Source organism: Euphorbia lathyris, chromosome 1 (genome assembly GCF_963576675.1).
Source record: "Euphorbia lathyris chromosome 1, ddEupLath1.1, whole genome shotgun sequence".
NCBI lineage: Eukaryota > Viridiplantae > Streptophyta > Magnoliopsida > Malpighiales > Euphorbiaceae > Euphorbia > Euphorbia lathyris.
The window spans coordinates 87,738,136-87,882,314 of NC_088910.1; the positions used below are offsets into that span (position 1 = coordinate 87,738,136).

Below are 144,179 nucleotides of genomic sequence, written 5' to 3' on the forward strand. Positions count from 1 at the left end.
AATAAGAAAATAAAACATTATTATACTGTACAATTTATATTACAAAATTAATGTACTGAATGTTTTCTGGAAGAAATGTAATGGATGTTTTTTTTGAGAAAAAAATGTACTGAATGTTAATAAATTAGTTTATTATAAATAATATTTAAATTTAGCACCGTGAATTTTCCAGAACATATTTTAATAGTACAATATATATTAATAAATAAGTAATAAATGATGAAACCGAGTACCGAACCGAACCGAAATACTCGGTCGGTTCGGTTCGGTTTGTTAATATTATTCGGTTAGGTTCGGTTTTTATTTTAGGTGTTATTCGGTATTCGGTTATTTCGGTTCGGTTCGGTTTTTAAACCGAACCGACCATTGAACACCCCTAACGGTTGTTTCTCCACCACTTAAATTAGTTTTTTTTATGAAGACCACTTAAATTAGTTAATTAAGTTAAAAATTACTTATTTTGATGATTAACATTTTAAGTTAAACATTATGAACTAACATTTTTATAAAACTTACATCATTTAATACTTTCAGCACTTAATTTTCGGTTTATCAAACACCACTTAGACTTGGAAACTTGCAGGTATTTTTGTAGTTCATTTTAAAGCAGCATCTGATGAACAATGTGAAGATATATCTGGATTCGTAAACATGCTTTGCATTCGATATCCATCTATTCGATTTCTTAAGGCAAGTATTTATGATATATGTTTTTTCATGATTGAGGAGGTCATGAAACTAACATACATGTTAATGAAAATGAAGGTGGATGTGGAAGAGAGTTTAGCAGTAGCAAAAGCAGAGTGCATAAAAAAAGTTCCAACATTTAAGATATATAAAAATGGAGAAAGAGTGAAGGAGATAATCTGCCCGACCCATCATTTCTTAGAAGATTCAGTAAGGAGTTACTGTCTCTAGACTTGTTCCTGTTTTTGCTTTCTGTGATATATAATATAGCAGTACATTGGAGAGAAACTCAACCCATGTTTTCTCTTTCAATTATGATTCATATAAAGGAATTATGAATATTTAAAAATATTTATATAATGCTCAAGGCAAAGAATTTTTTTTTTTTTACAAAAGTATATATTGGGTAAATAATTTATTAGTTTTTAAGTTTATGCATATTAAATTAGTTAGTTTTTTTATTTTTATAAATACAATAGGTGTAGGGTCCGTAGGGGTCTGTTTGGATGAAAGTTACAAGGTTAAAAGGAGGGGAGGTTATTTAGTTAACCTCCAAATAGGGCTGTAAATGAGCCGAGCCGCTCATGAGCAGTTCGGTGGTCGGTTCGATAAAAGCTCGGTTCGATTTGTAAACGAGCCGCTCGTGAGCACGATTTACTGGTTCGGCCCGAGCTTGAGCAAGCCAATGCTCGCGAGCAAGCTTGATTAGAACATTTATGAACAAATTTTAGTTTTGTAGAAAACTATATAGTTTTGTGTTAGTTCACAAATATCTAAACTTAGGCCCCGTTTGTTTGGGGGGAAATATTGTGTTCTGGAAAATTTTATGCAGGGAAAATATTGTGCAGGAAAATAAAATATTTTTCTGTGTTTGGCAACAATACTGGAAAATATTCTTCGGTGTTTGGCTACAACACTGGAAAATATTTTCCAACCACTAAAAACGTGAAAACACAAAAAAAAAACGTGAAAGTTTGTTAAAAACACAAAAAGTGGAAAAATGCGAAATCACGAAAAATAAAAAAAAATATTAAAAACATGGAAAAAAGTGGAAAAACATGAAAATGTGAAAAAAAATAATATTAAAAACACGAAAAACGTTTTTTCACATTTTTGGTATTTTTTGTACGTTTTCTCGTGTTACTAACGTTATTGTGTTTTTTTTTTGTTTTTTTTTGTTTTTTCGTGTTTTCACGATTAGTTTTTCGGTTTTTTCCCTTTTTCTTTTTTTGACGTTTTTTATTTTTCGCATTTTGTTACTTTTTCGTGTTATTCACGTTTTCATGTTTTCTGTATTTTTCACGTTTTTGTATCTTTTACGTTTTTGTGTTTTGTTTGCATTTTTTGTCTTTTCATGTTTATCGCATTTTTCACTTATTGTCATGTTTTTGTAGCATTTTTTCGCGTTTTTGTGTTTTTCGTATTTTTTCACGTTTTCGTGTTTTTTTTTATTTTTCACGTTTTTGTATAATTCACGTTTTCTCACTTTTTCGTGTTGTTCATGTTTTGTGTTTTTTCAAGTTTTTTTTTTTTTTTTTTGCGTTTTTGTGTTTTTCATGTTTGATCACATTTTCATGTTTTTTGCGGTTTTTTTATATTCTCGTGTTTTGTAACGTTTTCACGTTATTCATGTTTTTTCGTGTTTCATATTTTTGTATTTTTACATTTTTTAACGTTTTCTCCATTTTTCTCTAAACGCGTATGTCTTTGGGAAAATGTTTTACCCTTTTGAAAATGGTAAAACATTTTCCCTTATTTCTTCCTTCATTTTCCATTGACTTGCTACTTATTTTCCTGTGACTTATTTTTCTGTCCAAACAAACTCTGGAAAATTGGAAAAATATTTTCCTGCAGAATATTTTCCCCCAAACAAACAGGACCTTAATATTATTTCATTTGCTATTAGATGAGTTCGTTCACAAACATAATAAATGAGTAATAGACGAACTATTTGTAAGCATCTTTTTTTATTTATTCACGAACTTTGCTTGTGAGTTTGTTTATGTACATAATTAAAGAGTTATTTGCGAGCAAACTTCACAAATATAATTAACGATTTACTCACAAACAATTAATGGTTAGATAATTTTCTTAATGAACCAAGTCCAAAGAGGATTTTGGGTTCGAAACAAGCTCGAAGCTTGGCTCGAGCTTGTTGAGCAAGCCAAAACTCGGTTCGGGCTCGAGCTTGTTAATTTTATAGCAAACTCGGCTCCGGTTCGAGCTCGTTAATTTTATAGCGAGCCGAGTTTGAGCTGGTCAAAGTTCGATTCGACTCGATTACAGTCCTATCTTCAAATCCCACCAAGATGGGACTGAAATTGAGGTTATTTTAAGGTTTTCTAACCTGTATTTATCTCTTACCACCATTTAAACTCATTTTCAAGCAAGTTTAGTTAAATAACCTCATTTTAATTAATCTCTTCTAACCCCAAAACGATCCAACCCTAAGTTCTGTTTAAATTAACTATGTAGTTTCTTCATCTATAATTATGTTTAGTTGAATGTTAAGTTGTACTCAAAATGATAAGTTTACACTTTTATCATTAATTAAATATTAGTGAATTATTTATTATATTAATTTAAGTATGCAAATTGATATTAATATTCTTCAAAAAAAAATTGATATTAATAATAAAGTTAGATTACTATTTTGTGAAATTTTAATTAAGAATAGGTAGTTGAATTTATAATAATTTAATGTTTTAACTTGAATAATAGTGAATAATCATAGTAGGGTGCCTTTCATGCTTACTTTGTTTTTGACAAAGTAAACCTTATTCTGTGTTTTCACCATTAGATGCATTTTATACTCCATTATCCAATGGTAAAAAACAAAGTAAGTATAGAAGACATCATTAATGGGTGCCTTCTATGTTTACTTTGTCAACAAAGTAAGCTTTAGTTTGTTTTTTCTACCACTGGATGAGTTTAATTTGACAAAGTTCATCACCATCCAATGGTAGGAAAAACAAAGTAAGAATTATTTTATCAAATACAAAGTCAACATAACCCACCATTAATATAATATTGAATTCTTAATTTATTTATTATATTAATTATTGATCGTTAAATGAAATATAAAGTGAGGCATTAAAGTTAAAATTGATGAAATGGTTAATAGTTAAATGTTGCTATTGATTTCATAACATGTTATAAATCATTATTTTTAGTATATTAATTTATCAAACATTATGAAATTATGAAACATTAAGGACTTATTTGGTTACTTGCTGTTTGTTAGTTGCTGTTATGGTTTGCTGTTTGTCTTTAAAAAAAACTACTTTTTCAAAAAGCAGAGATTCTCTACTTTTATAAAAAAAAAAAGCTTGTTTTTCAATTTTAAAAGACAAACATAAGGTGAAAAGTAGGTAACAAAACACCCTTTAAATTAAAATATAGAATGATCAGCTTGTCATTTTATTAATAAAATTATGAATAGAAGTACAAGGCATGCCCAATGCACTCTATTTTTGGGGTAAAATCTAAAAAAAAACAATTACAATGGTCTCTTTTTTGTGTCCCCAAACTTAGAGAAACGAATAATGATTCTCTAAATTTGGATAATTATAGAGATGGGCTATTCACTCTCTCAATTTGAAAAATGATTATTTAATAGATTATTCTTCTTTTCTTGTAACATAATAAAATTGATGTAAAAATGATTATAACATTAACTATCGGTTAAATAAATGTAGCAGGTGAAATAGAATGAAAGGAGAGTATTCTTTTTGGTTTTTAACTATTAAATACATCTTTTCAAAAAAAAAAAAAACTATTAAAATACATACGGAAGGAATAATAAAATTCAAATTTCTAGAGGACAACAGCCTCCTCACTATCTGCTTTGTAGAAAAGTTTGTCTTCCTTCTTTCTTCTCATACCGGGTTACGTTTTTTTTTTATATTTTTTTAGTTTGGTGTTCATATATTTTTTCGGATCTTTATATCTATTTGAATTGTATCTGTTCTTTATTATTTTTTTATTTACACATTTTTCGGATTTAGCAAAAGCGGAAACGATTTATTTTATTTATAGATCAATAGATCCATGTGGTTGTAACAAAAGAAAGAACTCACGTTCAAATGTTTGGAAGGGCTAAGATTGGATTGCAGACGCTCTTTTGCATATTTGGATTTCTAAGAAGTATATATTTTATTATTTTTGTGTGTTATTTATACCTTTAATGGTTTGTTTTGCTCATTATAGTTGTTTTTATCTCGTTGTAGATCTCGTAAGGTTTGATTCTTTACCGTTTTCTTTTTGTGCTTATTGTGTTTTCATCTAATGAAGCTACATGTATTTTCATAAAATAAAAAACTATTTAATACATGAATAAATAAATAAAATTAATTGTTTTCTCTAATTTTCTAACGGTAAAATGACATATAATTGTTTCCTCGAAACAAAATAAAAACATATATAATTGTCTAAAATAAAATCATAAGTTAATATAATAAGATAGTAATATAAAATCGCAACCACAAAAGCAATAAGTTATTAAAAAAGATAGGGTTGCAAATATATAGTTTAAAATGAAATAAATAATTAACGCACGTAAACTAGTTCCCCAGTGAAACCTTTAAATTACCTCTACAAACAAAATTATTGAGAAATGACTCAAAATTCTAATTAAATTACAAGTATTTGAAACTAAAAAGAGTCAAACCATCATGTTAAAAATATAAAAGGGTTTGAGTTTTAGTAGTAAAAGATATTAATGAAAGTTTGGAAACACAGACAAATTTTTGAACACCCAAAAGTTATGTGGGGTTAAATTAAGAAATTTTTTAATTGATTTGGCTAAAGAAGAAGTTTTTCATGAAAACAAATTGGTTTCATCAATAAATTTTGATATTGTGAAATTGACCTATCAACAAACAAACTTTGGTATATGACAATTCAAAATGCGGATCATTCTCAATTCAAAATGAATGAGAGAAAGCATTATTGGAAAAATCCGCATTTTGGGTCATCGATTTTTTACCGACCCAATATTGATCTAATGGATTTTCTTCGATTTACTTTCATTTTTAACTTGATACACTCTATTGAAGAAAATCCATCAAAGAATGTTCTAGTCGAATCTGAAAATCCAATAGATCAATGTTAGGTCGGTAACTTCATTATCACTAAGAATTTCATCTATGAGATGAGTATTGAGAATGGAGATTAAAAGTGATGCGGACATCCTAACTGGGATCACTGATCACGCGCGTCCTGACGGATCCTCAAACATCAGGCCCACGGAGGTTGTACCTAGGGGGGGCGGATCCCCAGGACATACAAGCGGGGCGGATCTAGGAGTACGCCAGGAGGCGTATCAACATCTACCCTGGACGGATCTCTAGGTTTACTTCCTCCCGAAGTAATTCACCAACAACCCTGACAATCCGTACCTGTACCATTGTACTGATTGTCGGGGCGTATCACCCATTTTACCCTTTTATGGATAGCCTTATTGGAACCCTAGTAGGGGTAGTCCTTGTCTTTTATGATCATTAGGAGGATGTATTTAAACCCTCATTTTGAAAGGATGTAACAACTTTTTATCAATCAAATATCATTCTCTTTGAGAACCTAAGGTTTATACTTTGTTATTGGGATTCACTCCTTCTAGTTTAGCTAGAGAAGAACCTCTTTGTTGGTTTACGATTAAACCCTTCATTTATCGCTTTCAATCTGTATCAGTTGGTATCAGAGCCGATCGTTTCCTGACCCGAAACTTCTTTTGGCAATGGTTCAACCCCGACAACCGCAAGATTCCATGGAAACCAGTGACCGGAGGTATGAGGAGCTGAGGGAGCACCTCGCGGATCAGATCCAAGCCAGCCATGAGCGGCAGAGGCAAACCGACCAACGGTTCCTGGAGCTAGCCACCTCCCTAGAAAACTTCAAACTGGAGGTTCTGGCTCTAATCCGACCAACCGCGGGAGGATCAACCCAGAGAAAGGAAGGAGCCCCTGAACAACAGCTCCCACAAATGGGTCCTAGGGATCCTGAGGTAAGAAGACCCAACTTTGTCCTTGTGCATAACGCTGATAGTGATAGTGATGACTTTGAGGGTATCGGGAATGATGATACCGTTAGAACTATGAGGGATATTGGGCCTGTTGACAACCGACGTGTGGAGGTTGCTAGAGTATACCCAGGTCTATGAAACTTTGATAGAGATGATGCCTTTAAGCTAAAGATAGACTTACCATCTTTTAGAGGCGAACTCGATATAGAGGGATTCTTAGACTGGTTATCGGAAGTCGAACGTTTCTTTGAGTATGTTGGGATTCCTGATGAGAGGAAGGTGAGGCTGGTGGCGTATCGCCTGAAGGGTGGCGCATCAGTTTGGTGGGATCAGATGAGGGAAGAAAGAAGAAGAGGGGGCAGAGATCCGATTTGAGGGAGCGGTTCTTACCGCCGGATTATGAGCAGTATATTTACAGCTCCTACAGGGGATGCTCTCAAGGGACCCGAAGTGTCCATGAGTATACCTCCAAGTTCTTGAGGCTTTCGGTAAGGGCCAACTTGTCAGAAACTGAAAGCCAAAAGACCTCTAGGTATCTAGAAGGGTTGAGATACAACATCCAGGATCGTATTAGCACACAAATGGTGGTTCGGGTACAAGACGCCAGGAATTTAGCCCTCAAGGCTGAATCTCAACTAACCGGAAGATCCAGGAGATCCGCCACTACTGAGTATACGCCTGGAGGAAGAGATAACGTGAGGTCTTATGACAAAGGCAAGCAGGTGGCGAGTGCCAGTGGGGACAAGGTTAACAGTGTGGGAAGGGGATCTGTCGGAGATACTAGGCCATACAAGGAAGCACCTATACCACCTAAGAGCAACAATCCATATGCGAGGCCAGCGCCTTTCAAATGTTTACGGTGCAATGAGCCAGGCCATAGATCCAACGAATGTCCTAGGAGGAAGAGCGCCAACATGGTGGAGAGGTATGAAGATGACTATGATGAATGGGATGAAGTATTTTGTGAACCCTTAGGAGAAGATGATGATGAGGCGGATAAAGAGAGATACGCCATTCATGTGGTACGGCGTTTGTTAGTCTCCAACCGGATAGAGGGAGATCAGAGGCACCGACTATTCAGGACCCGCTGTCTTGTGAAAGGTGGGCGATGCAATGTGATAATAGAAGTGGGAGCCAAGAGAACATTGTGAGCAGCAGCGCCGTTTAGAAATTCGGGTTGTTGGCGGAGGCGCATCCCGAACCCTATAGGGTGGGATGGATCAAAAATGTGGGTGAACTTAGGGTGACCCAGAGATGCAGGGTACCTATTGTGATTGGTGATTACAGTGATGAAGTCTGTTGTGATGTGGTCGATATGGATGCCTGCCACCTATTGTTGGGCCGACCCTGGCAGTTTGATAACGACGCCATCCATGCAGGAAGAGAGAACACTTACAGATTTGTGAAGAATGGGGTGAAGTTCGTCCTTACGCCAATGATGAGAGAGCCAAAGGCCAACGAGAAGTCTACCTTGGTAGTCTTTCCTACACACAAATCATTTGTCAGCGAATATGAAGAGAGCTAGATGGTGTATGTGGTAATGGTTAAGGCGAATCACGAATCCGCCCAAAGGGGCGAAAGGGAGATGCCGACTGAGGTGACCCGCCTACTTGGCGAATATCAAGATCTGTTCCCTGAAGGGCTACCGAGTGGGTTACCACCTTTGAGGGACATCCAACATCATATCGATCTTGTGCCCGGGGCTAGTTTACCAAGCCTTCCTCATTATCGGATGAGTCCTAAGGAAAATGACATCATGAGACAAAAAGTGGAAGAGCTCATTGAGATGGGATACGTTAGAGAAAGTATGAGTCCATGCGCCGTCCCAGCCCTACTTACGCCCAAGAAGGATGGATCTTGGCGGATGTGTGTGGACAGCAGGGCTATCAACAAGATCACTATCAAGTATAAGTTCCCTATTCCAAGGCTGGATGATATGCTAGACCAGCTTGGCGGATCCCGAGTTTTCTCCAAGATTGATCTCACGAGCGGTTATCATCAGATACGAATTCGATCTGGGGATGAGTGGAAAACCGCCTTCAAAACCAGAGATGGATTGTATGAGTGGTTAGTTATGCCATTTGGGATGACTAACGCCCCTAGTACTTTCATGAGGCTGATGAATCAGGTACTTCGCCCGGTGATTGGAAAATTTGTAGTTGTGTATTTTGATGACATCCTGATTCATAGCGAGACCTTGGTGGAGCATGTGGAGCACTTACGGATAGTGTTTGACCTATTAAGGAAACACCAGTTATACGCCAACACTAAGAAGTGTGACTTCGTCATGGAAAGTCTGGTTTTCCTTGGGTTCGTGGTTAGTGGCGATGGGGTCCAAGTTGATGGGGAGAAGGTAAGAGCCATCCGAGAATGGCCTACTCCGAGGAATGTGGGGGATATCAGGAGTTTTCATGGGCTAGCAACATTTTATCGCCGATTCATCAAGAACTTCAGTTCCATAGTGGCCCCGTTGATGGAATGTTTGAAGAAGGGAAGGGGGTTCGAGTGGGCGGATGCCTAAGAGAAGAGCTTCGCCCTGATCAAGGAAAAGTTGAGTACAGCGCCCGTGCTGGCGTATCCCAATTTTGATAAACTGTTCGAAGTTGAGTGTGATGCTAGTGGAGTTGGGATTGGTGGAGTCTTGATGCAGGAAAAGAGGCCCATTGCATATTTCAGTGAGAAGCTCTGTGAGGAACGACAAAAGTGGGCCACGTATGATCAAGAGTTTTATGCTGTAGTGAGGGCGTTGAAAGTGTGGGAACATTACCTGGTGGGGAAAGAATTCATCCTCTACACTGACCATCAAGCTCTCAAGTACCTGGGAAGTCAGAAGCAACTTCGAAGCTCTATGCATGCCCGGTGGTCCGCCTTCATAGATAAGTTCCCCTATAAGATTATCCATAAGGCTGGAAAACAGAACAAGGTGGCGGACGCCCTGAGTCGAAGGGTGTCACTCATAAAGACAGTAAACCTGGAAACCGAGTGTTTTGAACACATCCGAGGAGAATACTTGGCGGATCCTGATTTTGGCAGTATCTGGGAAAAGTGTCAGCACCAGCATGGGGATGGAGCGTATCATCTGATGGATGAGTATCTCATGAGGGGCAACCAACTTTGTTTACCTTGCACTTCCATCCGCGAGAAGGTTATTCGTGATCTACATGGCGGATCTCTGGGAGGGAATTTTGGGCGAGACAAGACATATGAAGCAGTGAGCTCCCGTTATTTCTGGCCTAAGATGAGGAGAGACGTTGCCTACTTAGTAGAACGATGCTATGTTTTCCAGACTGCCAAGGGACGCACTACCAACGCTGGCTTGCAGCTACCCTTGCCTGTACCAGAAACCATATGGGAAGATCTGTCAATGGATTTTGTCCTAGGGTTACCCAGAACTCAGAGAGGCATGGATTCCATCTTTGTTGTGGTTGATCGGTTTTCAAAGATGGCCCACTTCATACCATGTCGTAAAACCAATGATGCCTCAGCGACTGCTAAGCTATTCTTCAAAAAGATTGTCAGGCTACATGGCGTACCCAAGAGCATTGTCTCGGATCGTGATACGAAGTTCCTCAGTCACTTCTGGCGGACGTTGTGGGCTTTGTTTGATACGTCTCTAAAGTTTAGTACCACCGCCCACCCTCAAACGGACGGACAGACCGAGGTGGTCAATAGAACTTTGGGTAACCTACTGCGCAGCAAATGTAAGGATAAGCCCGGGATGTGGGATGTGGTTTTAGCCCAAGCTGAGTTCGCCTACAACGGCTCTGTACATTCGGGAATCGGGAGATCCCCATTTGAGATGGTATACACAAAGACCCCGAATCACGTCCTTGATATAGCCCATCTTCCTAAAGGAAACGTGACTGCCAACCAGCTGGCCAAGGATTATGTACAGATGCACCAAGAGGTGAGAGAGACTCTTGAGGAGAGAAATCAGAAATTAAAGGCTAAGGCGGATGAGCACCGCAGGGACCTACAGTTTGAAGTTGGGGATGAGGTTATGGTATATTTGGGCAGAGAGAGACTCGCCAACGCCCCAAGTAGCAAGCTCCGACCTAGGAAATACGGGCCATATAAGATCACCAAGAAGGTCAATGCCAATGCCTATCATATAGCCTTGCCGAATTGGCTTGGTAAAATCTCACCAGCATTCAACATCCGTGACCTTAGCCCATGAAAGCCGGATGGTCCTTTGGAGTTCAACCAGGGCGAATCAGTGCCGAGATCTTTTAAAGAAGGAGAGAATGATGTGGACATCCTAACTGGGATCACTGATCACGCGCGTCCTGGAGGATCCTCAAACATCAGGCCCACGGAGGTTGTACCTAGGGGGGCGGATCCCCAGGACATACAAGCGGGGCGGATCTAGGAGTACACCAGGAGGCGTATCAACATCTACCCTGGGCGGATCTCTAGGTTTACTTCCTCCCGAAGTAATTCACCAACAACCCTGACAATCCGTACCTGTACCATTGTACTGATTGTCGGGGCGTATCACCCATTTTACCCTTTTATGGATAGCCTTATTGGAACCCTAGTAGGGGTAGTCCTTGTCTTTTATTATCATTAGGAGGATGTATTTAAACCCTCATTTTGAGAGGAAGTAACAACTTTTTATCAATCAAATATCATTCTCTTTGAGAACCTAAGGTTTATACCTTGTTATTGGATTCACTCCTTCTAGTTTAGCTAGAGAAGAACCTCTTTGTTGGTTTACGATTAAAACCTTCATTTATCGCTTTCAATCTGTATCAAAAAGAGAGCCGAAGAGGATGTAGAGAAGAGAAAAGAAAGCAAATAGAGAAAAGATGTAAAACCATGACTATTTAGCATGAACCAAATGATGATCATAATACGAATAGAATATTGAATATATTAATTTCAGTCAACATGGAGACAAAACCCTAATATATGGGCAACTATTATCAGAGAACAATGTTTTGGTGTTGATTACTCGAAGATGAGAATAATGTGGTTTCGTCAATAAAGTTTGATATTGGAAAATTTGATAGATCAACAAACTTTGATAGATACATATGGCAACTTAAGATACGGGTCATTTTCATTCAGAATGGATGGGAGAAAACATTGTTTGGAAAAGTAAATAGCTTGCTCCTATTACAGAAGAGCGGTAGGAAGAGCAAGACTAAAAAGCCTTTCAATCCTATTTCTTTATCTATCAAACAAAGTGTTGAGAGAATTTGCTAACCAAACCACCGGAGTTGGTGTTTGGCTCAAGTTGGAGTTGTTATATATAATAAAATCACTCACTAATAGACTATTGAAATCCGAATTAAGGTGGAGATTGTTGAAAATCAAAATGCTAATTGAATTAAAAATAGTTGAAACTAATAACTTTTTTGGCCAAATAATTGTGTTTGAGATACAAAAGGGGTTTGAATTTCGGTAAATATATAAAATCACAGACGAGTAAGTTTTTGGAATACTTATGAGTTGTTTGAGATGAATTAGGAAGTTATGAAATGATTTGGAGGAAAGAGAAAGTTTTTTAAGGAAAATACCATTGAATTGTGATATACGAAGTCCGAAATTTTTACACTAGGTGTAGTAACGTTTGCTCATTGAGTTTATATTAACGACGAAAATTTTGTCAATATTTTGTTGGTAATATCCAAAACATAGGAATTAATTTTATTGTATTTAGATTTTCTAATTACGATCTATTTATGTCATGGTTGTCAAAACCCAGCCAGATCAACCTTGTTCAAGCGGATTAGGCAGCAATACCAGTCAGAAAACACATAAAAAAAGCAAAGTTACAAAACCGATAAAAAAAAAATCGATGACCCATTGATCTGGATACAGTTTTTGAGGGTCAAAATGGGTCTGAAATGAAAAAAAAAACTAATTTCATCTCCATCTCCATCTTCATGCACTCTATCGAAGAAAATCTGCCAAAAATGAAGATGCAGAGAAGAGAGAGCAAATAGAGAAAAAAAAAATACAAAAGAGTGGGAATAGAATATTAAATATGAGTATATCACTCAAAATGAGATAAAATCTTACTAATATATGGGCCAATGATTTTAGATAAAAGCCTAACTATCCATTTACACAAATTCCCTTTTAATCTCTCTATATATATTATTTATTTTTGCACTAATACTATTAATATTTTATATTATTATTGTGTATATTTAATAAATATCATTTTTCAAAGGATTTTTTAAATTCTAATTTAACCTTTAATCCTTGATATTTTTCATTTTTCTGTTATTTATCTTTTCTGACTTTTACATGCATTCTATCCAACTCTTTTGAGACTATGTGAATAAGATCAAAAAAAAAAGAAAGTACATGTGACATGTTTGGGACGGGGCAGAAATACTGTCAAGGGTGGTTGTTGCTTATTATCTGTTGTACATATGCTAATTTGTTTTTTGTTTTTTTTCCTCTTTGAAGGTTAATCAATTTATACTAAAAAAAATGAAAGGAATAAATCGAGAATTTTGATATTTTAAGTATTTGATTTATTTTTTTATTAAATTTTTGAACGATTTTGTTAAATTTGTGGAATATTAAATTTACATAAGTTTTATTATTTAATTTATATATTTAAACAGATAATAATAAAATTTCTAACAAAAACAATCATATTAAGTAAATTGAGTAAGTCTCAATCCTTGAGGGAGAAAGGCTCAATTATGTTCTCTCCTCGTTGAGAGCTTTTTGGTTTTCCTCTTTTTGAGTTCTGGAGTCTTCTCCGCTGGTTTTTCTCTGGATCTTTTCTGGTGGTTTCTTTTCCATTGATCTTGTTATTCGCTTCCCTTTTGCTTTTCTCTGTCGAAATTTGGGAGTTTCTTCCCGTGGGTTTTGGCGTTGCGATTTCAATTTTGAGATGGATCAAGATTTTTCAGAGTTATCGTTATTAGATGATGAGGAGGAAGAATTTGTGCTTGATGTTCCTGATGATGGAGGTAGCAAAAATCTGGTGGAACTTAGTTTGGTTGGTCGACTTCTCACCGAGACGGCGGTGAATTTTCAGTCTATGAAAAAGCGATTAGCGATTATTTGGCATCCTTCTCAGGGTTTATGTATCAAAGACATTGGGGTACAGAGATTTCTTTTCCAATTCTTTTCTATTGAAGATATGCAAACAATTTTGGATGCTGGGCTATGGAATTTTGATAATCGAACTCTTGTTCTTGAAAGGTTGAGGTGCGGAGATGTTCCTTCTTAGATTCCGCTCTTTCACGTGAATTTTTGAGTACGTATCTATGATTTACCTATTGGTTTTATGGCTGATTCAGTAGGTCGTCAGTTGGGAGGGTTTGTGGGGGAATTTTTAGAATATGATAGTACGAATAATTCGGGGATTTGGAATACTTATATGCGTATAAAAGTGAGGATTGATGTTAGGGTTCCTTTAAAGAGGTGGAAGAAAATCAAGGTTTCGAATGGGAGTTCATCAGTGGTGCAATTTAAATATGAAGGTTGATTCTTTTTTGTGTTCTTTGTGGCTGTTTGAGTCATACTGAAAGTAGTTGCCCAGTTGCTATAGATAAGGATAGGAAGTTGTTACAGAAGGAATGGGGTCCTTGGTTAAGGGTGGCTTCAAGGCAAGGGAATTATGGAGGAGCGGATAGGTGGCTGCGGAATCCGCGTGAGGTGAATATTGCTTCTTTAAACACCAAGAGGCATGTGTGTCCTGATGATGTAAATCAAGATGGTCTGGATGGTCAGGGGAAGATTGAGGGAGCTAATGTAGGGGAAAAGGGTAAGCAGAATACCACAATGAGAGTTGCAAATAATAAGGTGGTACAGATGGTTGAGAGAGATGAAGAGCATAAGTCGATAGAAGGGGACAGAGGTAGTGAGCTTGATGATATGATTCTTGATGATGAAAGGAAGCGTAAGAGGAAGGTTCAAGTTCAATCTGAGTCAGTTGTTAAAGTGGTAACAAATCCTGCCGCTGGGAGTTTAAACATTAGCAATCTTTTATCGGCCGGGGTCCTAGGGACGCCCCGCCGTTCGCAATGATTGGTGTTAGTTGGAACTGTCGCGGGCTTGGCAATCCGCGTACAGCTTTAGCTCTTAAGGATATGATTAAGAGCTGTAAGCCTTCTTTTGTGTTTCTAATGGAGACTCTTGTACATGCTAATAGAGTAGATGAAATAAAGAGGAATATGGGTTTTCAGGGGTGTTTTTGTGTGGACAGTATTGGTAGGAGTGGTGGTCTGGCTGTGTTTTGGAATGATTTGATTTCTGTTGACATTCTGAGTTTTTCCAAAAATCATATTGATATGTCTATATCTGATGGTGTTTCTCCTACTTAGAGGTGTACTGGGTATTATGGGAATCCGGATAGGAGTCAGAGACAAATTACATGGGATTTGATGTGCTCTCTTCGGGGGGGCTTCGTCGTTTCCTTGGTGTGTTATAGGAGATTTTAATGATATTTTGGGGCCGGAGGAGAAGAGGGGTTTACATGAGCATCCGAAGTGGCTGTTTAGAGGTTTTCGGGAGGCGGTCTCTTCTTGTGATCTTCAGGATCTTTTTTTGTCGGGCTTTAAGTATATGTGGGAGAGGGGTCGGGGTACTGAAAATCATGTGGAAGAAAGACTGGATCGTTGTATGGCTAATAGGGGCTGGTTTGAGTTATTTCGTCAGGCCTTTTTAACGTGTATTGTTACTTCTACATCGGATCATTATCCGTTAAAGCTTAACACATCTTTGGAGGTGCATAATAATAAGGGTTCGAAATTTAGATTTGAGAATGGGTGGGTTTCGGAGGAGGGATTTGTGGAGCTTATTTCTAAGCACTGGAAAGGGTCTGTGAATCTTGGTTTGCTTGAGAAGTTTGGTAATTGCATTAAGCTGATGACGAGTTGGAGTAAAGATCATAAATTGGTTTTCGTAAGCAGATTCGACGGCTAAAGGAGCGGCTGTTAGAGGAAGTTAAAGGAGATTCTCAAGGCTCAGTTGAAATGGTTTTGGGTCTTAGAAAGGAAATTGACATATGGCTTGATAAAGAAGAGCAGTATTGGAAGCAAAGATCAAAAAAATTTTGGCTTCAGGGAGGTGATAAAAACAGTAAAGTATTTCATGATGCGGCTTCAGCAAGGAAGAGACGGAATCGTATTCTTTTTCTGCAAACGGATAATGGGACTAAGCTGGATACTATGGAGGAGCTAGAGTCCCATATTCGATTGTATTTTACAGGTATGTATGAGGATGTGGATAATGGGATGGATACTAATGTTGAGTATGTTAAGAGTCGGTTGGTTCAAGGTGAGATAGACTCTCTGTTGAGACCTTTTTGTAAGGCTGAATTCACCTGTGCAGTTATGGCAATGCATCCGGATAAGTCACCGGGGCCGGACGGGCTTAATGTGGGTTTCTTTCAGAAGTTTTGGCATGTTATTGGGGATGAGGTGTTTGTGGCTTGTTCTCAATGGTTAAGTTCAGGTGTGTTTCCTTCATCTATAAATGAGACTGTGATTACTTTAATTCCAAAATCTTCAAGTCCGACTGAGATTCAGGATTTTAGGCCAATAATGTAATATATAAGATCATCTCAAAAGTATTGGCAAATCGGCTTAAGCCAATTCTTCCTCGGTTTGTTGGTCTGGAACAGTCTACTTTCGTGAAAGGTAGATCAATTCTGGATAACGTTTTGATTGCTTTTGAAACTATGCATTATATGCGGAGGAAGAATTCTGGGAAGAGAGGTTTTGTGGCAATGAAGATCGATATTCGAAAAGCTTATGACAAGGTTCGTTGGTCTTATCTAAGGGCGATCTTGGTTCGAATGGGATTTCCGAAAATTTGGATTGGTTGGGTTTGGCAATGTGTTACTGGAGTAGAATATAAAGTGTTGATTAATGGTGTTGAAAGTAAGGCTTTTAAACCGGGGAGGGGTCTTCGTCAGGGCTGTCCTTTGTCTCCATATCTCTTTATACTTTGTGCTGAGGGGTTGTCCCAACTTATAAAGCAGGCTGAAGGGCGGGGCGACATTCATGGTGTTAAGGTGTGTCCTCATGCGACGATTATTTCCCAACTGTTGTTTGCGGATGATAGTATTTTTTTCTTTCGTGCAACTAGAGAAGAATGTGAGGTGGTAAAGGGTATTTTAATGAAATATGAAGATGATTCGGGTCAAAGTGTTAATTTCCAAAAGTCGGGTCTGATGTTTAGTGCTAATGTTAGGATGGATTTTCAAGCTAATCTTAGGAATTGTCTTGGAATACAGGGACCTTTAAATGGTGGTAAGTATCTGGGCTTGCCGTCTCTGATAGGTAGAAAGAAAAAGGAAGTTTTTAGTTATCTGAAGGATAGGGTTTGGCAAAGGATTAATTCATGGCAATCTTCTTTTTTTATCTCAAGCTGGTAAGGAGATTTTAATCAAATCTGTCCTTCAAGCTATACCGGCTTATACGATGAGTGTTTTTTTGTTGCCTATTTCTCTTACTGATGAAATACAGAAGGCTTTAAACTCTTTTTAGTGGGGAAGGAAAGTAAATTGGCAGAAGAAGTTGCATTGGACTGCGTGGGATCGGTTGTGTGATAGGAAAGACGAGGGGGGTATGGGTTTTCGCCATTTAAGATCTTTTAATTTGGCTCTTCTTGGAAAGCAAGTTTGGAACTTATTACAAAATCCGAATACTCTTCTATCTAGACTTCTCAAAGCAAGATATTTCCCAGGAGAGGATGTGTTCTCGGCCCCTTTAGGTTCAAACCCGAGTCACGTTTGGAGGAGTATTCATTATTCAATTTCGTTTGTTCAAGGAGGGTTCAGATGGAGAATTGGTAATGGACTTAAGGTCCGGATTTGGGATGATCCTTGGCTTGCAGGGGATGATTTTTATATTACCTCGGGGAATCCGGATTTGGATGGAGTTAGTGTGGTTCGTGATCTCTGGAATACAGGTACTACTGATTGGAATTTAAATTTGATTAATGGGGTTTTTTGTGCTGAAGATGTGGCGGATATTTTGTGTTTGCCGGGAGGCGGCTTAGCTAGAGAGGATGTTCTTCGATAGCATTTTGGTAGAAGAGGAAGATATGAGGTGAGGTCTGGTTACAGGTTTATTTTTGATAAATTTTTTTGTGAATACTGTTAATAATGTTGGGGGGAGTCATAGTTCTTGGGTTAGATTGTGGAGTTTGAAAATTCCACCGCGGGTGAAACTCTTTGTGGAAACTTGGGAGGGATGTTTTGCCGACACGGGATAGGTTGTATAGGAGAGGTTTGGACATTGATAATATTTGTGGAGTTTGTGGTGATTTTGGTGAGCATAGCTTACATGTCTCTATAGACTGTCCTTTTGCGGGTGATTGTTGGAGGGAGGCACAGATTGTACTTGTTATTCCGCCGGTTGAGAGTTTTTGTGATTGGTTCAATTTTCTTATGAATCGTCATGCAGAACCAATTTTGGGTAAAGCTTGTATGATTTTGTGGTATATTTGGCGTAATAAGAATGCTAATATTTGGAATGGACAAACTTTACCTGTGAATCTTGCTGTCCGGCTTGCTATTGATTTTCTTTACCAGTATCTGGCGGCTCAAGAAGGGGCGGACAGGTCTGCTGTTCTGGTTCGTGAGAAGTGTACGGGTAAGAAATGGAAGCGTCCTCCTTTGGGTTTTATTACGGTTAATATTGATGCTTCCATTTTTAGAGATTCTAATGAGATTGGGTTTGGGGCGGTGGTGAGGGATCATCAGGGTGTGTTTTGTTGGGGTTACTCAAATTTTAAGAGCAGGAACGTTGATCCTTTGATTGCGGAAGCTTTGTGCTTGAAGGAGGTTATGTCTTGGCTAATTGCTCAACGGATATCAAATGTTATTATTGAGTCAGATTCTAAGTTGGTGGTGGAAGCTATGTTGAAGGAAGATGATGATTTTTCAGAGTTTGAGTTGATCATTTCACAGTGTAGGCTATTGTTTCAACAGATTTCTATTGTTAGTCTTGCCTTTATTTTTAGGCAAGCGAACGGTGTTGCTCATGCTTTGGCACGAGGGTCACGTTCTTATGCTAGCCCTTATTCTTTTGTTCATTTACCGGATTCTATTCGGCCTTTGTTACGTTCGGATTTGGTTGATATTATTTCTTAATAAAGGTTGGTTCTGTTTCAAAAAAAAAAGTAAATTGAGTAAGCATGGAAGAAGAGAATGTATGAATGTTGTTAATCTAAAAGTAAAAGATAAGAAAATTTAAGGTTGAGCCTCTGCAAGAAATGAATTCCCTCTTTTTTTTAAGCCATGCAGAAGATAATAAAAAACAGTCTGCCTAATCCATTCCCAGGAAGTAGAGTCTTCTAATGCAAGTTCAGACGAGAGATCAGTGGAACTAGTTTGATTCCTTATAGCCTTCTTGAGGAGCGAAACATGGAACACCGATTGAATCTGGGCAGAAGGAGGAAGCTGTAATTTATAAGCAACAAAACTAATTTATGCAAGGACTTGATAAAGACCAAATAACCATGCATACATATGAGACCGTAATAGATGGTTCTTAAGTTGAGCCAATACTTGATCACGATCAATCAATTCTTACGAAACAGATTCGACCTAAATTTCCTATGACATAAAATGGAGAGCTGAAGTCGGAGGCCTCCTGTAAACCACCTCGAAAGGTGTGGTATCGGTGGATACATGGTAAGTTGTATTGAACTAGCACTCAGCCCAATGTAGCCAATGAAACAAAAAATGAGGCTAATTTGCAACTGAACAATGAAAATAAGATTTGAGGCACCTGGTGATGACCTTGATTTTGTCGGTCCGTCTCGGGGTGATAGAAAGAGCTATATTGCAAATGTGTACCTTGTAACTTAAATAGCTCTTGCAAAAAACGGCTAATAAGGATTAGATCACGATCACTAATGATGGTGTTAGGAAAGCCATGTAAATGGATGATGTCTTTGACGAAAAGACCATCAATATTGGAACGAGTTGTATAAGGACGCTTCAAGGGTGGGAATGATTGTACTTGGACAACTAATTGACAATTACCATAATAGCATCATAACCTCTGGATTTGGGCATGCCAATAATGAAATCCATGGATATGTCACTCCAAACAAGCTGGGAATAGGCAAGGTTGCAAAAGACCACTAGGGGAAAGCGTAGAGGATTTGAACTGTTGGAAAACATCGCGTTGTAAGACATAATCTCGAATATGCCTCAAATACCCTTCCAATAGAAATTGGCAACAACACGCCTATACATGTGGTAATAACCGAAATGGCCCCCTATTTTATTATCATGAAACTCCTCTAAAATTGTCGGTATCCACTTAGAGGTAGAAGAGACAGCCAACATATGACTTAGATAGAGAAACCGATTGTTGAGCATATAACCCGACTTAGAAAGATGGATCCCCCAAAGCAGCTACAATAGAATTAAGGATACTGTTTTGATCTTGCCACTATTAGTGCACCATCACCCCTACTAGGAAAGGAAAGATATGTCCCAAAAGAGCCTTCCTCATATTGATGGGACAAAGCATATGTTGCCTAATTTTGATTTCCCGATTTATAGGTCAATATAAAGATGTAGCCCATCAATTTAGCAAGCCATTTTTGCTGATCCATGGTTGCAACCCGTTATTAGAGAAGGTGAAATAAGCTCTTATGGTCCGTATAAACTATAAATTTCTGGCCCAACAAATAGGGACGCAAGTGTTGTATGTCTAAAGTCAATGACATCGGTTCCTTTTCATATGCATATTTGTTTAAATTACTAAGAGAGAGAGCTTTATTATAATAAGCAATGGGTTGGCTGCCTTGTATTAAAACTACTTTGGTGTTGCACCCCGAGGCATCACATTCGATACAACATCTTGAGAAAAATTTGGTAGTGCTAAGAGAGAAGTTAAGCTAAGAACTTGTTGCAGTTGCTCAAATTCTTGTTGAGCTTGGGGCGGCCAAGAAAAATTATTCTTTTTTGTTAACTCACTAAGTGGCTTCGCGATTTTTCCATAATCCTTCACCAATTTCCTATAGTAACTTGTTAATCCTTAAAATCTGTGAACTCCTTTGACATTATGTGGTGTTGGCCATCATTGAACTGTCATCACCTTATTAGGATCAACCGAGACCGCTGTTCTGAAATGCAGTGGCCCAAATACTCAATCATAGCTGACCAAAAGAACATTGTTTTCTATTGACTTTAAATTGGTGATCTTCCAAAGACTTGTAACACCAAGGCTAGATGGGACAGGTAATTTGCCTAAGATTTGCTAAAAACTAGTATGTCGTAAAAAAAAATCAATACCATTTTGCAAAGCCAAGGGTGGAAACATCATTCATCATACTTTGGAATATGGAGGGAGCATTAGTGTGACCCGGGAGGCATTACTAAAACCTCATAGTTACCATCATGGGTGCAAAACGCTATTTTTGGTTCATCTCTTTTAGGGATGGAAACAAGCACTCTACCCGCCCGTACCCAGGACTATCAGACCCTAATGAGATTACTCGTATCTTGTATAAAAGAGTATGGGACAGGTACGAGCTCAAAAAAAATACCCACAATGAGTATGAGAATACCCCCATCGGGTACCTATTACCCGGTACCTACCATGTATTTAACTTTCATCGATTGATTTTAACCACTAAACCAATTTATTTTTATTGATTAATGTTGATTTGGAATTTCTGAATTTGGAATATTTGTTAAATTTGTAGATGAATTATTTGTGGATGGTTTATTGAATTTCTCTTTTGTTAAATTTGTAATATTTTTTGTTTTATGTATTGATTCTTAACGAGTAAGGGTACCATGGGCACTCGCGGTTTAAATGGAAGGGTACACGATTCATGAAATATACCATTTAGGGTAATGAGACGGGTACGTATAATGAAAAAAATAAATGGGTAAGGATTTGGGAATGACACTATCCGCGGGTACCCTACCCGTTGTCATCCCTAATCCCCTCCTCACATTCGGATTTGGTAAAACCAGATTTCAAATCTGATTTAGAAAATAGCATGCCCTGTGGAGTTCATCGAGCAGCTCGTCAACAATGGGAATGAGGTATTTGTCGAGAGCAGTGACCTTGTTTAGAGCTCGATAGTCAATATAGAGCCTCTATGATGCATCTTTCTTCTTAACAAGCAAAACAGAACTGTTAAAGGAACTTTGACTTAACCGGATAATACCAATTTCTAGCATCTCCATTATTTGCCTATGAATTCCCTCCTTTTAGACATGGGAGTAACGACAAGGCCGGACTCTTACTGCATCATGACCAGGCATGATCGTGAAATCGATTGGGTGGAAGCCATGTTAAAGAAGAAAATACTACTAAATTATTGTAATAAAGAGCAAAGCTCATTTCACTGGTCCGAGGATAGGCTGAAGGTGCCCTCAAGCAGAGGAGAAAGAGTTTGGGGCTCACCATCAATTAGACGAAAACTGCATCCCTTAGCCATACCTGAAGAGCCAGGATTGAAGGGGAAGAAGTACCAATACCATGTAGTTCAATTGGATGTCCTGAATAAGTAAACCATATCCATTTAACACTCCCAATTATGTAGCACATTTCCTAGGGATTTCAAACAAGGCATCACGGGCACTAAATCCAAATGCCCCAACTCAAAAATCAAGGCGTCCGTAGAAAAAGAGAAATTACCTAGCTGGACTAGAAACCTAAAGCATTGTTCAGTCACCAAGACGTGATGGCCATCCACCAACTTGATATTGATGGGTGAAATAGAAATTGTGGGGATCCCATAAAATGGGTGAGCGGTTTAGTACAAAATTTTGGGTCACTCCTAAATTGATTAACAATACGAATGTAACCCCATAGACATCTCCCTCCAAACAAAAAGTACCCAAAGAAGGTGGCATAGTGATGGTGGGAAGGAAAATTTCAAAAGCATTGTACTCACCCTCATGTGCACAAACCTCAGGAGAGGGAACGACAGGAATAACCCAGGAATCATTAGCTTCTAAAAAAAGTTTGTTCTCATGGACAGAGAGATGAAGTTCATCCAAATTACACTTATGTTGAGGCTATGAGGCTAGTCGCATTTGAAGTAGAGACCCGTATGTCTACGCCCATCTAGTTCATGGCTAGAAAGATGGCGAGGGCCACAGTTGCGATGAGCGGATTGAGAGAGAGAGAGAGATGGGGTTGGAGTGTTCTATATTTGAGGTTTAAATGAAATAGGGGATTTAAATAGACCTGAAACCATTTCCTTATGGGAGGGGTAACACGTGTCACGTGAGCACCATATGGAATTAGATACGTGAAATGTACTAGTACCGCTAAACAAGGATTTAGGTCGCTCACCAAAACAAGAACTAGGAAGGCCAAAGGAATGCTCAATATCACGAGCGGATTTCTGTAGAACCCACTTTTTTTACAAAGTTTTGATTATGACAAAAATTACAATTAAAAATTCAGAATTAATATGTCCTTCTGTACTAATAATTTGGTTCAAGGTTTAAAAATTGTACAAGGCATATTATACTACTTCTAAGCAAAAAGGCCCTTAGTAAAATAAAAGCCCTGTCGAAAACAAGCTCATGTCTAAAAGTAAAAGCAAGCCCACCCAAAAGAAGACAACATCGTCGTCTTCTCCAACAAGCTTACCCGTTCTGGATAAAACATAGAGGACATCAATCCATGACATCTACTCATCTCTATCTGCGATCACCAAAATGGAAACACTTAGCATGCAGAATTAGAAACGAGTAGAAGATCATTGGTTGAAGCTCTCAATGGTCAACGGTCCTCTGAAACCAGAAACGGCTAGTTTCCTCCTTTGGCAAAATAGACAGAGCAACCAGAAGCTCTAGAGAAGAACAGAGGTTGTATCTTCTCAATAGTCGTCTTCTGAATTCAAACGACTAGTTTGAATCTCTACCTATATAAACCAAGCTCAACAACAAAGACAATGACCAATTCATAAGTGCAAAAAGCCTATACGAGATATATTATAAAGAGCAAAAATAGAGCAAAGTTCATTACACAGTCTAAGTTCACACCTATGTAATTGATTAGAGAGATTAGCTCAAACATATTTCTTATCTGAAGAAATTGTATCGTTCATTTGTAAAAATCAGTAGTCCTTTGTTTTATAAACATCAAGGAGTGTAATAGTTGAGTGTTGAATGAAGGTACGTAGTTCACTCAAACTTAGGCTATCTTGTAAAATGTTTGTTCTCTACCTCCGAAAGAGTTCCGTAGTGAATTAAAACTCAGAATCAGGTAATCTAAGGACTAGACATAGGCTGAAGGTCGAACCAGTATAAATCTACTGAGTAATTTCTTTCATTGCTATTGCTTTTTACTTCCACTGAATATTACATGCTCTGATATGTATCTCAACTTAACACTCTAAATATTTTGTGCATAACTTAAATATCATCAGCCTTAAGTTTTTGAAAGCCTCTGATAAAAAGTTGTCCTCTCGCTGAAATTTATCAGAAGCTGAAGCAATCTCAATAAACTGAAGTGTTGAAAAGCTCAATAGACGGAAGTTGCATCTGATTCTGAGAATTCTCTTCCGTGTTATATTGACTTGAGTAAGAAAATTTTTTAAAGGCTTATATAATACTCAATAGCTCTATTCACCTCCCTAGAACTAATCCGCCTTATTAGGGATCAATAGTTTCATCCTTTCAACCCTATAAAGAAATATATAGTAGCAGTTTAGGAGGAAAATCGTAACATGCTCGAATTCCTCTATGTATTCCCCCACATAGCCAAAACGACAAAATTGATGGAGCTCCTCGTACGCATTTTAGATTGGTTTTGCACTAAACCGATGTAGGAACTTGAATTTAATGGGTCCTAGGAGAGATGAGAGAAATCGTGAATGATACACGATAACTAATTCACTGCAACGTCGATCATGCACATTTGGTCTAATGTGAGCTTCATTGGAGGTTGGGTGTGATGAACCCAGAAGTAGAGTTCTGCTTGAGAAATCCAGGTGGATCGATACTAAAAAAGATAGCAAGTTTATCTTTGGCAAAGAAACCTTACCAGTTGTCATTCCAGGAAGTCTTTTAAAGACTTGTTCGCATCTTGGGGTGTATATAAAAAAATAAAATAAAAGTGTTTTTCAAACATACTAAACTTATTTAATCAAATATACAATTTAATTCAATTCTTAGTAAAAAAAATTGGATATGCAAATACCATAAATACAAAGCAATAACCTCAAATATTGTTCAAATCGTATGTGAGTCACATAAAAGAAGAAGAAAAAAATATCGTTAACCAAGAATAAGAACAACAAGATTAACACTAAGATTAATATTGATATGGGAGTAGATATATCATGTTTGTGTAATGTCAGTTTTGAATTAGTATCAAAATTAAGTTAATATCAATTTCGTATCGTGTTTTAGAATTATATGTAATTTTACTTAATAATAATTTTTAAAAAATATAAGAGAATATGATACTACTTTTAAATATTTTATAGTTTGGATTAATATGTTAACACTAACCATCCAAAAGTCCACTAATATCATGTTGGGGGGAACACGGTGCAACTGTGAAATTGTGTTCAACTACTCAATTCATTTCAAGCTTAATTGACCTTAATATATATTAGATAGGCTAATATCATCCATTAATCTAATACGTAAAAAAGTGCGACTAGTCCCATCGCGTGTCCAACAAAAACCAAAAGGCTACGCTCTCGTTTCACATCTACTACACCTAATCATGTGCTGTGACAATAACATCTATTCACCAAGCAGCACTCCGAGTGACAATAACATGTTTACTAAGCAGCACCGTGTTTGGCTTTTGAATGAGATTGTAAAGCAAATTCTGAGACAAATGACCTGCACAGAGAATTTAATTTAAGACCTAGAGAAATTGTGACACGTTTCAAGAGCTTTTGAAAGGAAAAATGACCTGTTGCAAGAAGAACAAGAAACCGGTTTTTCACTCTGGTCTTTCTTCAGGCTGCTACTACTAGCAGGAGTTTTCCCAATTTGCTTTGAAGGGTGAGGAGTTGCTACATGACCAACCACTTTCTTCCCATCTGCAAATTCAATATAGCATATAACACAAGTATCTACTTAAACAACAACAGTGAAACGGGTGATTACCAGTCTTTTGTGGAGTTTCCAACTTGGCCTTCTTATCAGAACGAGGTGTTTTCTTGGCAGGTTCTGCAGATCTCTTCTTACCTTGTTCATTCTTCATCTATAAGAAATAAAATACGACTAATTTATAGATGTTCGTATCAGATGACTTTACAAGTCGCCATACATGATAAAATATGAGTAAATTATAATATAGATGTAAATACACTCATACCATTACCATCCTAGGTGCCTCCTCCTCCTCCTCATCATCATCATCACTGTCACTTTCATCATCCTCACTATTGCCGGTTGTGTCCTGCAGAGATAACCAACTAAAATCAGCATAACTTAATTACATATTGATTGCATATATGTAAATTGCAACAAAAAGAAAAAGAGATACTAATTATCCATCAAGTGGAAGGTTCTACAAGGTCAAAGAAAAAAAAAACTAGAATAGCTTACTGAACAAAACCTAAATCGCCAATACTAATAAAACTCAATTGTAAATAAATGTTTAAAAGGGAATGCATGCAAGACCAACAAAGCAGCCAATGTGCAAAAGAGAATAATAACAAACAAACAGAACAAATCTACTGTTCGCAGGAAGAGACTAACTTTCCAGTAAATCAATTAGAACATTTTCACAAATTAAGACCAATTAAAACAAAAACAAGTAGCATACATAGTAGATTAGCATCCAGCCATTTTACAATAGACCATAAAGTCATTGCAAACAGAAGTTTTAGCTGCCAGTTTAATACTATAATGAGTGGTACCAAGGACTAAATTTATTAAGCAATGTTAATTAATAAAATAAAAAAAAAATCATGAATCTCACTATAAAAGCACAATATTCAATAATAGCAATTGTGAGGATAGCTATGTAATGTACATGGAATAAAAACATCACTGCTCTTAACATTAAAAAATAACCATAAATAAAGCTTGCATTTAGGTTAAAAATTACTAAACACTAGATTAAGGTGTGCAAGCAATCATCCAAATACTAACAACCCAAACATATTAAAGCACCTGGTCTTCACTGGATTCTTCAGTGTCAGAAGAATCATCTGCATCATCACTATCACTACCATCTTCAGCATCTTCACTCTTGGTTGGTTCTACAATCTTCACTATTTTCTTAGATTCTGATTTAGCTTCTTCTGTTTGAGGTTCCTTGTTCTTAATACTAGACTTCCCTACAAATTTGAAAAAAGTATTACAAGAAAGCATTTAAAAGCTGTCCCTCCAGAAAAGCAAAAAGTATAATTTAACACTAAGTTCTCTACCACTGTTGGAACTGGAAGCAACTGGAACAATCTCCGTAATTTCTTCTTCAGACTCTGAAAATTTTATAACACAAAAATTTGTGAATTCTTGAGAAAATTAAATCGTGCAGAACTAACACTTTAAGAGAAAGAAAAAGAAAAGTTTTCAAAGTGACTCACCAGAATCAGATTCAACCGTAATCAGACGACAAGAGAGAGTTAAGGAAACAAAAGCGGAAAGCAAATAAACCAAAATGTTAAAGTAAAAAAGAAGAAGGACGTTCCTCCTGATACAAAATTATTGCAGCAGGAAGAAAGAGAAGAACCAAAACAAAGGATATTCCTGATTCATCTTATAACCGTTGAAGTACACACTTCCATATTTCCAGTTATGAGAGAGCTCAAAACTACGTTCAAACGCCAGGTCAAAAGATAACTGGGGACATTTTTCTGCAGAAAGTCTTCCAATGACAAATTTTCTATCACCAACCTTCAGAAACAGGCAAACGGACTCATTTCCTTTATCCTTTTTCAGGTCCCCGAGGCAAGCCTGTAAAGATAAATAGGGAAAAAAATTCACTGATTCATAGGATAGGATAAATATAGAGCATTAGCAAATTGATAATTGATTTACATAAACTGGAACAAAGATGATATACCTGTGAGCAACGTATAAGGAAGTCACTACCAACTTCAACTGCAAGGCGCTGCCCGCTTTTCACCTCGACACCTGAGCATTGAAATAGATGAGCATATGAGATCAACATCACAATATTTTTCTACATAAAAGGTCATTCTCCCATAAAGAACACAAATGTGCGTATGAAGTGATCATCCAGTCATAGACAAAAAAAAAAAACATAAGGAATAAATGAACAATAATCAAATTTTATTCACAATTCTCCACTGTTCTCTTTGGCTGAGACAAAATATGAACTCGAACGGCATGCTGATTCGTCTATATTCTCGTACATTTTGTAGAGAAAAGGCCCAAAAAAAGACTAACGAAAACGAAAGAGGCAAATGAAAATGCAGGAAAGTTCAAAAGCTTAAAGAGAGGGAGAGAAAAATTACCCCAAAACTCCATTGATGCGTACGTGCGGTGCGAGTAATCGTTCTACAAGTAGTGAATACAATAATTTAGGGTTCGATAGTTTCTTTTATAAAATGGTAGTAGCAGAGAAGAGTGTGGAGCTCTGTTCCGGTGCAACACGTTCTTTGATAAGAATTAAATCAGAAATTAATTTTTGGAATGGTATTGCTATATACCGCCCCTAAATTCCGGTTCACCGCACCCTAAGAAGAAGCCCATCCAGGAAAAGAGGAGGATCCATTTGTTTAGAAAATGAGATAAAAATGTATAAGAAAAATAAGAAATATAAGAATGAGGTGTCAATACCTAAAGAAAAGGTGGCAATAAGATCAACACGTGGCAAGACATGAAGATATCATAATGGGCCAATGTATCTGAACTATGTTTATATTTCTTATCCATCAATTTCGTATGCATTTCTATCAAAATTTGTTGACTCGTTTCATCATATAAGAAAACAAAATGATAGGGAGATATTAGTACCAAAATTATATCAGGAAATATTAGAACCAATAGGACCATATTGCCCTTCTCATTTTTTTTTCCCAAAACCTTAAAAACTCTCTCTACTTTTCTCTCCCGAGCACAAATCCCGGATTTGACAAAAATGGATCAAAGCATTCCCGAAGACAATGAGTTCGAACACGAGGTAATATTACGATTATTAAAAACGTTATTTAGGTATTTTCGATTTTTTTTTTTTTTTTGGTTTTTGCCTGGGCGGGTGGCGCATACCACCCTTTTCCTAGGCCGAACGGATGAACTACCCGTTCGGCCTACGGAACGGGTGGTATGCGCCACCCGCTCCACCCATGGAACGGGTGGTACGCGCCACCCGCTCCACCCTTCGAACGGGCAGTACGCGCTGCCCGTTTCCACCTATGGTGAAACGGGCAGCCTGCCCGTTCAGACAAAAATGGGCAGAAATTGCCCCGAATTATTTTTGCACGGGAGAAATAGCCCCGAAGTATTTTTTTGTAATTTTAATGTCAATTTTTCGTATATTCAGGTACCGATAGAAGATTGGAACCCCGATAACATTGATTATAGTTCGCGTTTCATAACGGATACCGTTTTCCCCTCAAGTCAGGATGCTATTGATTGGGCAAAAAAGATAGCTATTCAGAATGGGTTTGAGATTGTAATATCTTCGCACAAACATGGGGGAAAACAGAAGCTGTTGCGATGTTCACGGGGTGAACGATATAGAGGTGTTGTGAAAATTGATGAAGATCCTGCAATTAGGAAAAGTAAAACTAAAGCGTGCCGCTGTAAATTTCAGATTAAAGCCTATCAACATGCAGACCTTTCTGGATGGGGGATACAGGCTAAGGCTGGGTTAACTGGAATGCATAACCATACAATGTGTATGTATCCAAAGGGAAGTCGGCAAATGAGCGGACTCAGTATCGCATCTAAACAAATTGTGCGTGATATGACTTCAGCTCAAGCAAAGCCTTGTGCTATTTTAGTAGCAGTTAAAGAAAAACACCCAGAGGACAACTCAGTAATTAAACACATATATAATTACAGGGACAAAATGAGGAGGGACGGGTTTGAAGGTAGAGACCTGGCTAGTCAATTCTACCATATTGCTGTGGAGAACAAATATGTCAATTACACACAGGCTGATTCAGGTGTGATAACGCATGTGTTCATGGCACATCCAGAGTCAGTTGATATGTTCAGGACTTACCACTGGTACATCGGCATTGATTCAACGTACAAAACAAACAAGTACAAAATGCCGTTTGTTGAGATTGTGGGGATGACGCCATGCAATAATAACTTCAAGATAGCGTATGCTATTGTTAAAGACGAGACCGAAGAGAGCTATCGTTGGATTTTGCAAAGGCTGAAGATTTTGATTGGGGATGATCTTAACCCGACCGTTGTTGTTAGTGACAGGGAGCTTGGGTTATTAAAGCTGATCCAAGAAGTTTTTCCACAAGCAGCGCACTTGCTATGCACTTGGCATATAAATAAGGATGTGGAAGATCGTGTGTATAGAATCATGGGAGATAAAGGCCTTGCCTCTAAATTCAAGAATGGCAGATGGAGAACAATATTAGAATCATTAACCATTGAGGAGTACGAGACCAATCTTATGATGATGAAGGATAAGATGAGCAGGTTCAAAGGAGTTATCTCGTATGTTGAGGAGACGTGGTTGGTGCATAAGGAGAAGTTTGTTGTTGCTTGGACAAAGGAGTTCCTACATTTTAGCAACACAACTACTTGTCGAGTGGAGAGCGAACATGCTAGTCTAAAGCAATGGCTCAATACGGCAACTGGCTCCCTTGACACGGTATGGCAGAAGGTTCACAAGCAGATTGAATCACAAGCAACCAATATAAGGTATTTGCAATTTCTTCTACTGCAATTTAGGAATTTGCATTTATGGTTGTATCATTTCACTAACTAATAATAATTTTGTCTTCGTATCAGGTACATGCTTGAGCAGTCCCGGCTTCGTCAAGCAGTCACTTTCGCCGGACGCCCATTAAGCCAACTTGTATTCAAAGTCTCTCACTACTGCATGCAGTTGCTGAATCAAGAGTTAGAGCGCATGAGAGGGTTGAGCCATGAAGTGTACGTGCGTTGCGGTTGTGTATTGAGAACATCGCATCAGATACCATGTGCATGCGAGCTGAAACGAGCTTGTGATCTGGAACAAATGATCAGTACTGAGAGTGTTCACGTGTTTTGGAGAACACTTTTAATCAATCATGGTCACACTGATGAAAATGACGGGCGTAATGATCCAAACGAGGAGCATCGATATTTTCAGTCCTTAGTGGACCAGGTCTCTAAAGGCGACCCATCCTTAATGCGTAATATTTCAATGTTTATCCATGATTAACTACACCCTGATCAAGCTCAGTACACCGAACCCGATGTCAAAATTCACGTGCGAGGGCGACCTAAGGTGAGCAAATCCACAAAACGTATGCCGAGTTCTTGGGAATACAATGAAACTCATCGTGGACGGCCTCGTTCTACTAGTTCATCTAGGAGTCGTGGCAGAATTAGCTCGTCATCCTCGGTACATAATGTTGCCTCATCAGGTAATGTTTATCTGATAAACCTAACTTTTTTTTATAAATGTTTTGCAATATAGAGTTCATTTACACTAATATACATGAATGCAGATGGAAAAACGTATTATGGTTCTGACTTCGTACATTCCGATAAAATAGTTGGCATAATTAAACCATACGTCGAATCATACTACGACGTTGTAGGTGATGGAAATTGTGGTTTCCGTACGGTAGCAACTTACATTTTTGGTGACGAAGAAGCGTGGAAGACAGTTAGGCATCACATTCGAAATGAAGTAATTTCTAACCATTGTCTGTATCAAAGAGTGTTTGTTGATACTGTTGATGCAGCTCTTCGTAGGGTAAGTTGGGATGGTGCAGGTTGTACGCCGGATTATTGGATGCTCGTTTGGGATGACTTGTGGCCGGTTGCTACAATGTACAATTCTGCTATCATGTTATTTGGCTTCTCAGGTGGGGACACATTAGCGTTGTGTGGTACTATCTTACCATTGTATGCCGCATCCACTGCTACAAGACCAGCACGTGAGATTTGTATAGCTCATTTAGGGAATCACTGCCATCACTACATACGTTTAAATTTATCGCCTAACTTTCCGGTGCCCCCTATAATACACTGGTGGTTTCTGCACCGAGGTCAAAGCGTTGTAGGATGGGAGCGCTTCTATCAGGATAGGGTGGCACAGTGGACCAGATTGGCCAAACTTAGGGGATAGTAGTATTTGATATTGTATGGTTCTGTAATGTTACAGGTGAATTGTGATGAATTTTGTGTGGTTTTGTAATGTTACAGGTGAATTGTGATGAATTCTGTGTGGTTCTATAATATTACAGGTCAATTCTGATGAATTATGTGTGGTTCTGTAATGTTACAGGTGAATTGTGATGAATTCTGTGTGGTTCTATAATGTTACAGGTGAATTGTGATGAATTCTGTGTGGTTCTGTAATGTTACAGGTTAATTGTGATGAATTTTGTGTGGTTTTGTAATGTTACAGGTGAATTGTGATGAATTCTGTGTGGTTCTGTAATGTTACAGGTGAATTGTGATGAATTTTGTGTGGTTCTGTAATGTTACAGGTTAATTCTGATGAATTCTGTGTGGTTCTGTAATGTTACAGGTGAATTGTGATGAATTCTGTGTGGTTCTGTAATGTTAAAGGTGAATTGTGATGAATTCTGTATGGTTCTGTAATGTTACAGGTGAATTGTGATGAATTTTGTGTGGTTCTGTAATGTTACAGGTCAATTCTGATTAATATATTCGAACAGGTGGTATTCCAACGGCTATATTCCAACGGCTATATTCTCCATCTATAAAATTAAACAATTTTTCTACTTCAGTTATCCGCATTTACTCTTTAAATTCATTTCAACGAAAACTCTCAACTATCAATGGCTTCATCTGATTTTACCAATGAGTTCCCTAATTTTCCTCCCGAGAAAAGCATAGTGTCAACTTTGAGTAAGTCTGATTGCACGGCGAAGATGTTTGATTACCAATACTATGCAATCCGTGTATATGGAGAGACATTTGTGAGTCCAGCAATGTTCCATCCTGAAACTCCATTTATGTTTTGCTTCAAGCTTCCGTCTGCTGGTGAGTTTCCAATATACTCACTACACATGCTATGGTTCTTATGTTATATGTATTACATGCCTTTTGAATTTGCTTTAGAGGAATGGTTGAACAGTTTGAATGAAGGAAATATTCCTAGTCATATTCAAACATTTCTGAAGTGGTTTATGCCTATTGATGACTGGAAAGCTATGTTCGCCAGACTACTGCGTGATAATCAGAGGGGAATTATCCCTAGAAAAAATTTCAACTCCATCATCTTTTTAAGATGGACAGATTCTGAAATTTCTCATGAGGTTCATCGAACTTATCCTTACTCGATCGTGCAAAATTGGGATCGCTATAAATTAGAGGTTCGAGTACTACAGAGTATCAGCGCTTCAAAGAACGATTACCTTCCAGGACGAGCTTGGCCAATAAATAGAGGAAATGCTCCATGGAACATTTTTCCTGTGGAATATGAGACGAATATTGCAGAGGAGAAAGAGATATACCTTGCAATACAGTCAGGTGTACCAGCGACATCTTCACCAAACATTGACGAGTACGAAGAAGATAGTGACTAATGTATTTTTTTTCCGTTTATGTCGTTGTAATGTATTTTTTCAGTTTATGTCGTTGTAATGTATTTTTTCAGTTTATGTCATTTATGTCGTTGTAATGTATTCTTAAATTTGCAATAATAACAAAGCGTACCACAAAAAAACGATAATATCAAAATACCAAATTCAGTCATAATAGTACTAAAATACTTCGAAATACAGTCATAACTCACTTGGCCAAATGCCAAGCACCCATAATCTGCTCTAACGACTTCCTATATACAATCGCAACATCCTCGTCCAGATGACTCATGTGATCCAACACAGTTTCACCCCAGCCAGCTAATCGACTAACCCACTGTCAAAAGTAAGGAACAAAAAACAGAGTTAATATCACTTCACACTTCAGTAAATATCATTTCACATTAGTAGATCAGTAAAGAAAAACCAAAAATAACTTACAATCTCACTGTTCGAGCGAGTATAAACAGTCGGTCCGGGTGCAACAATCTCCGGAAGTAGACGAGGGTGTGAGTGACGGGTGTACCAATGCATGTACTGATCCTCATAATCTGATGGAGTATGTGCTGGAGTGAATACAGACAATATAAGGACGGCCGACTGGGGAAAAGAGTCCCAAATACCCTGCACCATCACAGCTGGCACCTCTACACGATACTTCAAACTGGTCCACGGACGCACAGCCTTAGAAGGCTGCAATATCGGTCTAGGAATGGTCTGCACATGTCCAAGCTGTCGAAGGCATCTCCCCGGTATGTACGGCTCGATCACATCCCGATACCGTATCCATCTAGCGTATAGAGTCCTCGGGGTCTCCGTAATGGCATCAGGGCCATACGGCATCCACATCACCTACAGATGTATAAAATTACATTAACACATACAAGTAATACAAATTTGTTTTAATTGAATAGTATTTATATTTATATAGCAAGTATACCTCATCTGCCGTCAACACATCAAGCCGGGCACGAAATGCTCTCAGCCGCTCATCGCTCTTCTCCATCGATATAGATGGCCACAACGAAGCCCTAGGAAGATCCGGGTCAACTGTAACTGCCTCTCGATGTGGCCTGAAGCAAGGAAAATACTCGTAAATCCAGGACTGGAGCAATGTCATACAACCCGTCATCTGCCAGCAATCTCCTCTGGTAGCACTACCAAGATGACGGTATAGATATGCTAGTGCAGCTGATCCCCAAGAAAGTCCAACGGCTCCAGCTGCCGAGTCCTGCACCTCTAACAGACAAGAAGGTCGGATGCGGTCACCACTCTTGTCTACGAACAAGGTGGAACCGAGCATCAGCCACGTCCAAGCTATAGCTTGGGTCTCAGGAATCCGATCACCTCCACAGTGCTCCATGACGGAAGAGGCTCGTATACCACCAGAAGAATAATGACGGGCATCTAACTCAACCCGAGTCATCCCAAACAAATCCATCACGCACTCCTTAAGCTCATCAATACTCGCATCAGCAGTCACCATGGCACCATCTACGGGGATGCGCAATATCTCCCACACATCATGCATCAAAATGGTCATCTCGCCAAACGGCATGTGAAATGATGACGTGTCTGGCTGCCACCGCTCTACAAATGCCGTGATCAGAGCAGCATCTATGTGACTGTGCATAATACCAGGTAAATGGAACATGCCAGATGACTCGATACGCGACTGAATCGTCCTGGAAGAACCACTATACTATGATCTCAGCTTCGAGCAATACCCTGATCTGGTATGACACCTAAGGACGCCCCTATCTTGACCGGCCCAGATAGCACATGCAACATGTCCCAGAAAGCTCGGGATCACAGCACCATCAAATGGACCCCCGGGTACGGGGTCCTTCACAACCGAGTCATCCTCTATAACACTCCTCGATCGCTTGCTGCTACCTGAAATTACAGTAAACGGTTTACATTAAATTTTTGGTATATTTTCCAATAATCATGATTAAAACAAATAAAAATAAGCAGATTTTTAAATTTCTCTTACCAGAAGAAGATCCTGCGGTAGAAGAAAATCGTCCGTCTCGACCCCTCGTCACGACGCCACGATGTATGGGGATAGTATCAGAACTAGGACGATGCATATAGGCATCTCCGTCCATCTCTATATCAGCCGCCTCATCCGGTCCCTCAGCACGCTCCGCCTGTGCTGCATGTGCCCTTCGGGCGTCCGCCATGAACCGCTGCTGCTCCATCCGCTCCCGCCGAGCAGATGCAGTAACAGGATGTGAAGACGTGTGTCTGGGGTCAGATCCCGCCTCATCCTGTAATATTATTTATTATATTCAATTTACCATAAATTTTTTATTTTTTATATGTTCGGGTCTGCCTACGCCCGGTCCGGACAAATTTTTTTTAAAAAAAACAAAATTTGGCCCTTTTTGGCCTGGGCGGGTGGCTTACACCACCTGGCCTAAGGCCCAAATGGGTGCGGGGCACCAGTCGGCCATAGGGCCGACTAGTGCACCGCAAACGTTTGGCCCGTAGGCCAAACGGGCGCGTCGTGCGCTCCACCATAAGGTGGAGCGCGCGTCTTATATGCGTTCCACTTTAGGTGGAACGCGTGCGCCGCGCGATCCACCTTACGGTGGAGCGCGTGCACCGCGCGCTCCACCATAAGGTGGATTGCTCGTCGCGCACTTGTTCCACCTACGGTGGAACGCATAGTTCGTGCGTTCCACCTTAGGTGGAATAAGAAAATCGCACGCGCCTGGTGCGATTTCTGGGATTTTTTTCCCGAATTTCAGCCCTAAAAATCACTAATTCGTTAATTATTTGAACGGAAAAACTTACCGTAATACCCATGTATCCTTTGTCGATGCCTACTTTTCGTGCCATCTCGTTTTAGGTCGGTTTTTTGAAAACGGAAAGAAAGTAGAGAGGATTTGGAATTTTCAAATTTCTTGTTTGAAATACTGAGAAGGGCAATATGGTCAACAGGGTGCGGTGAAACGGAATTAGGGGGCGGTATATAGTCGCCCACTTTTTGGAATCGTAAGAATTTAGCAAGGGGTGTTTGGTTGGTTGATCTGATCCGTTCAAATACGTACATAACAATAAGTTCAATTTAAAATGGGAAAATTATAAAAATGGATTAAATGGGAGGATGATTTACATATTTAACCCATTTACTCAAACTACTATATATCTAGACTGTTTTTATGTGACTTTCTCATAATACCCTCAATATTTACGGAGCGGCTATCTCCCTCCCGTTTGACTTCGCAGATTCTAGCATATGCGAAGCTTGTGAAGCTAATATTTGGTTTAGTTGATGATTTTAATTAGCATATGCGAAGTCTGGTTGTGTTTTTAACAAAATTCGCTAAGTGGTATATAACAAAAAATGCCAAACAACAACATATTCTAACATTAAAATCATAACATTATCAAAATTTACAACAAGATTGCCACAATAACAACATTAAAATCATAACATTATCAAAATTTACAACAAGATTGTCACAATAAACTCATAACAAATCACTTCAAAGTGAACCTAACTAATCTGGATGGAAATTTCTCCCTCTACAGGAAATCCAGACTTTTTGGGATGAGAAATGGAAGTCCAGACCTTTTGGGATGGACGTGTCCCATGGTGCACACCAAGATTGGCACAATCTCTCCTAACCAATCATTTCAAAGTGAATGTGCCAATCTTGAGAAAAAATTCTCCATATACAGGAAGAAAAGTCATCTTCTCTGCATCCGAGGACACCGCCTTCCAGAAAGGGATGTTATGTATTCAATCACTTTCAAAAAAAATTAATCGTGTTAGGCAGAAAAAAGGACGATTTGGCATCACGAAATGAGGCTTAGCGAAGCACGTGAATATAATGTGTAGGGAAGAGGATGATTTTACGTAGCGAATCGATACTTTCGCGAAGTCTGTGAGGTTTGAAACGTGACGATCTACTTAGCGAATCGATGCTTTCGCGAAGTCTGCGAGTGAAATTATGAACTTTTCTACTCACAGACTTCGCAAAATAATCGATTTGCTAAGCAGATCGTCACGTTTCAAGCTCTTTCTCATCGCAGATCTTCATGAAATCATCGACTACGCGACTGATTTCATGGAAAACGCAGAGAAAACAGTAGATACTTACATTTTTCGCGCATTTCATCCTTAAAAGCGACAATAACAATATGATAAACTAGGAAAAACGATGGAAACAACGTAGAATAATCATTTCTTTGATGGTAACAAGAAGAAATAAACCAAGTAACGAGCAGGAACATGAAGATGAAGAACCATAGCTTCGTTTTCTAGTATTAGGAAGAAGATAAAGAATCAAGAGATGAAGAAGAGAAATACATTGTGATTTGGAAAAATGGTGCATATTTCGTTCAATTTAAAGGAAGATAGGAAGATCAAAAATTTGGGAATCATTAATGGAGCAGCCAACCGTTTCGCGTAACCAATGAGAAGGGGGGAGAGACTGTTCGCGTAAGGGTGAAGTAAAAAGGTTAGGGGTATTATGGAAAAGTCACACAAAACAGTCTAGATATATAGTAGGTTAAGTAAATGGGTTAAACATGTAAACGGACCTCCCATTTGACCCATTTTTATAATTTTCCCATTTAAAATTTGTCTTAAAAACCCAACTTCAATCTGACATGACCTATATTTATATTATTTATATTTTATATAAGTTTTGTGTCTGTTCCGGGGACTCCCAGAAGAACTCGAGCTTAAGTGGTTTTGTGTCTGTTCCGGGGTCTTGAGCCCCTCCTACCAAGCAAAAAAAATTAATTTATTTAAAAAATTGATTATACAAAATTATTTTTATTGAATTGATTAACTAACTTTTTAATTTATTATATTTTTATTATTCATATTTATAGTTTAATTTTAATTAATTTTTTAATATAATATATATTAGTTGGACGAACTAGGTTAGATTTGAAAATCAATTTTCTTACTTTTATCTTGTTTGACCTAAATCCAATGTAATATAATACGGTTTGAATTTAATTTGAATATTATAAAATAATTTAAGGTTCTTTATATGAAATTCACAAATATAATAATATTTATTATTTAATTAATATTGATAATTTAATTAGTAATATATCAAAAATATGAATGTTATCTTAGAAATGTCAAATTCTTTAACTGATTTTAGTGGGTGAAAAGACAGTGAAAATCTTTAACTGCTAAGTAATATTGGGCTTGACATAATTAATAATTGTTTTTGACAAACTTGTAGATAATTTTTAAATTTTGAATTCCCATGTAAATTTCCCAATAATTTAATGTAAAATTTGATTAAGCGGATGGGCTCAAACGACGAACAAATCTAAAAAACACCAATAGAAACATAAATGGATTTTTTTTATGAAATAAATGCTTTTTTTAAACAAAGTTGAAATATAAATGAATTTAATTAATAAATGTGTTCTCATAATTTTAATTAAATTATATATATATATATATATATATATATATATATATATATATATATATATATTTTTTTTTCTCTTCCCCGTTTGCTAGGAAGATTTTGATGGATTGAAATGTTAGAATTTTTTTTTTCTAATTTCTCTTTCCATTTTTCCCGTTTGTTTCACTAAAATTATATATTAATATTAATTGTAACATTTTAAAGATTATTCTTCCAGACTTGGATTTCAAATTAAACCAAATAAAAAAATAAATCTTGTTAGATTTCAATTTTAATTCCGATTCTAAATCAAATAAATTAAAAACCAGACACTTCTAAAAAATTAATATAATTATAAAATGAAACCATTATTAAACGTATAAATCTATGGGTTAATTATAAAAATGAATCAAATGGGAGGTCCATTTACATATTTAACTCATTTACTCAACCTACTACATATCTAGACTGATTTTGTGTCACACCCGACCCTAAATGACCTCAATCGGCATCGGACGTGAAATAGAAAGATCATAATCAATACTTAGGAGTCTCCAATGTATCCAAATACCATAATATCATATTTATTTATTTAGGCCTTCCTCTTCAATATATATTCTAAAATAATTCATATTCCTACTACATTAGTCATTCGAGGACCTCAACATATATTTACCAACTCCATTATATTACAATTGAAATACCAAAGTTCTAACCATAATTCTAATAATAAGCATCCAACTTCCAAACCTCGCCTAATCGGTCGGCAACCTTCTCTATATCATGTACTTTCTCACCTAAAAACATTAAAACATTTCAAAACGTGAGACAAAAATCTCAGTAAGAAACTATCAGCTATAAAAACCAACTTTACTTAACATAGCTACATATATATATATTTATAAAGGGATTTAATCAAAACCTTATAAAATATACTCAAAACTTAAGTTCATAAAATAAAATTTGTGTATGTGTATCCATCCTCGAATTCCACCCGTGTAGCTTATCATAACATCAATCATATCAATAATCGAGATATCTTATTCATATCTCGTTCCTTGCCTAACATTAGGACTACCAGCCGTGCATTCTGGCCATACCGCCATTAGATATGGTCTTACAACTTACAACTCCTAGCCCAGGCAATCCTAGATGGACAAAACCATTTTATCTTTCGAAATATCACAACTCATAAAAAATCATATTTGGACTTCAATCCAAAATAATAACAACAATAACCGCAACAGATTTCTCAATCCAAAAACAATTCGTAAGAAATCATCAAATTCATTTTATTCAATATAATATATGTATATACTTGTTCATAATCAAGCTTACAATTTTTCAATTCTTCAAAACATCAATCCGTAATCAATAAAAAATCCAAATAAATCAATTAAATTAAACCTTAAATCAACATAATCAAGTAAAATCTGAAAATCACATAGAAACATAGTCAATAGCTTCATTTGAACCATAATTTCACAATAAAAAGCAAAATCGTGAAAACCCCAATTTTATAAAATTCCTGCATAACCCTAAAATATCAATTTCTGAAATTTTTTGATTATATATATATATATCAATATACATAAAACTCAAAATATAGGTGATAGTTACGTACCTTGGTCACTAATTGAAGAAAACACATACGTTCAATTCTCCTCTAAATTTTGTCTAAGACGTTTCTCTCCAAACACTGCCGAAACTTAAAAACTCTTCGGTTAGGACTTAGATCTATTCATAAGAATGCTATGGTTTCAATTTCGAGTGATTCGGACGGTCGAATCTCCGTAAATCAAAGAAACGGTGGAAAAACGGTTCAGAAACGAGAAAAAAAAGACGTAGAGGTAGAGAAAGATAAGAAAAAGAAAAAAAAAAAGAAAACTGAGATGATGATGATGATGATCATCACCAAATAATTTGGTATATATATCCAAATCTGGAAAAAAAATCCAGTTTAATCCTTCATCTTTATATAATCTTTTTAAAATTACCTTAAACTTTTAATTTACACTTAAAACCATTGAATTAACCCCAAACTTTTTCTATAGCACCAAATAAAAATCACACATCTAATAATTATAATATATATTACTATCAAGATATAAATTTCTAGAAATTTAGACACGGACGTGACATTTTGTGTGACTTTTCCATAATACCCTCAATATTTACGCGCGTCTCGCCCCCTCTCGTCTGACTTCGCAGATTCCATATTATACCAAGCCTGCGAAGCTAATATTTGGGTTTACTTGATGAATTTGATTAGCATATGCGAAGCCTGCGAAGCTAATGTTTGGTTTACTTGATGAATTTCATTAGCATATGCGAAGCCTGCGAAACTACTGTTTCGTTTACTTGATGAATTTCATTAGCATATAAGAAGCCTACGAAGCTAAAGTTTGGTTTACTTGATGAATTTAATTCGCATATGCGAAGTCTGGATGTGTTTTGAAGCTAATTCGCGAAGTGGTATTAACAAAAAATGGCAAACAACAACAGATTCTTACATTAAAATCATAACATTATCAAAATTTACAACAAGATTGCCACAATACCAACATTAAAATCACAACCATATCAAAATTTACAACAAGATTGCCACAATAAACTCCTAACAAAGCACATTCACTCCTAAAATGGTTGGTTAGTAGACCTTTTGGTATGAGAAATGGAAGTCCAGACCTTTTGGGATGGATGTGTCTCACGGTGCACACCAAGATTACTCATCCGCTTCAAAATTGGTACCAGATTATTGGCACAATCTCTACTAACCAACCATTTTAGGAGTGAATGTGCCAATCTTGAGGGAAATTTCTCCCTGTACAGGAAGGAAAGTTATCTCCCATGCATCCGAGGACGCCGCCTTCTAGAAAGGGATGTTATGTAATCAACCACCTTCAGAAAAAATTAATCGTGTTAGCAGGGAAAAAGACGATTTTGGCTTCGCGAAATGAGGATTAGCGAAGCATGCGAATGTAAATGTGCAGGGAAATAGGTGATTTTACTTCGCTAATCGATGTTTTCGCGAAGTCTGCGAGTCAAATCATGAACTTTTCTACTCTCAGACTTCGCGAACTAATTGATTCGCGAAGTAGATCCACACGTTTCAAGCTCTTTCTCTTCGCAGATCTTCGCGAAATCATCGATTCACGAAGTAGATCGTCACGTTTCAAGCTCTTTCTCTTCGCAAATCTTCGCAAAATCATCGACTACGCGAAGTGTATTCATGAAAAAACGCAGAAAAAATAGCAGATACTTACATTTTTCGCACCTTTCACCCTTAAGCGACAATAACAATATGATAAACTGGGAAAAATGAAGGAAATAACGTAGAATAACCATTTCTTTGATGGTAACAAGAAGAAAGAAACCAAGTAACGAGCAGGAACAGGAAGATGAAGAACCATGGCTTCGTTTTCTAGGATTAGGAAGTTGTAGAATCAAGAGATGAAGAGAGGAAAAAGACAAATTCCTTATGATTTGGCGAAATCGTGCAGATTTCGTGCAATTTAAAGGAAGATAGGAAGATCAAAAGTCTTGAAATCATTAATGGAGGAGCCAACTTTTTGCGTAACCAAGGAGATGAGGAGGAGCGGACGTTCGTGTTGTGGGAAGTGGAAAGGTTAGGGGTATTATGGGAAAGTCACACAAAATCAATCTAGATATGTAGTAGGTTGAGTAAATGGGTTAAATAAGTAAATGGGCCTCCCATTTGACATAGTTTTATAATTTTCCCTAAATCTATTAATATTTTATTATTATTTAGATAAATAGTGCAAATTAAATTTTATATTAAAATCTTGGGAAAAATATAAAAATAAACCTTATGATTTGGATCGTTTTTAAACATAGACTATGTGGTTTAAAAGTTCGTTTATTTAAAATATCTAGATCTTTAATTCAATTGATTTAGAGATAAATTACTAAAGAGGAAAGAGAGTAGAGAGAGAAAGAAGAAAAAAAAAATTAAAGAGAGATGAAAAAATGGTGTATTTGATTTTTATTTTTTATTTTGGGGTTTATTTGTGATAATTAGATAATAAGGGGTTAATTTATAAAATAAATAAATATAAAGATCAAATTAACGCTTTTTCTTTTAACTTTTAACATCGTTAGTCAAATTACCATGTGTTTACTAATGGAATGAACCTTAAAGTACATGTTTGCCAACTTTTAAACCACGTAGCTTAATTTTGAAAATTACTCAAACCACGAGGTGTATTTTTGTATTTTTCCCTAAAATCTTATGTACCTAGTTACAGTATTTTTTTTTCTCGTGCGAAAAAAATTTCTTATTTTTTTTAAGAAGATACAAAAAAAAGCCTCTTATTTATTTGGGTAAATTTCATCAATGGTGTACAACCTTTACCTCATTTCACACTTTAGTGTACAACCTTCAATTTGTCTCATTAATATGTACGACCTTATAGGTGACCTCCCACTTTGGTGTACATCCGGTAAAAATGACCGGTCAACGCCTGGTCAACACGCCACCTCATCATTTTCATTCAAATCATTATTAAAGTGGGCCCCACAAATTATAAAAAAAAAAATCAATTTTTATCTCTCTCTCTTTTACCCTTATCTCTTTATCTCTTCATCTTCTTCCCTCTATTTCATTTTCTCTTTTCAAATTTCTTTCTCTCTCTAACTTCTCTCTCTTTAAATTTTTCTCTCTAACTCACCTCTATTCTATATTGATATCTTCCAACAAAATCATAAACCACTACAGAAAATGTTGGCCACTGCATTATATTCCGTCATTCGTTGATGTTATTATGGTTTTTAGGGATTTGTACCACTTATTGTTATGAATGGTTTATCGGCAGTAGGCAGGAACAACAATCTTTTTACTGTTTAATTAATTAAACTCATATTTAGCATAAGTAAAAGAAAATTAATTAATTGTGATATAAAACCAGTACAAACCTGTATGTTCCTGGCTTAACCCAGCTGAAGACCAATTCAGAATTATTAGGTGGAACAGAATCGATTAGAATTACATTAGACAAGTCAACTGCACCACTAATATGACTTAATATCATCATAATAAAACAACATATCTTCATTATTGTAGATGCTTGCACCCATTTCTTGATTTAACAATAACTTAGTAATTTGAAATGTGTTTTTTCTGATAATTTATAAAGCTTAATTAATTAAGTCTTCCATGTATTTATATTGTGATTATAGATATAATATTAATTCTTCATAAAAAGGTCAATGAAATTGGTGGTCCAAAACATCGTCAGCTAAACAAGTATTAATATTAATGGAGATCATGGCAAGGACATCAAAAGCCTCATGCCCGTCAAAACAGCTTCTGAATTTTATTTATTTTTACTTTTTACTTTTGGATGAGTTGAATTCTGAAAACGGTTTGGAACCATTAGAAAAGTGATATCAATACAGAATGGTAGAGAGATAGGGCTGAGTTTGAGATTGAAAGAACTTTAGAGAGAGAGAGAGGGGGGTTAGAGAGGGAAGGAAATTTGAAGAGAGAGAAACAAATGGAGGGAAGAAGATGAAGAGATAGATGGATAAGGGTAAAAGAGAGAAAGTATAAAAATTAATTATTTTTTTATAATTTATGGGTCCCACTTTATTAATGGCTTGAATGAAAATGATGAGGTGGCGCATTGACCAGGCGTTGACCGGACATTTTTACCGGCTGTACACCAAAGTGGGAGGTCACCTATAAGGTCGTACATATTAGTGAGACAAATTGAAGGTTGTACACCAAAGTGTGAAATGAGGTAAAGGTTGTACACCATTAATGAAATTTACCCTATTTATTTAGATGAGTATTTTCTAGCTCATATAATATATTATTTAAAATAAATAAAGATATTTTTTGTGTGAATTACCTAAAAAAAATGACAGATAGTTGTGATAGAAATTTTTCCTTTGTTTTAGACCTATCTAAAAAGTGTAATAAGTGGATTCTAATTGTGACATAAAATTTTCTTTGATAAATTCGATAAATAAAATAAAAGGTTTAATATCTTAAGAATTTTTTTTTTTAATTTGGCAAAAAAAAAAACAAACCCAATTGCCTCTAAATAACTAAATTTGACCTATTTTCATCCTTAACGGGGTCAGAGTTCTCACGCAGAGGCCACTCCCGTGCGGCACCTCAAGTTGCGACACAACTTCTTGAGGTCAGCCTTGCCATCTCCGTGCTCGCTGGTTTTCGCCCTCCCATGGGCTCATCAGAGGAGCGGGATCAGCTCCTGAACCAGTTTAGTGCCTAGATGTACACCCTTCCGAAGATAAGATGCAATCTATATAGCACGTACTCAACCTTATCGCTAATCCCGCGTCTCACGTTTCACGTTCAACCAGCAAGCATCCGCTCTGTCTGCGCGTCACGAACTTCGGTCGTGACATACTCCCCCACTCAACTCGTGCAACGCCCTCGTGCACGAACTTCTCGCGCGCCCGGATCAGTGTGCAGATTCCCTGCCTGCTCGTGTCTCGCGCTGTCTGGCGAAACACCCACTTCCGACACCCCCTCGAGGTCGACATGACTCGGAGGCGCTCCTCGCCTCGTCCACGTCCTCGGAGTCTCACTCGAGGTTCCAGGGTGCGGGCGGCACTCGGAGTGCTTGGCGAATCGTTCGCTGCGGTTTCCTGCCTACTCGTGCTCGCTTTCGAGCACACCACTTGCGGTCCACTTTTAGACTCGTCACCGCGGCCAACGGAGCGCTCGACAAACTGCGCAGCTAGCACACTATCGGCTCTGATACCACTTGTCACGGGCACAATTCCCTCGTCAATTGTCGTCCGTGCGGCACTAGCAATATTCTCCTCCGAGTTGCTAGTTCAGCCTCTCCCACGATTCACCTTAGCAAAGCTTACGTTGCCTTAGCGAAATTAAAGTCACAAGTGTAAGAAATGCACAAGAGTGTGAGGAAATAAACAAGTATGTATTGCACACAAAGAATGCTTTACAAGGATGTTTGAGAGCTTGGAGTTTAAGATGTAAAAATACCCCTAACGTTGTGGGTCAGGAGCAATTTTACCCCTAACGTCTAAAATGGTGCAATTTTGCCCCTAACGTTTGTAGCCAAGAGCAATTTTACCCATAACGTTGGTAATTTGGGTCAATTGCATATCAATTCATTCTAAAAAAAAGGATTTCATGTTTTTTATAATTTAATAATAGAATTAGAGATTAATATTTATAAATTCGGTGAATTTTTTGAATTTTTTTGTCTAATTCGTACAAAAGACAGTATATTTTTTTATTATTTTTTTCACATCCCAACATATGTTTATGATTTGTTACTGATAAAATGACGCACATGTGAAGTGTAGATGATAAGATTCATGACCGAAAAGACAATTTGATGAATTATTTCTGAAATTGACCAATTTATCAACGTTAAGGGTAAAATTGCTCTTGGCTACAAACGTTAGGAGTAAAATTGCACCATTTTAGACGTTAGAGGTAAAATTGCTCTTGACCCAAAACGTTAGAAGTATTTTTGCACCTTAACCCTTTAATTTGATTAGAGGAATATACATTTTAATTTGTTTAAATTTCTTTCATTCTGATACTACACAGATTTAGAAAATGAACGGAAGTATCGGGACTGACCAGATATTTTATACACTAGTTTTGTTTACCGAGTTTCGGGTGCTACTAACATATTAAGCCAAAATGAAATAAAATTGAGAGCCAACATTACAAAAAAAAAAAAAAAAAAAAAAAAAAAAAAATTTACAAAAATTGACATATATGCTTAATTTGGGTTTAAAATGATTTGGACTGGAAGTTTAGCATAAAGTCTGCTATCCCAATCCCTATCATATCATATCATATCCTGTTCTGTTACTGTTATAGTTTCAAAAGAGGTGAAGATGATATTCCGCAGTATAGCCATTATTGTACCTTGTAGGCCTCTGCTGAGGCCTATATGCGCTGCTTCTAACGACAATCCACACCAGCTTCGTCTCCAACTTGATCAGCTTCACTCAGAAGCTGAGGACACCAGAGCCAAAGGTTAGATATCTATCTTTCCAGTTGATGAACCAGCAAATTTTGATTTTTCTGCATATCACTATTGTTGAGAATTTTGCAATTAATATCTCTTCTTGATTTTAGAAAAAATTATCCTCATTCGTTGTTTATGCTTTTCTGAGGTTCCTTAATTATCTCTAGTTTTTTATGAATTTTGCATATGGCTTCTTCTAGTCCGAATAGATGGATTATGTGTATAGTGCTAATGGCTGCCAAACGAATGCATTATGCTAATTTTAGGAATATAAATGCTCTCAATTGAGATTTAATTGTTGGCTTATTATTTACCTATAACATCTTGTTTTCTGTTTTAGCATTAAGAGTCTTATATTGTTTTAGCTTCTTTTTAAATTTTTTTTTTAAACAGTAGTTGTATATTATGGATTTATTTCCTCGATTTGATTTGAAATTACTGTTCTATCAGTGGATTCTCAATAGTTGAGTAATGTTGCCCATTCAGCAAATAGTGCAAGACTGCGACTTATGCGATTATCAGAGGCAGCTGAGAAACTTAAACGACAAGCAGCTATCAGTGTTAACTCGAGGAAGGAAAATGAGGCAAGGGAACTGCTTTTTCAGAAGAAGAAGGTTATGGAAGCTATGGAACGGTCAAAGAGTCGCATTGAGTTGTTTGACGAACTTGCAGCGAAACTTAATGAGGTACAGTGACTTGGTAATATTTGGTAGTAAATGTAGTAATTAAGAAAATTGAACATATAAACTACAGGGGCAAGCGCTGAATGAATTCTATGTTTTTGTTGAACTATAGAAAATACTTAAAGATTACTAGTGCCTTTATGTCTCGATTTCACTATTAAGTTTTATGAATTTGATAAAGCTCTGAAGCATGTACCATGATTCTTTATGCATACTAGGTTAGTTATCTTTGCTTCCAAAGCATGTGTATGATGCCAACACCCATTCTTAACTTGTTGAGCTTTAAGATTTTTAGGATAATTGGATTTTTCCTTGAGTATGTAATACAGTCTCTGGAACCATGGTTCATACGTTCTAGATGGATGTTAATTCATAGCCAATGACAGATGACAAATTGAATAAAGAAAGTTCATCTTTGATTGGATTATTGTATATTTTCTCCAAACAGATTCGAGTTTGTACTAGGATTATTAGAACATCTTGAGGCTCTTGATCGTTACTATTTTACAAATTGAGCCCCTAATCTTTTATTTAACACATTGAACTGTCGATTATTTACAAAATATACTTTGAACTCTTGATCTTTTATTTTCTTACATAAAAGACTCAATTACAATTTATATAGGAGTCAATGGGTAGATATATAAATGATCAAGGGTTACAGATAAAAGATCAAGGGTATAAGTTTATAAATGATTAAGAGCTCAATGTGTCAGCACAAAACAAAAGATCAAGATCTCAATGTGTAAAATAATGAAGGTCCTTCGGAATCCTTTGTTCCTGTGTAATATATGATGTGTACAAGCAGAGAATAATAAATCTAGGACTCTATTGAAGTAATCTTCATCAAAAGAATCCACACCTATATGGTGCTTGGAATGACAATAGAGATTGTGCAAATTGTGTCTGCTAATGCTAAGTGTTAACCACAAAGAGATGATTGCTATTAATATTGGAATAAGATAAATGTTTGAAGACTTTGATGATATAAGTTGGAAAAATGAAAAGGAAAAAACAATACAGAATATTGCCCAGGAAACATCTCCCCCTTCTCTCCTAACTATCTCAAGGAGCCGAACAGTCACAATAACTTAAATATGCCTATCTCACCAGCCTGTAAGCTTGTACTATATAACTAACAGCTCTCTCTTCCAAGCATCGCTCATTTTTCCCCTCCTATTTACCGCATCACCCTTTCTCTCTTCTAGAATAGACATTCCAAATTAATGGCCCATGTAACAGGCATTTTAGCTCTATTTGTAGCAGATTCTCTATCATTAGAGATATACAAATAGAATAGGAAAAGTTCTGCTAACTCTCCCCTTGAAGTTGGGATGTATATTTTACACATTTCCAACTTGGACAATGTATGGAAAGGTTCATTAATAACACCATGAGTCATTATGTTGGCCAACTGATATGAACTTCTACTATAAGATATCTCTATTGTACCACATTCACTTGTGTCAAGTTAGTAGTTAGTAGTTACCATGAAGAAAGGCATTCTTCGCATGAAACTGTCTTATAGTCAAGTCTAAATTAATGACGAGTGACAGTATAACCTGGACAATCATAATCTTGGCAAGTGGTGTGAAAGCCTCCTGATAATCAATACCATATTAATAAGAAGTGGACCTTTAACTATCAGCTTAAGCTGTTGGTTAAAACGGTTCCATACATGGTATCAGAGCCAGTGTGACCAAGTGGTCCAGGGTTCGATTCCTGGCTGCCCCATTTGTTGATTTAATTGCAGGACATGGTAATATGGGTCTGTGTTGTGCATGCTTCAAGCCTAGATATTCCAAAACTCCCAAACAGGTTAGTAACAGTAATATGAACTCGCAACCACACACAGAGAAATAGTAGAAAGAAATAGCCTTTGATTAACAATACAACAACAACAACAACAAAGCCTTAGTCCCGAAATGATTCGGGGTCGGCTAACATGAACCATCATATAAAACCGTGAAAATCAAGTCGTGTCAGCGACACAGATTCGCTCCCTCCACTCCGTCCTATCCACTACCATATTTTCCTCAATTCCCAATAAACTCATATCACTCTCGATCACCCTCCTCCAAGTTTGCTTAGGTCTTCCCCTACCCCTCACCACTACATCCCTTTGCCACTCTTCGGTTCTCCTAACCGGCGCATCAAGCGCTCTACGTCTCACATGGCCAAACCACCTTAGTCGGTTTTCTCTCATTTTATTCTCAATAGATGTGACCCCTACTTTTGTCCTAATTATTTCATTACGCACCCGGTCCTTTCTCGTGTGACCACACATCCATCTCAACATACGCATCTCCGCCACCGACATCTTATGGATGTGGCAGTGTTTCACTCAAGGAATACAGAACCGAAAAGAGATAATGGATGGAACTAAGGCTCAACCCCTTTCTCTACCAAAAGGCAGAGCCTCTATATAAGCAGCCAAACAGAAAACTTAGCAAAATGCTCAATACCTGAAAAATGCTTTCCAGCACTAACAAATACCCCTCCTGACCTCCCCAAAACTTTCCAGTTCATCAGTCCCAAAATATCTAATTGATTCTACTAACTAATTACCTTTATGTCCTGTTGTGCCCTTGCCCCTCCTAGTGTATACTTAGCGCACTTTGGGCCTTCCACTATTCTGATCTAAGACATTGGCAGCTTGTTCTCTATCATAAATGATCTACATTATAAACTGAATTGATGTTCTTGGGAGCTTGAAAGTGGAAATACTTGATATCCCAAAAAGATAAGGTTTACATAGTTTTAACTTCTTAAACGGTTCCTAGTGCCCTTCCTGAAATTGCCTATTCCATCACAATATCAGGAATTTTCTTTTTCAGATTTCCTCCACAAAGTTTATGTAATCTCTCCAACCCGAATGTACTGTATCTTATGTCTCTGTTCATACTTCCGTTATTCTGTGTTATATTTTTCCAGAACCTAATCTCCTATTCATCGTACATTGTTTTAGGTCATATCTCTTAAAGAAAGCCAGTTAATTGGGAATATTGATCTTGATCTTGAAGCTGTCAGTAAAGATGGTTCTGGTCCAGTTCGGATTATGTCTCCTACACTAGGAGTCATAACTGACGGTGATGAGGACAGTGACTATGCTAATTCCCTCAAAGATACGGTTGCTGTCATAGATGAAGGCAAGGAGTGCGAGGATTGGTCTAATTCCCTCAATGATGGCATCAACAAAGAACTACAGTTCTATGCAGATGGGGAAGCAAATATACTAGTGAACAAAGAGCTGGGGTCTCATAGTGAGGTTGTTTCTGATGAACGCAGCATAGTAGCAGACTTAAATGTATCCTCTTATGAAGACTTCTTGAAACACCTAGATCTACAACTCAGTAGAATTGAAGCAGAACTTGTCACTATTTTGAATGTCTCATCCTTGATTCTAAATGATAAGGAGAAGCCAAATAATTCAAAGGTGCAGCAAACAACAGAGCTTCTTGAGAGTATATGCGCCATTAGACAAAGGTAATTGGCAAATTTTGTGGCCTTATTCCTTGCTTATCTTGGAGGGCGAGCCTTGGCGCAACGGTAAAACGTTGTTGTCGTGTGACCTGAGGTCACGGGTTCGAGTCTTAGGAGCGGCCTCTTGCCAATTAAATTGGCAAGGGAAGGCTTGCCCCCAATACACCCTTGTGGTGGGACCCCTCCCCGGACCCTTGCTCAGCGGGGACGCGTAATGCGACCGGGCCGCCCTTTTATTCCTTGCTTATCTTTTATCTTCTCAAGATCTTATGATCACATGACAATCATGACCATGTCTTAGATGCAGCAGAATTAATATTTTTGAACATCTGAATTTGGTGTCTTGACAGAATTGGCAGAATTATGCACAAGGTATAAATCACATGAAGTTATATTTGGAATTCCTCTGTCAGGTGAGGCCTCTACGCAAAATAAACTGATTTAGGTCTTAATATTTTGCCTAAATTATGCTAGGAAAAAAGTTTGTAGTTGTATAGGAAAGAAAGAAATCATGTTTATAGTAGTTTTCAAGAGTTACAATAACTGCCTGTTTGTTCCTTTCTGAAGAAATTAAGAGTAGGTTGCTTTGCAAATTTTTTGATGCTGTATAACTATATTTATATTTCTTCTTACACTCTTTTTCCAAACCTAGACCCTTAAATTTGAATTTGCTCTATCAATTCTCTGTTCTGTTGTTTTTCGAGTCCACAATACTATCTGATCTAGTTGATGCATTTTTTTTAACTGAAACAATATGTGGTCTTAAGTGAGCCTTTACAGGGGGAGGGACTATTCTGACCTGGGGTGAGTTACATTCTGCGATGTAACTTATAAATGAACAAATAAATACACAAGTTGAAATTTTTACACGACTATTAGTATCATATCATGCGGAAAATAGGCACATGGCAATTGGTCCATGAGATCTGTAAAGAAATGGCATTTAAAATGAAAAAATGGAACTGGTAACAGGTACCTTCTTCTAGGGCTTGCAGCCATAATCCATAGATAGAAGAGTTAGAAATTACAGACAAAAGTTGACAGGCAGACTGTGAAAGTGCTACAGGTCAATTCCTGTGGATCTAGTTACCGGTCCCTGCAATCAGAAATCAACCAACAGCTACTAGGAAAGCTGTGTTTCGGTCTTTTTCTTCCCTTTCTTCTTCTTCTTGATCTGTCTAGTTAGAGCTCATTTAGAGAGAACTATACAACCTCCAAGAAAGAATAATAACTTCACAAAAATCATACTCCTTGGCCTTTATGGAAATTTGAGACAATTAACTCTTAAACATGAATAGATTGCAGTTTTGCAAATCAGCAAATTCTATTCCTAAAACTCAGAAAGTTCACTCCTAAAAATCTCAAATGTGCAAAAGAAAATTAGCGTATGCTGTCCCTAAAAATCTGGAAAGATATCAAAGGAAATAACAAGCAGAGACAGCATAAAAACATTTAATATTCAGATTCATGTAAATCTATTGAAATAATTACAACCAGCTCATCCAACAATTGTTGGGGCGTAATATTATGGTTCACTTCAATTTTGTGCTTGTTTTTTGTGCAAAGGATGCATGGAATCGTTCAACTATGGAGGCAACAAGTGTTCTCCAATTCCTCTATTGCAAATGTATCTTCACCTATCCCTTCCACGAAAATAGCCGTTTAAGTTGTATCCAATTTTATGGGGTTCCATCTAGACGAGAGCTACTAATAGAATTTTTTTATTGGTCAATCGCGTTTCCCTTTGTTGAATTACCCTTCTTTTGTATAGTCTTTGCCAAACTCATGTACAATTCACCTTTTTAAAATATTCAAAAACAATTTGGCAAATCTTAACCAATTTTTATTTTATCTTTTTAGAAAATGAAGACAACAATCCAACCAAAGCCACTTCTCATGCAATCTCTGCAATTTACCTGGCCTTTTCTCAAAGTTTCTTCTGAAATCAAGATTCCTCTATTAAACAAACAGAATTATAGCTTGTTCTAATAGAACTGTTCTACTTCCAGTGTTTTTTGGTTAGAAATGTTTAGATACTCGTTGAAATTTATAGTCTTTCCATTTACTTAATTGAAAAATAAACTTCAAATGATGTATCCCGTGTGACTCATGCTTTTAGTAGTTTATTGGTACTAAAATCTGAGAAATAAATGATGAAGGAATTAAAACTATACATCATAGTTAAGGATCTTTAGTTGAAAAAACCAACATGAGTATGTTGCTCGAACCACCTCTTATCGTTTAGTAATCAGCCATTTTAGTTTGAGAATGACTTTTTGGATGTTATTTTTATTTTTGTTTTTTTGTTATAGTGTAATAATATTAAATGATTTTGCAATATTGGGTAGTTTTACCTTTCCATACATCCATCCCACATTATTCAGTCAGATTCAAACTATAAAGTCTTGATGAAGGATCGATCATTTGCTGCCAGGCTATCTTTGTGGGTACCAAATTGACTAGAAGAATTATGTAATGTAGGTCATCTTAATGTGAGAATAGTCAACTCTGATGTAGTTCAAACGCTGATTCAGGAATTTATGATTGAAAGAAGAGATGGTTTTGAGGCCATTCAAGAAAAATTAACTTGAGCTATTAGTCTTACACAAGGCTCATATTGTTTGATAATATCTCAAGTAGCTTCTTCTAAAACTGTTCTTAAGTTACGTGTTTTTGCATCTCTTAGTTTAATTTATGAGATACTATAAACAGATGTAGAAAGCCTATGAGTATGAGAATGTGCATTCATTTTTTTCAAATTAAACCTTAAAACAGAGTGGTTTCAGCATACTGCTGCTTTATGCAAGTCCTCCAACCTCTAGCATTAGCTTCTGGCCTTCTTTATATTTCACTTAACCCCTTGATTTTTGTTAAAGATAGTAAAACAAATCTTGGAACCTTACCAATCAACTTATAAGCTTTTGGGTTGGATGGTTCTTTGACAATTTTCATTGGTCTAAAATTTTCTTAGTTTCATTTGGCAAGCACTGTGCTTCTGATACAAAACAGGGTACTGCAAAACAAATCAAGCTATATACAATAGAATAGATTATGCAATAAGAAATGCAAATATCAGAAGTTTTGCTATTCCAATTTCAATAGAATACCAAAATTCATTTCTCCTCAGAAACTCTATCCTGCACAACAGATCTCCCCAACCATAATTTCCTCCTGGAATCTTGTTCTTTCTTCTGTAAACCTTTCATACCTTTGGGCCATGGGTTAATTGGTCCCCTCTATCCACATCTTTTTGTGTGTTTCTTTCAGATTTATTACTTTGAATTACTAATTTTTGTAGGAAGAGCAGAACTCAAAGATGAAGAAGCTCTTTTTTCTTGATGCTCGTCTGTTTGAAGAAATATACAAGTTAGGTAATCCTTCAGTTAATGTCCTATCATAATTTTCCCACTGCAAGTTCAATGGTCCAAGTAGTTTTGGCTATTCAATGTCCTATCCTTAGTTGTAATAAGTAGAAGTATTTCAAACTGACTGATTGAATCAATGATTTTCAGTTGAATCCAATTCTTCAATGATTGCTGGTTTTGATAAGCCTGTTAATATAGTGAAGCACATATTAATTAGCGAAATCATAACCAAGTGTCAGAGATTAATACAAGATCTATGATTGGGCGTTAACTATCAGCTTGAGCTGTTGGTTACCAAGATCCAACTATAGATTTTATATATTAGATTTGTCTATGATTTACATTTTCTTATATTAAACGACTAGCAATATAGTCAGTTCACTAGATAACATTTTCTTGAACAAGTATTTGCTTGTTTTTTTACTGTACTGTTAAAGAGACATTTTTCAGTGTTGGCAATTATAGCCATGGACAACTGTTTTTTTATTTTTGTCAGCTGTAAGAAAAAATCTCACATGGATAGGGATGACAAGCATGTCTGTTCGCATAAAACTTCCTCCTCAAAACTAGTTGTACCATGAGTCTTAGGAGCGGCCTCTTGCCGAAAAATTGGCAGGGGAAGGCTTGCCCCCAGTACACCCTTGTGGTGGGACCCTCCCCGGATCCTCGCTTAGCGGGGACGCGTAGTGCACCAGGCCGCCCTTTAGTCTGGTTCCATTAGATCAGCAAGAGTAATCTTGCCATGGTTGGTACTATCTAAAGAATCAAATTGATTGCTTATCTGAAGAATGTCTTTCTCTGTTATTCTTCCCATCTCCTTTAGCTTGTATATAACGAATTCAGATTTGCTGCAACCATAAGACAAATCGACAAGGTCATCTTGTCAATCAAAGTACCTAAGTTATAAGAAAACATAGAATTTAGATAACCCACTATAGCAATCATCAATGACTATAAACCACTTCCAACTTGTTTCACTTGCATAGAATGTCAAACTTAGGAACCAATCTAAGTTTTTAACTAGAAACTTTCGAAAGAAAATCAAGAACTTACCTGATTGAGCCATCATTGTCAAGGTCTGCAGCTACTAAATCCCCAAGGGTTATCTTCCTGTGAAGAACCCAGTTTGCAATCCTACGATTCCTCTTATCGATCCTCAATTCAGCCAGATACAGAAAGGCTCTGGCAACTGCCAATGTACTGATTAATAGCCAAATAATGGCAAAACATCTTCCAGTTGTTGTAGTAAAACCATAATCACCATAACCCACAGTTGTCACTGATGTAACAGAAAGATAAAAACTATCAACCCAAGTCAATTCCTCCAAAAAATGCACTGAAACAGTTCCTATAGCAATACAACCAATAACAACTGCCAAAGCTACGCACACCTTTGTTCTTATTCTCATTCGACCTTTTACTCTATCGACCATATACGTGTTGAATCTATTTCCATCAACAGCACTCAATAACACAGCCTCTTGCCTATCACAAATATAAGTTACTAACCCATTTAGCAGAATATCAACAAACCCGAAACCCACCAAAATTGACGCACATGTGAAAAGCTTGGTAAATGTAGAGTCAGGAACAATATCACCAAATCCTATTGTGCATAGTGTAACAACTGTAAAGTACAAAGCATCAACTGGTTTGACTGTTGTAGTGCCCTTAAAGCTTCCACTGATCATGAATATAACAACTACAGCAAGTAAATATATAGCCACGCTGAGAAATGCTTGGCGGACGATAAGTGGAGTTGCTTTTGGAGGCGGTCGGGGGTCTAAAGAATCGGTTGAGTTTGTTTCTTTGTCTTGAGAGATTAAAGATGGAGCAGAATGTGATCTGTGAGTTAGGTTTCTTGTCTTTCTGTTCAAAGTGGATAGAATGTTAGCATAGGAAGAATTAGGGGTCTTGATGATAGGAAAAATGGAGTCATTATTGGTTATTACATCAATGTAAGCAGAAGGAACCCAAGTGGGTGGTAATGGTAGAGGTCTGGTTGAAGAATCTTCTTGTATTGTTTTGGGGAGAAAAGGTTGATCCATATTTCAATCAGCAAAAGGGTTATGTTATGTTATGAATATGAAAATGAGGAAATGTGGTGTGATGTTAATCTACTTTGTCCAAAACTACAGCCTTAAACAACGAGTCAAGCCATTAAAGACAAAAAAAGAAGGTTTGGTTTTCATGGTAGTTGATATCTAACGGTCTTACCCCCAAAACTATAATATTTTTTCTTTCTAAATAGGAATTAAGGGTCAAAAACTCAAAATCATCCATAAAGTTGGAAACCATTATTAATTTAACCCAAATCCAATCTTAAGACTCCAATTGTTACCGAAAAATATTGTATTTTGGGAAATATTACAGGCAAAATATTTTGTTAGAAAAGAAATATTTTCCGGTGTTTGATTATAATACCAAAAAACGGAAAGAAATTGTATAGAGTTGGGAAAATGTCACTTGTATATTTTTCTGCTGACTAATAAAAAAAATTCAATTGATTTATTTTATTAAGCAAACAAATATCAAAAATTCAGAAGAAAAAAAATTCATCTCAATATTTTTGTGGATTACTAAACCTAGCCACCATTTCCCACCCCTAGCCCCATGAAAAGACGAAATTGCCCTTTCAACAAATTCACTCATCTTCTCAAATTTTCAAATCCTCTCAAAAACACAAAGCTCTCTAAAATCTAATCCGGACTAATTTGGTAAAGAAAAAACATGGGAAATGACTAATGATACATAATTTTATTCAAAAATATGTTTTATTTACGATTGTTGTAAGTAAAATCGAATGATTTTTTAAAAATCAAGTTTTCGGTGTCGGCATGTGAAGAATATGCCTCCACCACAGGTGGGACGTATGAACATCACGCCCCACCATAGGTGGAGGCATATGAACAATATGCCTCCACCTATGGTGGGGCGTGATGTTCATACGCCCCACCTGTGGTGGAGGCATATTCTTCACATGCCTACGTGAGAATTTTTTTTCTTTCTAATTTTACATTTTAATTATTATTATTCTAAACAATTATAAATACTATAATTATTCTAACAAATTGTAAATATTATAATTATGAACATTATAATTTGAATTATAATTATTAACATTGGATCAATTTCAGACACTATTATAAAATACAATCATTTTTTTTCTTTATTTTGCACGAATTGCATATCAATTTGTTCTAAACAATGATATAATGTTTTTTATAATTTAATAATAAAATTGGAGATTAACATTTATAAATTGTTTCTCAAATTGACCCAATTTATCAACGTTGGGGGTAAAATTGCTCTTGGCGTCCAACACTAGGGATAAAATTGTACCATTTTAGATGTTACGGGTAAAATTGCTCCTGACCTAAAACGTTAGGGGTATTCATGCACCTTAACCCTAAAAACAATAAGTTCTTAACAATTTTATATATTAAAAAATTACAACAAGTCAATTCGTTCGGTTCCATGGAATAATAGTAATTAAAATGTAAAATTGGAAAAATAAATTCACACGTGAGCATGTGAACAGTCTTTCTTAAATCTATCACACATCGATTCATTGATGAATGGAACCGGACGAATTGGCTTGTTGTAATTTGTTAATATTTAGAATTCTTTAGAACTTATCGTTTTTAACACATTTTAACTAGGGGTGCACGTGGTCGGTTAACCAGTCCATTAAGGTTAATTCGGTCGGTTAACCATTTTATCGGTTTTTTGAAAACACTAACCATACACTAGTCCACTAAATTCGGTTAACCACTAATCGGTTAACCAATTATTTCGGTTTCTAACCATTAGTAAATAAAATAATAATAATAATAATAATTTTTATTTTTATTGTGAGTGGAACGATGGGTTAATGGCGAGTTGAAGAGATTAACAACATAGAGAGATATGTGTGCATTATGTAAGTGTGGACTATGGATTGCACACTGGATTTTTCCCTTACAACAACTCTTTAAAGCATTAAATTACTATGTTTTTTGAACTAGAATTCTTATCATCCGTGCTTTACCAACTAAGCCCTATCCATTTATATTAATTTCACTAATTATCTACTTTATGACAAATTTGATAGTACACAACATTTGGAATGAAATATTCTATCATTGAGTCTTAATCACCGAAAATAATTAGTGTTTCTTATTAAATTTTGCTATTGATCCGTTTATTTATTTTAAGTGGGATAAAGTATAATTATATGGATAAATATAAATATAAATAAATATATTTTTATATATTTAATTGAATTCGGTCGGTTTCGGTTAACCGCGGTTTTTAGAATATGAAAACCGTAACCGTAACCATTAACCACTATTTTTAAAATTAAAAACCGTACACTAGTCCATCGGTTTCAGTTAACCTTATTTTCAGTTTGGTTTCGGTTTGGTTTTTCGGTTTTTCGGTTTTACGGATTTTTGTGTGCACCCCTAATTTTAACACATGTTTGATACTTAATGTATATTATTTAATTATAATGTTTATAATTATAATTCAAATTATAATGTTAATAATTATAATATTTAGAATTTTTTAGAATAATTATAATATTTATAATTGTTTAGAATAATAATAATTAAAATGTAAAATTGGAAAAAAAATTCACACGTGGGAATGTGAACATCACGCCTCACATTGTTCGATTGGATAAAGTCTACGCTAATACTGCTGCTATATATCGCTTTCCTGAGGTCAATGTGATTAACCTTCCTTTCCGTCACTCTGACCATTGTCCTATCCTCATTAATCTGGTTAAGAGTAATCGGATTAAAGGGAACAGACCTTTTAGATATCTTGTTGCTTGGGATACTCATCATGAGTTTAAAAACTTTGTTAAGGATAATTGGCATCCTCACTCTGATGTTCTCCGTGCTGCTGATGGTTTCAAGAAGAAGGTGGAAGACTGGAATAAGAACATCTTTGGCCATATTATTAGAAGGAAGAACAAGCTTTTGAGAAGGATGGAGGGTATCCAACGTTGTTTGGAGGTCCACTTTGACCATAGTCTCAACTGTCAACTTAGATCCCTCCAGAATGAGTTGGACGCTGTCCTTAGACAGGAAGAGCTTCTTTGGTTCCAGAAATCTAGGAAGGCTTGGATTAAAGATGGAGACCGGAATATCAGGTTTTTCCATCTTTCTATAATTATTAGGAGACAGAGGAATAGGATCGATGCCATCAAAGACCCCAATGGTGTTTGGACCTTTGAGGAAGAAGATATTAGGCGCCTTGCCCTGGACTTCTACAAAGACCTCTTTAAAGAAGAAACAGTTGACTTGATGGAAGCCCAGTCCGAGATTACCTTTCCTAGAATTGGGGAGGAAGCTATGAAGGAAGCTTTCTAGCCTATTGTCCTGAAAGAAATTGATCTGGCGTTCTCCAGCATCGGTTCTACTAAGGCCCCAGGGATTGATGGTATCCCTGCTAGCTTCTACCATAAACACTGGGACACTGTGAAGGAGAGCATTTACAGTTTTGTGTTAGGTGTTTTTGGTGGTTCCAACGATATTAGGCTGGTTAATAATACCCTCCTAGTTCTTATCCCTAAAGTTGAGAAGCTTTCCTCCTTTCTTCAGATGAGGCCTATCAGTCTTTGCAATGTGCTTTATAAAGCTATCACTAAGATTGTGGCTAATAGAATCCGGAGAATCCTTCCGGATATTATTAGTCAGAATCAAGGAAGTTTTGTCCCTGGTAGACAAATGATGGACAATATTGTCATTGCCCAGGAAATGGTCCACTCCATGAAGATGAAGAAAGGTAGGAAAGGGATCGTGGCTCTCAAGCTTGACCTGGAGAAAGCTTATGATCGATTAAATTGGAGCTTCCTTCTAGATAGTTTATCTAAAGCTAGTATCCCGGAAAACTGGAGAAAGTTAATTGAAAGTTGCATTTCCTCTCCGGTTTTTCAGGTTATGATCAATGGAGATATGTCTGAGGAGTTCTCCCCCTCTAGAGGTATTCGCCAAGGTGATCCTATGAGCCCCTTCCTTTTTGTGATTGCTATGGAAAGATTATCGCATATGATCCTTGACGCAGTTGAGAAGGGGATCCTCCACCCGGTTTCCATCAATAAACAGTGCCCTCCTATTACCCACCTTTTCTTCGCAGATGATGTGATGTTGTTTGTGGAAGGTAATGAGGAGCAAATTAGGGTGGTGATGGATATCCTTAATCGCTTCTGTAGTGCTTCTGGCCAGAAAATTAATATCCAAAAATCTTGTATGATGTGTTCTAAGAACATGGACAATGGCAGGTGTAGAAGGCTCAGTGACCTCTCTGGCATTCCCATTACCCAGTCTTTGGGGAAATATCTTGGGGTCCCTCTTCATAGTGACAAGGTTTCCAAAAACTCTTTTAAAGACACTCTGGATAAAACCAACAGTTTATGTGCAAGTTGGAAGGCCAATTCTCTTTCCCTTGCAGGCCGTCTTACTTTAATCCAGTCTGTCAACTGTGCGGCTCCGAACCATATCATGCAAGCTTGTAAGCTCCCTGAGCCGGTTCTTAACGAGCTTGATAAAATTAACCGGCGCTTCCTTTGGGGAAATTCTGGAGAAGGTAAAAAGATCCACCTGGTTCCTTGGAAAGAGGTCTTCCAGGCAAAAAATAGGGGGGGGGGGGTCTTGGCATCAGACAAGCCAAGGATAACAATAAAGTCCTGTTAATGAAACTTCTCTGGAGAATGTGGCAAAATCCTTCCTCTCTTTGGGTTCGTCTGCTCTGTGGCAAGTATCGAAAGGACAAAATTTTTGGTGGCCCGAAGGAGAGAGTTGTCAGTTGTTCTTTCCTCTGGAAAGGTCTTAGCGCTGTGTTTGCTGAGTTCTGCACAGGGATTGGCCTGGAGGTTGGTAATGGTAAGGCCATCAGTTTCTGGTTTGACACTTGGATTGGTGGCAAGCCGCTTATAGAGGTGTGTAGCTCGGCCCCGCCTAGCATTGCCCAAAGTTGGAAAATTGCTGATGTTGTGAATTCAGAAGGTGACTGGATCTGGTCCAAATTTGATACCTTCTTCAATCTTGAGACCCTTCTTAAAATTAGAGGAGTCAAAATTAGCAATCAAGAGGAAGACAAAGAGAAGCATTGTTGGGCTTTTACCAGCAATGGTACTTTCTCTTGTAAATCTGCCTACGAAGCCTTTACCCCTAACAGGGCTGATCCTCTATCAGATATTTGGAAAACCATTTGGGCCCTTAAGATCCCTTATCGTATTAGGAGTTTCCTTTGGTTGGGAGTAAAAAAAACAGGTTGCTCACTAATTCAGATAGACACAGGCGTCACTTGGCGGATTCTGGAGCCTGCAGTAGATGCAGTGTCCATGTTGAAACTTTGTGCCACGCTCTGAGGGATTGTCCCAATAGTAAAGAGGTTTGGAAGAAAATTCTCCCTCATCACTCTCTTCCTCCCTTCATGGCTCTTTCAGAGGATGACTGGTTCTCTAAAGGTGTTAATGGGAGACTTTTAGCTGACATGGATAATGGTGATATCTTCTTTGCTATTATCTGTTACCATATTTGGAAGTGGAGGAACGAGGAGATCTTTGCTGATAAATCTATCCTTGTTCCTAATTTACTTGATTTCTTCTCTAAAAAACTCTCTGATATTACTGAGAGCTTCAAAAACGATACCCTAATCAGCTCTACCCAGAAAAGAGAGATTCATCTTGTTGGCTGGATCAAACCTAGAGAAGGTTTTGTGAAACTGAATACGGATGGTTCCTGCCTTAGTAATGGGAAAATTGCTGCCGGGGGTGTTCTTCGTGATGCAGGGGGCGCTTGGCTGGCTGGTTTCACCCATAATCTTGGGATGGGTTCATCCTTTTCGGCTGAACTTTGGGGTATTCTCTCAGGGATTAATCTGGCTATTCATCTGGGCGTTAGACGGTTATCTGTGGAATCGGACAACTTGGAGGTGGTCAAAAGGATTTCTGAAAACCAGGCTACTTGTCTCAACAACCAAAACCTAATCAAAGCCATCTTAAGGCTTCTTCCTTCCTTTGAGTATGTAAACTTTAACCACATCTACAGGGAGCAGAACCGGGTAGCAGATCGCTTGGCGGCTGCTGGTCATGAGGGGTTGTTAGGTGTTTCTACCCTTTCTGATCCCCCCATCTACCTCTATTCTCTTCTGGCAGAAGATAGGATTGGGGTCAGTCTTTCTAGGCTGGTCCCGGGCTAGTTGTTCTTTGTTTGTTTTCTTTTCCTGTTTCTACCAAAAAAAAATTATAATGTTAATAATTATAATTCAAATTATAATGTTAATAATTATAATATTTAGATTTTTTTAGAACAATTATAATATTTATAATTTTTTAGAATAATAATAATTAAAATCTAAAATTGAAAAAAAAAATCACACGTGGGGCATGTGAACATCACGCCTCACCACGTGGTGAGGCATGTGGCTATCACGCCTCACCATGTGGTGGGGCGTGATGTTCACATGCCCCACCACGTGGTGAGGCATGTGGCTGTCACGCCTCACCACATGGTGAGGCATGTGACTATCACGCCTCACCACGTGGTGAGGCATGTGATAGCCACACGCCCGTGTTTCGTAGAGAGAAAAAAATAATTTCAAAGACTAAAACCAATAAGGGTAGTTTGGTCATTTCATGAGGCTAGGGATGGGAATTAGTGGCTAGGTTTAACAACACCCATATTTTTTGGTGAACAAATGGGGCCTAAGTGTCAACTTGGCTTTCAAGTTGACAAATTAATGTAAATACAATGAGTTTTAATATTTAAAATTTGAGAATATGCCAATTTAAACAGTGCGTTGACATCTAAAATTCAATTTTCACTATAATTTGGAGACGATTTTAAGTTGACCCTTAATTCTTCTAGATATAATGTATTAGATTTTGGATACTGATTTATTAATTCAATAAAAAGTATTTTATTTGTTACAAAAGTATATTAAATGGATTCCACTAACAATTAATGATTCTAACATTTGAGTTGAAAACCGAACAATATAAAAGAAAATAAAGATCAAATTGAACTAATGGTTTAACCTCCCTTAGGATGGAGTGAAGGGGTCTTCAACGGTCGGTTTGATTTGAAAACCGAACAATATATAAAAAATAAAGATCAAATTGAACTAATGATGAAAAAACGAAACGAAACTGAACTGTTCAGTTCAGTTCGGTACTTCGGTTCCAACATTTTTTTTGAATGAATGTATTTTTAATGAGTTGATATAAAATTAAATTACAGTCTGATAAATTTAACCTAAAAAATTATAAAAGTAATTTTCTAAAGAATTTAACTATGATTTACAGATGTGAATCATGTGATAAAGTGTTTTTTTTTTTTCTGAACCTATGTGATAAAGTGTTAGAAACTTAAAAATTTGAATTCCAACTATTTTTTTTTGAAACCTGAATTCCAACTATTTATGTAGTTAAATTGAAAATGCTATATATTATGTTAATATAATATTATATAAATGTTAATAAAATATTTAATGAATTCAACTATTTTAAAACTAGGTTCAGTTCTATGAAAGAGAATCCATTACTAGTCATAAACATATAGATAGCAATGTTGATAAACTATTTAATAAATTCAAGGGTTAATTACAAAAAAAAGTACATGTGGTATTTTTTTTTATAAACACAACCTTGTGGTTGTCACCGTTAACAAAATCAAAGAAACAGCCAAAATTCTGTTAAATTGTTGACATGGCATGTGGGTATCCTCGGAAATTAAAATTTCTAATTTTTTTTAAATTTTTTCTTTCGCTTCACCCTCCTCTCTCCTCCTTCTTTTTGAAACAATCAAATAAAAATATATATAATGTTTAAAAGTAATATAATTCACCAAAGTTATTAAACAATATCTTTAAAGTCTTAAACCGTATCATAAAAACAAATAGAGAACGCAATTAAAAAATATTAAAAAATAATCATACGACAGTGTTTGAAAGTGAATTATAATATAGCAAAAAACAATTAATAATAATTGTCAAATATTAATATGCAATGGACCTTTAACTATCACCTTAAACTTTAGTTTAATTAGTTCCATAACATCATATCAGAATAGTTTGACCAAGTGGATATAGACTTGTGTTGTGCACGCTTCAAACTCAGTAGTCATTCACGTGTGAAGGTGTGTCAGATATTAATATGAAGTGAACCTTTAACTATCAGCTTGAACTTTTAATTCAATTGGTTCATAACAATAATAATTACTTTTATTCACCGTCGCTTAGGCGACCTAGACAGCATCCAGACGGATTCTAGACAGCATCCAGACGGACTAATTAGCGAAAATTGGGACGGATTCTCGATTTCGAGTGCCTAAGCGGCTCTGGTTTTGAGCAGTAAACGATTTGGAACAATTAAAAAACAGACTTTACAAATTATCTCACATGTAAAGTATTACAAATATTGTTTCAGCGAGAAATTGACACATAAATCTTTAACTGCAAACCTTTAACCCATTCTACTCTGTTAGGGAAAACCCCGCAGCGGAACGAAATATTTAATTTGGGTAAATAAATTGACAACAAAATAAAAGAACAATAAAGTAAATGACACAAAGGATTTACGTGGTTCGGCGGTGTGCCTAGTCCACGGGCGAAGGAGACCGAAAATTATTCCACTAGAGAGACAAAAGTGGTACACCCAAAACCCTTAACCCCAATACACCCAAAACCTCACAATTCTCTCTTGGAGAATATCACTCAAACTAGCAATCTAACATCAATTGCTAGGATGCCCAAAAAACCTATGCCGATGCATGGTATTTATAGGCAAATTTTGGAGTGTGAATACAAAGAAAAATAATGTGTGAACAAAGGGAAAGAAAAGGGATAAATGTGAACTTTGACAAATTTAATTGGTGTTCAAAGTTCAACATGGTTTGAATTGAAATTCAAAGTATTCATACTAATTTCAAAGCATTCATACAAATCTCCACCTTGATTTGAAATTTCACCAAAAGTCTTCCTTCGCCGTAATGCCCTTTCGGGCCAGCTCACTTATTGCTAATACCGATCAAGTTCAAGCAATGCTTGAACTTAGTTGTTGGAAGAGGCTTCGTCATCATGTCGGCTGGATTATCTGCAGTACCAATTTTACTAACTGTAATATTTCCTTCAGAAATAACATCTCGAATAAAATGGTACTTCACATCAATGTGTTTCGTTCTTTCATGAAACATCTGATCCTTCGTCAAATATATAGCACTCTGGCTATCACAGTGAACGAAAATCTTCTGCAAATTTGAACTGAGCTCACCAACTAAGCCTCGTAGCCAAATAGCTTCTTTTACAGCTTCAACTACAGCCATATATTCTGCTTCTGTAGTGGACAATGCAACTGTAGGCTGTAAAGTAGCTTTCCAACTGATGGCACTGCTACCAAGAGTAAACACATAACCTGTAATGGATCTTCTTCTGTCAAGATCACCCGCATAGTCTGAATCAACATAACCTGCCACCATATTCTCACTCCTTCCAAATTTTAAACAATCATTAGTAGTACCCCTTAAATATCTCAGAATCCATTTCACGGCATTCCAATGATCTTTACCAGGATTGGACATATATCTACTGACTACACTAACTGCATGTGAAATGTCAGGACGAATACAAACCATCGCGTACATGATACTACCAACCGCACTAGAGTAAGGTACATGTGACATATATTCAATATCCATTTTGGACTGTGGACACATATCAGCAGAAAGTCTGAAATGAGCAGCAAGTGGAGTACTTACAGGTTTAGCATTTTTCATGCCAAATCTCTCCAACACTTTTTCAACAAAACTTCTCTGAGTTAAACAAAGTGTTCCTGCAGCTCTATCTCTATAGATCTCTATACCAAGAATCTTCTTGGCAGCTCCCAAATCTTTCATCTCGAATTCACTGCTCAGTCTGCTTTTAATCTGTTGATATCAGACATATCCTTGGCAGCAATAAGCATATCATCAACATAGAGTAACAAATAAACAAATGAGCCATTTGGAAGTTTTGTGAAATAAACACAACTATCATATTGGCTCCTAAAATAACCATGCCCAATCATAAAGGAATCAAACCGCTTATACCACTGTCGAGGAGACTGCTTTAACCCATATAGTGATTTCCGCAACAAGCAAACATGGTCTTCTTTGCCTTCGATTTCAAAACCTTCAGGTTGTTGCATATAGATTTTCTCCTCAAGTTCTCCATGTAAGAAGGCAGTTTTGACATCGAGTTGTTCCAACTCCAAATCATTTATAGCAACCAATGCAAGCAAAACACGAATAGAGCTATGTTTAACAACAGGGGAGAAAACATCATTAAAATCAACTCCTTGTACTTGACTATAGCCCTTAGCTACCAATCGTGCCTTGTATCGAGCATCTTCAACGCCCGGAATGCCATCTTTTCGTTTGAAGACCCATTTACAACCGATAATCTTCTTGTTCTTTGGCGGTTTCACCAATTCCCACGTTTTATTTTTGTGAAGAGATTCCACCTCCTCTTGCATGGCTATCAACCATTTTCCAGAATCATCACCGGACATGGCTTCTGAATATGTTGAAGGATCGCCAACTCCTTCAGTCTCTTGTGCAGCAACACAGGCAAAAGTGACATAGTCTGCTAACCTTAGAGGTTGTTTTCTTTCTCTTTCTGGCCTGCTTCTAGCAACTGGATGCTCCTCTTCAATAGCTGTAGATTCTTCTACTTCGGCAGACTCCGTCAATTGTTCATTCAATGGAGAGAATGAATTCTCCACCTCAACTTGAACCTCCACCTGCTTATCAGAATTCTGTATCTTGGTGTTAGAAGTGACTGAAGACTCCTTTGGATGAAGCATGACATATTCATTAAATACAACATTTCTACTGATTACAGATTTTGGTGACTTGGGATCAAGAAGCCAAACTTTATATCCCTTTACACCAGGAGGATAGCCGAGAAAAATGCCCTTTTTAGATCTGGGCTCCAACTTTCCATCATTCACATGAACATAAACAGGACATCCAAAAATCCTCAAATCAGAATAATCAGCGGGTTTTCTAGACCATACCTCTTCAGGAGTTTTACAATTAATTGAAGCAGACGGAGAACGATTCACTAAATGACAAGCTGTTAAAGCTGCTTCAGCCCAAAAGTCTTGAGATAAGCCGGAATTTGATAACATACAACGAACCTTTTCCAATAGAGTTCTGTTCATCCGCTCAGCTACACCATTTTGTTGTGGTGTTCCTGGAACTGTGAGATGTCTAGAGATGCCCATATCTTTACAAAATGTGTTGAATTCATCATTGCAAAATTCTAGACCATTATCAGTGTGGAGACGCTTGATCTTCTTACCAGTTTGGTTTTCCACCAAGGCCTTCCATTGCTTGAAAGTGGCAAAGGCATCATTTTTCTGCTTCAAGAAATAAGCCCAAACCTTCCTGGAGTAATCGTTAATGAAGGTAATCATATATCGAGCGCCACCTTTTGAAGGAACACGTGCAGGCCCCCATAGATCTGAATGGATATAATCCAAAGTGCATTTTGTTTGATGAACACCAGTATTGAAACTGACTCGTTTGTGTTTGCCAAAAATGCAATGCTCACAAAACTCCAACTTGGACGTATGTTGACCACAAAGGAGACCTCGTTGACTTAACATGGACAAGCCTTTCTCACTCATGTGGCCGAGCCTCATGTGCCACAATTTGGTAATTTCTGACTCCGGCATGGAAGAGGAAACTGCAGCAACACCCGTGGCTGTTGAACCTTGTAACACGTACAATCTTCCAACTTTTCTGGCTTTCATTACGACTAGAGCACCTTTCAAAACCTTCAAGACTCCATCTCCACCAGAAAATCTGCAATTATTGTCATCTAAAGCAGATAAAGAGATAAGGTTTTTCTTCATGTCAGGAACATACCGTACATCTGTCAAGGTTCTGACAACACCATCATGCATTTTGATTTTGACGGTACCAATACCAACAACTTTACAAGGAGAATCATTTCCCATTAACACAACTCCTCTGTTTACTGATTCATAAGAGGAGAACCAATCTCTGTGAAGGCAAATGTGAAATGAGCAAGCAGAGTCAAGGATCCACCCTTGTCCAGATCTAGCACCATCGTCGGACACGGCATAGACTTCGCAATCTACTTCATCTTCAGCAACACTGGCTTCGGCATGATTGTCTTCTTTATGAACCTTCTCTTTATTTTTCTTCTATAGCTTGAAACATTCAGCTTTGATGTGCCCTTTCTTTTTACAGTAATTGCATGTCACATTACTGTATCTGGATTTTGATTTTGATCTCGATCGATTGTTGTTGTTGCTGCTGCTGGGATCCTTTGTAGAAGATCTCCCTCTAACAACCAGACTTTCTACAGAGCCATTTCTATCACCAGAAAGCTCTTTGTCTATTAGATCTTTTGAAAATAGACACCCTTTAACCTCATCTACAGTTAGAGTGCTTTTACTGTAGATCATGGTCTCCCGGAAATTTTTGAAAGACGGCGGTAAAGATCGTAACAACATAAGAGCTTTATCTTCTTCTTCATATTTAATATCTAAATTTTCCAGATCCAGCAAAATTGAACTGAAATTATCAAGGTGTGACTTTAGGGATGTACCTTCCGCCATATTGAGCATGTGAAGACGATGTTTCACAACAAGCTTGCTGGTGAGGTTTTTGGACATGTAGAGAGACTCAAGTTTCTCCCATAAGCCTTTAGGAGTCTTCTCATGGATGACTTCACGCAGAACCTCGTTTGACAAGCATAACTGAATGGCAGCTAGAGCTTTCTCCTCCATTTCTTGTTTCTTCTCCTTTGTTACCGTGGGAGGTAACTCGTCTGCTAACACCTTGCTCAATCCATTCTGTGTCAAAATAGCTTTCATCTTGACTTGCCATAAGGCAAAGCTGATAGTACGATCATACTTCTCGATATCAAATTTTGTTGTCGCCATAGTAGATCCCAAAATAAATATTAATTGGCTCTGATACCAATTTGTTAGGGAAAACCCCGCAGCGGAACGAAATATTTAATTTAGGTAAATAAATTGACAACAAAATAAAAGAAGAACAATAAAGTAAATGACACAAAGGATTTACGTGGTTCGGCGGTGTGCCTAGTCCACGGGCGAAGGAGACCGAAAATTATTCCACTAGAGAGACAAAAGTGGTATAAAAGAATGGAGAAAATAACACTCAAAACCCTTAACCCCAATACACCCAAAACCTCACAATTCTCTCTTGGAGAATATCACTCAAACCAGCAATCTAACATCAATTGCTAGGATGCCCAAAACCTATGCCAATGCATGGTATTTATAGGCAAATTTTGGAGTGTGAATACAAAGAAAAATAATGTGTGAACAAAGGGAAAGAAAAGGGATAAATGTGAACTTTGACAAATTTAATTGGTGTTCAAAGTTTAACATGATTTGAATTGAAATTCAAAGTATTCGTACTAATTTCAAAGCATTCATACGTTGCAAATCACTCAAAACATAAATTCTTATACTTTTATACGTGGAAAATCAGTGATGCATAAATCATATATATATATATAAAATATGCATAAAGATTTGCAAGCACTTGCAGTTGTTTTATGTTTAGCCGATGAGAACATATTCAGAAGCATTAGAAGGAATATTCCAAGGCTTCATTTGAGGCCGATGAGGACTGGTGGATCTTCGTACTTGGGCATGACACTCTGCTTCTTTCTGAAACGTCCTCACTAATTCCTGCAGCTCTAATTTTCTCACTGCAACATCCTTCTGTATATATGGCTTCTTCAATCCCAAGTACAACATTCCAACTCCAATTAACACCATTCCCAACAACAAAACCAACCCCGAAAGTGTAACGAATGCGTACTTTGAATCCTCCGATCCTGGAATTCCGTCCAGATTCACCCCAAAAAGTCCAGTGATGATGGAAAGAACAAGACCACACCCCCCTATAACTCCTAAATTATGTGTAATACGCAGACTTCTATCCTGTACGTGATTACAGATAATGGAAACTATAAAAATTTAAGACAATTTCACACTAGTGAAATTTAAATGAAATTTGGTACCTGCAACCAAGCACGGACTGTGCTCTGCATGACGTCTTGTATTGTAAACAAGCGATCACGAACTGCTTCTTGCTCTTTGATCATTTCCCTTGTACTCTTTCTTATCCCTTCCAGCAAGGTCCTTGATGCATTCCCTCTCAGATGTTGTTGAAGCTCAAAAACAATCTCCTCTCTTGCATGGAGTGACCATTTTACTCTTATAACCTATATAACCAAACAAACATGCCAAAACACAGCACTTGAAAACACTTGAAAAATTCAATCATTTCATATTCTAAAATATACTTAAATCAAAGGAAAAACACTTGATTCTATGTTGATAGGACACAGACACGGAAATGGACCGGAAACGTTATTTCTAACATATAACTTTCATAAAATAGCTTTCAAACGAAAACGGACACAAAACACTATTAAAGAGGAGTGTCCGGTGCAATATAGACTTGACTCTTCAAAGTGAATATATGCTTCAAATAGTTAAACATCAACTGCTTAACTAACTAACTCATGTAGACATCAACAGAGAAGAAGAAAAAAACCCCAGCAAGTAGTATATAATCTAGCGAATTTGAACCTTTACATTCAGAGTTCCACGCAGTTTCAAATAGAAGGGTCCAAGCAACCCAGCTCAGCTACTCAACACCATAATCATTCAACAAACAAGTAAATAGACACAGAAGAGAGTAATATTTTGCTAATTGATCAAAACGATTATCTCACAATCACAAATAAGGGAAGATATAATGTATTTGAAGTAATTCAGAATTGCTTTACCTGTGTTGACAGCCTCCTGATCTCTTGGTTCAAGATTATGCTCAAAAGATGCAAGTTCTCATGGCTTCTCCTAAAAATGAAAATCACGGATAGGTGTTATGCATATTTCATAGCATGTATGTCTCCTGGTGAAGCCTTTTCAGTAGAAGATGAAATTATTCAATGAACATGGACACACCTGTCCATAAACTTCAATTCAACTTCATCTGCCACTCCAAATATGGACTTGCGGAATAACCTAAGGAAGAAATAAAACTATGCTAAATCATTTGATCTCTTGAAAGGAAGAAATTAAAAAGTTATAAACATAGGAGAAGAAAAAACTAAAGGAAAGGAGAATCGAGTATCAGATACTACCACTTACTCAATCATCATTCCTTTACCTCATTTATCATTTATCAATATCCAAATGGAGAATGTCGTGATTTACTAGAAAAAACCCACCTGTCATCCCATCGTGCAAGGCGGGAAGCCAGCTGTGCTATAACCTCGTGAATACTTTGTGGCGTGCCATTACCCCTAGCTGAAAGTAGTTCCTGAACATGCAGAAATTTATCAGACCATACAGAGAAACATATTTGCAGTTATTCCAAAGAAAGAACAAGATTATAAAATTTTATTATCACAGTCGAACCTGAATCTCTGCAATACCTAAAACATTTAGGTTCGATGAAGATCCTTTAACATGTAAAGATGTTACTAAAAAGTTCTGTGACTGCCATGACCGCAGAACAATTGGGATATCATCTTCACTAGCGTATGGATCACCAGCTGATTGTCCTAATAGCTCAAATAACAGACCACCAGCTACTATTACAGGAACCTAAAAGCCAAAAAGAAAAAGAAAAAAATCACATCTACTGTTTAACCATAGTAACATAGCGCTTTTTTAAATTTAATGCTGCCAAACTATTCCAATTTGGTGCAGGTATCTTGGCAGACAAAGTCATAAAACCTAAAGTCATAGCATGAATTTACTGAAGGAAAAAATGTACCAACTGAAATACTAAATATGAATTATAATACCATAGGAATAGCCGCTGAACCATAAAAGCTGATGCTATGATGTTAAGCCAACATAAATTGACAAGCAATTTACCTCATATAGAAGGTGCCTCATTTTATCACTTATTAACCTACTTTCATCTCGCAAAGCAATACTAATAGCCGGATGTAACCACTGGGCGTTGCTCAACCACGTATTCACACATGGATGGCCTGCAGCAACATGACACCACCAACTGGGACCAGTTGGCCGTTTCAAGTAAGGAGCTGCAACATCTGCCACAGTCATGTCTTCTTCATTATCAGGGAAGTCAATGGACTGTGATGCATATTCAGAGTCTGCTTGCACCATTTGGACAAGTTCAGAAATTCTAGCCCAGCCAATAGGGATCCAACAATTTCTTTGAAAGTCATCATGATCGCTACAATGGTTTGGACAAAAATTCTGTTTTAGAGTATAGTTAAGGACTGGTCATCAAACATAACTTTTATGATCACCAACTAAAAACTGTGGTTCCAGTGCAATTAAATTGTTGGATACAATGCCAGATTGCTCATCTATCAGCTTTGACATCACGGTGCCATTTTGGGTGATGCTGATGGATTGATCTTCCTATGGACTTGAACAAATTCAAAAGCACAAATAAGCCCATCGGTCCAAAGGTCACCCCTAAGGAATGCATCTCGACTGCGATATCTTTGACTGCTTTGATTCGTCACTTCATCACTGTATGAGGCCATATGATATGATTGTCTTTACCTCTACAATTAAAGAAGCAGGGAATTGTTACTTGGTGAGTCCTCAACGATTACTAAATGAAAAATACATAGCATAATCATCATCGTTTTCTTAATCAGAAGAGTTCACGTTATAGTCAACTTCTAAGCAATCTTCTATGGAAATACTAATAAGCTAGGTTGCTAAAACTTAAACATATAAGTATCTAGAAACTCTGAATAAAAAGAAAAAATCATGAATGTGAAGTAATTGAAACACAATAGATAGAGTTAAAATGAATGAAATTATGCAGCGACATATGAAGAATGAAAACTAGAGAATGAACAGGTAGCGTTAAAAGCTCACAGAACAGAATGGAAGAAGATTGATTTGGTTTTGTTGATTTGAAAGAGAAGAGAGAAATGAAAGAAAAAGACAGATTCAACAATACCTTCTCCCGATGGAGTCTCCTCTAACACATACATGTCAATACACAAATTTTCGAGGTGAGGTCAGGACAGGAGGAAACGTAAGAGAAAGCTCCAATGGCAATCACCGGGATTCCAATACTTGCCACGACCAACTACAAATGTTGCATTCTTGCTACTCAACCGCCAAATTTTATTATATGTTCACCTCCCCCTTCCCTATATTATTTATGTCCCTCCTTATACTAATTTCAATTTCTTTTTGGAAGGGTAATAATTTCATATTTATTATCAAAACATTTTTTTTCTTAAAAGATTTATTATCAAAACATAAAATCATACTATTTTACATCAATTTCATATTAAAATAATATATTATTAAATTATTAATTTAACGCATAAATAACAATACAATTACAAAAAAATATTATATTTACTCATTCATTTTATAGTAGATATAGGCTTTAATATAGGGTTAAATGCACAATTGGTCACTGAATTTACATGGTTATCTCAAAATGGTCACTCAACTTTAATTTGTCTCAATAAAATTACTTAACTTTGAGTTTTATCTCAATTAAGTCACTATAACGATTTTAATGATTAAAAACATCGGAATGATGACATAAGTGATACGTCAATATGAGACAACTCATATTTCTAACCGAAATGACACGTGATATCCACATATACGCCACATGGCTATCACATGTCGATTATTTTTATGGAAAAAAAACTAAAATTTAGTTTTTTTCATAAAAATACCCGACATGCGGCTGTCACATTTCGTTCCGGTCAGAGATTTGAGTCAACTCAAGTTGACGTGTCATCCATTTCATTATTTCGATACGTTTTAACCACTAAAATTTCTGGAGTGACCTAAGTGAGACAAAACTCAAAATTAAGTGATTTTATTGAGACAAATTGAAGTTAAATGCCCATTTTAAGACAACTATATAAGTTCAGTGACCAATGGTGCATTTAACCCGCTTAATATATAAGCACCATGAATTTTGCCCAAAAAGTAGACTAGCTCCTAAAATTCAGAAAGTATCTAATTAACTTCTAAACTTACTTAAAGTATGATTATTAGCGCTTTATGTCCACGTGTTAAAACAAAAGTGGATTTTAACTAATTGAAAAATATACCACTTTATATAAGTTCAGGAGACGAATAATTCACTCTAAGCAACTTTAAAAGGTTAATATGTCATTTTAAGCAAATTTAGATGACCTATAATCCACCTTAAGCAAGTTCAGAAAGTTAACGAGACACATACAATCTGCTTATCAGGCTAAGTTGAAGAGGCTCTTAATGTATTAGACTGTAGATATATAAGATTTTCACGTGTATATTTTCCCATAACATAAACAAACATATTAAAATATATTTCAGTATTATAGTTAAATACATAAAAAAGAATTATTTCCAAAAAATATATATTATCTAATATTTTTCGAAACATAATTTTTTTTACAATAGACCTAACCTAAAAAAGTCATACATATTATAAAGGGTAAATTCTAAAAAAAAACTCATGTGGTTTGTTTTGCCAAAAAAAAGACCGTGTTATACACCGTTACCCGAAAAACAGAAAATGGCTTAACACTGTTAATTTGATGACGCGGCAAAGGGTAAAATGGTCTGAATTAAAATAAAAAATAAAAAAATAAAATAAAAAGAAAAATAAAATAGATTCTTCTTCTTCTTCTTCTTCTTCGGCTCTGTTCTTTATGACTGAAAAAAACTGAACTGAACTGAATTATACTGAAACTGCAATAATAATATAATCCTTTAAAAATAACAATAATTAAAATAAAAATCTGAAAAAAATAATAACGGTTCTAATAATAATGATAATAATAATAATGAAAAAAATAATTATAAAAAATAATTATAATTATAATAAGTAATGATAAATTACTGAACTGAACTGAATTGATTACTGAACTGAACTGATTGATACTGAAATTAAGTAATAAAGAACAGAGCCTTCTTCTTCTTCTTCTTCTTTTTTCATTCTTATTGACAAACATACTGAATCATAATTCGCTACACAGAAACTATATATCTTTATAGGAAAAAAGAAGAACAAAAAGAAGTAAAAGGGAATGGCGGGTACATGAGGAGGAGATGGAGGGAAAGGGAATGGAGGAAGCGGACCAAACGGTGGTAATGGAGGGAACGGCGAAATTAGAGGCGGCAGTGGCGGTGGAGTTAAAAACAGAATTGGCGGTAAAGGAATTAAAGGAGAAGGAATGGAGCAAAAAGTGGGGGCGGTTGAAGAATTGCGGGCGGTTGAAGAATCGACGATGGCTGAAACGGATTCTGGAAATTTCTGGAAATTTTCAGAATCCGTTTCATCAGAATTTAAAAAAAAAATAGAAGAAAAAAGAAGAAGAAGAATAGAGGAGAGGAGGAAGAAGAAGGAGAGAGGAGAGAAAGGAAGAAGAAGAAGAAGAATAACCATGGAAGAAGAAGAATGAGAGAAAAATAAAAGAAAAATAAAAAAATTTGGTTTTTACAATTTTACCCTGTGCTACATCATCACTTTTAACATTGTTTAGTCATTTTCTATTTTTCGAGTAACGGCGTATAACATGGTCCTTTTTTTTTTGTAAAAACAAACCACAGGTTTTTTTTTTAATTTACCCTATTATAAATTTAGTTTTTTTTTTCCAAATATCTCTACCAGTATTTCTTCAAATGGAAATGCTTTCTTAATTTTATTTTAATTAAGAGACTTAATAGATTGCTTTTTTTGAAATCAACTTAATAGATTGTTAGAAATAAATTAAATGAATTTATGACATCCGTTTTATAACTTAAAGCTCTTTTTTTTAAAGAATCATAATTGTTTCATTCATATAAAAAAAAGTAAATCTTGACATAAATAATTAAAAATTACAATTCAGAAATAAATCAAAAAAATTTGATCAACATCTTCAATATCATAAATTGTAATAAAACAAGTAGACAGTGTTTGAAATTGTTTTTGGTACAACAACGAGAAACGCTCCAACCAGAATCGACTTTACAGTATTTTTCTCTAGGAATTACTTTATGATCTTTCAACGAGTCATATTTATGTGATGATGCATAAACTTCTTCTGTTTTTCAATGAAGGAAGACATGATAACATTCGTATAGAGAAATATACCATAACCACCATAAATGGAGAAAGAAAAAAACTACAAATAAATAAGAAACTACCAAATCTACTATATAAAATCAATCAAAAAATTTAGGGAAAATTACAAAACTAGGTCAAATGGGAAGCCCATTTACATATTTAACCCATTTACTCAACTTACTACATATCTAGACTGATTTTGTGTGACTTTCCCATAATACCCTCAATATTTACGCGCGGTTGTCTTCCTCCCGTCTGACTTCACAGAGGTTAGCATATGCGAACCTTGCGAAGCTAAATATGCGAAGGCTGCGAACCCTGCGAAGCTAATGTTTGGTTTAGTTGATGATTTTAGTTAGCATATGCGAACCCTGCGAAGCCTGCGAAGTCTGCGAAGCTAATGTTTGGTTTAGGTTATGATTTTAGTTAGCATATGCGAAGCCTGCGAAGCGATTGTTTGGTTTAGTTGATGATTTTAGTTAGCATATGCGAAGCCTGCGAAACGAATGTTTGGTTTAGTTGATGATTTTAGTTAGTATATGCGAAGTCTGGATGTGTTTTTAACAAAATTCGATAGAAAATCCAAGCTTAAAGCATAAGAAACAAAAGGGGAATGGGTAAAATCACTTCCCCTACTATGACTATAAAATATGTTGGCCCAATATCAATAACCCTAGCTAGAATATATTGGCCCAATATGACTATAAAATACTTAGAAAGGTGAATTCAATTTATTGTTTTTTCGAAAATTATAATTAATTTTTCTTCTTTAATAAAATTTATTCAAGTGGATCTACATTAAGGAGAAAGAAGGAAATTCCTTTCAGGGCCGGTCCTGACAATTTACGGGCCTTAAACGAAATAATAAATAAAGACCCCTTTAATAAAAAAAAATTTACGTAAAAGACTTTAAAATATATTTCAATACATGATAAACAAAAAGTATTTCATTAATTTCTTATTTATCTACATATTAAATCTATTTGTTAAAAAATTAAATCAATTGCTACGTGTATATATCACGAGTCAAAAATTGTGTTATTTGGCAAAAAAGAAGAAGAAGAAGAACAAATCGATTAATTTTTCATTCAAAATGGGTTAAATGGCACTTAAATACTTTAAGGGGAAATTGTTGTAGGACAATTTTACATACCACATAGGGTAAATATGAATTTAGTTCTTAAATTAATCCTCAATCTATATTTAAAAAAATTAATTGTATCTCTTTTAAGTTTAAAATATTAATTTTTTGGACCCTTTAAAACTTAAATAATTTTTAGGGATTTTTACATTAATATCACAATGAGTGATAAAATTACAATTAAATCATGTCATCAAAATTACTTTTCAATAGGTCATTATTTTTCATATATAAGAAATGAAGTATGATTTTATACTATAATTAGAAAAATTTAGACCAAATTCATAAATTTTAAATCCTAGTAAATATATTTTAGATATTTAATTTATAAACTTTAATTTTTAAAATATAGTAAAAATAATAATTTATTAGTTTGACTTAATTTAAAGCATAACTGTAAAGTGTGAATTTTTATGTAAGTTTTTTAATATTAATATTTTAATTAAATGTAAATTTCTTAATATTAATATATTTTTTTTATTTTTTACAAAGCCTGCTTTTTAAGGGAGTCGAATTTCAGAAAAAAAATCTAAAACCTACTATCTATGGGAGTCGAACTCAGGCCTCCTCCAATTCTTAACCACTAAGACACTTAGAGATTTATACATAAAACGTGTTTTACATATTACATATCTATATATATGTGTAATAAAAAAAAAATTGGGCCCTCTACAGCCATGGGCCCTAGGCCTGGGTACCCCTGGCCTAGGCCCAGGGCCGGCCCTGGTTCCTTCTTCCTCCTCTCAACGGATTAGGTTTATTGTAAATTTTTTATTGTATTTTTTTCGGTCAGTGTTTATATATTTTATTAGATCTCTCTATCCGTTTGAATTGTATCTGTTCTCCATTATTCTACTGTTTATACCTTTTTCGGATTTAGAAAGAGCGGAAACGATTTATTTTATACGTGGATCAATATATCTACATGAATGCAACAAACGAAAGGACTCAGATCCGAATGTTCGGAAGGGCCTAAATGATGAAGATTCGATTGCGGTTGCTTTTCTGCTGATTTGGATTTCAATAAAGTAAATGTTTTTTTTTTGTTTTTTTGTTGGTTTTGTACATTTTATGGCTTTTTATGCTCTTTGTAGTCATTTTCGTCCCATTGTGGATTTTATAAGGTTTTTTACCTTTCTCATTTCTTGTTGTACTTGTTGTTTTCGTATCTAATGAAGATATATACATTTTCATAAAAAAAAAAATATATATCCAAAATTATTTTGCTTAATTTTGAATTGCAGATTAAGTTGTTTAAGCAAAAATTCATTTTAGCAATTTAGTTTATTTAGAGATAAATATTCGTATCAAAAGATAAACATAATGTAGAAAATATTTGCAGAATATTAAATACTAAAAACAAATGAGTTTAAGGGATAGAACGATTAGATTCAAAACATTTATTGAAATTCAGTGACTCCGACCTACATCCTCTCCCCAATAGCACATATCTCTTGAAATTTTCCATTTGATTGATTCTTTTCGTGTGTTGCTATTTACCGCCCATATTTCCCACTTACCGCCCGGTTTTTACCATTTTTGCCCCTTCCTCTTGTTTTTGCCCTCAATTTTTTTAAAAAAATTTTAAAAAATATTCAATTTTTTAATTTTTTTTTGAAATTTTGCCTTGGCGGGTCATTGACCCGCCATCCCTAAGGGAGTGGCGGGTCATTTGGCCCGCCAAGTCAAAATTTCAAAAAAATTTAAAAATTTTCGAAAATTTTGCCTTGGCGGACCAAATGGCCCGCCACTAGACATGGTTTTTGCCCCTTCCTCTTGTTTTTGCCCTCAATTTTTTTTTTTAAATTTTAAAAAATATTCAAATTTTTTAAATTTTTTTTGAAATTTTGCCTTGGCGGGCCAAATGACCCGCCATCCCTAAGGGAGTGGCGGGTCAATGACCCGCTATCCTTAAGGGAGTGGCGGGTCATTGGCCCGCCAAGACAAAATTTCCAAAAAAAATTTATATATGTAGGGGAAGGGGTTTAATTTTTTTTTTAAAAAATAGAGGGAAGGGGCTAATATGTCATTTTTGGGCGGTAAGTAGGAAAATTAGGACGTATATAGTAACCCACTTCTTTTCTCGGTAAAATATAAAACATGTGTAGTTGTTATAACCTTCAATACTAACCTTGAATATTTTCTCAATATTCAATACAATCAAAAAAGTTTCTCCACTTGGAAAAAAGTTTCTCTATCATTTTTTTACAAGATCAATTTGAGAAACTTTGAACAACATTTTTCTCAAATGCATCAACAAGTGAAAAGCTTAAATCCACACACCAGTGTGATCTTTAGAAAATATTGTATTTGAAAAGAATAATTTTCTTTTTTCTAGTTCATCTCTATTTGAAACTTTGTATTTGTACACACGATAAGCACAAATGTGGATTAAGTTTTTAAAGAGTTATGTCTTCCTAACACTTCCTTTTATAGATTTTTAAAGAAATAGATTCGATGTAATTGATGAGCTCCGTCTTCTTCATTTCTTCTTTGTTTTATCCTCTTTTATAATTTTTCTTTGTTTTGCATCAAGTTTTATAAGATAGAAAGTAATCGTTACGTAAATGTTACACCAAGTCAACATAGATCTGTCGAAAATAGATAGTCATAATGCATTTATAAATTGACGAGAAAAGGATGTGAATCATAAACTTGTATATAAGTTGTAATAAAAGGGCGGCCCGGTCGCATTACGCGTCCCCGCTGAGCGAGGGATATAAGTTGTAATAATTTACAAAAATCAATAAGAGAAACTTATGCTCAACTTCTTTTCAGATACAAATTGAATTACATTATATGAAGGATTTTACTATCGAGATAATCAAATAGATTCAAATACGAGTTTGAAACACAATCTTGTATCACCAGTCACGTTTTTCCCACGCCAAAGTTATTCGGAAGGAAGAATTATTAATCCACAATTTAAGAACGATGTCTCCTAGACTATATATATATATATATATAGAGAGAGAGAGAGAGAGAGAGAGACTTGGAATGTTAGAAAAAGGGAGATTTTATCTAAATTTTATGAATTGATGTCTTTTAGTTACATCTAACCTATGCCTCTATTTATAGCCTAAGTATCTTTCTCCTTTAAGGATTAGATAATTATTAATTTTTGTTCAACTAGTATTTTAACTTCCTAGTTAGATTAGTCTTCCTAATTAATTAATTAGTTAAAACTAATTCAACTAGGATTCCTAATTATTTAATTAGATAAATATCTGAATCCGATTAGGAATTCATCCGACCCTGATTTAGTACGAGTGGAATTCCTAAATCTCCCACTCGTGCGTATTAAATTCGCTTTAGCTTTCTCTTTTCATATTCGTAAATATATCGTGTGACCAGCATACAATCTAGATCATTGTTGCTATATACTTGTTAGAGATATATAGCATCTCGATAATATAAGCACTATAAAATTGTTAATAAGGTTGCACAAACTTATGTAAAAGCATCGGTAAGTTGTATGCCTTTATCCCAATTTCATATCACATTCCATGTATTCTTTACTTGGATATCTAGAATATTCTATTTCAGGGCCGATCCTGACAATTTAGGGGCCCTAGGTAAAATAAGTAATAAGGGGCCCTTTAATAATAAAAAAATCATAGATCTTTTAATTTTTTTTATGGAGTTTCAGAAAAGAAATAGGTCCTCCTATATAAATTTATCACTATTTATATTAAAAAACTTAAATTTCATATATAGGCTAAAATTTTTTTTTGGCCCCCTCCAGCCCTGAGCCCTAGCCGGCGCACCCCGGGCCTATGCCCAGGGCCGGCCCTGTTCTATTTTCACAATTATACATCTCAATATAACTGTCTGGACTGTGAAACATAGAAACTTGAAATAAGTAAATGATAATTTTTCTCATTAACTATATTCTTTCCATCATAATTTAAAGTTTGCTTATTCCACTGGTACTCTTCCAAACTGAACTATCACCTAGCCCATAGAAGTATTTGACCAAAACAAACAAATCCAAATTATACTGGTAGGATAAACAAAGGTTGTAAGGAATATTTAAAAAATAATAATAATAAAATTTATGTTTAATAAAATAAAAGAATTAGTAAATCGAGTGATAGTGGGATGTATTAATGAAGTGAGTATATTAATTAAGACTATAATAACAATACAAAAACGTGATAGTGGGATGTATTAAACATATAATAAAACTAAAAATACAATAGAACCAAAAATAATAATGATATAGTAATATGATATTTATATAGTATAGATAATAATAAAAATTACACATACAAAAACGTGATAGTGGAATGTATTAATGATATAATAAAACTAAATATACAATACAACCAAAAATATTAATGATATAATAATATGATATTTATATAGTATAGATGATAATAAAAATGACATATACAACTAATGATATGATAGTATGAGATTTTTTTTTTTTTTGACGGGAATAGTATGAGATTTATGTATTCTATAAATAACAGAAAAAATGACATATACCACTGAAACAATACGAGTGGATTAAAAAATCAAAATTAATATTTTAATTAATTAATTAATTATAATAATATATTAGGGAGAAAATGAAATTAAAAAAAAAAAAAAATCGCATGAGTAATATGATTCGACCATGTTTTTTTTTATTTACAGCTTTACTATTATTGAGTAAGAGATTTATCTAAAAATATTAAATAAATCGGATCATAAAATCCTAATTCCTAAAACCCTTGGCAAACCCCAATTCTCAGTTTGTCAACAAGAGTCAAACCCGGTATGTAAGCCGTCGGTTAGAAACTATGGGTAGACCCGCACAAATCAGCTAAAACGTGTTGCAACGATAGGACTGTAACGAAATAAAAGTGACAGTCATGTAAAAATAACAATAACAGTAAGTGAACATACACAAACCTGAAGAAGAAAAGTGAGGACTTGTACCGAGAAATAACAATATAAACCCCCCCAAGGAGAGAGAGAACAGATAGGTTTTGGGTTTTTGCCTTTTCTTCTTCTTCTGTGATAGTAATTCAAAAGTAGAGCTCACTGAGAATTTTCTTCTTTCAAACTTCCGTTTATATTGTAGAGAATGGGGAAGGGAAAAAAAAAGGCGAGTGCTAAAGAAAAGAAAGTGCAGTTACCGGAGGAGGTGAATAAGTTGGTGCAGAGTTTAAAAGAGATTACTAATGGCGACTGCTCGGATACAGAGATCTACGCTGCTCTTGAAGAATGTGGAATGGACCCTGATGCTGCCGCTCAGAAACTTCTTTTTCACGGTCTCTTTTTTTATAATGCATTTCTTTAATTTTCTTTTCTTGGAATGAGAAAGAAGTGGCGTTCTGTTTGTTTCTTTTTATTCTCTCTCTTTATTCTGTTCCCTTTTATGGATTTTAGAACTGGTATTGTGTGGTTTATATCTTCTTCAGGATTAGCAATGTACCTTTTGTTGCTCTCTCTCGGATTATTTTCTGAGATAATGTAAAGATACTCTGTTCTTTCTTGTTGCAAAGAAAACTGAGAAACAAGATGAGCTGGAATAGATTTTGGTAATCTTGCAACCAAATTTTGATTCCATGCAGGAAATGAACTTACCGACCCCCTTCTGGGTTACTTCCGTAGCAGTAAGTGAATGGAGTCTCCTCTGTGTTGGTTATTTAGCATTATGGCTTGTTCTATATCCTGAATTTCTTTGTTTTATTAGATATCTAAAGTCTTGAAAATTTTGGTATACTATTGTCAGAAAATGTTAAATAACATTTCTAAATTGTTGTAGATAAATTTCAACCAGTGAAGAGCAAACGTGAAAGAAAAAAAGAGGTACTCTTATGAAAACAACCTAATTCTGTTTTGCCTGATTTCGATGTCAATTCTTTTTTTTCTTCGCATTTTGAAGTAATTACTTGGTACCTTTGAATACTTTTATATCCTTACTAGATTTTTATATACTATAACTGAGGCTTTGTTCGTTTTAACTATTCCCCTCTTCTGATTGTACTTTTTGTGTGAATAAGTTTCAGTTTATTGTTAATGCAGTCGTTAGCTATTTTATTATTATTTTATTTTTCTTAACAGATGAAAGAGGCACAAGAATTGAAGGGTCAGTGTAGCAGTAGTAGTGGAGAGATTGTTGGCATGGAAAGTGATGTTGGACTTGCACCATCTCAAGACAGCCACGATGGTGCGTATCTTAATGTGTACAGTCAAACCCTTGTCTGTTGGGTGAAGAGGTGTTTGTTTGTTGTATATTCTTACTAGAACTTTTGTCCTCCTGGCAGAGGTTGATCCTTCAATTGCTTCTTCCTCATCCTCGTCAAATCCTATGATAACTATGAATGAGCAGCCTTCATATGATAGGTTAGTTCTGATATGGATCCCAAGTTGATTTTGTCCTGTATGTATACTACATAGTATCTGGCAAATTTAATAGAATAATCATAAAGAAACTCTAGGAATATTCTCTTGGTAAAATATATATGTATTCCTTGCTGTTTTCAATTTAATTTTTTTGTTTTAGTGCTGTCAACTTTAATAGGTGCACTAAAAGGTCCTTCCAAGTTTGGTTGAGACTTGAGGTGCAATTTCATGCACTCTCCTAAATGAAGTTAATGGTAAATCCTTGAGAAAAATATGTGTATATATAATGATCCATTGAGAGGAAAAAAGGCTGAACTTGAGTTGTTAAAAATTGATTTTTTTTAAATGAAGGCCTGAATCAACCGAATCGGGTGACTCGGTGAATCGGCTGAATCGGTGGTGACTCGACCGATTCATGAAGCTTCCGAGTCGTGCTATAGATACGACTCGAATTCTTCCTGAATCGAATCGAATCGTACGAGTTGACTTGGGACTTGTACGATTCTAACAACTATGGGCTGAACCAATCAAATAAGTACGAATTCACTTGGCTGGTTAGCTATTTTGCGATATAGGTGCATTTGTACACTAGCACTTCAAGATCTTAAAATTACTGCCTTGTAAAACAGGAACCAAGACACAGAAGTAAACGTGTCAAACCTTTTATGCTTGAGTCATGCAATTTCTATCTTTAAGTTTAAGATCATTTAGCAATATAGGATGAAGGTGTTATACAAGACAATTTATATCTCGTAGGATGAAGCACCTGAACGTTGTGGTCTTTGGATACTGTTAAGACTTTCAGCTTTATTGTGCATAAAAAATCAACAAATACTAGAGTGTCTGTTGTTGTGCTCATTGCCTCAGTCAGGGCTAATTGCCATGGTACTATTAGTAACCTCAGCCAATATAGGGTCAACAAAGTATGCCATTGTTGGCATTTGGCTCAAAGACTTCGTGTCTGGCACGTTTTTTAACTATACATCCCTCGTTAAGAAGTGAGTCTGTACTAATATGTGTGCCGCATTATTGTTAGAATTATACTATTTGAGTTAATGAATTGACATTCCATCCCTATTGGTTCAGATCTGTGGCAAATTGCAAATATAATTCAATCATGTTTGGATAGATAGTGATTTGGTGAATTGATACAAGTGAACCTATTCGGTTGATTTTCTACTTATCGGAACCCCTAAACTTCAATATTTAATGTTTAATTTCAGTTTTTGTCAAGAGAACAGCCTCTAGACTTAGTAAGGTTTAGAGTGGATTTCTGATTCTCAATTTGAAAATGAGACTTTGTTATTACTGATTTCTGATCATGTTAGAAAATTTATTTGTTCTTTCCCTTAGGAGCTTACTTGAGGCCTTGAGTGTTTAGGTCTTAGTTGTTGGAATTATGCTTTTGGATTTTGATGAACGCTAAGTGGTTATAGCAATAATAATAATAAAAAAAGGAATCAGTAGAATGTGGGGAGGGCATTGAAATGATACTTTGAGAGTCATTTTCCATCTGACCCTCTTTTTGCTCCCTCTCTATCAGTTGCCTTCGTTTTCTTCTCTCTTTTTAAATGTTCAGAATTTAGCATATATATGCCTATCTCAAAGCAGAGTAGACAGGAGGAAGAATTTTTGGAGGTTTTGGCCTAGGAATTTTTTTTTTTTTAAATTTGCGCAATGCGCTTACATTAAAGAAGAAAGAAAAATCCCCACCAGACCCAGATGTGATTCGAACCCATGACCTCCCAAGGCATAGGTTTTGGCCTAGGAATTAGATTGTGTGGATTAAATGGAGTGGAAAGCAGACTCATGCCCTTTGTTGATGTGATAATGCCTTCATAACTTTTGCATTCTTTTAGCAGAGAAAACAAGCCTCAAGCTCCTTTTGCTTGTGGAACATTGGAAGAATTTGGTATACTTGAGATGTCCCTGGAGAATATGCTATTCAATTGGTGCCTGCATTTTAGTTGTTGAATCTATAAAAGTATTTTATTATTTGAAGCTTTTAGTGTTTGTTTGCTCATTTGGGTGGGTTGTAGTCAGTTTCATTGAGATTGGAAATTCTACTAGACTGATTCTTTCAATGCTGATGATGGAAGGCAAATTGGAGCTGGTGGTTCGACATCTTCCTCTGAGCAAATTGGAGCTGGTGGTTCGACATCTTCCTCTGAACAAGCACCTGGAGGATCTCCACCTGCTTTTTTTTTGGATGTTAAGGCTTCGGGATATTCTAATCTAGCAGAGGTTGTTAGGTTCGGTCGGCCACGGGACTGTGCATCACATATGGTGGAAGAGACATCTTATACAGTTAAAGATATGAATTCTGTCTTACTTGTTGGAGAAAAACCCCAATTGGAAGAGGTTCAAGTTTCTGAGCATGATTTTACCAGCAAAAGTCACTGTTCAAATCTTGCGGAATCTGATTGTTCATTTACTGGACAAGAAAACACTGATAATATTGAAGGTGCATCCCACTACAGTGATGGTTCATTGGAGGGTCTTATTCCCCCTAATTTTTTTGGAGACGAGAATGAACATCATGAAGGTAATTTTCTTCTATCTTCTTTCCACAAACCATGTTTCTTTTAAATCCTGTAGACATGACTATGTCATTAATTACTGCAATGCTAAGTGTTGCGGTGCCATATCAAGCATTTGACATGTTGATAGTTGACTTCTATATAATTGCTACTTCATTAGAAAGTGACGTAAAGACCAGTTATTTTTTTTTTCACAGCTTTGAGACCTATAGATGGTTTGCTATCAATTGTCAGGTATATTGTTGTAAGCAATGTTGAGCTGACTGATATTCACGAAAGAATATAATCTCTTGGATGGTTCTGCTGTATCTTGACAATCTTTTACTATACTTGTGAGGATTATGGATCATATGGCTAATCTCCACAAATCAATTGAACTGACTTTCAGGTGAGTATGTGAATGGTAACAAGACTGTCTTAAAGTTGAGAAAGTGATGGTTTTGTAGCCTAGATGACTTTCTGCTTAAAAGGGTTATATTATGTCGTTCGTGTAGATGTGTAATTCCGTTGCCCCTTTTGGAAGCCAGTTGTCCAATAAAAAAAAGGACAATTTACTTTTCTTAGTGATAAGTTTTTATGCTGATGAGCAAAGTATGGCTAGTATCAATTAGAGTGGATTGACATTCAGTTGAGCTTGTGAATAATAGGGAGATCATGTTCTGTTGCTATCTGATATTACTATATCAATCACAATCTGATTTGCATTCAGGGTAAAGAACATTGAAGTTAGCTGCAAAGAGTTTTTTAAGCCGTGTATATCTCAGAGTGTGCTCATCATAGTTTGTGTTACTTGAAACCTAGCTTTTATTTGTTAGACATAGTTATTAGTGCCTGTTGTAATGATAATTCGATTCTTCATTAATCATAAAGCAGAAGCATCTTGTTCTTCTCTCTCTTGATCTCAAAAGTTCTTGTTATATACCAGACACCAGTTTTTGTTATTTTGCTGTGCAACCAGTACCCTTGATTATCCTTTTCTTGGGAAGAGGATGTGATTTTTTTTTTTTTTTTGCAGTTGACTCTGAATCTTTGGATAATGACATACCAACCACTGCTTTGAGCTTGGAGCAGTTAAGTTTGGGGAAGGAGAAGATGGAAGTTGCCTTGCATTCCAAGGTATTTCAAATACTCGGAACACGATTTTACTAAGGTCAAGATTAGAATGATGTCATTTGATGTAAAGAAGCATGCGTGCTTTTAGACCATTAAGACTTTATCTCAGGGCGATCTGGTAAGTTGGCTGATTAATGTTTATGATTCATTGTTTTGCCTCAGCCTATAACATATTCTTGCATTATGGTGTATTACCCAAATTATGGATCTAGATTCTATTTATTCTCTGTACCATTAAAATGATGAGTTTGTCAAATGAAAGACCTGATCGTATTGATGTTAAATTTCATTTTTCCTTTGTTTTTATGAAAGTATTTTTGCATCTTTTCTTTAGCTATTCATATCTCACAGAACTGGTGATGAAGTTGCATAAAAGAAACTTATCATATTTATGTAAACTTTTTCTTTGTTATTCGTGCAGTTCTCACCAACATTGCCCAATGCTGCGGGCCATGTAATTCCCCAGCATCTGCCCAGGCATCCCTACTCTCGGCCTGCCTTTGATCCAAACGATCCTCAAATTTATCCCCGTGCATCTTCTTTACAGCAGCAGCCATACCAAGACAGCAGATTTTTTCATGAATCTCGGGCTGGCATGCAGCTCAACCTGCAGAACTTTAAAGGTAGTGCTTCTAGGAGCAGCTCGCCTCTTCCCTACGCAAGAACTTCTGGTCATGCAATTGCTTACAATGATCCACTAGGTGCTCAGTACAATGAGGCAAATAATTTAGATATGCTTCAACAGGTAAACATAGAAAAGTTCCTGCTTTTCAGTTGTGTTATCATAGTACCAAATCATATTACTTTTAGCAGAGAATTATGGGTAATTTTTCCTCCGATGGGTTTTCTAATATTCCTTTTATTGTTCCATTTGTGAAAATATAACCAGAATGACAACGTTTCTTCGTGGGATTATGGGCGTGGTTCAAGAACATCGCCAACCGTTCCTAGATATCAACCAGGTAATCGGGACAATAGACATCAACCAGATAATCGGGACAATAGACATCAACCAGATAATCGGGACAATAGATATCAACCAGGTAATCAACCAGGTGATCGGGACAATAGATATCAGCCTGGTAATCAACCAGGTAATCGGGACAATAGATATCAACCTGGTAATCGGGACAATAGAGATCAACCAGGTAATCGGGACAATAGAGATCAACCTGGTAATTGGGACAATAGATATCAACCTGGTAATTGGGACAATAGAGATCAACCTGGTAATTGGGACAATAGAGATCAACCTGGTAATTGGGACAATAGATATCAACCTGGTAATTGGGACGACAGATATTACAACTTCCATGGACGAGGCGAACAGTTTTATGCATATGGACATGGTCTTCCGGACAATAGACATCTTTACTTACAAAGGCAAAATCAGCATCCTTCTATGTATCAGCGAGGTGTTCCAGATGACAGATATAACAGACAGCTGTATCCGCCCCAACAAGGTCTTCAGAGCAATAGCTATCACAGCTTACAAGGACAAAGTCAACAGCTCACACAAAATTATGCATTGCCGCAAAATCTTGATGATGTTCCACCAGCATTGCCGCAAAACCTTGATAATGTTCCACCAGAATTGCCAGAAAGTCTTGAGGATATTCTAGCAATATTGCCGGAAAATCTCGATGTTCCACCAGTAATGCCGGAAAATCTTGATGATGTTCCACCAGCTAGTGGTCAAGGTCCCTTAAACTGGCAAAATTTCTACTAAGGGTTGTGCGCCATCATCTAACCATTTCCATGTTTACCTTTTGATTAGAGTTTGACAGCAGTTAAAATTGGCCTTTTTACCATTGTATAGGATGAAATTTAGGGTTTGGTTGTGCCCAATTGTACATACTAAAGAGCAGATGTATCAATGCCTCGGTGTTGTGTTTTTTACAGAATTTCTTTTACTATAGTGATTAATTGAAAAGCCATTTCTTTGAAGAGTTATGGTCATCTGAGTTTTGCAGCTATGAGTAACGTGTAATTCTCTTAGAAAAAATAGTTTGTAGGTTTATGCTTGATTGTATTAGACCTAATTAAAATTACCATAAAATGGCAGAATGTTTATATAAATGTATAACTGCTTGGAAGGCAATTGACATGAGTGAAATTATCAGTTAGGAATTAGGCAGTGGGAATTATGTATAAACTATAGTAATTTGTGAGTTGGTACTACTTAACTTTCTCCTAATCCTGATCATTCTTTTGGCTTCTTCCAATATAATTATTAGCAGGAAATCTACTACTTAAACTGTGCTGGCGAATCTAGTTTACCCATTAATGAATGGCTGGAGGTGCTGATTTAACATTCCCTTGTGTTGAATCCAAAAGTGTTATGGATCCCAACCCAGATTCAGACAAGGGTAATTACACTCGACCTAGCATTGACTCTATCCTCATGTCTCCCAAGTTACCAAAGGCTGTGCCCCCAGTCTCTTCAGCACCTGAAGGGGAGACAATCCGACGGCCTCGTGGAAGGCCGGCTGGATCAAAAAATAAGCCCAAACCTCCCATTATAGTGACTCGAGACAGTGCTAATGCACTAAGGGCTCATGCAATGGAGGTGAGTTCAGGGTGTGATGTAAGTGAGAGTTTAGTCAACTTTGCTAGAAGGAAGCAACGTGGAATATGCGTACTTAGCGGGAGCGGCTGTGTAACCAATGTCACTCTACGACAACCAGCTTCGTCTGGGGCCATTGTGACCCTTCACGGCCGTTTCGAGATACTATCATTGCTTGGATCGATATTGCCTCCGCCTGCTCCACCGGGAATTACTGGGCTAAGTATTTACTTAGCAGGGGCTCAAGGGCAGGTGGTTGGAGGAGGAGTGGTTGGTGCACTCATTGCATCAGGCCCTGTTGTGATCATGGCTGCATCTTTCATGAATGCAACTTTCGATCGCTTGCCGTTGGATGAAGATGAAATATCGGCTGCAGCTGTGCAGAATCAGCACTACCAGAATGCTCGTCATCACCATCATCACCATCTCGATATTTCTGATCTTTATGGAGTACCACAGAACTTGCTTACCAACAGTTCTACAGTTCCTCCAGAGATATATACTTGGACACCTAGCAGAACCATGACAAAATCCTAATTTACTTTTTATCTGCAAATCCATTCATATGTAGTATCTCTGTTGTTCTCCAAGAACATCATATCTGTACCTTCTAGCAAGGAAATCTATGGAAGAACATTTTCATAATTTCTCTTTAAGCTCATATGACACTTTCACTTTCTTTAATTATCAGTTTCAGAACATTCAATACATTGCAGATTTCTTTAGTTTTTGGATGCAGCCGTCCACCGGCTACAAACTCATGAACTTCTCCATTGACTTCAATTAAACTACATCCAGGTTCTTTCTGTATCTCCTTCTCTTTCAAACAAACTCTTTGCCTTATTGCTTCTTTAAAATGACTTGAGGCAGAATAAACATTAGCCATAAGTACATAGGCTGAACTTTCACTCTCATCTAACTTCATTAAATGCTTTGCTGCTCGTTTCGCCATCTCAATATTTTCATACTTGCAGCAAGACCATAGTAAAGATCCCCATATAACAATATCTGGATCTACAGGCATACTTGTTATCAACTCCTCTGCCTCTTCAAGGAATCCGGCTCGGCCTAGCACATCAACCATACAACTATAGTGTTTTATTGATGGCTTGATCTTATATATATCTTCCATTAGTAATAAAAAGTCCTTAGCTTTATCTACCAAACCAGCATGATTACATGCTGTCAAGACACCAATAAAACTAACATAGTCTGGTTTCATATTTGAGGACTCAAGTAGTGAAAACAAGTTGATTGCTTTATTCTCTTGTCCATTCATAGCTAAGCCTAAAATAATGGAGTTCCAACATGCTAATCCTTTTTTTGGTGACTCTGCAAACACTTGAAGAGCCTTATCAATGCTTCCACACTTAGAAAACATGTCTATAATAGCTGCAACAACAATAGGATTCATTTCAAAGTTGTTCTTAACCATATATTGATGAATCCATTCTCCTTGCTTTATTGATCCTAAGCAAGCACAAGCATTTAATAAGCTCACCATTGTAAATTCACAAGGCTTAACCTTCTCTTCTTGCATTCTCTGAAAAAGCTTCAATGCCTCAATGAATTCACCATTCCTCACATACCCACTAATGATTGAATTCCAAGAGACCCGACTTCTCTCAGGCATTTCATCAAACATCAATCTAGCATAATCAATTGCTCCACATTTTGCAAGTCCCATTATCATTACATTCCAAGCAACAACATCAAAACTCATAACTCTATCAAACACTTTCCTCGCATCACTCATAATCCCACAATTTGCATACATATACAAGATTGTGTTTCGGATAAAGGGATCATTTTGAAGTCCCAATTTAATAACCCTAGCGTGAAGTTGAGCTCCTTCATGGGGAAGATGAAGATGAGCATAAGCCTTAAAAAGTGAAGGATAAGTGAGCCTGTGAGGTTGAATTGGGGAAGTAGACAACATGTCAATGAATAAAGAGAGAGCGAATTGTGGAGTGGAGCTGTGGGAGAAGCCTCTAATGATAGTATTCCATATGAAGAGATTTGGGGTTTGGATTTGAGTGAAGACTGAGTAAGCATAATTGATGTCGCCGGCCGGAGTGGTACAAAAGGCTAATATCCGGCTAGCAGCAAAAGGGTCCTTGGCTAAACCAGTTTTAATGAGTTGGGTATGGACTTTTTGGAGGTCTTTCATAGTTGTGCATTTTTGGTCAATCATGGCAATGTAAGTTTGGTCTGAGATGAAGTTGGATTTGGATATAGGTGAAGTGAAAGAACAACACAAAGGCAACATCTGTGGTTGTGGTTCTTGCTTTCTGTCTGCAGAGGTATACCATATCCCAAGCTTGAACCAAATATAACCGGGAGAGGGGTCACCTAAACAACTTTGAAATGAATAATCAGATGATCTTTTTTTTTTTTTTTTTTTTTTTTTTTTTTTTTTTTTTTACAATGCTATTTCATTACAATATAAAAGTTAAAAGGAATAAAATCTTAGACAAAACACAGTTCCACTTTCCCCCAACCAATCGAATTTGTTGAAAATAAAGAACAAAACAATAAAAATTTATGGAAAAATTTCTTCGTCGTGGCCATTGCTTTAAAAGCGATTTTTCAAGTGAACATAAATGCAATCTCAATCACCGGTCATTTCGTAAGGTTAACAAAATAAGCCCTAAACTTATGCACTCGAGGTTAGAACCTTGGAACAAATATACAGAGTTTTAAAGAAGGAAATGAAATAAAAGTTTTTCTTCTCTATCCAAAATGAAAATATGAAAAACTTATACAAAATCGTCGCGATAATAATAAATGGCAGGTTACCATTATCTTAACAATATCCACAAATGGCAGGTTACCATTATCTTAACAATATCCACAAAACTTATACAAAATCGCCGCGATAACAATAAATGGCAGGTTACTATTATCTTAACAATATCCACAAATGACTTTGTGGTAAAATAGAGTAAAATAAAAAAATGATCGTGCAACATAAAATAAAGATTTAAATACTTAAATATTAATAAATTTCAATTTGAATTAATACTTTAGTGAAGTGGCTTACTCTTGAACTTCTGTAATTTAAATTTGAGACCCTCATAACACATTAAAACCTTTCAAAAAAAGTCAAATTGTTGTTCTGCGTTCTAGATTTATTTCAACGCTTTTAAAGATCATACACACAACCTATATCTCATGAATTCTATAGAAAGACAACCCAAAGTCTTTCATAGAAGACCATTCACACCCAAATAAGTGATTTCTATACAAAATCATTAAAATTTTGAAAAAAACATAAAAGAAGTCCTTTATGGTATCGTGGGAAGAAAGTGGTAGGGGTCTAAAAGGTCATGCTCAATCAAAACTCTAGTTCAATGATTAAGTCTAGATTGAGTTTCAATATATTCATGGGAAGGTAATGTTTGTCGAAAACAATCGAGGATGCCTAATTAAGAGGTATAACGAACAAATTATACTTTGCAAAAGTTTTGATCGACCCGAACAAAGTATGGAAGTTGACTATTATTTGAAGCCAAGTCAATACTCAAGTATCTATACTAAGCATAATATTAAGTGGGAGTGTTCTAACGCGATTAACTAGGCGCAATTTGGAGCGATAACGAGCAAGTTATGCTTCGTACAAGTTTGGTTAAACCAGAGCTTTGATAAGAACATTTGAATTTTATAGGTTTAAATTTAATCACAAGTATTATTATGTGGAAATAAATGTCATTGTTGGTCATATATGACTAGATAAATACTAGAGAAACTTTTGAGAATTTCTTTTATCTGATTTCTTTTTTCCGAAAAAGAATCATGCCTAAGTAGTTCTTACAACCATTTAAATACACTATGCCGATAACCCCTTCAGACAACCGTTAAAAAACTTCGTTCCGACAAAAATAAAACTGTCACAGGACTCGCTACCGTTTGATGATACTTTAGATGATGGCTCCCTTCTGTTATTTGAAATAATCTCACATGTCAGTCTATTTGTTCTCTGTCATCTTGCGCATATTACGATGAAGGTATATTTATTACATCCCTTCAATTCGATGACCCTTGAATGATAGTCTATTTAATAAATACGTCAAAAACTTTATTCAAAATTGGCTTTTTATTTATCGTGATAACAGTTTGCATATTTAAGTCTATCGTTGTAGCGTGCTTTAGATGACATAAGTCTTAATCAATTAAGTCAAAGTATATTTATTGAGATGACATGTTTTATTCATTATTTGTCTTTGTATGGATCTTAAGATGTCATTTTTTTAAATGCAATGTGGCTTATAAGCTATTTTTTGGTTTTTATTCAATGTGGCATGTAAGCCATTTTTAGGTTTTTACCTCAATCATACATGAACCTGTATTCATATACCAAAACATATAATCTATAATGTGCGGATAAAATTGTAACATTTATAATCTGTAATATGTATTGACAAAATTGTGATGTGCATATAAACTAGTATACACCAAAAATCTGTAACATTTATAATCTGCAAAACTAACATAACTGTACTACAAATAGGTAATTGTATAAGAAAATACATAACATTTTGAGTTTTGTAATTAAAATTCAATTAAACATCTTTTCCTAACAAAAGTAGTCTAAGGCAGCATTTCATATACCTGTAGAAAAAACAATCATGATTTTTAGAGATAAGGGTTGAAACTTGAAGGCAAACTAATTAAACATTAATTACATTTTAATCTAACTATAATAAATTACACCGTTTGACACACCTTCTCCTTTTGAACCTTCCTTTTCACTTCCCATCAAACCAAATATAAATTGAGAATATGTTTTACCATTTCACATTCTTAGATAAGTTTATTAAGAATAGGTTTTACCTTTGCCCATCAAACCTAATGGCAATGACACTCAAACATATGGACTTAGACTTGACAAAACTGAAACATGAGTCACCCATGTGGTTAGTAGGTGTTGAAGGTATCTCTGATTCTGTTGATTCTACTTCTTATGGGTACTCTTCTTCTATAATCTTGGTAAAGATGAAAGACCCTTAATATACCGTTGGTCTCGTGTAACGTGACAATATTAGTTCCAAGAGGGGGTTAGGAACTATTTGAAATTTTCACGTAAGGCTGAGTAGTATTTTGAACTTAGACTTTTCTAAAGTCTTTTAGCACAACAATGCCGAGTGAGGTTAGAGGCAACTTTAGTCAACTGCTAACTAAAATTGTTTCTACCGTGAGTCAGGAGATAACACTTAAGTCTATTCCTGAACTCAACTCTCAGATTACTCAACTCAGCGTATGTTCGTTAATGTTAACTAGGCAGTATTTTAGCAAGCAATATATAAAGGAGTTAAGGGTTAGAAGTTACTCAGCAGACTTATCCTAGTTCGGCCTCTCCGCCTACATCCAGTCTCCGGAATTCCTTCCGAGCTTTTCGAATCCTCTACTGAGCTCTTTAAAGGTAGAGCGCAAACCTTTTACAAGATAGTCACTGAGTATACAAGAGTACCTTCCTCTATTCATCTACTAATACTATATCTACCGCTGAGTGCTATAACCGAGCAACTCAGCTTCTCCTTTCTATTCTTCTAGAAATGATAAGTGTTTGTTCTAAACTGTAAGCTAAGAACACTTTAGATGAAATTGAATCACTCTAGACTTTTACACAAGAATATGAATTGGTGTAAGATTTTTGCTTTGCTTTTCTAATATAGAACTTCGAGTAATGGTCAGCGTTTCGACTTGATGAAGATCTACATCGAATGAAGCATTTGAGAGGCCTATTTATAGTGACACTTGAGGCACCGGTCATTTCGAATTTCGAAATAACCGTTGGAGGGAAACGGCTTCCTGTCGCTTTCACTCAGTCAGTGCTCAGGGTCTTCGGCCAATAAGAATCATGTATCTTCTATCTTCGGCAGTGCTCAGTTGCTTTTCGTCAGACTGGTCAGGATGTCTCTACATTTTTGGCAAAGTCTTCCAGACAGCTTTCTGCGTCTTCTAAACTTTACCCAAAGTAGAAATACTTTGTCTCCAAATTGTTCAGGTCAGCTGCTGACCTGACTTCCTTGACGTACAACTCAGCAGCTTCGTCTTGAAGCTTTTGGAAGAGCTTCTTGATCCTTCTCTTCGATGGGCTTGCGCTTCATTCAGCTTGAGCCGCGTTTTGATCTGCTTGGGCCGTGTGGCTTTCAACGGTTGACTTGGGCTTGACTTTCTCTTGTGGGATTTTGGGCCTTATACTTTTAATATCTTGATTCTTATAAATACATTTAACTCAATATTGAACAAACACATTAGTGTAAATAAATCAAAGCATTTAAATTTAATGTGTTAGAATATTTTTATCATGGTGAATTAACTATACTTAAATAATTTTGTCAAATCAACATCATGTGGAAAGGTGTTTCAACATATACCCCTTACCAAGTGTGAGCACAAACTTTTTCCGGCCCTAGTGATGAGTTTAGGTTACACTCTAGCTAACGGTTAGTGTAGGTGGGCTTCACACAACACGCTGTGTGAGATACGAGCTAAGGATTTGGGCCCCATTTTTTGAGTCATTTTAGTTCGTTTTACCTTATTTTATCAAATCTACTTTGATTAATCATTTTAAAGTCAAAAAAATACTCGAAGTAAAAAATGATCTTCGATCGAAGACCTGTTCCTCGATCGAGGATGAGTGTCTTCCATCGGTGATCCTTGACATTTTTTGGCAGTTTTTATCCACTTCCCATTACTAAAGAAGGAAGAAACTGCCAGACGAGGGAAAAAGAATAGAAATAATAGACTTTTTGAGAGAAGAATCAAATAGTTTTTAGTGAAATTGAGTGAAAAACACTTGAAAACACCAGAAAGTGAGTGAAAATCGTGAGTTTTCTACACTATCTCTACCAAAATACAACCTTTTGAGAGATTCAAACACATAAATTACAAGTTTAGTTCAAAGAAACACGTTTATTATAATTTTTCTTTACTAAAGACGTCAATTCTGAGTTATTACACTTCTAGATTTGACCTACTCCAAATCGGAGGTCTTTTCAGTCTAAGTACGTGGGATACCACAATTTGATCACTACTGCTTCTTGATGCACGGGTCCAGGTTGCTGCTCCAAGTCTCAATCACGTGTTCGTCAGTCTACCCAACACAAATAAACTGAAAAAGCATTTCAGAGGTAACATGTGAGTGGTTTTAAAAGCCCGTTCCCTACTGTCTGCTAATTGTTTATTTATTTTTCGTATTTCTCCCCTTGTTTTTTGGTTCTCACACAAAGATAGAGGGTCTGCCCAAAAGGTCTTCCTCGATCGAGGATTCACATCGTCGATCAGGGATCTCCCCAGATCGGTGATGGGTAACTGCAAAGGATTAGGTTTCCTGTGTATTTCGGTAAATTTAATACATTTCAGCCAAATTTTTAAATGAAGATAAAATCAATCCCGTGATAGGGGTATTTTGGACATTTCTATTAAATTTTGTCTAGACATCTAAATTAGGCCTCAGAATAAATGCATGCTACGTATTAGATTTTAGGAATAAATGAGTCATATTTGATCAAGTCTGTCGTTGTAGTTTAAATATGAAAGATGGGTCCCAAAGCACCCACAACTAATGTTTATTGTCTTGCAGATTTAATAGATTTAATTCCTAGGGCTAGACTTGATGTATTAGGGAAGAATGGTGTCATTTGTGAATTGATGTAATAATTTATATTTCAGTAACGATTACACGATATTTAAATCGAAACTGGAATAGAAATATATGATATCTTAATAAAAGACAAGTCTACGCGTTTATTAATCAGGCTCTTATAACAGTTTAAGTCCCGAACCCAACTTTGAAGAGATAGCATGTTGTGAGCCCGTGTGAGATCTAATTTTAATATGTTCCCAAACATCAAATTTGGTTGGCGACTCTGAAATAAATACCTTAGCTTAAAATATGATAAGAGGTTAAGGTATAAAACATAAAGAATGCATACACCAGAAGGGACACGCTAAGCGTTGTCCTTAAAAATGGTAAGTGACGGTGTTATGTAAAAACGAAACCCAGTTTGCCAAAAATCCATTCTCCTCCCTCGCGGGAGTAAAAGGTAATTCGGGTTCCACACCAAGGAGGAGTCTTTCTATTCCATTTGAGCTTCCCTCTAGATTATCCCTTCAAACCTCCAACAGTAATAACAAAAAACGAACTGTAGAAGCTTAAGACTTTAAAAGTACATATAATAGCATGCATGATGATTGAAGACTTTAAATCACAATATATAATTGATTGTCTTTTTCAATTCTTCCTCCTTAACTAATGCATATGCCTCAAGTTGAAAGAAAATGATATTACAATTATCATTTTCTCTTAATATTAAACAACAAATTGCATACTCTAATTTATAGAATATAGAATGAAGTAGTAAGTGCAAAGTAGAACATAGAATGATGAAGTAATATAAAGTAGTAAGTGATAATCATCATTTACTGTTTAATGCAATTAAGTATGTGCAAGTTAGTAAGTGATAACATAAAGTAGTTGCATATATACTCTAAGTTATAGAATACAGAATAATAACATCTTTTTGGTGCAATTGTGTATGTGCAAAGTAGTAAGTGATAACATAAAGTAGTTGCATACCTAATTTATAGAACATAGAATAGTAACATCGTTTTGGTGCAATTGTGTATGTGCAAAGTAGTGAGTGATATCATAAATTAGTTGGATACTCTAATTTATAGAAGATACAATGAAGTAACATCTATTTGGTGCAATTGAGTATGTGCAAAGTAGTAAGTGATATCATAAAGTAGTTGCATACACTTGATCAATTTATTGTTATTCTCAGGTTTGGTTCAGGACTAACATATATCACCCAAATGTCAATCCTTGAGGGTTGATCTCTCTTGGCATGCTCAACTCTTTCCCTACGTATCCCACATCCATGGTTAGATTTGCCACTAATTTTTATCTATTTATTTGCTAGAAAATTATTCACTGTTTAACTCTAATTTATCTATGTATTTGTTAGTTGTTGTGGAATATATTTGCCCTAATGATAGAGCACCTCCTCGAGGAGCTATATCCAAGGAAAAATGAAGTGGATAAGCTATATACGAGCAACATGGTAGAATATGATGCCACTGTCGAGAGATGGAGGGAGGAGCATGCAATGGGGCCTGATTTTGTATAAATCAAATTAGTCTTTAGATAGTATATGACTTAGGATATGTGTAATTCAAGTGTATTAAGATAATCTTTAAGACTTATGAATTTGCTACAGTTTATTTTCTTAAACTAGAATGCAAACAAATAGTCAAAGTAATTGATCTCTACCTATAGCTAAACAACCCTAACTAGATGCACAACACAAATAGAAACATAAGTTTCTCTAGTAGTTTAAATGTCCAAGAGACAAACAAAACACAAGCGAGAAACCTCAGATTTCACTACTTAGATCAACCATAGAGGAGAAACGAGAGACCCTGTTGAGTTTTGTTACCAAAAGGTAAAACTCTCAAAAGTAAAGCAACTAGTAGTAAACATTATAGGTTTGAAATTCCCCATTGGGCATGGCTAAAGTATTTCATAGGAAACCTGAATCAATTAGACATGAGTGGTAAGACTAAGCTGAGAGAGAAACTAACAAGCCAAAACAAAGTTTATGTATAACCAAAGAGGAAGCTAGCACTTGTAATTTCCAGCTGCTTAAACTATTACCGATGTCAAAGTAATTGATATTTATCTATAGTTAAACAGAAACACAAGTTTCTCTAGTAGTTTGTTAATCTTTAAGAAACAATGAATAACTCTATAAAAAGGAAACACTTAAACTATCCTAGATGAATAACATAAACAGAACACTTAAACTACCTTAGATGAATAGCACAAATAGAACACTTAAACTATCCTAGATGAATAGCACAAACAGAACACTTAAACTACCCTAGATGAATAGCATAAGCAGAACACTTAAACTACCCTAGATGAATAAGTATATCATTCATTCAATCATAATTAAAGTTAATATCATAAAACATAAGTTTTATATGCAATTCATTTTTATAGAGACCAAATATAAAGTTATCAGTTGCAATTTCCAGCTTCTTAAACTAGCCTTGTTTACCAATGTCAAAGCAATTGATCTCTATCTATAGTTAAACAACTGAAGATGAATAGCACAAACATAAACACTTAAACTATCCTATTAGTTTCTTAATCTTCAAATAAATTACAAGTTGAAAAGTAAAGGCAAGCTTACAAGTTCTGTTAACAAAAGCAAAAAAACTCTCAAAAGTAAAACATCTTTCATCAATTACAAATTCATAGTCTTTAATCTATAACTAGAAACAACCCCCATTCACTCAAACTCCTAAGAAGAAGTTCGCATCCTAGATTTCATCCATGACTCTAGATGCAGCTCCTCTTCGTCATTTATTGAATGGCCTCTAGATTTCATCCATGACTCTAGATAGGTCCATATTTCTACATATTTTTATATCTTAATTCCTTAGAGTTTAGTTTTAATTTTATTGTTTAGGTGCAAGTTTACCTTGTTTTCTATTTTGTAGGTATTTTTGAGACTCAATTTCAAATTGATGGTTAAAATGGTGGAGAATTTGAAGAAATTTGTCAAGTCCTGTGCTAAAAATAAGTTTCAAATGATGATCTATCTTAACCTATGTCTGGGGATCAATAAACATTTAATGGAGAATTGATGACTTATGTTATGAGATTCTTAACATATATAATATTTATCAGATTTTAACTCTATTAGGATTTTCTTAAATAGTCCTAATTAGAGTTTAATCCTAAAGATGAGTTTCTTTTAGAGTTTAATTCTAAAAGGGTGTTTCTTTTAGAGTGTAATTCTAAAGGGGAGTTTCTCTTAGTATTATTATGAGGAATTAATAAAAGTCAGTTTTCTCTCTCCTGAAAGCCAAAGGGCACAATTGTGAAAGCTATAAGAAGAGACAATCAGAACCAAATTTGGGGGAAAGAGACATACAAAGAGAACAAGAAAAAAATATCAAAAGCTCTTCATGCATCATCATTCTTCCATGGCTTCTTCTTCCTCCAATATGAACTAATTTCCAATTTCTAGCTAAAGGTTTTTAGGTCTTGAATAATCAATTGGGAGATCATTCTGTACTTAATCTTTTTCATCTATTTCAAGTAATCAATTTTTATTCTGTTCTTGTTCGTATTGCATGATTTAATTGAATCATTGATTTGATTATTTACTTGTAATCGTTTCGCTAATTAGATGTTTAAATACGTAATCGTTTAATTCATCTAATGCAAGTAGCAAATAACATAGTTAATTGTGGACAAGCTTTTAACCTATGTTGTGAATGTAATTGATATGCTTTAAATAATCCCGCTTTAGTGATTATTGAGTAGAATTAGTATCTCTTTCATACTTTAATGCTTTCAATCAAATTAAATTCTGAAGCTTGTTTGGAATTGTTTAATTAATTAGGAAAAATTAATGAACTTTTCTTAAATGTCCAATCGGTAAGAAGAGATAGGTTGTTAATGCTTTTTAATAACCATAGCTAATTTATTTGAAGGGTTGAAATTTATATTTTCTATGATCGATGATCAATTGTTCAATTCAAGACTCAAACCTAACCTCTGGCTGTAATCTTTCTCATACATATTTCTCATATATTTAATTAATTGTTTCTCATATTTTATTATTACTTGTTATTTTCTATTTGTTGCATTCTACAACCAACCCCCCTTTTTAACTTTTAACTGTTAATTTTGAAAAGTTATAATTCTACCAGTCTCTGTGGATTTGACCCTACTCCATATTTACTACTCTTTTTGGATTCTAATAGTAGGTATTTTATTTTTGGTGAATTTGACACTAATCAGAATAACTCTGCAAATTTATAAGGACAGAGATTTGGAACAGTTTCATACCTATTCAAGTGAAAACAAGTAACAAACTAGCTACATATAGAGATATACCTATTCAAGTGCGTTGTCTTCTTCTTCTATATGTTCTCGAAGAGAATGTATAAATGAAAGTTAGTTAATTTACACAAATGAAATGAAAGTGAGATTGAATCTTTAAAGTAAAAACAATACCTAGGGTTTCATCATCCTTATCATCGACAACTTGAGGTGCGGATAGAAATTGATTTGCAATATCTTTATAAAATTATACATAAATGAAACGGAAGATTGCAGCTGAAAGTAAAGATGACTGAAGCTAAAATTACATATAAATGAAATGAAAGTGAGATTGTAGCTGAAAGTAAAGAGGATTGAAGCTAAAATTACACATAAATGAAAAAGTGAGATTGATACCTAGGGTTTCATCCCAACTAACATGTAGAGAGTGTATTTTGTTACCCAAATTCAGATTTAATGATATGGAGTTGTAGAAACCCAACATATTAATTTCTATGGAAGAATCCCTAAACAAATACTTACCAAGATGGAGCCAACTTGATAATGCACGAGGAAGAAGACGAATTCAGATGCCATAGATGTAGATGGAGAAACCAGATATAAGATTAGGTTTTTCAGAGCTCGATAAAGAAGGTGAGTGTGGGAAATTAGGGTTTTCAAAAGGTGAGTGTGAAAGAATTAGGTTGTTATATACAAAAACAACAACAACAAAGTCTTAGTCCCGAAATGATTCAGGGTCGGCTAACATAAACCATCATGCGAAATCGTAAAATCAAGTCGTGTCAGCAACATAAATTCTCTCCCTCCACTATGTCATATCCACTACCATATTTTCCTCAATCCCCAATAAACTCATATCACTCTCAATCACCCTCTTCCAAGTTTTCTTAAGCCTTCCCCTTGAAGGAAAATAGGCTAACGTATGGCAGCGGAAATATAAAAATTTTAACCTATTTCCATTAACCCAAGATTCGTTAATCGTTATTTCATATAAAGAGGAATAGAAAGAAATACCTTTTAGAAGTTCTATCTACCGTTGCAAACGAAGTGCCCACAACTCTTACTTCGAGTTCCCAAGCACAAAACAAAACAATTGAAGATCAAGTTAGAATCAACCGTATAACCGTATATAACAACCAAAATAGATTGTCTCTAATTAATCAACACAAGATCAAGGATAAAGAGAAAAGAGATGTAATCAATTGAATGGAAGGAAACAGTAGATAATCTCGTCCTTATGGTGTGGGTCGAAATTCTCTCTCCCGGTTTGCTATGTGTCTTTCGAAAATCCACATATAGGGGGTATTTATATTCTCTTGTATCTAAACCCTAGTTAGATAGAATTAGGTTACTGAATAAGAATTTAATTCGGAATATAATTCTTATTTATTATCTATAATTATATCTTAAATATAAAGATAATAATAGTAACCTTATAGGATAATAATAAGAGCAATTTAATCTAATTAAAACTCCTAACTTATTTATCCTTTAATTAATTTAATTCACAATTATAATCTAATTAGAATTGTTTAAAATCAAATTAAATGTTTATGTATTTTATATACATAAAATCGCCCCACCCTATATACTGGGCCTTAGTGGACTCAGTTGGGCTTCCATCAATTAATTAACATCCGTTTCTCTTTTGGGTTCCAAGTCTTATGTGTGACCCATTAGGTTCTTATTGCTTCTAGCCGTATGCAACTATTAAATTAATTTTCACAGAATTATATTTAATCTTTGCATAACGGAATGAGTACGCAAAATATGATTGACAAATCCGAAACATTCCCCCAGAGCTATAAGAAGACAGGTTGATTCTGTCGTTGACCTTTCCGTATTAGTTACAGTATAATTCGATCCTTTATCAACTACATCTTTGAACTGAATCTTATGACTATGGATAATGTCAAGTCACATATAGCGAGACGTTCGTTTTACTTGTACAGACCGAGTTAACTCCAATTAGATAGGTTAAGTGAAATCTGTATTTCAAGTCTTAAGCTATCACCTTGCAAGGATTTAGAGTCAAGTCTTCCACAAGTGATCCATGGATGTATCTCCCATTTATCGGGAGTGATAAATGCTCAATCCAATGTATAACTATCCTGCAATTACTTCCTGTGATACCCAACGTCTGCCGTTCACACCCTAGAGTCATCTCTGTTATGGATCGTGTTACAACAGGATCAAAGCGTCACATTCCGTAATCCAGAATTACTAATTAACATTCCTTTGAGTCTGAGGATTACTTATACCTATTAATACCAATGAGATGAACAGGTGACAAGGATGAATCTACCCATCCTGTTATCTCAAGTCGGGTCCCCAATCCTAATGAACTACTTTTCATTGGATCCACGTAACTGTCCAGATATCTGTATATATGAAGCTTGTGAGATCAGCTTTCTGTCTCGACAGAAGACATTGTTACATGTAAGTCTCAGCAGTGATATGTCAATCCTAAACATATTACTTGACTTGGGGTGGTTTTAAGTTTATTAGTTTATTATAAAGTTTCGTCTCACTTCATGCTTGTATGAACACTTTATAATCACTTTAAACAAACTTATGGATTTCCTTTTATTAGACTTTATTTAGTTCTTAAAAGGGATTGCCTTTATATAGTTATGTAAACATATATCTCATTAAAACAAACGATATAAAGAACACTTCATTTACATTAAGTTTGTATCCTAGAACAATTGTCTATAGGACACTAAACCCCAACATACTCCCACTTGGACTAAAGCCAATTGTTTCTACAACTTATCCCAGTAGAAGTTAGATGATGATCATGTACTTTCTGGGTTAAGAGCTTTGTCAACGGATCTGCAACGTTGTCCTTAGTAGGTACTCTTTCTATTCTCACATCTCCTCTTGCCACAATTTCTCTTACAATGTGGTATCGCTTCAGGTAATGCTTGGATGCATTATGAGACCTTGGTTCCTTTGCTTGCGCAATGGCTCCATTGTTATCACAGTATAGTGTAATGGGATTTACAATGTCAGGTACCACACCAAGTTCAGTAATGAACTTCCTAATCCAAACCGCTTCCTTTGTTGCTTCCGCAGCAGCGATATACTCTGACTCGGTCGTAGAGAAAGCTACGTTTCCTTGCTTGGAACTCTTCCAGTTGACCACACCCCCATTCAAGATAAACAGGTACCCTGATTGGGATTTAAAATCGTTCTCATCTGTGAGATGACTGGCATCTGAAAATCCTTCTATTTTCAGATCCCCTTCTCCGTACACTAGGAACATGTCTTTAGTCCTTCTCAAGTACTTAAGAATGTTCTTGACGGCATTCCAGTGCTCGTCTCCCGGATTACCTTGGTAACGACTCGTTATGCTTAACGCGAACGCTACGTCAGGTCTAGTGTCTAGTGCAAAGCATAGCATACATAATCGAACCGATTGTGTTGGCGTACGGGACTACAACCATGCGCTTCTTATCATCTTCGGTTTTAGGACATTGATGATTGCTTAACTTTACTCCATGGATCATGGGTAAGTTACCTCGTTTCGATTCAAGCATGCTAAACCGCTTTAGCACCTTTTTGATGTATGTAGCATGTGAAAGACCAAGCAGTCTTCTTGATCTATCTCTGTAGATCTTTATACCAAGTATATAAGCTGCTTCACCAAGGTCTTTCATGGAGAAGTTACCAGATAACCATACTTTTACCGACTGTAGTAGAGCTATGTCATTTCCCATTAATAATATATCGTCAACATATAATATCAGAAATGCAACTGAGCTCCCACTTGCTTTCTTGTAAATGCAAGCTTCTTCGCAATTTTGTTCGAAACCAAATTGTTTTATGGTTTCGTCAAAACGCTTGTTCTAGCTTCTTGATGCTTGCTTGAGTCCATAAATGGATCTCTGAAGTTTGCAAACCTTGTTTGCATATTTTGATATGAAACCTTCAGGTTGCATCATATATACATCCTCAAGCAGGTTTCCGTTTAGGAAAGCTGTTTTCACATCCATTTGCCAAATCTCGTAATCGTAGTGAGCGGCAACAGCAAGCATTATTCTGATTGATTTGGACATAGCCACAGAAGAGAAAGTTTTGTCATAATCAATTCCTTGTTTCTGACGATATCCTTTCGCTACTAACCTAGCTTTGTAGGTGCTAACCTTTCCATCCATGTCAGTCTTCTTTTTGAAGATCCACCTGCACCCAATGGGTTTTATCCCTTCGGGTGGATCAACCAAAGTCCACACTTGGTTGGTGTACATGGAATCCATCTTAGAATCCATGGCTTCGAGCCATGCTTTAGAATCTGGACTGTTAAGAGCCTCTTCATAGTTTTCGGGTTCGTCGTCTAACACGGGAACCTCATCCTCATCTCCCACTAGAAAACCATATCTAATTGGGAGTTCACGAACTCTTTGTGATCTACGAATGGGTGGCACTTGAGTCTCATCTAATGAGACTGTATTGGGTTCCTCAACCGCCTCTATTGTTTCAGTCGGTGTTTCTTGTTCTTGAACTTCATCAAGTTCAATCATGCTTCCCTTTTCTGTTTCTTCGAGAAACTCTTTCTCTAAGAAGGTTGCATGCTTGGATACTATTACTTTCTGATCATATGGATGATAGAAGTAATACCCCACAGTTTCCTTAGGGTATCCAATGAATAAACACTTATCAGATTTAGAATCTAGTTTGTCTGACGCTATGCATTTGACAAATGCTGAACAACCCCATACTCTCATGAATGAGAACAAGGGTTTCCTACCAACGAATAATTCATATGGTGTGGAACTAGCGGATTTAGTTGGTACTCGATTTAGGGTGAAGAGGGCAGTTTCTAAGGCATAGCCCCAGAATGTCTTTGGAAGTAATGCTATGCTCATCATGGATCGTACCATATCTAGTAAGGTACGGTTCCTCCTCTCGGATACACCATTGTGGTGTGGTGTATAGGGAGGTGTCCATTGTGAGCATATCCCACATTCAGTTAGATAATTCAGAAAATCATCTGAAAGATATTCGCCACCTCGATCGGATCGAAGTGTCTTTATTTTCTTTCCTAATTGATTTTCTACTTCATTCTTGAAGCATTTGAATTTCTCAAAAGCTTCGGACTTGTGCTTCATCAAGTAGATATAACCATATCGGGTATGGTCATCTATGAAGCTTATGAAGTATCTGAATCCTCCTCTTGCTTGGACTGACATAGGACCGCATACATCGGAATGTATTAATCCTAGAGTGTCTGATACACGCTCACCTTTATTGCTAAAGGGTGTCTTTGTCATTTTACCTTTTAAACATGCTTCGCATGTTTCCAATGATTCAGGATCAATTGAATTTATAAGCCCATCTTGATGTAGCTTAAGCATGCGTCTTTTGTTTATATGGCCTAAACGACAATGCCACAAGTAAGTTGAATTATCTAGCTTATGTCTTTTGGTATCAATTGCGAAAACAGAAATTTTGTCATCTAGCACATAAATCCCATTTTGTGATATTCCTAAAAAATAGAAAATCCCATCTCTATAAAAATCGCAATGTTTGTCTTTTATTGAAATATGAAAACCGTCGTCAACAAGACGGCTAATAGAAATAATGTTACGAGACATTTCTGGAACATACAAACAGTTCCCTAATTCTATTACAAGCCCAGAGGGCAAACTTAAAGCATAATCTCCAATGGCGAGGGCGGCAACTCTTGCTCCATTTCCTACTCGCAAGTTTATGCTTCCTTTCTTCAATTCCCTAGTCCGATTTAGTTCCTGCATATTTGTACAAATATGAGATCCACATCCGGTATCAAGTACCCAAGATTCAGACTATGAAACTGTATTTATTTCAATATAAAACATACCAGATGTTGAAGCACCGCTCTTTCCCTTCTTGAGGGAGGCTAGGTACTCCTTGCAGTTCCTTCTCCAATGCCTGTCTTTACCACAGAAGTGGCACTCTCCTTTGGGCTTCTTCACTTCCTTTCCCTTAGCTCTAGTGGGCATGGCTCCCTTGCCTTTCTTGGGATATTTAGGATTGGGAAAATTCCCCTTCCTCTTCTTTGATCCCTCTTGATAACAACCACTATAAAGTATGAAGGACCAAAACTAGAATATTCCTTGAAAGGAGGACCAAAGGAGATATTCACCAAAACGACAGCGTACTACGATCAATGGAGAAGCAATGGCGTATCGAGCAAGACATCCACGTGGCGAATCCCGTAGATTCCGCCATACGCTACCCATAGTCAAACCTATGGAGACCCGCCATCACATCTCGATCCGCCCTCCAAACGGCAGGGTTAACTCCCAATAAATCTCATTAATAGTTCATTAATGAGATACTTCAATGAGATTCATAACCACCATTAATGGAGCATTAATGGAGACTTTCCAGTAACCAAGGAGTTACAACTCTACGACTATAAATAGCTTACATCACAAGCTATTGAGGTACACACTTTCTACTTACTCTTGGTCAATTCAGTTTCCCCTTTGATCCTCGTTACTGACTTTGGCATCGGAGCTTCCCCCCGTCGAACCCAACGACGCCCCCCACAGGGAAGGAATCCGATCAAGGATTTTTCCACAAGTTATCAATTGGTGCGGTGATCGTGGATCTCTAACAAACAAAAGATCACCAAATCTTGATTGTATAGAGTTTCACAAAGAACAAAACAATGGAGTCAACGGAATAGGAATCCCGACCTCAAACCTTGGCTCAATCAATGGAACGAATCTATTCCGAAGATAGAGTTCTCCATATATTAGTCGGAAAGAGTTTTCTACATTAAATCTGGAATTTTATGATAAAAAGATAAGTTTCTTCCCCTTTCTTATTCCATTTTTAATTAAAGAAAATTGAGATCCCTCACCCTTATAAAGTGCTATGAATATCATTACATGTTATTATGATAAATCTAATAAATTATGAAAGATAAAGTAATAGACACAAATCTTTCATTAAACCTTGCATGCTTGCTATGCCCTCATATTTTTATGCATGACAAGTGTAATATGCTATTATCATTGAATTAGTACAAGATGCATGTAGAATTTTATAGAAAAAAAATCCATCCATTCAAGATGATTTTTGTCATTTGATATCAAAATGTCATAAAAAGGCTCGTGTAATTACAGATCACTTAGGTCTGATCAGTCTTTTGGATGAACATGCATATAACTATTAGAAGAAATTACAAAAAACCATATTTGGTTTCTCTTATACAATTCATCATTTATGTATGGCTTTTCTCATCTATAGCACTTTTAATACCAAAAATTCATATTTTTGAATATTTTATCAGACAGTTATTTCATTCCCTTTTTTACAAGGATGTGTTTATTCATAATAAAAACTGTTTATCTGACATTGTTAGAATTTCTTTTACCAACGTAAGAGACTTGAACATATTGAATCTATTTCTGATTATCATATAATTGTCCCTAATTATTAAGGCCATTCTGGGATGATCAGTTACGAAATTGGATAAACAAAACTTTCATGTCCTGAGCTAACTACAAAACTGTGCAAGCGTCAGTTTCGAATAAGAACATCAATTTATGCAAAGTTCTTAGGATATACATGAGAATTCTTTAAGAGATTGTTTGGATGATGCATTTTGACGGTAAGTAAGGGTGAATTTTGGGTAATTTTCCTTACACCCTGAATTAGAGGAGAATCATGGTACATGTATTTTTCTTCCAGAGCTACCCTTCATCTTTTATTTTATTTATACAAATGAAAGGATATAAGTGTAATTTTATATATAACTATATATTAAATTATTGCTTCCCTTACTTTAATTACATCACATCCAAACTATGCTTTAATGATATCTGAATGCCATTAATGCATGGATGCATAATATTGATTGCAAGTAAATAGCAACTATGTAAGATATCTTACCCAATATTGAATGTCATAACTTTCATGATGTCCGAAATAAATATGCTATCTTGGATATTAATATGCATTGAAATACAAAAAGGCATTGTTTTTAACCATTGTCATTATGGTATGCATTATTAAAAATTCATTGTGATATTTATGTTCGGTAGCAATCTTTATGGTTATAACCGTTATATGTGGTATTATTAACACAAGCACTATGAAAATTCTATTATGAATTCGTTTGGCATATAATATTTACCCGGTTTTATCCTTTGACTAAGTTCATTCTAAAGTCAGGAACCAACGTTGATAACAACCCAAATTATTCTTGAATAAGGAATAAGGGAAAATTAATAGAAATAATGGCAAACCATTATTCCTTCTAAAAGAGATATTTATACATGATTAATGTGGAATTAATGATAATTAATGCAGGGGAGAATATGCAAATAATGAGGAAAAGGAAGGAGTCTCTAGCATTATGCCACGCCACGTGGACCATGGCGAGATACGCCATAACGAGATACGCCCGATGAGAGCGAGTAGCGGAGACCCGCCATAGCTCTCAAGGAGAGCGTACATACGCCTTGACGGATCAAAGAATACGAAAAGGGATATTCATCTTACTGACAGAATATTATCCCAAGGACCAAATGGGATATTCACCTTGAGAACGCCGCAAGAAGAACCGGATGGCGGATCTCCACGATTCAGCTCAGTGAGATCCGCTGGCGAACCTATGAGGCGAATCTCCTCTTTCACCTGATTCATCACAGTAACGGCTAACCGCCGACTCGGCCATAAAGACCATTAATGAGCTATCAATTAGCTAACCGTCAGGTTAAAGGTAACCAGTAACCGCCAGCTTAAAGGTAACCAGTAACCGCCATTAATGGAGCATTAATGGAGACCTTCTAGTTGCTGAAGGTTACGACTTCCTAGCTATATATAGCCTACATCCCTAGGCTATCAAGGTACACTTTTACTTACCCTTTGTCAATTCAGTTTGCTCTCTTGTTCTTCCTTACTGACTTTGGCATCGGAGCTTCCCCCCGTCGAACCCAACGACGCCCCCACAGGGACGGAAGACAATCGGAAATTCTCCACTAGTTATCAATTGGTGCGGTGAACGTGGATCTCTAACAAACAGAAGATCACAAAATCTTGATTGTATAGAGTTTCACAAAGAACAAAACAATGGAGTCAACAGAATAGAAATCACAATCTCAAACTTTGGCTCAATCAGTACAACAAATCTATCCAAAGATACAGTTCTCCATATATTGGTGGGAAAGAGTTTTCTACATTAAATCTGGAATTTTATGAACTCAGTCCTGTGGGTTAGCACTGAAAGAACTCCAGAAGTGGGGCATGCTATGTCCATTATTAAAAGATTGTGGTAAGTCATAAAAGCTATATTCACTTACCTTGGGGATCAATGGCTTGATCCATGGAACATACTTCATAGCAAAAGAATGTTTGCATTTGCCTTGTTGGCAAATATCATGTATGATACAATGTCTCTTTATGGAATTTTTAGTTCATATTGGAATCAACTTAATAATTCCTTCACGTTGGTCCCTGACTCTAGAATGAACTTAGTCAAAGGATAAAACCGAGTAAATATTATATGTCAAACAAATTCATAATAGAATTTTAATTGTGCTTGTTTTAATAATAATATCACGTATAACGGTCATAACCATAAAGATTGCTACTGCACATGAATATCATAATGAATTCTTAATAAGTAACCATAATGAGAATGGTTTCCTTTTGTATTTCAATGCGCATTAATATCCAAGATAGCATATTTATTTTAAACGTCATAAAAGTTATGACATACTATATTGGGTAAGATATCTTACATAGTTGCTATTTACTTGCAATTAATATTGTGCATCCATACATTAATGGCATTCGGAGATCATTAAAGCCTCATTTGAATGAGGTGTAATTAAAGAAAGGTAAGTGATGATTTAATAATATAGTTATATATAAAATTACTCTTATATCATTTCATTTGTACGAATAAAATAAAAGAGAAAGGGTAATTTTGGAAGAAAAATACATGTACCATGATTCTCCTCCAATTTGGAGTGTAAGGAAAATTACTCAAAATCCACTCTCACATACCTTCACATACAATCCTCCAATCTTTAAGGAATTCTCATGTATATCCTAAGAATTTTGCATAAATTAATGTTCTGATCTGAAACCGACACTTGCACTATTTTGTAGTTAGCTCAGGACATGAAAGTTTTGTTTATCCAATTTGGTAATTCATCAGCCCATAATGGCCTTAATAGTTAGGGACAATTACAGGATAATTACAAATAGACTCAATATTTTCAAGTCTCTTGTGTTGGTAACAGAAATTCTAACAATGTCAAATAAACAGTTTTTATATGAATAGACACATCTTTGTAAAAAAGGGAATGAAATAACTGTTTGACAAAACAATATTCAAAAATATGAATTTTTGATATTAAAAGTACTATATAGGAGAAAAGCCATATATAGATGGTGAATTGTACAAGGAAAAACCAAATATGATTTTTTTGTAATTTCTTCTAATAGTTATATGCATGTTCATCCAAAAGACCGACCAGATCTAAATCATTTGTAATTACGTGAGCCCTTTTATGATATTTTAATATCAAATGACAAAATCACATTGAATGGATGAATTTTTTTGTAAATCCCAAGATTACGAGTCTTATACATGCGTTTGTACTAATTCAATGATAATATCATATTACACTTGTCATGCATAAAAATATGAGGGCATAGTAAGCATGCAAGATTTAATGAAAGATTTGTGTCTATGACTTCATCTTTCACAGTTTATTAGATTTATCATAATAACATGTAATGATATTCATAGCACTTTATAAGAGTGATGGATCTCAATTTTCTTTAATTAAAATGGAATAAGAAAGGGGAGGAAACTTATCTTTTTCATCATAAAATTCAAGATTCAATGTAGAAAACTCTTTCCCACCAATATATGTAGAACTGTATATTTGGATAGATTTGTTGTACTGATTGAGCCAAAGTTTGAGATTGTGATTTCTATTCCGTTGACTCCATTGTTTTGTTCTTTGTGAAACTCTATACAATCAAGATTTTGTGATCTTCTGTTTGTTAGAGATCCACCTTCACCGCACCAATTGATAACTAGTGGAGAATTTCCGATTGTCTTCCGTCCCTGTGGGGGCGTCGTTGGGTTCGACGGGGGGAAGCTCCGATGCCAAAGTCAGTAAGGAAGAACAAGAGAGCAAACTGAATTGACAAAGGGTAAGTAAAAGTGTACCTTGATAGCCTAGGGATGTAGGCTATATATAGCTAGGAAGTCGTAACCTTCAGCAACTAGAAGGTCTCCATTAATGCTCCATTAATGGCGGTTACTGGTTACCTTTAAGCTGGCGGTTACTGGTTACCTTTAACCTGGCGGTTAGCTAATTGATAGCTCATTAATGGTCTTTATGGCCGAGTCGGCGGTTAGCCGTTACTGTGATGAATCAGGTGAAAGAGGAGATTCGCCTCATAGGTTCGCCAGCGGATCTCACTGAGCTGAATCGTGGAGATCCGCCATCCGGTTCTTCTTGCGGCGTTCTCAAGGTGAATATCCCTTTTGGTCCTTGGGATAATATTCTGTCAGTAAGATGAATATCCCTTTTCGTATTCTTTGATCCGTCAAGGCGTATGTACGCTCTCCTTGAGAGCTATGGCGGGTCTCCGCTACTCGCTCTCATCGGACATATCTCGTTATGGCGTATCTCGCCATGGTCCACGTGGCGTGGCATAATGCTAGAGACTCCTTCCTTTTCCTCATTATTTGCATATTCTCCCCTGCATTAATTATCATTAATTCCACATTAATCATGTATAAATATCTCTTTTAGAAGGAATAATGGTTTGCCATTATTTCTATTAATTTTCCCTTATTCCTTATTCAAGAATAATTTGGGTTGTTATCAAACGTGAAGGAATTACTATGTTGATTCCAAGATGAACTAAAAATTCCATAAAGAGACATTGCATCGCACATGATATTTGCCAACGAGGCCAATGCAAATAGTCTTTCATTATGAAGTCAGTTCCATGGATCAAGCCATTGATCCCCAAGGTAAGTGAATATAGCTTTTATGCCTTACCACAGTCTTTTAATAATGGACAGGATATGCCCCATATCTGGAGTTCTTTATGTACTAACCCACAAGTACAATGGAATCACTAATACTGCAACCATCGCCTAACACTGGCATGAAAAGTAAAGCTCAATCCATAGAGGTGTACATTCAAAGTCACTTCAGAAAAACTCCTTGACTACATCATTAGCCAAAGAGGAGTTAGAGCAAATCCAGATAAAATAAAAGCCCTACGAGGAGAAAGGTGAAAAGAACGCCTAAATGAAAGCCCCACAATAGGTGAGAAAGATCCAGAGGTTGAACGAGCGAATCATCGTACTAGGAAGATTGTCAACAAGCATTTCAAGGTACAAAACAATTCCTAGCAGAACCACCCTTGATGAGCAGACCAATCTGAATGGGAGACCTGCATTTGTATCAATCTGTCATGGATAAAGCTATGTGCACCGTGATTATTCCAGAAGAAGAAGGTCAACAGTTCTCCATCTATTATGTTAGCAAAATGTTGAAGGATGCGGAGACAAGATATTCGAAGCTAGATAAAATGGCTCCAGCGGTTGTGACAACATCCATCCGCGTTGAACCATAGTTCCAAGCATAACCTTAACATGATCAAGATCAAAATCAAGAGCCGACTTCACCACCACTGAACACATGGATGATGAGATTGAAAGGTGAGTGCATACCGCTCTAGATAGATGAGAGAACAATGCAGAAAGGTACGCCCATCCAGTTAACATGAATTCGCCGTTCACAGCACGGATCTTGAGGTACGAGGCGGACAGAATGTTTAAAGCTTCCAACTTGCCACAATATAAAGGAGAAGAGTCAATATAAACGGGACATTACATATCCCGAACCCAAAGGAGGGGAGCATGTAACCGTTGGAAGAAACGCCAAAGCGTACTACAGGTTGGCCACCACACTGAAGCTTGCTGGGAGCTGGCAAACTAGATAGCTTTGTCCAGAATAACAAATAATAAGATGACAAGCAGAAGACAGATCCCAAAAATAAATTCAAAAGTGTCATTAATGTCATAGCAGATGGACCAGTGTATCAGCCACCCGTGGAAAAAGCAAAAATATCCGCTCTGGATAAAACATCCCTCCATTGCTCCTTTTGCAGAAACAGGTCCAGTAATCTCTCCACATGCAGATGCATTGGTAGTAACAATGGCAATTCTAGGATGGGAGATAAAATAAAGCGAGTAAAGACACGGGCAGTTCTCGCAATGTCATCACCAAAGGTGCATTCGCCAAACTAAAGGTTGATCCGATCCAAATAGAAACAACCATTGTTGACATCATTGGAGTGACGGGTCACACTATCCAGACCAAGGGCCAGAGGTTGTAGCCCTAATTTCCATCCGTCGTCTGACAATGTACATTCCCACCAGCAAAGGAGGAGTAATGATTAGCGGGAACCAAAAGGTGGCTAAAGAGACTTATACTCGGCGTCACTATCAATCCGCCCACAATCCAAAGAGGACGAAGGTGAGAAATATTAACTTATCACTACAGCTTTGGGTGACACAGAAACGCTCCTTATTGCTGATGGAAAGAGGGTGCGGATCGCCAAAGGATTAAAACTTGAGATCAAAGAGGATGTTAAAAAAGTTCTCATTGAGTCTGAAAGCGTATTTACATAGGAGAATGAGATCCCCACAGGAGTAAGCCCAGATGTGATTACTCATAAGTTAAACATCATTGAGGATGCGGTTCTAGTTGCTCAGAAAAGACGGAACCATGGGCCTAAAAATCAGTATTTTTACATATTCTTATATGTGCATTAAACTGTTATAGTATCCTATATTTTATAATTTATTCTTTCTCGCCATACTTCTTATATTCATTTGCCTAGCTTTTAGTGCTGATATACGCCCAGTGGCTGGCGAATGAAAAGTTCCACAGGTGGATCAATTACCTCAAAGATAGGACAATTGATCCCCATCACGGGCGGATCCCCTTTCCACAAAGATAAGAAGCACAGACCCTCAGGAGCTTTCAAATGAGCTCAACTCTCTCCTCAAAGACAGGAAAAATATTGGTCACCATCAAAAGCGGGTTAAAATCATCTCAAACATGAGATCATTACACCCTCAACTTTCTCCTCAAAGATAGGAGAACACTCTCATGGGCGGATCCATCTTTAGATGATCACCGCCAGGATTAGAACATTTCTCAGACGTGAGATCTTTACATCCTTCAAAGTATAATTACTTTCTCCTATTTAACATAGGAGACCCAACGACGGATCAAGCCCTGATCACCGCCAGGATTAGAACATTTCTCAGACGTGAGATCTTTACATCCTTCAAAGTATAATTACTTTCTCCTATTTAACATAGGAGACCCAACGACGGATCAAGCCCTGATCACCGCCAGGATTAGAACATTTCTCAGACGTGAGATCTTTACATCCTTCAAAGTATAATTACTTTCTCCTATTTAACATAGGAGACCCAACGGCGGATCAAGCCCTGATCACCGCCAGGATTAGAACATTTCTCAGACGTGAGATCTTTACATCCTTCAAAAAACTTGTCTCAAGAGAGAAGTTTTTTTATACCTAAGGGCGGATCGATTCACCTCAAAGATAGGAAGCAAATCGATCACCTAAGGCAGCTTAACTTCCTCTAAAGGAATAAAAGCTTCAAACCTTCACAAAGGTTCATATCCCTTTCCAAAGAAGGGTTTCAAGACCTAAGGGCGGATCAATTCACCTCAAAGATAGGAAGCAAATCGATCACCTAAGGCAGCTTAACTTCCTCACCAGGAATAAAAGCTTTAAACCTTCAAAAAAGGTTCACACATTGGGGTACGGCTGGCCACCTTCCCTAAACAATCAGGAGAAGTCCTAAGTAAACCAGGTTCTAAAAAGTTACTTGCTAAAAGATATAATGCATTAGTAAAAATAGTTCTGGAAAGAAAAGGGTTCATCTCCAAACAATGAAGCCTCGTCTTCATCTCCAAACAATGAAGCCTCGTCTTCATCTCCAAATAATGAAGCCTCGTCTTCATCTCCAAATAATGAAGCCTCGTCTTCATCACAGAAATAACGAAGTCTCGCCTTCACAAATGCAAAGTAAAAACACTTTAGAAAATGAGTAAATACTAGAGTGCCAAAACGCCCACACGAGACGCGTAAAAAGTCCCTGAAGGGCGGGTCATTCTCCTCAATATGACAGAACTGAAGAAAAGAAGTCCCTAAGGCGAATCATAATCCTACGCGGATTAATGGAAGGGTGAATATTCAAATAAAGAGGAAAAGGAAGGAGTCTCTAGCATTATGCCACGCCACGTGGACCATTGCGAGATACGCCATAATGAGATACACCCGATGAGAGCGAGTAGTGGAGACCCGCCATAGCTCTCAAGGAGATCGTACATACGCCTTGACGAATCTAAGAATACCAAAAGGCGCCTTTATTACCATCCATAAATGGGAATAAATACAATTAAATGGCAATTAATAGCCATCAAAGGGGAATAAAGACTTGAATGTTCGAATACTCCAACTCTGAGGGTTTCAAGGATAAATGCTGGGATTAGTGGAGAATTGATAGCATTAAAGATGAGTAATGACATGACTGTTCATCTACATCTCCATAAACATCCAAATATCATACATGGGGAAAAAGGATAATTGGACAAAGAATGAAGGATCCACCATCAATACTCTTATGGGTAAGGATCCACCAATGGATTTATGGATTCCTCAAACACGCCTCAAAGGGTCAAACGCCTTGGGAGACCCACCGTCAACATCGATACACCCAAGGAATGGCCAAGCCGATTCCCCAATAAAGGCAGCTAATAATCCATTAATGAGCTAACGGTCATACTTGAATAAGATCAGTAATCGCCATTAATGAGGCATTAATGGAGACTTTCTAGTTACCACATTGATGGTTACAAGTATCCTAGTATAAATAGCTTGCATCCTAAGCTATTAAGGTACACTTACTGATTCTCTAACCTTTGTTATCAAACGTGTTTATTCTTTTGTTTTCAGAGTTCACAGACAACATAAAAGTCTCCATACATTGGATCCCAGTGAAAGAAATCCATAAAGCTTATCATAAGCTTCTAGGGGACGGCTGACCACCTACCCTAGTAATTCGGAGAAAATCTAAGGCGAATTGAAATTCTTTCTGAATTTTCGACAAAGTCCTCGTTAAAAGGCATCACATTTTTTACCAATGTGTCACATTTTTTACTCTATCAATTGAAATAAAGAAAGGGGGAATCCTCATCAAGAGGCATTACATTCTCCTTCGTTGATCAAATACAAAATCTCTCCAAAAGGCGAAATTCCATTCGCCATTGTAATAAAGTGGCAGATATATACCTTTGTAAAAGGTAGTCATTTATATGTCCTATCGAAGGGGCGGAAACATCCAGCTCAAAGGAAATCCTTACAAATATATCACAATAATACTGGGGTATGGTTGGCCACCTACCCCGAGACATAACAAGTTTGAAACCTTCAGAAAATTCATAACAAGTTTGAAACCTTGAAAAATTCAGAAGAAGTTTGAACACTTGAAAGATCAATAGCATAGAATATGATGAAAAAGAATTAAAACATGCTTTAAACAGCCCTAAAGAGCTTTTTATACCTTTAGGGGGGCTTCTGATAACAACCACTATAAAGTATGAAGGACCAAAACTAGAATATTCCTTGAAAGGACCAAAGGAGATATTCACCAAAACGACAGCGTACCACGATCAATGGAGAAGCAATGGCGTATCGAGCAAGACATCCACGTGGCGAATCCCGTAGATTCCGCCATACGCTACCCATAGTCAAACCTATGGAGACCCGCCATCACATCTCGATCCGCCCTCCAAACGGCAGGGTTAACTCCCAATAAATCTCATTAATAGTTCATTAATGAGATACTTCAATGAGATTCATAACCACCATTAATGGAGCATTAATGGAGACTTTCCAGTAACCAAGGAGTTACAACTCTACGACTATAAATAGCTTACATCACAAGCTATTGAGGTACACACTTTCTACTTACTCTTGGTCAATTCAGTTTACCCCTTTGATCCTCGTTACTGACTTTGGCATCGGAGCTTCCCCCCGTCGAACCCAACGACGCCCCCCACAGGGAAGGAATCCGATCAAGGATTTTTCCACAAGTTATCACCTCTATGACAAGAGCCGGTATTGCCTTGTCTTTCTTCATATTGGGCTCAACTGACTTGAGCATATTTGCAAGCTCTTCAAGAGAGGTTTTCAAGTCATTCATCTGGTAGTTCATGATGAACTGTGAATAACTCTCTGGGAGGGATTGAAGAATTAAGTCTATGCTTAGTTCGTTATCCATCGCGAATCCAATACTAGAAAGCTTGGTAATATAGCCAATCATCTTGACACAATATGTCATCACAAATGTGCCCTCTTGCATCCTGCAACGATATAGCAACTTGGATATCTCGTAGCATTCGCACCTAGTATGTTTCCCAAACAGCTCCTTTAGGTGCATGATGATGGAATATGCATCCATTTCCTCATGTTGCCTTTGCAATTCTGGTGTCAACGATGCAAGTATGATGCATCCCGCATGATCGTCATCAGTTTTGTGCTTCTGGTAAGCATCAATTTCTTCGATGAGAGCATCATCATCTGGGATAGGGGGTATCGTTGTATCAAGTACATACCCTATCTTATCGAACTTCAAAACGATTTTGAGGTTACGAAACCAGTCGGTGAAGTTTGAACCGTTCAATTTGTTATCGGTAAGAATGTTTTGCAGATTGGTTTTAGTCATGATTTTAAGAGTTTATAATATAACCTGAGAGTGAGAAAGAGTAAACGTACGTTATTCATTTGCTCTAAAATACATCAATCTAAAATTATAGGCCTTTTGTTTATTTTAGATTGCTCTCACTATTTTGCCAAATTAATAGCCCTCCATATTAATTCGAAGAATTTCGCAAATCCTTTAGTGAGCTAGGATCCTAACTCCTGAGATTTCACCTTGAGTTTGCTCAACAAGCTAGTCTCATTTGTTAGGTAGATTCATGTAATCAATCACATCTTTAATGTGATTCCTAGGTTATTGGGTTACTAACCACATTAGTAACTAATATGCTATTCATATTAATCCCAACCATATTGCCCATTAGTTTATGACAACATGAATTTGCTCATCCAATTATCATAATCTAATTTAAGTACTACCCCATATTCATGAAAAATGATTTTCGATAATTCAGGTGTTACCATAAGACCCCGAGCTTGAGTTTGCTCAACAACCCAAAGGCCCCCAGTACTGCCGGCTGAATTATAATATTAGGGAGGGGCAACCGATTTAATAACTTGCTTATTTACTTAACTTTTAATTAGTGAGAGATTTTTATTTTAAGTCTCATAATCTAACTTAGTCTTGATTTGCTTTAGCATACATCAGACACATACATTGGCGTTATGGACATATCATCTAAATTATTCCGTCGAGCTAGAGACGGAATAAAAGGCCAAACCTAGGGAAATACTAACTATTACATATTTATCTTTAGATCCTCCGTTTTCTCCATGGCGCCTTGAAATTACATATTAATTTCTATTCTACTAAAGAAAACTTCAATTAACTTGAAGGGAATTAGATGAGAGGAGAAATTACAATAGATAGTAGAAAGGCAGGACTCATAGACCCTATTTCAAAAAAATACCAAAAGACTAAAAGAGGGTCCAAATATGTCCATAACTCCAAACATGCATAGACTCAATTAAATAAATTTAATTGGTTGATTACATAAATATTTTATGTAATATTTAGGTTAATCACATTAACACATCAAATTAACCTTCATCCAATTTTACTTTTAATAGTTTCGTATCTTCTATATTAACCTTTTAGATTAATACAACTATACAAAACTTTAATTTATGCATGTCCCAATTATTTTGATTTCAATTCATTTAATACTTTTGATTTACAAATAGGTAAAACAAACTTTTAAATAAACTTTTCATTCGATAATCAAAACATAAAACTATTAATTTCTGAAACATATATATATATATATATATACAAATATTTTTAAAACTGATTTTAAAACGCTTTTAAAATAAGTGGGTCTCGGACCGGGCCCGTGGACGCGGCTGATGCCGTTTGGCAGCAGCCCTAACACGTCCTGCCAGGCGCTGCCTTGCGGCAGCGGCGGCCAGGCGCCGCGCGGTTACTGCCGCGGGGCAGCAACCGTGCGACAGCAGCCGGGTTGCGCCGTGAGGCGCGACCCGAGCTGTTGTCCTTTTTTTTTAAAATTATATATATATCAGTTTTAAAACGGTTTCAAAACGATTTTCAGAAAATAAGAAAACCTATTATAGATTTTCCGTTTTATCTTTAGAATCAATAAAATTAACTTTTATCAATCTAACTATAAAACTAATAGATTTTGTTATAATGATTATCAACCGAAATAATTAGGAACATATGCATAAACTATTTTAATTAACAATTAATTAAAACTTATTTATCTTTAGAACTAATTAATCAAAACAGTTTTGTTAATTAACCTAACTATAAATATTTATTCAACCTGATTGAAAAACTTCTAAATTTTCATATATGAAATAACGGATTTAACGCATGCTCTGATACCACCGAAGGAAAATAGGCTAATGTATGACAGCGGAAATATAAAAATTTTAACCTATTTCCACTAACCCAAGATCCGTTAATCGTTATTTCATATAAAGAGGGATAGAAAGAAATACCTTTTAGAAGTTCTATCTACCGTTGCAAACGAAGTGCCCACAACTCTTACTTCGAGTTCCCAAGCACAAAACAAAACAATTGAAGATCAAGTTAGAATCAACCGTATATAACAACCAAAATAGATTGTCTCTAATTAATCAACACAAGATCAAGGATAAAGAGAAAAGAGATGTAATCAATTGAACGGAAGGAAACGATGGATAATCTCGTCCTTATGGTGTGGGTCGAAATTCTCTCTCCCGGTTTGCTATGTGTCTTTCGAAAATCCACATATAGGGGGTATTTATATTCTCTTGTATCTAAACCCTAGTTAGATAGAATTAGGTTACTGAATAAGAATTTAATTCGGAATATAATTCTTATTTATTGTCTATAATTATATCTTAAATATAAAGATAATAATAGTAACCTTATAGGATAATAATAGGAGCAATTTAATCTAATTAAAACTTCTAACTTATTTATCCTTTAATTAATTTAATTCACAATTATAATCTAATTAGTGTTGGTGTGCCCTAGTTCTTAGGCATTGGTTCATGTATATTGTATTATGCTTTTTTATTATTCTTGCATAGATACACTATTTGTGTTACATTAATAAAGGCATTAATCTAGTTCATTTATATCTTGTGCTATAATATGAATAGAGAATCCATTGATTGATAATCGTAAAACCATATCCCAAGTCCATTCTATCATGGGAATGATTAGGACCATGGACTTGTATATTCGACGACTGTATGGTAGTAATTGATACTAGCCATAGCACTTGATAAGTCAGTTGTGAATATGGGTACATGTTATATACATGTGACTGGATCGATCCGCCCGAGAAAACTACATGGTGGTTGTGTCATTAGTTTTCTTAAGTAGGTCTCTAACTATCTTCAGACCAGATTTCATTATAATATCAATATGGGATCCGGTTCACTTTGACATATGCCTAACAGGTCTGTAACAGGATGCTAAATACGGGTATGATTGGGTGAACATGTGAACACGTTGGTATTGATATTGAAGTGATGGAATTACCACTCATGTAATAGTGAGATGATATCACAGGCCACTTGATGAGTGAGATTGATAAGTGTGTGGCCACACCTTGATAAGTAGTTTACTTATCTGTTTCATCAATCTACTTTAGATCAAGAAATATCATAAACATCAGAGAGGATGACAGCCGCCATGCCTCTAGTTTATAATATCGATATCAAATGGTAAAAGACGTTAAGAGATAACTACAGGGTCTCTGCATCTTTAGACTGCTGAAACTCTGTCTTGGTTAGGGGCAGTAATGGTTTGCTAGAACCCACTTACTGTATATTGGAGAGATGAAATTAATTAATAGAACGTGCACAGTCCCATAGGATCGTGCACATCGAACATCTGAGTTAGAACTTATAGAACGGTACATTGGAGAGATGAAATTAATTAATTGATTGATAGTAAAATATCAAGGTAATTAATTGGTGGTTAATTAATTAATTAATTGATACTTTGTATCAAGGTAATTGATTAATGGTCTTAAGTGTTGAGTATTTAATTGATTAATTAGTTTACAGGATGTAATTAATTAATTTGTAAATTAATGAAATTGCATTCGGTGAATAATTAATTAAACTAATACGTTGCTGAACCTCCCTTTTTGCCACTCAGACCATAGTCCTATCCTTGTTAAGCTGGTTAAAGGTCATCGGCCCAAAGGGAATAGACCGTTTAGGTACCTTGTTGCTTGGGACACCCATCCTGAGTTCAGGAACTTTGTTAAGGATAATTGGCAACCCCATTCTAATGTTCTCCTTGCTGCTGAGGAGTTTAGAAGAAATATGGTGGGATGGAATAAAAACATCTTTGGCCATATTATCCGAAGGAAAAATAAACTCTTAAGGAGGATGGAAGGCATTCAACACTGTTTAGAGATCCGTTTTGACCACAGTATGAATTGTCATCTTAGATCTCTCCAGAACGAGCTGGAAGCGGTCCTTAGACAGGAAGAGCTCCTTTGGTTACAGAAATCTAGGAAGGCTTGGATTAAGGATGGTGACCGGAACACCAGATTCTTCCACCTTTCTACTATTATTAGAAGGCAAAGGAACCAGATCGATGCTATTAAAGATTCTAATGGTGACTGGATTTATGAGGAAGAAGATATTCGTCGCCTTGCTCTTGAGTTCTATAAAAACCTCTTTAAAGAGGAAGTTGTGGATCTGGACAAAGCCCACTCTGGGGTCACCTTTCCTAGGCTGGAGGAGGAGGTAATTGTTGATGCCTTTCATCCTATCGACCGGAAAGAAATTGATCTTGTCTTCACCAGTATTGGAGCTACTAAAGCTCCAGGGATCGATGGTATCCCTGCTAGTTTCTACCATAAACACTGGGACTCGGTGAAGGAAGGTGTCTATAATTTTATCTTTGGAATCTTCCGCGGTTCCAACGAGATTAGCCTGGTGAATAAAACCCTCCTGGTTCTGATCCCTAAGGTTGAAAAGCCCTCCTCCTTTTTACAAATGAGGCCGATCAGCCTATGTAATGTTTTATACAAAGCTATCACTAAGATTGTGGCGAATAGGATCCGGCGGATCCTTCCTGAGATTATTAGCCAAAATCAAGGTAGCTTTGTTCCTGGTAGGCAAATGATGGACAATGTGGTAATTGCCCAAGAGATGGTCCATTCCATGAAAATGAGGAAGGGTAAGAAAGGGATCGTGGCTCTCAAGCTTGATCTGGAGAAAGCTTATGATCGTTTAAACTGGAGCTTTCTTTTGGATAGCTTAAGTAAAGCTGGTATTCCTGAGAACTGGAGGAGTTTGATTGAAGGTTGCGTGTCTTCTCCTGTTTTCCAGGTTCTGATCAATGGAGATATGTCTGATGAGTTTTCTCCTTCTAGGGGTATCCGTCAAGGAGATCCTATGAGCCCTTTCCTTTTTGTGATAGCAATGGAAAGGCTGGCTCACCTAATTCAAGAAGCTGTGAATAAGGGGAGTCTCCATCATGTGTCCATTAACAGATTTTGCCCTCCTATTTCCCACTTGTTCTTCGCTGACGATGTGATGATCTTTATGGAAGGGAATGAGGAGCAAATTGGTGTGGTCATGAATATCCTGGAGTGCTTTTGCGTTGCTTCTGGCCATAAGATCAATGTCCACAAGTCCCGGATGCTTTGCTCTAAGAACATGGATAGAAGCCTCTGTAATAAGCTTAGCGATCTTTCGGGTATCCCTCTTACCCAATCCTTGGGAAAGTATCTTGGGATCCCCCTTCATAGTGACAGAGTTTCCAAAGCCTCCTTTAAGGAGACTCTGGACAAAACTAATGGGTTGTGTGCTAGTTGGAAGGCCAATTCTCTTTCCTTGGCTGGCCGTCTAACCTTAATTCAGTCTATCAACTGCGCAGCTCCCAATCATATCATGCAAGCATGTAAGTTGCCTGAGCCGGTTCTCAATGAGCTTGATAAAATCAACCGGTGTTTTCTTTGGGGTGAGTCTGGAGAGGGTAGGAAGATTCACCTAGTCCCTTGGAAGGAGGTCTGCCAGCCTAAAAGCAGGGGGGGTCTTGGCATCAGACAAGCTAAAGATAACAATAAGGTCTTGTTGATGAAGCTCCTCTGGAGAATGTGGCAGAACCCTTCTTCTCTTTGGGTTCGATTGCTTTGTGGCAAGTATCGAAAGGACAAAATCTTTGGGGGCCCTAAAGAGAGGATTGGCAATTGTTCTTTCCTTTGGAAAGGGCTCAGTGCTGTGTTTGCTGAGTTCTGCACGGGGGTTGGCCTGGAGGTGGGTAATGGTAAGTCCATAAGCTTCTGGTATGACACCTGGATCGGAGATAAACCTCTTATAGAGGTTTGCTGCTCTCCCCCGCCTAGCAATTTCCGCAATTGGAGGATTGCCGATGTGGTGGACTCTGATGGGGACTGGATTTGGTCTATGTTTGATTCCTTCTTGAGCCTTGATTCTCTCCTCAAAATCAGGGGAGTGAAGATTAGTAACCTTGAGGAGGACAAGGATAGGCATTGCTGGGCCCTGACAAAAAAATGGAGCTTACTCTTGCAAGTCTGCCTTTGAAGCTTTTACTCTTGACAGATCCGACCCTCTTTCGGACACTTGGAAATCCATTTGTGCTCTGAAAATCCCTTACCGAATGAGGAGCTTCCTGTGGCTTGGAGTCAAGGACAGGTTGCTGACTAATTCGGATAGACATAGACGTCACTTGGCGGATTCAGGTGCTTGTAGTAGATGCAGAGGCCAAGTTGAATCTTTGTGCCATGCCCTTAGGGACTGCCCTAAGAGTAAGGAGGTTTGGCAGAAAGTTCTTCCGCACCACATTCTCCCCTCCTTCTTTGCCTACCCTGAGAATGACTGGTTCTCCAATGGGGTTAAAGGTAGGTTAATGGCTAGCATGGAGCAGGGAGACATTTTATTTGCTATTATCTGCCACCACCTTTGGAAGTGGAGAAACGAGGAGATCTTTGGTGAGAAGACTGTTTTTATTCAGAACTTACACGAGTTCTTCTCTAAAAAGCTCCTTACCATTACGGGGAGCTTCAAAGGGGACCCCCTTGCCAATTCTACCCAGAATAAAGAGGTTTAACTCGTTGGGTGGTGTAGGCCGAAGGATGGGGTGGTTAAGTTGAACACGGATGGCTCATGTCTCAACAATGGAAAGATCGCGGCTGGAGGCGTGCTCAGGGACACGGGAGGTGCCTGGTTGTCTGGATTCACCCATAGCCTGGGTTTGGGCTCATCCTTTTCAATGGAACTTTGGGGTATTCTTTCTGGAGTCAAGCTTGCCAGAAATCTGGGTATTAAAAGGCTTGCTGTGGAGTCTGATAATATGGAGGCTATTAGTATGATCTCTAATAATCATGCTTTTTTGTCTTAGTAGCCAGAACCTTATCAAAGCAATAAGAAGTCTTGGCTCCTCCTTTGAGTCCTTAGAGTTCAGCCACATCTACAGAGAACAAAATCGAATTGCGAATCGCTTGGCGGCGGCTGGGCACGAGGGGATGTTAGGTGTTTCCACCCTTTCTGATCCTCCTATCTATCTTTCTTCTCTCCTTTTAGAGGACAGAGTTGGGGTTAGCTTTCCTAGGCTGATCCCAGGTTAGCTTTTGTCTCGGTGTTGGTTTGTTTTCTTTCCTGTTTCTACTAAAAAAAAATTAAACTAATACGTTAATTTATTAATTAGTGTTGTTTGTTTAATTGGGGTAATTAAATTTAATCTAATCATAATTAATTGCATAGAATAAATATTATTGGTATTTATTTATGTAATTAGATTAGGATTGGATTAGTTTTGTAATTAACCAATTAACCCTAAACTAATTAGGTTTAGGAATACACTATATATATATAAATTAAAACATTGAAACCCTAATTAACCCACATCACATTCGGCCAACTTTTTGCTGTGTAAAGCAAAAGAATATTCGGCCACCGCCACTAAGATTAATATAGTGGAATTTGGCAAAATTACATAATCTCTCCCGTTGTTCTTCCGTTCTTCGGCTAGCACCGGTTCCGGCTCGATAACTGTTCGTGCACCTGACTACGGAGATCTTACTACTTTGTGGATTCTTCAGCCGTCTCTAGAAGAGACAGTCCGGGTAAGTTTTTACTCTTAAACGGATCCAAAAGGTTTTATTCAATCAATGGTTAACGGACAAAGATCAAGCTATAAGGGATTAGAAATAAATTTTAAACCGCAATTCCGCTGCGCTACAGTTGATTAATTGACAATAATCCCTAACAGTGGTATCAGAGACATGGTTTAGTCCGTTTTGATTGATTGAAAATTAATAAGATTTGGTTTTTATTATTTTTCCAAATCAGTTTTGAAAATTCCTATTAATTCCTATGTTTAGTAATTAGTTTAGGAAGTTTTGGAATATATATTTTCTGTTTATTTTGTGTTTAGTTGTGCTGAAATTTAGTTTTAAAACAGTAAATAAAATTATAGATTATATATATGAAAAAAAAACTTATCGGACACGGAACAGCAGTCGCGGGACTGCTGTCCGCAAACAGCAGCACTGATGCTATCCGCCAGACAGCAGTCACGGGGCTGTTGTCCGCGGACAGCAGCCCCGTCGCTGTCCCGAGTCCGTTGGAAATTTAAAATTATGTTTTAATTTTGGATTAGACGGGGCTGATTTTTGTTTTAAATTTTTCTCGGGTAATTTTAATAAAATCAGGGCCCTAATACCGTTTAGTTTATTAAACGTGTTTTGAATAAAAATTAATTAGTATTAAAACATTTTTTATTGGCATGCATATTTAATTTTTGATCGAATTGGTAATTTGTATAAAATTGAATATGGTTAATTTGTGAAATTGGCCCAATAGACCGTGACACCGGTTTAAATTGGGAGGGCTAAATTTTAGATATGTGACGACCCTAAAAATTAAGTGGGAGTGAAATTGTAATTTTGCATACAAATGGATGTTAACCGTTTGGACCTTTATGGGCCTTAGTCACATATGGTAAAAATTGGCGATTTCAACCTAAGTAACTCGGCTTAACTTTATTAGATGATTTTGGAATGCCATGATCATGCATTATATTTGTATGTCTTACCGTGCAACAACATGTTATAGAGTTCTATGGGCCCTAAATTAAAGTCGGTTTGTAATTTAATTATTTTGGGAAATATGACCTGCGTGCCATTCTTTTATTAATGTAATTTTAGAATAGGTTCTATTTATAAAATTCTAATTGATCGTGAAGAAGCCCAGATGGTCCAAGCCCATGGTGGGAGCCCAAGGAGACTTGAAGCAAGCCCATAAAGATTAGATAGTTTATCTAGTTTCACTAGGATGTATTATAAGGCCCATAGAGCCTCGATGTTTATTTTATTATACAATTGCTTAGTTTAACATGAAATATAAGTAGCAACGATCACCAGATCATCACCCGCGATAATTATATGTTAAAGCCGTATCACTTAATTAATCCGGATAATGAAATATTGAGTCGCTTAAAAGTGCTTTCCAGATTCACACCTCTTCCTCCTAGGTAGTGCTACAGTGTATGACGTGCCCTAGCAGGTATGCTGTAGTAATTAGTGGGTCGTCGAGGGTTAGGATACCTCGGTATGGCTAACGCGTGTATGGTGGTTGGACTCAACGTGGGTAGCATTAGCTCAGAGCGGGCCCTAAGCACAGATGGGCTAAGTGTCACAAAGCCCATCAAACCAAGAGTCCTTGCGGAGGATTGGATAGTTTATCCTACCAAATCGTCAATGGTCGATGGCGGAGCCCTAGCTCGGTCTATTATTGATGGATTGTGGATCTTGGTCAAGACAGCCAAATAAATATCACCAATAACAAATTAAAATGGATTATTAATTTGATCTTTTGGCTTAAGCCCTTTATTCTAACTCTAATGTAATTTTTCCACGTAGATAAAAATCACCAAGTTACATAAAAGAAATAATGAATGCAACAAGCAACAACTCACTCAGACCACTCCTGGAAAAGGAAAAACTTTCAAGGACTGATTTCCTTGACTGTCCTATGAACTCACAAAAGGTTTGTAGACACGAGTGGAAGGAATCTGTACTGATTGCTACCTTACCAGCCAACAAAGGGAACACACCTAAGGGAAAGGTGTTGTCCTTAAATGAGACTCTAGCAAGTGCACTAAATACAAGTAATAAAGTGATAAGTGAGTATCGTCTCCACAGGGATTGTGATTCAAATCTATTTCGGAAATCGTTGCTAAACAGTGTGTGTTACAACAGTGTCTTCCTTTATGGTTGATTGTTTAATATTGGTTGTTTAATAACTCAGACAGAATGATAAAACAAGGAAATGAGGTTACTTTGCAAAGATTTTAGGGAATAGAACAGGCTCGACATAACTGAACACGGTGTGCTACGTCTTACAACATTCCATGAATAAAAGACAATGCCAATGAAGCCAAAGTATCAGTTTTGAAGTGAGTATGAGTCAACTGTCGTGTGTTCTCAAACTCCTAAGATTTACTAACATATTTAGCATCCTAAAGATGCGTTCTTTCTAGCATTAAGAGCAAAACTGCATTTCTAGATGAGAAAACCCTTGACACAACCTTCTAACTTGTCAGCTTCGAAGTTGAGAGATCAATAGAGATATCGGTGAAGATGAAAGCAGTGTCCTATCATTCATCTAACACATACATACATGCTTGAGCAAGAAAGTTAAATCCTCATTGACCACGACATTGGCAAAACACTAAATATTCATAAAAAAACGTTGTAAAGCTTACATCACCGGCCAGGCCAGGCCGTGCCCGTTCAAAATGTCTACTCACTCATATCGAGCAGTGAGCAGAAGAGGATTCCTGATACAGCTTGAGACTCCATTGGAGCTCTCTTCTTTCTTCTATTCTACTTGTCTAAAAACAAAACTAAGAAAATATCTGATCCATAATCTTTCTCTGCTTTTCCTATTTAAAGGGAAAATACAGAGACCAGAAAATCGGTACAACTTTCGTACCCTTTTCTACAAACTAAGTCAACTACCTACTACACTTAAAATAAACTAAAATGATTAACTTTAGATTAACCCTTGAACACTCAAGGGGGTGAGACTTCAAATCATCTTGCTTCTTTAGGCAATCATATCGCCACACACTTTCACCTGCTGCTCTGCCACTTTCCTGCCACTGCCACCAACGATCTGTCGCTGTCTGTCATTGGATAATCCGGCGTTTGACCGCTGGATACAAGTAAGGCTCCACTCCTCTTTGGCATTAGCGAAACAAGCTGTTTCCAGCGAGTTTAGCATTTTTCTTTGCTTATCTGCACAAGGACATTAATTAGCTCTTATTCCTTCCAAAATGATGTAAAAATACCCGAATTCCCTTATAAATTATTGGTTAAACTTAGTCAATTTCATGCCTAACAAATACCCCCAAATAGAACCTTTGCTTGTCCTCAAGCAACAAATTGTAAGAAGGAATCAGAAAAAAAAAGTTAGGAATGAAATTAGTTTAATGAATGAGAACGAGGAGTACAGAAACACAGAACGCTTGGCACAATTAGGAAATGAACAGATGCATGCTAAGGTTTCATCGAAGAGTAAAAGCTTGTTTTAAAAATTGTGTCCTTTATGCTCAAGAAATTCCTCAAATCTTAAAATTTAGACTTCCTCTTTCACAAAGAGTTACCAACTGCCAGACATGCCTCACTAAGGAATGGAATAATTCACTCACTCTCGCATGGCATCTACTTGCCATAGGAAAACAAATGCGATTTCACTCCTCAGCTCAGACACCACACCCTTAGGGTGCGAGTTTGCCTATTGGTCCCGAATCTATGGGTCAAAGTTCCTCCAGACATAGTCCAAATGACTTTATAAAGGTTGTAATGTTAGGTTAAGGCTCTGGTTTGACAGTGAAAAGCTATTTCAGTGTATGAATTCTGTCTTTTTGCACTTTATTTAACATACGCAGCTTATAATGATTACTGTTTACACACACTTTATCTACACAACCTGTTCACTCATAACCCAGTACTCTTTTGAATATTAATAAAGGTTCCTTCCTCCCCACATTATATTCCCCAGTTCTTTCAATCTTTTCCTTAAGCAATGTTTGCTCAATTGCTATATTCGCATAACTTAAGCACATGATTTTTATTTTAAACAATTGGCTATTCGAAGCATAAGACAGAACTCAGGGTATTTTAGAGTTATAAGTGAAGGGAGAGGGCTATCATTCGTGGTCTTTCAGAAAGATCAGGTCATGGCTCGACTTGGTTATCCTAATAATTTGGGGTGCATAGCACAGGTGCCTTTTGTGTAGCGGAGGGAATAACTAAATGCATTTTTCCTCCTATGAAAGTCAGAACCAATCACCGTTTCAACAGGGCACCAAGGCAAATTCTCCCTAAAGATAGTGAGTGCTGGCCCACTCATAAAAATTCAATGCATACTATAGATGCATTATAAGGCTCAAGTTCTCACTATTTTTGGGGAAAAATGCAGTAAGGCCATGATTACTAATTTTGACAGAGGAATTAAAAATTAAAAATTTTTTGGAACTTCCTGAATTAAGGAACACGAAGTGAAAACAAGCAAGTAACACAACATAACACCAAATAGCATGCACAGTCTGCTCTTCGATTCCTACATAACACCAAACAATTCCCTAGATGGAACATACACAAGCGGAGAGAAAACAATGGAAACAAACAATAATTACCAAGGATATGCACAACAATTCTCAAGGGGTATTTGTACTACATCAAATCACTAATTTAAACAAACCGATTAACAGCATTTATCATGTTATTTCCGCATAAATTGTGATGCACACAATCCCCACCCCCAAAAGAAAACAAAACATTGTTCTCAATGTTATTAATCACGGCAGCAGATTGTAGATAAGGTGACAACAAAATAGGTGGACTAAAACATGATAGAGTAAGGGTGTTAGAGGTTACCAGATGCTAGGACAGCGAATATTGGGACAGATCAGGCGTGATGGGAAAGAGAGGAGTTAACCTCTCTATCCACAGGGGCAGGAATACCCTCCTCTTTCGAGGAGGCAGCAGCGTTAGCCTTAACATTAGCACTGGCAGGTGTTTCGGGCACTTGTCTTACCGGACTTTTCACAGAGAAACCAGAGGGACTTTCCTTGGCATGTTTCTCAATGCAAAGGCTCTTGAGCATATCGATCTCGCCTTGTTGCGACGCATACTTTTGCTCCATGGCGAATATCATTTCGCGGTTTGCAATATTCTGGGCAAACAGGGCGTTGAATCGATCCATTACATCTTCGCAGGTCAGCTTTGCACATTTCTTATAAAATTCCAAGTCCTTCGGCTTCTCGACTTGCTCGGAATCTGATGATACTAATACAGTAGGCTCGCTTTTCCTTTTTCGGCTCTCTGTCTGCCGAGACGTAACAAAGTCAGACATCCAGACCCACTTCCCGTTCACAATTTTTCCGAATAACATCTTTTGGAGGCTTTTGAGATCAATTGGGTCTGGGTGATTCACAATCGTGAGACGAGATCGGTCTTCTGGTTTAAAGACCCCGATCGACACCGCAATCCTGGTGACTATGCTCCCACAACAGATGATCGACGAGTTTTTCTTGCAAAAAGCGCTGATGTACTCTCCAAACCAGAATCCCAAATTCATTCTTGGACCAACTGCCATACTCCACAACGCGATGAGATCTGCATGTGGCATGGTGGCTTGGTTTTCCCGGGCGAAGATTGTACCGGAGATCAATTTGTGCAAATACCGAACAGCATAATCATCGATATTGGACGCCTTGGATGAACTACCGTCGTAATATTTCTGTCCAAAAAGTGATTCCCAGAAAGACACAGGGTCAAAAACATCAGGCGTTGTGGTGAATGCCTCTTTATAGCTCTCGGATTCTAGGTCGTCATCATCGGCAGCACCTAACATCTGGTTAAACAGGTTAAGCGAAGGCCTCTGGGAGTGACCATGAGTCTGAAGCTAAACTTTCCCTCTTCATCAGGATCGGTTATCTCCACATTGTGCTTAAAAGTGGCCAAGAACTCGAGGGTTAGCTCCCGATAGGCAGGTTCCGTCATCTCAAAGAAACATTCAAAGTGTCCTGCCTTCATGAGAGTGCGAACCCGATCTTCGAGCCTTACCCGCTTTAGGTTTTCCCAGCAAACTGTTCGGATGGGTCCGAACTGAAGCTTTGTTAGCTCATCGTAGTATGCTTGTATAGTTGCGTCTTTGAACTGGGAGATCTTCTTGACCAGCTTCTCATCAGGGACAAAAGCCACAGTGCTTGGTTCCGTCATTTTTGCCTTTGCTTTTTCTTTCTTGGAAGATCCCTCTATTTTCACGTTTTTGCCCGAGCCTCGGGTTCTCATTTCGCTTTCCAGTTTAAGTAGGGTTTTCCAGTGGTATAGGGCACAGATCATGAACTGGCCGTGCGAAAAGAAATCTTAAAGGAAAGAAAAGAAATATGGTGAATGACGAACTGATATGAGATAAACCTTCTTTAAGTAGGGGAGAAGAGACGTCTTTTCGCCAATCCGTCATTAAGAGGTCGAATCTGATCATGCCACCTGGACAGATTGGCGGAAAGGCGCGTATTTTCGAATTAGAACGAGGGGCAATGAACGGTCCCGATTTGAATTGAGAATTTATTGCCCCCTAACCGTTCAATCTTATCGAGGAGAAAATAGGTGGCAAGGGTGCCTATATGTGTAGGAGTGGACGTTTCCACCTACCGACCTACTTTCCTTGATAAAATCTTTCCCCACTAACCAGGTACAATTGTACTACCACACCCATTTAAATGGGTATTGGGTTTTACAATTGTGCCTGACCAGAAGATAATCAACAAGAAACAAAATTCAACAAATTTGACACAAAATTAAAATAAATAAAAGTAGAAGTAAAAAAAATCAATCACATGCAAAGTTACTTGTGCTACAATTGGTGTTTGTAGCGAACACCCTGTTCATGTACTTTTACTGACTTGGGGGATCCTGGAAGTGAACAGTATCGATCTTCCTTGTGTGATCATTCTCTAAGTATGGTTTTAATCTTTGCCCGTTCACCTTAAAAGGATCACCCCTGTATTTGAAAATTTCAACAGCTCCATGTGCAAATACACGGTTTACAATGAATGGTCCTGACCACCTTGACTTGAGCTTTCCTGGAAATAGCCTCAGTCGTGAATTGTACAGAAGGACGTTTTGTCCCTCATTAAACACCTTGTTCATGAGCTTTTTGTCGTGCCACTGCTTGGTCCTGGCTTTGTAATTCACCGCATTTTCGTATGAGAACAGTCTGAATTCCTCCATTTCGCTCAGTTGTAAACTTCTCTGTTCACCAACAGCCTGCGTCTCAAAATTTAAAAATGTTAACGCCCAAAATGCGCGGTGTTCCACTTCCACCGGCAAGTGACAAGATTTCCCGTATAACAACCGAAACGGAGACATTCCAATCGGTGTTTTATAAGCGGTACGATATGCCCATAGAGCATCATCGAGCTTGTTTGCCCAATCCTTCCGAGAGTTGCCAACAGTTTTCTCTAAGATTCTTTTTATTTCTCTATTGGAGATCTCCACCTGTCCACTGGTTTGTGGATGGTATGGTGTGGCAACCCTGTGTGAGACTCCAAGTTTTCCCATTAATTTTTCAAATTTCGCATTACAGAAGTGGGTCCCTTGATCACTGATGATCGCTCACGGGACCCCGAATCTGGCAAACAGTCTTTTCAGAAATTTGACTACCACACGGGCGTCATTGGTGGGACTAGCTATTGCTTCGACCCACTTGCTCACATAATCCACAGCCACTAAGATGTATTTATTCCCTTGGGAAGTTGGGAATGGTCCCATAAAATCTATGCCCCAGATGTCAAAAATTTCGCACACAACTATGTTGTTTAGGGGCATAGCATTTCGAGCCGAAATGTTTCCAGTTCGTTGGCACTCATTGCAAGTTCCAACGAATGCATTAGCATCCTTAAAAAGAGTGGGCCAGAAGAAACCTGATTGGAGAACCTTTGCCGCGGTACGGCTTGCACTATGGTGTCCTCCGGCCTCACGGTTATGACAGTGGCTTAGAACATCCTGTCCTTCTTCTTGCGATATGCATCTTCGAATGATTTGGTCCGCGCACAACCTGAAAAGGTAAGGGTCATCCCAAAAGTAATATTTGATTTCGGAGAAAAACTTCCTTTTTTGATTCGTGGATAGGTTATGTGGTTTGAGCGAAGTTGCAAGGTAGTTAGCTATATCGACGAACCATGGCGCAGACTGTGCCGCATATAGATGCTCGTCAGGAAACCTTTCAACGATTTCTGCTTGTTCAAACCTGCCTTTGTGATCTATCCTTGACAAATGATCTGCTGCCACATTCTCCGTTCCCTTTTTATCCTTAATTTCCAAATCGAACTCCTGAAGTAATAGCAACCATCATATCAATCTGGGCTTAGCATCCTTTTTCGCGAACAAGTATCGTAACGCTGCGTGATCTGTGTGAACAATCACCCTGGATAAGACCAAGTAGGGCCTGAATTTGTCGAAAGCATACACAACCGCCAGAAGTTCCTTCTCGGTAGTTGTATAGTTTTGCTGGGCCTCGTTCAATGTCTTGCTGGCATAGTAGATAGGTCGAAACTTCTTCTCAATCCTCTGTCTAAGAACAGCTCCCACACAAGTGTCGCTTGCGTCGCACATCATTTCAAAAGGTTGCTCCCAATCTGGTCCTGCCAGTATAGGTGAGTTGATCAGCTTAGTCTTCAAGAGCTCAAATGCTTTCAAACAGTCTGCATTGAAAGAGAACTCGGCTTCCTTATGGAGTAGGGCTGACAATGGGAGTGCAATCTTTGAAAAATCTTTTATAAACCGGCGATAAAACCCTGCGTTCCCCAAAAAACTTCTCATATCTTTGACGTTTGTAGGCACAGCCAGCTTCTCTATTACTTCCACTTTTTCCTTGTCCACTTCCATTCCTTTCTCAGAAATTTTATGCCCTAGGACAATTCCTCCAGTGACCATGAAATGGCACTTTTCCCAGTTCAAGACTAAGTTAGTCTCCTTGCATCGTGCGAGCACCGCTTCAAGGTTGTTCAGACAGCTATCAAATGAGCTTCCATAGATCGAGAAGTCATCCATAAATATTTCCACAGTCCGCTCCACCATGTCATGAAAAATAGACATCATACATCTCTGAAAAGTGGCAGGAGCGTTGCACAGTCCGAAAGGCATCCTTCTGTAAGCATAAGTCCCATACGGACATGTGAACGTGGTTTTCTCCTGGTCCTCGCAATGAATTGTGATTTGGTTATATCCTGAATACCCATCAAGAAAACAATAGAATGCGTAGCCCGCTAGTCTTTCTAACATCTGGTCAATGAAGGGTAAGGGGAAATGGTCCTTCCTTGTGGCTTTATTAAGCTTTCTGTAGTCGACACAAACTCTCCACCCTGTTATTGTTCTTGTGGGTACTAGCTCGTCCTTCTCATTTAGGACTACGATTGTTCCTCTTTTCTTTGGCACAACGTGAACAGGGTTTGTCCACACACTATCAGATATTGGGTAGATAATGCCAGCATCGAGAAGCTTGATCACCTTCTTTCTCACAACCTCCTTTATGTGGGGATTGAGCCTTCGTTGCGGCTGAACAGTTGGTCTGTGGTCCTTTTCCATCAAGATTCTATGAACACAGACTGCAGGGCTAATTCCTTTGATGTCATCTATTTTCCATGCTATTGCACTCTTGTTTCTTCGCAAGACCGCCATTAGTTGCGCTTTTTGGTTAGGAGTTAATTTTGATGATATGATGACAGGACTTCCGCTAGGTGGTTCAAGGAAAGCGTACTCGAGATGTTCGGGCAACGGCTTCAATTCTGGCTTAGACACAGGCACAGTTGGTACCTCAGGTGGTTCTTGATGAGTTGGAACAGCAGGGTCTGACGGAGGTGTCGGAAAGTTGCTTTCAATGGAACAGCCTGTTCCCTCACATATGTTCACCTCTTTCCCCAATAAAGTTTCTAATGTTTCCTGTTCCTGCAAAGTAGTAAGACTCTGAAAATCATCTAAGAAACAGCATGTGTCATCATTATTATTCGCACGCCTCATTGTTTCATTCATTTTAAATATGACTTCCTCACCATTTATCCTTAAGAATAACTTTCCCTCTCCTACATCTATCAATGCTTTTCCTGTCGCTAGAAATGGTCTACCTAGGATAATAGGGACATGCAAATCTTCATCAATGTCCATTATAATGAAATCAACGGGCAAAATGAATTTTCCTACTTGGACTAACACGTCTTCCACTACTCCCCTAGGATAGCATACAGAACGATCAGCTAATTGAATTGACATATGAGTGGGTTGTGGTTCTCCTAACCCGAGTTGTGCATATACAGAATACGACATTAGGTTTATGCTAGCTCCTAGGTCGCAAAGTGCATTTTCAATAGTCAGCTTTCCAATTGAACAAGGAATCGAAAAACTCCCTGGATCTTTTAGCTTCTTTGGAAGTTGCTGCTTGTTTTGGAGTATGGACGAACAGTCTCTGTTGAGTTGTATCATGGAAATGTTCTCCAGTTTCTTCTTGTTCGATAGGATATCTTTGAGGAACTTTGCATATGTTGGCATCTGCGCCAGTGCTTCCACAAAAGGTATGTTTATATGCAGTTTCCTCAAAGTGTCCAACACTTTAGAATTCTGCTCCTCCAACTTCTTGTTGATTAGCCGCGTCGGATATGGCACAGGTGGGACATACGGCTGTGGTGGTCTACATGCTCTTTCCTCATCTTGGTCTGGCTTACTTTCTTGGTTAGCCTTCCTCGTTTCCTCATTACCAGGAACAGCTTGTTCCAGTTCCCCTTCAGCTTCTTTGGATGTTCCTGCACGCTCGGCATCCTTGTTAGATAAAACTACTGGTTGAGTTTCCTTACCAGACCTTAAGGTGATTGCCATGACGTCGCCTTTAGGATTTGGCTCAGTATTGCTTGGCATTATCCCCTTTCCTTTTGATGTGGACGCGGCGATCTGGTGGACTTGTGTTTCCAGATTCTTGATCGATGCATGCGTCTGTTTCATGAACTACAACATCATTGTTTTCATATCTGGTTCGACTTCTTCCTTTTGTGGCACAGGTTGCTTATAATGCTGCTGAGGTTGTCTTTGGTAATGTCCTCCTTGCTGTTGTTGATACCTCGGCTGATCTTGATACTGTGGTGGTCCCTGCTGGTCTGGTTGACTGGTCCATCCAAAATTTGGATGGTTCCTGGTTTCAGAGTTGTAGGTGTTAGAATAACGGTTGGGCTGATTCCTCTGATTGTACCCTGCATAGTCACATTCGGCCCGTGTGCCTTTTCCTTGCTTAACTCCAGGACAGTTGATATTGAAATGAGCTCCTCCGCAAAAACCACAACTGTCATTGAATGGTGGTTCACTAAATGGTGGTTCATTGTGAATGGATGAAACATTTATCTTTCCCAGCTGCCGAGTAAGCTGTTCTACTTGGCTTGTTAGTTTTGACAAGACATCCTCGTTTCCTGTCCTTTTTCCTTCACTTCTTGACGAATGCCAGTTGTAACTCGTGCTGACCACTTTCTCTATTAGATCATATAAAGCTTGTGGCTCTAGATCTTCTGGGTTACCATTCGCGATAGATTTGATCTGGATTTTGTACACGTTGGTCGCGCCATTGTAAAATTTTTGCATTTGCATCCACATAGGGATACCATGATTTGGGACCCTTCTGAGCAGCTCCTTGTATCTTTCCCATGCTTCCGCCAGCGACTCATCTTCGTCCTGTATGAAGCGTGACACTTCATTTCGTAGCTTGATGGCTTGTCGAGGCGGAAAATACTTCATCAGAAAAGCTCTTGCCATCTCTTCCTAACTCATGATCGTTCCAGGCTGTAAATTTCGCAGCCATGTTTTTGCTTTATCCCTTAGTGAAAAAGGAAACAACTTCAATCTGATCACGTCATCAGAGACACCTCTGTTCGACCTGAATGTGTTGCACAAGGTGATGAATTCTTGAAGATGCCCATTAGGATCTTCAGATTGAAACCCATTAAATTGCACCGAGGCTTGGATCATTTGTATCATGGACCCTTTTACTTTGAACATGTTGTTTCCCTCGTTGGGCAATACGATACACGATGAGTGTCCCTCGGTAGTTGGCCTAGAGTAGTCTCTGATTCTCATAACAGGAGGGTTATTATTTTCTCCTTCCTCTTCTTGGTTTGGTGGAACTTGCTGTTCTAGTCCTTCCCTTCCAGCCATTCTTCTCTCTCTTTGCCTTTCTCTCTGTCTAGCACGTCGAGCTCCCGCTATGTTTCGTCTACACGTCCTCTCTAATTCGAGATCGATAGGAAAAACAGGAGGTGCAGCTCTACGTATAAACGGAAAATGACTTCTTTGTTCCTGCACGCCTTAACACACAGATTAAAAACACCCTGTTTTACAGAAATTTCAGCTATAAATTTGTTGCTCTCAATCCCCGGCAACGGCGCCAAAAACTTGTTGTCCTCAAATGAGACTCTAGCAAGTGCACTAGATACAAGTAATAAAGTGATAAGTGAGTATCGTCTCCACAGGGATTGTGATTCAAATCTATTTCGGAAATCATTGCTAAACAGTGTGTGTTACAACAGTGTCTTCCTTTATGGTTGATTGTTTAATATTGGTTGTTTAATAACTCAGACAGAATGATAAAACAAGGAAATGAGGTTACTTTGCAAAGATTTTAGGGAATAGAACAGGCTCGACATAACCGAACATGGTGTGCTACGTCTTACAACATTCCATGAATAAAAGACAATGCCAATGAAGCCAAAGTATCAGTTTTGAAGTGAGTATGAGTCAACTGTCGTGTGTTCTCAAACTCCTAAGATTTACTAACATATTTAGCGTCCTAAAGATGCGTTCTTTCTAGCATTAAGAGCAAAACTGCATTTCTAGATGAGAAAACCCTTGACACAACCTTCTAACTTGTCAGCTTCGAAGTTGAGAGATCAATAGAGATATCGGTGAAGATGAAAGCAGTGTCCTATCATTCATCTAACACATACATACATGCTTGAGCAAGAAAGTTAAATCCTCATTGACCACGACATTGGCAAAACACTAAATATTCATAAAAAAACGTCGTAAAGCTTACATCACCGGGCCGGCCAGGCCGTGCCCATTCAAAATGTCTATTCACTCATATCGAGCAGTGAGCAGAAGAGGATTCCTGATACAGCTTGAGACTCCATCGGAGCTCTCTTCTTTCTTCTATTCTACTTGTCTAAAAACAAAACTAAGAAAATATCCGATCCATAATCTTTCTCTGCTTTTCCTATTTAAAGGGAAAAGACAGAGACCACAAAATCGGTACAACTTTCGTACCCTTTTCTACAAACTAAGTCAACTACCTACTACACTTAAAATAAACTAAAATGATTAACTTTAGATTAACCCTTGAACACTCAAGGGGGTGAGACTTCAAATCATCTTGCTTCTTTAGGCAATCCCATCGCCACACACTTTCACCTGCTGCTCTGCCACTTTCCTGCCACTGCCACCAACGATCTGTCGCTGTCCATCATTGGATAATCCGGCGTTTGACCGCTGGATACAAGTAAGGCTCCACTCCTCTTTGGCATTAGCGAAACAAGCTGTTTCCAGCGAGTTTAGCATTTTTCTTTGCTTATCTGCACAAGGACATTAATTAGCTCTTATTCCTTACAAAATGATGTAAAAATACCCGAATTCCCTTATAAATTATTGGTTAAACTTAGTCAATTTCATGCCTAACAAAATGCCAAATCCAAGTCCAAGGCGAACGCCCAAAAGGCCAAGTCAAAGACAAGGAAGGCGACAGCTCCTAAAGGTAGGTTGGCCTTGGCAGATGATATCTGTCATGAGTGTAATGAGAAGGGACACTGGAAGAACACGTGTCCAAAGCTAAGGGAGAAACAGAAGGCTAAAGCTTATGGTTCTGGCATTTATGTTGTTGAGATAAATCTAGTTATTTCTACATCTTGGGTTTTAGACACTGGATGTGGTACTCACATTTGTTCAAATGTGCAGGGACTGAGAAATAGGAGGTTGTTAGGATCTGGTGAAGTGGATCTTCGAGTCGGCAATGGTGCTCGTGTAGAGGCCTTGGAGATCGGAGATTACACTTTAGAGATGCCTACTGGTTTAGTTTTAGAACTTAGAGATTGTTGTTTTGTACCTGCAATGCGCGGGGATATTATCTCAGTTTCTATGTTGGATATTTCTGGTTTTAATTTTAATATTGGACGTGGTAGGATTTCTATACATCGTGGCAATATTGTTTATGGAACCGCATTTCTAGAAAATGGTTTGTATATCCTTGATCTAAAACGTAGTGAATCAATCTATAACATAAATGCTAAAAGGATTAAGACTAATGAACTAAATCCTACATATATCTGGCACTGCCGTCTTGGCCACATAAATGAGAAACGCATAACTAGGCTTTACTCTAGTGGAGGGCTAGGGTCATTCGACATGCAGTCTTATGACACGTGTGAATCTTTTTTAAAAGGGAAGATGACAAAGGCGCCTTTCACCAAAACTGGTGTAAGGGCCACAGAGCTATTGGAACTGATACACTCAGATGTATGCGGTCCAATGAGCACTAGTGCTAGATCTGGTTTTCTGTACTTTGTTACCTTCACAGATGACTATAGCCGGTATGGGTATGTGTATCTGATGAAACATAAATCTGAAACTCTTCTGAGATTCAAAGATTTTAAAAATGAAGTAGAAAATCAACTTGGCAAGAAAGTAAAAGCGCCCCGGTCTGATAGAGGGGGCGAATACTTGAGCCAAGAGTTTGTCTCATTCTTAAGAGAGTGTGGGATTGTATCCCAACTCACTCCTCTTGGTACACCCCAATGGAATGGAGTGTCAGAAAGGAGGAATAGGACCCTGTTCGACATGGTCCACTCAATGATGAGTCAAGCTTCTCTCCCTATCTCCTTTTGGGGATTTGCTTTGGAAACTGCTGCTCATATAATTAACAATACACCGAGCAAGGCAGTTGAAGGAACACCATATGAATTATGGACAGGCCGAAAGCCCAACGTTTCCTTCATGAAGATTTAGGGTTGTGATGCACATGTCAAGAAATTGATGAGTGGCAAACTATAGTCCAAATTTGTCAAATGCCAGTTCGTGGGTTACCCTAAGGAAACTAAGGGTTATTACTTCTACAACCCAGCCGAGAATAAAACATTCGTGGCCAGGTTTGCAGTCTTTTTGGAAAAGGAATTCCTTTCCAAAGTAGATAGTGGGAGCAATATTGATCTCGCTGAGATTCAAGACTCACCGACTCCTACAGCAGATGCTGAGGATGCTCAGGTAACTGATTTAGGTCCTCAAGAAATTGAGGAGGCTGAACCAGTTACACAGGAACCTAGAAGGTCTGATAGGACATGTCATCAACCCGAAAGGTACGGTTTTATCGTGACTGATGATGGGGACATAATGGTCGATGACCAGGATGAGCCCAAGACTTATCAAGAGGCTATTGAAAGCCCACAATCAGATCAATGGCGTAAAGCTATGGAGGCTGAAATGCAGTCTATGCGTGATAACCAGGTGTGGAACTTGGTGGATCCACCTCCGGGTGTTAAAACAATTGGCTGCAAGTGGTGTTTCAAATTAAAAGCCGATAACACCTTCAAGGGGCGACTGGTGGCAAAAGGTTATAGACAAATCCAAGGAATTGACTATGATGAAACCTTTTCACCAGTTGCTATGTTCAAATCCATTAGGATAGTACTGGCCATAGCTGCATGGTATAACTATGAGATATGGCAGATGGATGTTAAAACCGCTTTCCTGAATGGGAAGTTACTGGAGGATGTCTACATGACACAACCAGAGGGTTTTATCGATCCGAAGTATCCTAACCGAGTATGTAAGCTTCAAAGATCCATTTATGGATTGAAGTAAGCATCTAGGTCTTGGAATCAGAGATTCAATGAAGCCATAACTGAATATGTTTCGTGCAGAATCCTGATGAACCTTGTGTGTATATGAAATTCAGTGGGAGCATATCCACTTTCCTGATATTGTATGTTGATGACATACTGCTCATTGGAGGTGATATACCAACACTGCAAGGAGTGAAGCAGTGGTTGAGTAAATGCTTCGCAATGAAAGACTTAGGAGAAGCCGAAACGATCTTAGGGATCAGGATCTACAGAGATAGATCCAACAAACTTCTAGGCTTGAGTCAGGCACCGTACATAGACAAAGTTCTTAGCAGATTCAGCATGGACCAGACTAAGAAAGGATTCATGCCTATGCGCCATGGGTTGAAACTTGGTAAGAAAGATTGTCCTCAGACAAAACAGGACAGAGAGAACATGGAAAAGGTCCCATATGCGTCACTATAGGATCTATCATGTACTCTATGTTATGTACAAGGCCAGATGTTGCATTTTCACTTAGCATGACTAGCCGGGTACCAGTCAGATCCCAATGAGGAGCACTAGAAGGCAGTTAAGGCTATCCTAAAGTACCTTAAGCGTACCAAGGATCTCTTTTTAGTTTTTGGTGGGTAAGAGGAGCTGGCAGTATCAGGTTACACTGATGCAAGTTTCGAGACTGATGAGGACCAGAAACAATCATAGTCTGGTTATGTTTTTCTCCTGAATGGCGGTGCCATTAGTTGGAGATCCTCAAAGCAGCCTACCATTGCCGATTCTATAACGGAAGCTGAGTACATAGCTGCATGCGATGCTACAAAGGAAGCAGTTTGGATCAAGAAGTTCATAACTGACTTAGGTGTAGTTCCTACTATCCTAGGTGCAGTTGATGTTTTCTGTGATAAAAACGGTGCCATAGCACAAGCACTCGAGCCCCGATCACACAAGAGATCCAAACATGTACTTAGAAAGTTTCACCTCATCCGGGAGATCCAGGCGAGAGGTGACATTACATTACAGAGAGTTGACATCGAGAACAATGTCGCAGATCCGTTTACCAAGGCACTTGCACAGCGCCTACATGAT

General features: G+C 37.0%; 8 protein-coding genes across 18 annotated transcripts in view; 4 read left to right on the top strand and 4 right to left on the bottom strand.

Annotated features, from left to right (window-relative positions):
- Nucleotides 1-1,047, top strand: part of LOC136205469 (inactive TPR repeat-containing thioredoxin TTL3-like) — a 5,621-nt gene extending 4,574 nt beyond the window's left edge. Inside the window, exons 6-7 of the mRNA XM_065996076.1 lie at nt 584-690; nt 766-1,047. Coding sequence (XP_065852148.1) covers nt 584-690; nt 766-918 — 260 coding nt within the window. The 3' untranslated portion in view covers nt 919-1,047. The remainder of the gene's footprint in view (nt 1-583; nt 691-765) is intronic.
- Nucleotides 1,048-25,192: 24,145 nt separating this feature from the next.
- Nucleotides 25,193-28,210, bottom strand: LOC136205478 (histone deacetylase HDT1). 2 transcript variants are annotated; one of them, XM_065996097.1, is made up of 10 exons: nt 28,076-28,210; nt 27,661-27,731; nt 27,343-27,551; nt 27,182-27,198; nt 27,023-27,076; nt 26,766-26,932; nt 25,969-26,046; nt 25,752-25,848; nt 25,555-25,684; nt 25,193-25,481 (listed from the first exon to the last, which is right to left on the bottom strand). In XM_065996097.1, the coding sequence occupies exons 1-10, from the start codon at nt 28,086-28,088 to the stop codon at nt 25,421-25,423; spliced, it is 897 nt and encodes a 298-aa protein (XP_065852169.1). In that variant the 5' UTR covers nt 28,089-28,210; the 3' UTR covers nt 25,193-25,420. The 2 variants fall into 2 exon arrangements, with proteins under 2 accessions (XP_065852169.1, XP_065852160.1); XM_065996088.1 differs by having other exon boundaries at nt 25,215-25,481; nt 25,963-26,046.
- Nucleotides 28,211-46,446: 18,236 nt separating this feature from the next.
- On the top strand, nt 46,447-54,380 carry LOC136205505 (uncharacterized). 5 transcript variants are annotated; one of them, XM_065996155.1, is made up of 6 exons: nt 46,447-46,705; nt 47,184-47,383; nt 50,349-50,687; nt 50,796-50,866; nt 51,214-51,276; nt 54,162-54,380. In XM_065996155.1, exons 1-5 carry the CDS (start codon nt 46,564-46,566, stop codon nt 51,239-51,241), a joined length of 780 nt encoding a protein of 259 aa, XP_065852227.1. In that variant the 5' UTR covers nt 46,447-46,563; the 3' UTR covers nt 51,242-51,276; nt 54,162-54,380. The 5 variants fall into 5 exon arrangements, with proteins under 5 accessions (XP_065852227.1, XP_065852219.1, XP_065852211.1 ...); XM_065996147.1 differs by having other exon boundaries at nt 46,449-46,705; nt 50,349-50,866; nt 52,724-54,380; XM_065996139.1 differs by having other exon boundaries at nt 46,449-46,705; nt 50,349-50,866.
- Nucleotides 54,275-56,291, bottom strand: LOC136205493 (two-pore potassium channel 3-like). Of its 3 annotated transcripts, XR_010675976.1 has the most exons (3): nt 55,282-56,291; nt 54,744-55,076; nt 54,275-54,414 (listed from the first exon to the last, which is right to left on the bottom strand). XR_010675976.1 is itself a non-coding variant. In XM_065996109.1 (2 exons), the coding sequence occupies exons 1-2, from the start codon at nt 56,274-56,276 to the stop codon at nt 54,932-54,934; spliced, it is 1,140 nt and encodes a 379-aa protein (XP_065852181.1). In that variant the 5' UTR covers nt 56,277-56,291; the 3' UTR covers nt 54,507-54,931. The 3 variants fall into 3 exon arrangements, 2 of the variants coding, with proteins under 2 accessions (XP_065852181.1, XP_065852190.1); XM_065996109.1 differs by lacking the exon at nt 54,275-54,414 and having other exon boundaries at nt 54,507-55,076; XM_065996118.1 differs by lacking the exon at nt 54,275-54,414 and having other exon boundaries at nt 54,934-55,124.
- Nucleotides 56,292-69,707: 13,416 nt separating this feature from the next.
- LOC136205540 (uncharacterized) lies at nt 69,708-73,394 on the bottom strand. 2 transcript variants are annotated; one of them, XM_065996191.1, is made up of 9 exons: nt 73,239-73,394; nt 72,611-72,831; nt 72,164-72,514; nt 71,699-71,887; nt 71,509-71,600; nt 71,243-71,302; nt 71,065-71,134; nt 70,291-70,494; nt 69,708-70,210 (listed from the first exon to the last, which is right to left on the bottom strand). In XM_065996191.1, the coding sequence occupies exons 2-9, from the start codon at nt 72,641-72,643 to the stop codon at nt 69,824-69,826; spliced, it is 1,386 nt and encodes a 461-aa protein (XP_065852263.1). In that variant the 5' UTR covers nt 72,644-72,831; nt 73,239-73,394; the 3' UTR covers nt 69,708-69,823. The 2 variants fall into 2 exon arrangements, with proteins under 2 accessions (XP_065852263.1, XP_065852257.1); XM_065996185.1 differs by lacking the exon at nt 73,239-73,394 and adding an exon at nt 73,154-73,238.
- Nucleotides 73,395-82,467: 9,073 nt separating this feature from the next.
- Nucleotides 82,468-89,562, top strand: LOC136205554 (GBF-interacting protein 1-like). 3 transcript variants are annotated; one of them, XM_065996203.1, is made up of 8 exons: nt 82,468-82,751; nt 83,249-83,292; nt 83,548-83,653; nt 83,751-83,829; nt 85,929-86,374; nt 87,385-87,485; nt 87,904-88,227; nt 88,372-89,562. In XM_065996203.1, exons 1-8 carry the CDS (start codon nt 82,565-82,567, stop codon nt 89,209-89,211), a joined length of 2,127 nt encoding a protein of 708 aa, XP_065852275.1. In that variant the 5' UTR covers nt 82,468-82,564; the 3' UTR covers nt 89,212-89,562. The 3 variants fall into 3 exon arrangements, with proteins under 3 accessions (XP_065852275.1, XP_065852283.1, XP_065852292.1); XM_065996211.1 differs by having other exon boundaries at nt 82,625-83,096; nt 88,372-89,561; XM_065996220.1 differs by having other exon boundaries at nt 82,633-82,751; nt 82,902-83,292; nt 88,372-89,560.
- Nucleotides 89,563-89,772: 210 nt separating this feature from the next.
- Nucleotides 89,773-90,603, top strand: LOC136205579 (AT-hook motif nuclear-localized protein 16). The gene has a single exon (XM_065996234.1). It carries the CDS (start codon nt 89,773-89,775, stop codon nt 90,583-90,585), a length of 813 nt encoding a protein of 270 aa, XP_065852306.1. The 3' UTR covers nt 90,586-90,603.
- Nucleotides 90,604-90,698: 95 nt separating this feature from the next.
- LOC136205571 (pentatricopeptide repeat-containing protein At2g42920, chloroplastic) lies at nt 90,699-92,354 on the bottom strand. The gene has a single exon (XM_065996229.1). The coding sequence runs from the start codon at nt 92,315-92,317 to the stop codon at nt 90,707-90,709; it is 1,611 nt and encodes a 536-aa protein (XP_065852301.1). The 5' UTR covers nt 92,318-92,354; the 3' UTR covers nt 90,699-90,706.
- Nucleotides 92,355-144,179: the final 51,825 nt, after the last annotated feature.

Excerpts from the sequence above, each read along its gene's own strand:
- LOC136205571 (XM_065996229.1), bottom strand. The coding sequence starts at position 92,317 with ATGTTGCCTTTGTGTTGTTCTTTCACTTCACCTATATCCAAATCCAAC.
- LOC136205554 (XM_065996203.1), top strand. The coding sequence starts at position 82,565 with ATGGGGAAGGGAAAAAAAAAGGCGAGTGCTAAAGAAAAGAAAGTGCAG. Across the intron at positions 83,293-83,547 it reads AACGTGAAAGAAAAAAAGAG|ATGAAAGAGGCACAAGAATT; the intron begins GTACTCTTATGA and ends TTTTCTTAACAG. Across the intron at positions 87,486-87,903 it reads AAGTTGCCTTGCATTCCAAG|TTCTCACCAACATTGCCCAA; the intron begins GTATTTCAAATA and ends TTATTCGTGCAG.
- LOC136205540 (XM_065996191.1), bottom strand. The coding sequence starts at position 72,643 with ATGTCAAAGCTGATAGATGAGCAATCTGGCATT. Across the intron at positions 71,888-72,163 it reads TGAGGCACCTTCTATATGAG|GTTCCTGTAATAGTAGCTGG; the intron begins GTAAATTGCTTG and ends TTTGGCTTTTAG. Across the intron at positions 71,303-71,508 it reads CTTGCACGATGGGATGACAG|GTTATTCCGCAAGTCCATAT; the intron begins GTGGGTTTTTTC and ends TTTCTTCCTTAG.
- LOC136205579 (XM_065996234.1), top strand. The coding sequence starts at position 89,773 with ATGGCTGGAGGTGCTGATTTAACATTCCCTTGTGTTGAATCCAAAAGT.
- LOC136205493 (XM_065996109.1), bottom strand. The coding sequence starts at position 56,276 with ATGGATCAACCTTTTCTCCCCAAAACAATACAAGAAGATTCTTCAACC. Across the intron at positions 55,077-55,281 it reads GACAATGATGGCTCAATCAG|CAAATCTGAATTCGTTATAT; the intron begins GTAAGTTCTTGA and ends TTATGGTTGCAG.
- LOC136205478 (XM_065996088.1), bottom strand. Across the intron at positions 26,047-26,765 it reads AAGAATCCAGTGAAGACCAG|GACACAACCGGCAATAGTGA; the intron begins GTGCTTTAATAT and ends TTATCTCTGCAG. Across the intron at positions 25,482-25,554 it reads TCTTGTTCTTCTTGCAACAG|GTCATTTGTCTCAGAATTTG; the intron begins GTCATTTTTCCT and ends TTCTCTGTGCAG.
- LOC136205505 (XM_065996147.1), top strand. The coding sequence starts at position 46,564 with ATGATATTCCGCAGTATAGCCATTATTGTACCTTGTAGGCCTCTGCTG. Across the intron at positions 47,384-50,348 it reads TTGCAGCGAAACTTAATGAG|GTCATATCTCTTAAAGAAAG; the intron begins GTACAGTGACTT and ends ACATTGTTTTAG. Across the intron at positions 50,867-51,213 it reads ATATGCGCCATTAGACAAAG|AATTGGCAGAATTATGCACA; the intron begins GTAATTGGCAAA and ends GTGTCTTGACAG.